This window comes from Mirounga angustirostris, unplaced genomic scaffold (assembly GCF_029215605.1).
Source record: "Mirounga angustirostris isolate CCGP_5_RB_7025 unplaced genomic scaffold, mMirAng1.0.hap1 SCAF_9, whole genome shotgun sequence".
NCBI lineage: Eukaryota > Metazoa > Chordata > Mammalia > Carnivora > Phocidae > Mirounga > Mirounga angustirostris.
In genome coordinates this window covers 135515577-135642005 of record NW_026991717.1, presented here as the reverse complement: position 1 = coordinate 135642005, position 126429 = coordinate 135515577, and the positions used below count along the sequence as shown (strand labels likewise).

General features: G+C 48.7%; 1 protein-coding gene across 1 annotated transcript; it reads right to left on the bottom strand.

Annotated features, from left to right (window-relative positions):
- Positions 1-21906: 21906 nt before the first annotated feature.
- Positions 21907-68585, bottom strand: TUNAR (TCL1 upstream neural differentiation-associated RNA). Its single transcript, XM_054513955.2, has 2 exons — positions 68439-68585; positions 21907-22120 (listed from the first exon to the last, which is right to left on the bottom strand). Exons 1-2 carry the CDS (start codon positions 68583-68585, stop codon positions 21935-21937), a joined length of 333 nt encoding a protein of 110 aa, XP_054369930.2. The 3' UTR covers positions 21907-21934.
- Positions 68586-126429: the final 57844 nt, after the last annotated feature.

Genomic DNA, 126429 nt, shown 5'->3' with positions numbered 1-126429 from the left:
GAGCCACTGACCCGCCCCTCCGGTGCACGCAGCCCCTCACCCACCATGAGCCCAGCTTCCGGTCACAGGTATAAGAAGAATACAAAGAACACAGCACTGGTTCTCTGGGAGCTCCTAACCAGGGAGGGGTTCTGAATACCTGGGACCATAAGCCCGAGAAGCCTCGTTACGTCCCCTACAGCACCACCTCTCTCTAGCTAAGGTTTTGCAATGAAAGTTCTAGTAATTCATTATGCATATGTAGTCACACTGGCATAATTCAGTCATCAGTTTGGATTGCCCTTTTGTTTCATTTAAACAGGCCACTGCTCGGAGGGGCAGAATGAAGGGGGGGAAATCGGAGTGGGAGACGAATCATGAGAGATGATGGACTCTGAAAAACAAACTGAGGGTTCTAGAGGGGAGGGGGGTGGGAGGATGGGTGAGCCTGGTGATGGGTATTGAGGAGGGCACATTCTGCATGGAGCACTGGGTGTTATATGCAAATAATGAATCATGGAACACTACATCAAAAACGAATGATGTAATGTATGGTGATTAACATAACAATAAAAAATTTAAAAAAAAACCAAAGTCATATTGTTACAGTGAAAAAAAAAAAAACAGGCCACTGCTCTGGTTTCAGGCAGGGTGAGGCTTCTGGGCGGTGAGGGTAGGAGTGAGGGTAGAGCAGGATTCCTGGAATGTTGGTGCTAGAAGGAACCCTACAGGCTCCAGAAGACAGGTCTGAAGGGAGTGGTGGGGGTCACTTGGGAGCCCCCAGCAAAGAGTGGGGGATCCAGGGAACAAGGGGGCATTGAAAGAAGAAAGGGAACTTACTTTCTCTGAGTACCTACTAAGTGTCGGGCACTGGCTAGGAGCTTCTGCAGACATCCACCTGCCAATTCTTTGTGGTGGGTATTTTTGTCCCCATTGTGTAGGATGGAGACAGAGAGCTAGCTCAGAAAGGGAGCGAGTAGCCTGTCCACAAACAGGCTTGTCCCTGCCAACTCCCACACTCTGGGAAGACTGTGCTCTAGCCTGCAAGTGGGAATGGAGGTGTGAGTCTTTGTGGTTTACACGTGACAGTCTGGGGGACGGGGTTCTCCAGAGACACAGGCTGCTGTGTTTATAGGGCATGGATGTTCCAGGGTCAGAGATAAAGAAGTCACTCCTTCTCACTGGGCACTGGTGTGGACAGCATTCTGGGGACTCGTTGGAAGAAAGTGGAGTAGAATGTTGCACGTGGGCCAGCAGGGGCCAGAGGGGCTGGTAGAGGCTGGTGTTCAAGGCCAAGCCGTCCGTCTTCCCAAGGTGGATGAGTCAGCTGGGCAGCTGGTGTTGGTGGCACGTCTTTGGGGAGAGATGGTTGTATTATTAGAAGGGGATGACGTGGTGCACTGTTTGCAAAACACTACTTAATCACTTTTAACTTGGGGGATATTTGGAGCAAGTTTACTAATGCTTGAACATCAGATTTCCTTGGAGAAGTTGCTTTTTGGTGATTCTCGCCAAAGGGACAGAAACTACAGAGTTGCTCTGTAGAGTTTTCAGATGTGACAACCTTTTTTAGGGGCAAGGAATGGAGCAGGAAGGACGCCTAGACACCAACTGGTCTGACCCCCCATTAAACAGCATGGATGTTGAGGCCAAGAAGGTTCTATGACATTCTCAAAGTCACCAAGCCAGTTAGCAGCCGCACCAGGACTAAAACCCAGCTCCCCTGGCTCTGAGCCCTCCACAAGGAGGCATGAGGGTCTGCGGGTCCAGAGGCAGAAGTCTCCAGGGTGGGGAGGTTCACCTGATCACCATTAACAGTATGGGAAGTTACTTGATCCCAGCAGGCTGGTGTTGGAGCCAAGACATGAACCCAGGTCCTGGGTCTTCAGATTTCCAGGTAGGGAACCCAATCATTACTACAGGGAACCCGATCATTACTACCCCAAAGTTGTCCCATAAGCCCCCCAGACTATTAGCTTGGCCAAAATGAGTATTCTAGGGAAATCAAAGTTCTGAATAGATAGTATAATGGACTTCTGTCATGTCACCCAACACTTAGGAACACTTTATCTGTATTTGCAGTAACTGCCATGTTTTGAGTCCCTCTTTCCTGACTAGAGACCAGAAATCAGTTCCTAGCCTTTCTTGAAGCTAAGAATGTAGGCTACCCACAGACCATCAGAGGCATCCGACAAGGCTTTGATTTGGAAGAAGGAAGCATAGGAAGCAGAGCCCACATGGACTCCTTTCCCAGTGAGGATGGTGGAGGGTATGGGCAGAAGGAACTTCCAGATCTCAGAGCCAGCAGGGCCCAAGGGCACAGCAGCTGTGTCCTATGTGCAACATCTGCAGGGTCTGTACCCAGAGGCCATGAGATCTGAGTGAGCTAGGAGCAGCTCAGGAGGGTAATTTGGATGTTGTCCTGGACACTTGGCCTCCAGGCCCTAGTCTCTGGCTCTCTTGGAGATTCTGTGAGCGCCTAACAACCATTATAAATTCTGCTTCCATCTAAACCAGATAGATTAGACCCTACTGTCTGCAACTAAAAATCCTAATCCGCACAGATATCATCATCATCATCATGGCTATGATTTATATTGTTAATTTAAAATGAATCAAGAAGGGACGCCTGGGTGGCTCAGTTGGTTAAGCATCTGCCTTTGGCTCAGGTCATGATCCCAGGGTCCTGGAATTGAGCCCCACACTGGGTTTCTTGCTCAGCAGGGAGCCTGCTTCTCCCTTTGCCTGTTGCTCCCCCTGCTTGTGCTCTCTGTCTTCCTCTCTGACAAATAAATAAATAAAATCCTTGAAAAAAAATTTAAAAGTCCTGTTATCTTTTTTGTCTTTCTTTCTTTCTTTCTTTCTTTCTTTCTTTCTTTCTTTCTTTCTTTCTTTCTTTCTTTCTTTCTTTCTTTCTTTCTTCCTTCCTTCCTTCCTTCCTTCCTTCCTTCCTTCTTTCTTTCTTCCTTCCTTTCTTTTTTTACTTTACATGACATTGCAGACTCTGAGACAGCATGTATGCATGCACAGTAGTGTTCATTAATGGCTGGCTGCTGGCTAGTTGGATAGAGAGCCAGATAAAGTTCCCATGATAAAATATGCCACAAGTCTGAGCTTTCATTCTTGGTGGGTGTTCTTATTAGCATGATTTCAGCTGCCTGTAATAGATGGCTCCTTTAAAAGTTGCTTAAACAATATTAAAGGACGTTAATCATTTCACATAACCAGAAATTAGAGTGGAATAGCGTAGTCAGCATTGCTTAATGCAGGAGCTCAGTGGTATCATCAGGGCCTCACATCCTTTCTGTCTTTCTACTCTGTCATCTCTGTGTGGTAGCTTTCATTCTCAAGCTCATCCCCTCATGGTCACAAGATGTCTGCAGCACTTCCAGACATCACTAACAGACACCAACATCTGGTAATGTGAAACACCTCCTTACTACATTTACATACTCCCTTTTGAGGTATTCTTTTTGTTTTTTGACATTTTGATTATAATGTGTCTAAGGTAATTTTCTTTGGGTTGATCCTTTGAATTTCATGTATCTGGATGTTCATATCCCGCCCAAGATTTGAGAAGTTTTCAGCCATTATTTGTTTCGATAAAATTTGTCTCTCTCTTTCTCCTTTTGGGACTCCCCTAATGTGTATTAGATTAGTTCATTTGATGATGTCCCATAGGTCCTGGATGCTTTCTTCACTCTTTTTCATTCTTTTTTCTTTTTGTTCCTATTGAGAGTTTAGCTAAGCTACCCCATGGTATTGCTATCTTGGCATCCATTTTGATTGGTCAGGCAGCCTGGAGGGGCCTTAAACTGACAACTATCCCTCATGCAAGTGCCTGTTCTAGATAATAGCTTGCAGAGTCACAAGTAAATGAAAGTTCCTGATATGACTTCCTAGCAGCCCTTGTGCTCAGCAGTCTCTCCACCTCCCAGGGCCTTCCCCTTATGCACTCCTTAGATAAGAAACCCCTCCCCCATGGAGATTACCAAAATCTTGTTCTTTTTGGTTTGACCTGATCAATCCAGACTTAGCTGGGGAACCCCAAATCTCTCCCACCACAGACCCTAATGAAGGCATGTGCCCTGGGTCCTACTGCTCTCTGTCTGCCTACCCTCTACTTTGATGTCCTGTGTGGCCCCGGGGAAGAATGCTTTGTATGTCCCCCAGGAACTGAGAAAAATAAACTTCTCTATTTCAATTTCTCTTATGACCTTTTATTGAACTGTGGCTCACCATCTGACACCCTATGTTCCACTTAATAAATATTAATTTAACAAAGACATAGAAGTTCCTCTCACTGGATAGTTTCACATAACTTGTCTCAAGTTCACTGATTCTTTCTTCTGCATGTTCAAGTCTGCTGTAGAAGCCCTCTGTTGAACGGGAAGGCCGGTTCTGAACTCGTCAGCTCCAGGACTGTTTGCTGTTTGGTTCTTTTCTGTGGTTTCCATTTCTTTGTTAAACTCATTTTGTTCAAGCATGGTTCCTGATTTCATTTAGTTATCTATCTGTGTTCTCTTGCTACTAATGGAGCTTCTTTAAGATGGTTATTTTGAACTCTTTGTCAGGCAATTTGTGGACCTCCATTTCTTTGGGGTTGGTTCCTGGTATTTTGTTAGTTTCCATTGGTGATGTCACATTTGTTTGATTCCTCATGATCCCTGTAGCCTTGCACTGGTGTCTGCATTTGAAGGTGCAAACATCTCTTCCAATATTTATTTATTTTTTGTTCCCTTCTAATATTTATAGACTGGTTTCACCAGGTAAAGACTTCTCTTGTCAGGTTCTCAGGCTGATGGTATTGTTTCTGGAATTGCACTTGAGTGGGGTTGGATTCAGGCCACACGGCTGCTACTGGGTCTGCAGTAGGGTCTGTGGTTGGTAGGCTTGTCACCAGGGGCTTAGGGGAGTGTGTGTTCTGTCTGGTCCCTTGGGGAATGGAATGGCCTTCAGGACATTGATAAATAGGGTTGGCACTGGGACAGGGCCTATTTCAGGGTCTATAGACAGTGGGCCTGTTCTAGGTACACATATGGGGATGGCTCCCCCTGAGATCCTGGAAGGGCCCTTGACAGGTCACTGAGAAGATCTTGGGGCAGGCAGAATTGGTCCTGGGTAATGGCCAAGAAGAGCTGGAACTGAGTTGCAGGGCTGCTTTGGGGTCGGAGCTGGGATGAAGGTCTGCAGGTGTCTCTGAGGGCACAGAACGTCACATCTCCCAGAGGTCTATGAGCAGGCAGGAGTGTTCCTGGCCCACAGGGGAGAGGGGCTGGAGCCAGATTACAGGGCCATTTCAGGATCTGCTTTCAGACTGTAGTCAGTAGGCCTGCCTCAGGGGCATGGGTGGGTGTGTCTCCTGCCTTGTCACCAGGTAGGCAGGCCTGGGGACTACAAGGGGCTAGAGCCAGGTCATGGGCTGCTTCAGGGCCCACAGCTGGGATTGAAGTCAGCAGGACTGTCATGTGCGGCACAGGCAGGCATGACTCCAGTTGGTCCCTTTGTTAGATGGTGCTGGTGACAGGACCAAAGGCCAACTGAGACTGGAGCCAAGTCCACAAAGGGGATGAGGCTGTTTCTGGCCTGTAGCCAGGACCACGGTCAGCTAGTCTGCCATGTGGGCAAGGGTCAGTCTCTACAACATGGCCCTTCTTAGTCTTGGGCTCCCTCGGGGTTTCAGAACCCCGAGTCCCCACAGAGACACTTTTGTCATGGATGGCTGCCAAATTATTATTGCTGAGGGGGGATATTGGTGATGGCCCGTTTCACTGATGTGCTCCTTAAGGTATCCTTTTTGGAAGTGAGGATACATTTACCAGGAGGCCCTCCCCCAGCCTATGTCCCCTCATGTCTCATTGGCCAATATAGTGCATCCTCTATTCTTCCCAGTCTTGGAAGGGGGCTAGGATTACCATGGCCTGGGCTGCTTTCATCCATTTAACAAAACAGGAGCTTTGTTAGAGAGGAGAGAAGGGGAGTGGCTCTTGGGGAGACGTAAAGTTTGCTGATTGTCTGCAGTGTGCCAGCCCTGGAGCTGGCCCCTTCCATATTCTTTAAATCCCATGAGATTTTCTGTAACATGCAGGCAGGTGTCTCTAGCCCCATTTTCTTGAACTTGAAGCCCAGGAGGCTGCACGGTGATTTGCCGAAGGTCGAGGAGCTCGTTCCTGGGAAAGATGGGATTTGACTCTGGTTCCCGTGGTCCCTCAAGGGGAGAGCACTCCACCTGCAGTTTATGCAGAGGTTTTGCCAAAGCCAGAAAAACCTCATCACGGAAGAGGTTGGTGAATTGCTGGAGGAGGCAGGGGAACGTATTCCCTTGCTGGAGTTAACCTGGTGGTTTAACAAACAGTTTAAAGGAAAGAGAAAGAGTGGGACTAATGGCCTCCCTGGGAGGCTCACTGGGGATTTATTTCTGGGTAGAATTAATATCTCTTTAGAGAGAAGAATCTCAGCTGTTTCTTCCGGAGGGAATGGGGGTGGGGGGGTAGATCTTGCTGATTTCCTTTCTATGTGGCTGGCAAAGCACATGGGCTGTGCTGGAAAATTGCTTTGGATTTGAAAGCCGTTTTGTTTCTAATTCAGATAAATCCCGTTTATTTTCACTTTCAGGTACTGAAAGCATCCGCTGTGTGCCAACACCCTGTGCCAGGAACTGCCAGTACACATCCAGAAGGTCCTGTCTGTTCCAAGGTCAGCTGTCAGCTAGGAGAAGATGCTGATAATCCAGACACGGGCAATCCCACTGTAGTGTGGGCATGGGGCTGTGCGTGTCCACACAGGTCACTACCCCCACTGGGGAGGGCGAAGGCAGGAAAGGAAGGCTTCCTGGAGGAGAAGATGCCCAGCCTCAAAGGAAGGGTAGGAGAGGGTGTTTCCGGTAAGGGCATAACCACAAAAGCCTAAACTAGTTGTCACCCCCTCCACCCCATGCTTGCACTGTATAATAGTAAAAAGAGCAAATACAGATCACTTACTGTTTCATATCCCATCCCAAGTGTTTTACATTCATACAATGATTTAACTCTCATAGCAACCCTATGTGTGGTGACATTTATTATTGCCATTTTATGAATGAACAAACAAGCACACAGAGATTCAACAACTTGGTCAAGTACATGGCAGAGATGGGAGAGAACTCAGGCAGCCTGGCTCCGGAGCCCCTTACTCTGAACCCCTGTGCTGGATCCCCTCTCTTTGTGCATTACACATGTAAAAATTATTTGCACACTGGATACATTTACTATTGCAGCAACATTTATTATAGGATATACATGAAATTTAGTATCAAAATATAGGAATTCACATTTTGATCCAATCTCTCAATGGATTGTCTTGGGCATCTACACCCTTGACGTAGAGAGTGTTGGAGGGAAATGAACCACAACGGAGTGTGATTGACATAAACCAACTACGGAGGGCCTATGTTTCGTAGCAAGTGGTATTGGGATGAGAAAAAAAAAAATCTCCCTTCGTTCTGAGATCTCAACATATGCTAAATTGTCTTCAAAGTCCCTTCCCCAAAGGCTTGGCTTCCAGCCTCTCACCATCTTCCTTCTCCTGCCTCCTGAGTTCTGGAGATCTTAAATCTTTGTTTCTGACATTCTGACACAGGGTGAGTGAACGGGAAGGAAGGGGGTGACCCAAGGGGCCCAGGGAGCTGTTCTTCACTGAGATGAGCAACAGCATTCAGTGAACCGGCAGGAACAGAAAGTTCTATACTTGGAGAATATTCTCCTCCATATACATATATATATGTATATTAAAGATGTGGCTGTACCCTCTTCCTTCATTAATTATTAAGTACCTGTTGTGTACCTACTGACCTAGACACCCAGGACATGCTCTAGCACATTGAACTTTTTTTTTTTTTAAAGATTTTATTTATTTATTTGACAGAGAGAGACACAGTGAGAGAGGGAACATAAGCAGGGGGAGTGGGGGAGGGAGAAGCAGGCTTCCCGCCGAGCAGGGAGCCTGATGTGGGACTTGATCCCAGGATCCTGGGATCATGACCTGAGCTGAAGGCAGACGCTTAACGACTGAGCCACCCAGGCGTCCGTACATTGAACTTCTTTGAATCCCCTACATAGGGTATTATTTCTCATTTCTTAGCTTTCTGACATCCTGTTACCTCTATGGGAATACTGTTCCCTTCACCGCCCAGATCCTTTGCCAGGATGATTCCTGTTCCTCCTTTGGGTCGGAGATCAGACTGTTCCCTCTGTGGAGAGTCATCCTCTAACTTCCCGAATCGGGGTCCATGCTCCCTGGGATCCTATGGTGCCCTTGACTTCCCTGGTCACCATCTTTCTTAGCACCCTGCAATGTAATGTTTGGCTTCCTTGTCTGTATCCCTCCCAGGAGATGAGTAGGGGGAGGATGAGGGTCCCTGATGTGCTCCCTGTTGTATTTCCATGGTGCGTGGCAGCCATATAGTAGGCACTCAATAGATTTTTGATTGAATAGCTAAAATAGTACATAGGAATGAATTTTCCAAGCGATGGCAACCACATAAACATAAATTATTTCCATTCTTCTTCACTGAGGATTACAGAGGATCCTGTATCCTTCCTGTTCAGATAGTCATGAGTCCATTCTTCTGACTATTCTACCTCATGGAATTAATATCCATGGAATGAGTATTGCCTTCCTCAACATCTACTAAACACCATCTGAAGGAGCGAGAGGGCTTCGAGAGAATTGTAGAGAGAGGCCACCGAAGAGATGTGGCTTTTCATGAGCCCATAGTGATCCATCAAGGAGGGAGCTGAAAGAAATTTCTGAACCTGCCTCTTCATAATTCCTGCATTTTCTAGTGGGGCTCCCCATGGGCTGGACCCAACTGGAAGCCGGAGGTCAAGGGCACCTGTTGTGGCCATCTGTGGACCTCTGGTACTCTGGTAATTCCTAGAGAGCCCTCTGCGTGTCGCCTGGGCAGCAATAGCATGCAGAGTCCTGCCCTATTTTGTCTATCCTCCCACCTCCAGAGTGGAGAAGTGTAGAGTTGTTTGGAGAAGCAAATGGAAGACATCCAGCACTGCAGGTACATGAGGGGGCCAGCAGGCAGCTCTGGGCCCATGCTGGGAACCAGGGCCTCTCACTCTGAACTTGGTAGAAAGAGTGGGATCTGTAGTCATTGGGTCCCCAAACGCTCCTCCCAGGGATTTCCACTGAGCTTCTCAAGGACTCAGCATCAGTAATGAATTACTCACCTTTCATATTAATATTTGATTTCTAACAAAAGAGCTGGTTTCAAGAGGGCCTTGGTGCAGGATGGAGCCAGTCTGAGCCCAGGGTGCAGCCCACTCTTTGCAGGTCTGCCTCCCCTTTGGCAGTAAATATTTTAGAGGGTAGAGAAGGGCCTATAGCATGTTTCATAAATGTTTTAGAAGTTGAGGCTGGCTGTCAAGGTGGTGGTACATTTATGAACATTGATGGCATCCAACCAATTGGAGGTAGCTCACTCAGATGACAAAAGATTGACTCTGGGGGCGCCTGGGTGGCTCAGTCGGTTAAGCGACTGCCTTCGGCTCAGGTCATGATCCTGGAGTCCCGGGATCGAGTCCCGCATCGGGCTCCCTGCTCGGCAGGGAGTCTGCTTCTCCCTCGGACCTTCCTCTTTCTCATGCTCTCTGTCTCTCATTCTCTCTGTCTCAAATAAATAAATAAAATCTTTAAAAAAAAAAAAAGATTGACTCTGGAAAGAATCATATGAGCCTGGAATTTAAAAGCCAGTGCTTTGAGAAAACTTTGAGATTAAAAACAAAGAACAAACTGGTGATGGCCCGAGGAAAGGAGGTGGGAGGATAGACAAAATAGGTGAAGGGGTTTAAGAGGTACGGACTTCTATGTGCAAAATAAAGAAGTCAAGGAGATAAAAAGTACAGCAAAGGGAACATAGTCAATAATATTGTAATAACATTGTATGGTGACAGGTGGTAACTATACTTACCATGGTGAGCATCACATAATGTATAAAATTATTGAATCACTGGGGCACCTGGCTGGCTCAGTCACTAGAGAATGTTAGTCTTTTTAAAAGATTTTTTAAAGTTTTATTTATTTAAGTAATCGCTACACCCAATGTAGGGCTTGAACGTATGACCCTGGGATCAAGAATCTCATGCTCTTCTGACTGAGCCAGCGGGTGCCCCAAGCATGCGACTCTTGATTTCAGTTCGAGCCCCACATTGGGTGTATAGCTTACTTAACTTAATTAAAAAGAAATTTTAAAAAAGAATGATTTAATCACTATGTTGTACACCTGAAACTAACGAGACATTATATGTCAACTATACTTCAATAATAAATACTTTTTCTAAAATGACTAAAAGTGATTCAAACATGAACAGGTAATGATAGAAAGAAACAAGGATTATGATTAATCAAATTCTGCCCACCAGAAGTCCATTAAGGCAATGAACAAATAAATAAAATGTATGTTATCTGCAAAAAATTAAAGAATTAAAAAACCATCAAAATGCCGGGTTCTGGACAACCCAGTGTTCTGGCACAGTGGTAGAAAGTTCTGGCATATGCGCCAATAGGTCTGCCTTGGGGCTGGAGACAGCCCCGTTGTTTTTCTCCTTTTGGCATCTTTGTGCTTGATGTCTTCTCTGCCTAGAACATCCTGCACCTTTAATCCCAGGACCAAACCTTACTCTTCAAGCATCACCTTTTCTAGGAAAGCTCCCATTATTTTCTAGTTCACCCCAGGCTGATGAAGCCTCCTGGGTCATTGGATGGTGACCGATCTCTCTCCCCTACCAGCCTGGGACTTAGCTTCTCCTCGTGGCCAGAGACCATGTCACAATCGTCTCCGGAGCCTCTAGCGGAGCCCGGTGCTTGGTGGTCCACAGAGCTTGGCTGCATGAATGGACAAGTCAGTAGATCCTGCAGTTTGGGGAGAAGCTGCCTTTGGCTGTTGGAGGAAGGGCTCACAGAGGCTCTGTAAGAAATTCCACTGCAGGCTGTTGCGTCTGTTCTGTGGGCGCAATGGGGAGCACCTGCTGGAATTCCAGGTGTTTCAAAAAGGCAGAAAGTGATGCAAGAGATAGGTGCACTGGGCGGCTGGGCTCTTTCCTGGAATGTACATATGATTCCAGTCCCAGGAGGTCGGTCTGTCCCTGCTTTTCATTTCAGGGAACAATCAGTGGAAGTTTTCAGCAACATGAAGCCAACATCCCCCAGATCCCAAATCCTTTGGTATCAGACAATCCTGGTTCAAGTTCCAGCTTTGTCACTCACTTGGTGAATGAATTCCCCTCTATGTGCCTCTGTTTCCTTGTCTGTGACATAAGGATAATCATACCTAGCCCTCTGAGCTACTGCAAGTCTTAAATGAGATTATATATACCAATTGTTGGGCACATATTCCACAAGGAGTAATGTGGCTTCAGGCTGTTTTACCTAAAGTCAGGGACATCAAGGGCAGGACTCTGCATGCTATTGTTGCCCAGGCGACACGCAGAGGGCTCTCTAGGAATTACCGGAGTACCAGTCAACAGGCTCCATGTTTCTCACTCTTCCCTCAATACCTTCCATTCTCGTTGCTCTGGTCCTGGTCTATGGCCAAAGTGCCTTTGATCTCAACCAAGTCTAGAGTGCCTTTGATCTCAACCAAGACCCTTACAAGTGGTTCTGTGTTGCTCTCTCTGACTCACACACCACCATCACCATCATTGTTTCTCTCTTTACTTCTTTTTTTAAAATTTTATTTATTTATTTTAGAGAGAGAGAACAAGTAGGGGGAGGGGCATAGGGAGAAGCAGGCTCCCCACTGAGCAGGATGCCCTCTTTGTTTCTTACTATTATTTAAATATGTCTTTTCTGGGGCACCTGGGTGGCTCAGTCAGTTAAGCGTCTGCCTTCAGCTCAGGTCATGATCCCAGGGTGCTGGGATAGAGCCCCGCATCGGGCTCCCTGCTCAGCATGGAGTCTGCTTCTCCCTCTCCCTCTGCCACTCCCCCTGCTTGTGCTCCCTTGCTCTCGCTCTCTCAAATAAATAAATAAATTTTTTTTGAATTAAAAAGTAAATGAATATATCTTTTCTGTCATTCTAGGCTGAATGCCCCCACCTCGGAGGGCAGAGTTAATATCTATGTGGTCTTTGTATCCAATCCCTACACCTAGCCTATATCACAGGGTATGGACCCAAGTAATGTGCATTGAGTGAGTGAGTGAATGAATGAGTTCATGAGCGACATTCAAGGCTATCTAGCTGCCAAAGAATTAGCATGGAAGACAGCAGAGGAGCAAAAGGTGTGGCTCTTGCCCTTCCACAGACCTAATGTCCAGCTCTGTGAAGTGGAGAACAAACCAGAATATTAGGGTGGGGCCAGTGTGTTTGTGGACACCATGGAGGGGAGCCTTTTGCATCTCCCTTCAGGACAGAACCCTCATTCCACTGTGAGACGTACAGTAATCCGACAGCCTCTACCCCTCCCTCTGTGCTCTTTCTCTCAAATAAATCTTTTTTTTTTTTAAAGAAAGTTTGGTTATGTTCCTAATTTGCCAAGATTTTTAAAAAAAATTATGAATGGGTGTTGAATTTTGCCAACTGTTTTTTCTGCATCTATTAGGATGCGATAATCGTTTGTTTTTCCTCCTTTATTCTGTTAATATGGTGACGGACACTGACTAATTTTAAAATATAAAACCAACCTTGCACTTCTGAGAAAAATTACATTTACTTTGTCATAGCATATTACTCTTTTTATATATTGCTGAATGTGATTTGTGAATTTTAGAAGGATTTTTTCATCTATGTTAATGAGAGATGCTGTGTAGGGGCTCATCTCAAGTATTTCCCTTCTCTTGGGAATCGGTCCTGTGTTGTTTGTTGCCTGATGATGTTGGAGACAGTAGGTTCATTTATTTGGTCTAGTTTTTAATTGTTTATGGCAAGAAGTTGTTTACTAAGCAAGTAACTGGTACCAGTTACTCCATCTGGCCAGAACTAAGAAGTCTGATCAAATTTTTAAAATCCAGCAATTTGTTGTTATGTATTTGTCATTATAAATAAGTGTTCACTTTAGCACCTAATTTTGCATTTGTAATTCTGTGTCCTTTTTCTTAGGGAGGGCCCCACATTGTAAAAACTGTAGACCCCCAAAACTGAATCTGTCTCTCATAAGATGATTTTCTTGAATTAAAATAAGAATTTATACTCTCTTCCTCAGCGCTGCCTGCAGAGGTGGCGACCATCTGCTACTCAGCATCAAGGCCTCCCTCAGACCTCTGGTGAAGCCCAAGATCATTAAAAAGAGGACCAAGAAATTCATCCTGCACCAGTCAGACTGATATGTCAAAATTAAATGCAACTGGCAGAACCCAGGAGGGTGCGCAGAAGATTCAAGGACCAGATCTTGACGCCCAGCATTAATTATGGGAGCAACAAGGAAACAAAACCTATGCTGCCCAGTGGCTTCTAGAAGTTCCTCGTCCACAATGTCAAGGAACTTGAGGTGCTGCTGATGTGCAATGAATCTCACTGTGCGGAGATTGCTCATAGTGTCTCCTCCAAGAACCACAAAGCCACTGTGGAGAGAGCAGCCCAGTGGGCCATCAGAGTCGCCAATCCCAATGCCAGGTTGTGCAGCAAATAAAATGAATAGACAGCTTATGTGCAGGTTGTATTTGTGTTAGTGAAACCACTGAAAAAAGTTTATTGCACAAATACAAAAAAAATAAAAATAAAAATAAAAGAGCTCCATGAAAACCCAGGAGGAGGAATCAGGACACAGCCAGGTTTGGGAAAATTCCAAGTTCAAGTGTCAGAAATAGAAGCTTCTCCCTGCCATGGTATATCCACCTTGCTCTGCCTTTATCAGTCAGCTATTGAAGAGAGACAACCACGGAAGCTCAGGGGTATACAAAAGTAATGACTTATTTCTCATCGCATGTCTTCAGGTTGACAGGGTGGCTCAGGCTGCAGGGTGGCCGGGGAAATTCTGATCCTGGCGACTCATTTTCATTTTTTTTTTAAAGATTTTATTTATTTATTTGAGAGAGAGAATGAGATAGAGAGAGCATGAGAGGGGGGAGGGTCAGAGGGAGAAGCAGACTCCCTGCCGAGCAGGGAGCCCCATGCGGGACTCGATCCTGGGACTCCAGGATCATGACCTGAGCCGAAGGCAGTCGCTTAACCAACTGAGCCACCCAGGAGCCCTGGTGACTCATTTTCAGACTCAAGTTGCAGTGGCAGCAGATACCCAGAGTATATTCTCTCATGACAATGTCACAAGCTCTAAAGAGAAAATCCAAACGCAAAAGCAAATTCTAAACCTCTACTGGGATCATGCGCACTAGCATTCCTTTAGCCAAACCAAAGTAAAGGCTGGGAATTAACGATGGAAGGTGGGAAAAGAAAAGAGGGTATGATACTACCATATAGAAGTGAAAAATCAGAACCAGTAATTCAATCTATCACACTGTCCATATGTTTCATTTGCCTCTTCTGGTCACTGTATTAAAGCCTTCAGGCTATGGGCATGGTCCCTAAGATTTTCCCAGCCCTCTCTATGTCATGGAAGCTTTCAGTATATTTATCCTTCTGACTAGATCTTTCTTGCAAACTTCTATTTTTATGTCTTGGGAATTACATTGGCCCAGTCCATCTTTCTGAGTCAGGCTATGTATATCAAGGTCCTGTCAGTGGAAAGGCCACCTTTGGGCCAATCATCCATCCCTGGACCTTTGGTGGCTATCCCTGAGCCCAGAAGAGTCTGGTATTGTTTCTTGCAGAGTATGATTGGTGAGGCATCCTCAGCTAGAAGGGGAAGTTGGGCACCATGATTAGCTTATCCTGTGATAGGAATCAGGATGATCATAAGAACTTCTGCCGCAGATTTTTTCTCAAAGATTCTTCTACCTGGAAGGAAGCAGGTGGTGGGGGCTGACAAAGGCTGGGGGATAGTGGCAGAGGATAAAGCAAAGAGTGGTGTGTACTGGTCCTTTGTGGGAAGCCTGGGGATAAGGTAACAGATGGAGGCAAAGTGATAACTTAAAATATCTACTCATCCATATGGCATGGGAACTAGCTAATGAGAAGGGGCTATCGGCGTTAAATCTTGGTGTGTCCCTATCCATCCCTGAAGATTCTATTCAGGTAGCATTGCCTCTTCTAAAAAAAAAAAAAAAAAAAGTGCCCAGACAAGTCATTTGTCTCAAGGTCATACAGCTAGTAAGTAGTAAAACCTTTCAACTCCTTACATTTTCCAATGTGAGATCACTTAGGAAAAAGGGTCTAGAATGCTGTGTTGGAAGAGGTGGTTACTAAGGCTGACCTCAAAGGAGCTGAATCAAGTTCTTTACTCCTATGTCTTAGGGAAATAACGGTAATAACTCTCATTCAGTAAGTACCTTCTATGTGCCAAAAGCACCTGCCAGGCACTGGACAAGCATGATCTATAAATCTTTACCAGATCTTTGCAAAGCATCATCCAGTTTTACAGATGAGCTGAGGCTCCGAGAAATGACATACCTCAGGAATACACTATCGCAGACCAAGAGCACTATGGTGACCCTTTCTAGAAGCCATGACTAAGGCTCTGTCTTCTCCTGCCACAGTGAAGAGACAGCATAGGGGACATAGGCACTGGCCTGGGGATTCAAGAAGGATGTGGCTAATTCTTGATTGAGACTGACAGTTGGTCTCCTTCTGCCCCGTCCACTCCACAAAGATTCTTCTGATGATCGCCTGGACCACAGGGGGTTAAGGCACACGACAAGTTCTATCTATACAGAAAACTTAAGCATTTCCCATCCTGTCATGTTATTTACAACACACACACAGCTTTGTCTTCCTAAACATTTTTCTGTGTTCGTTTTCTTTGTGGGTAGAAAACAGAGCTAAAATCTCGAATGACTTATGAAGAGCTCACTGTGCTCACATTTCAATATGCAGCTACTTCCAAGTGCCTAATATTTAGTTTCTTCAATTAAATAGACCTTTGCTACCATCCCAGGTGAAGCTACACAGTTACTTTTGTCTGTAAAAGGATTTTGAAACATTACTGAATCTGATTCTTATAACCTTATCATTATTCCTTAGTAGAAAAAAATGTTTTAAACACACACATTTTTTAATTGCTGTTAATAGCTAATAGAAGCTTATGTTCTTTAGTTCCCCAAATGGTATTACATAAAAATGTAATCTACATAATTACACTGAGGGAACAGATTTGTTAAATTCATGACAAGAGAATCAAATTTCAAAAATATCAAGATTCTGATCCAAGCTCTATGATTGATCGGTAGCAGACTGGAGACTTGAACACAGATTTGTCAGGTTCTGAACCCCATCCTCACTTTAGGATGACTTCCTGGCTCTCAGAAAAAGCTAGGGGGTAGTCATGGGCGAGGACTGAGTGATAAGCTTTCTGCACACGTTTATTGCTCAAATACCCAAAGCAATGATTTGCCCACTGAGTTTTCTGGAGGGAAGTGAGATAGGAAAGAACTGTTGCCCAGTTCTGGTGGCCAAGCCAACATCTAACCAGAGCTCCCCATTGGAGCTGAGTTCACACATCTCTTTAATACTGAGGCAGAGTCTTAGAACTTCAGAATCCAAAGTTCTACAGCAGAGTCCTCAGAACTAAAAACATTAACTCCTCAGAACTAAATACAAAGTTACCAAAGAAAAAACGTGGCCAACCTGGGTCAGATAATGACCTCAGAGGCTGGGACAACAGGGGCTCAGATGGCAAGAGGGTAGGAGGGCGATAACAGCACATGAAGGACAACAATGTTGTGGGGGGGTCACCTGACTCCTGTTCTAATAATTATTAACACGAGTTTCATTGGGAGCTGACTAAAGGGTTAGGTAAGTTAACCATGTATAGTCTCCCAGTGGAACCCACAAGTTTCTTCTGGAATATGCAGGTTTGTGCAGAAGGGCCTGAAGTTGACCTTTCCTGGTCTGGAGGTCCCACAAATTTAAGTGATGTACAGGCATCTCAGAAGCTTGGATTTGTAGCTGGTCCACACCAATGGATTATCATCGGTCTGTGCCCTTGGCCTTTCACAACAGGAGTGACCCCTTTCTGATGAAGAAAAAGATGGCAGCTTAAGGGTAGGGAAGGTTAGAGGAGTGAACTTTGGATCTTGCCAGAAGCAAGGCTGACCCACCTCTCTGCTTGTTGTAACTTTGATTTCTTTAGTCCCAATGAGACAGATACTAAAGACATTGTCCTTTTGTTTCTTCACTAACTGTAACACTTAGGACTGTTCAGCCGTTACCCCACGGCTTCCTGCCCTTGGCTGGGACAGAACATTGAGTTGTGCTGTCCTCTTGGTGATTAGGACCAACAACAGAGTTGAACGTCCAGGCTCTAAGGCCAAGTGTACGTGCCTGGCAGGCTGCTGTCCTGGGCAGGGCAGTGCGCTGGCCCTTGATTACTCTGCTGTGGAGGCGTCCGATCTGACTCCCCTTCTGCAGAATTCCCCCACTATTGTCTAACAGGCACGCCTCTTAACAAAGAGTCTTGTAGGGAAAAGTTTAGATATTTTGTGATCTTGTTTCTCACAGCAGTATGTTTTTCTTCCAGAAGTGTGCACCGTTTTGTGTAACTTGTTCATGAGCAACAGAAAATATCAGCGGTCTGTTCATTCCATCTTCTTCCCTCTCCAGGGAAGAATCATTATGTAGTGATGTCAGACAGTCCCCCCAGCCCACAAAGGGGTCTTTCTGGGGGTCCCATCATAGAAATTCTGCCTTTAGGGAGGCAGAAGACGCAGAGTCTTCTAGGAGGGCACTCTCAGAGGAAGAATCAGGAATTTGGCCTCTGGAATTTTCTCTTCCCAACGTGTGACATTATGGAAGCCAGTCTGGGCTTCTCATGTAGCTTATTACATCACGCATCCTCCTTAATGCCCATCACCCAGTTACCCCATCCCCCCACACACCTCCCCTCCAACAACCCTCGGTTTGTTTCCTAGAGTCTCTCATGGTTTGTCTCCCTGATTTCTTCCCATTCGGTTTTCCCTCCCTTCTCCTAGGATCCTCTGTGCTGTTTCTGATATTCCACATAGGAGTGAGACCATATAATTGTCTTTCTCTGATTGACTTATTTCGCTCAGCATGATACCCTCCAGTCCAAAACTAAAAACAGGAAGCTCTTTTAAAAAGAGAAAAGTCTCTATCAACTTTCTTTCCCCAGACTTCCCTTGACATCTCTGGACTCCCGAGCTATGTGACTTGGGGATTTGATCCTGTCTGGGTTTCAGTTGGCTTATGGGTTTAAAAAAAAAAGGGGGGGGGGAATCTTAGGGAAAGGGTCTCTTGGTCCTGCCCCTCCCCCATCCTGTAGAATCAGTGGGACCCCAAGCCTCCCCTCTGCCTTCACAGGGTCTGGGTCATCCACACTGAACCTGAAGGTCTTTGAGGCACCCTGTCCTCTCCACTGGACCTGAGGCTCCCTGGGGCTCTTTCTTTGGGGGTCTCAATGCCATTCTTGGGCTGCATGGGAGAAGGCAGCCGTCCCCAGAACTTCGGCCCAGCGCCTTGCTGCGTGAGCTCACAGTCCTTGGGCCCTTGACAAGTACCTCACCACGCTGGTCACACTTTCTGCCTCAGTTGAATGCAGTAAACGCATCCACCTGATGGAATTTGGGGAGCATTATCACCCCAGTTTCCAGGTGAGGAACCCCAGGGATCATAGAGTTTGGGTGGACTGCCCACGCAGAGGAGCCCAAAATGGGATTCGGACCACAGGCAAGCACTCCGCAGCTCCAAACCCCTGCTTCCAGGACCGGGCTTTCTGAGTTTTTTCCCTAGGGCAGAAGTGAGAGGCCTCGATTCAGCCGTGCTGCCCGGGGCCAGCTGCACTGAGATCAGGGAGCGGCAGGGTCGATGGGAAGCAGTGTGCTCTGAGTCCTAGCCGGCCAGATGCCCGCAGAGCTCACCCCCCCCCCCCCCCCCCGCCCCGGGAACCCGGGCCTCCCAAGGTGCTGACGGCGCGCCGATCCGGAGCCAGAAGGTCTGATTCTGCCGGCTCCTCACTGCAAACTTGGAACAATCAATCAGCCTTCTTGAGAGCCTTTTCCTTCGGCTTGTCAAACGGGAATAAGCACACACATCTCATGGCAGGAGGGGGGTGGTGTTGGGAGGGCCCCGAGCGGGATGGGTGCAAAGTGCTGGGGAGAGCACAGAACCTGCTGGGGTTGTGGTTATTGCTACGTTTCCCAAGGCTGGGCTCCGTGTGCTTAGTAAGACTCTGAGGACCGAGGGCTGTAGGCAGACTCTCCCTTCCCTATTCCCGGAAGATGCCTCCAGATCCTCGGGAAAGCCACACTTGTGTCCCGAGTGCGTTCTTCGGTTCTGCTAAGTGAGAGTGGGAATAAGACCACGCATGCCAGAGACCCAGGAGAGGGATGCCCCTCCACCCGGCATGCACTGACCGGGCAGCTTTATTTCCAGGCTGCGAATTAAGATAATCTAGAAGAACCATCGGGAGGCGGCTCAGAGAGTGGAAAGGCAGTTTTTCCCCTCAACAAATTTTGAATAGGTATACTTGAAAAATCACTGGGGCTTCTACGGCCCAAACAAACAGTCTCCGTTGAAAAGAGCCACATTCAGGTTTTTTTCTGTGTGTGCTTTTTAAATAAAATAAAAGTACAGACGGAGGAATGACAGCGAAGTTTTAAACTACCCTGATGTTAAAGAAAAAAAGACATCGATAGTTTTTTTTTAATCCATTGCACCTTTATTGTTTACTCTGTTCACTGTTCAGAATTTTCATACAGTCTTTCTAGAATCACAAAGAACCTGGTAGATAGCTCCCTCCCCCTGACATCCCGTTTTATTTCTAGCCAGTCTCCTCTGGTCCCTCGTCATTATTTGTATGATATTCTGTCAGTGTCCAAGGAGTTCGCAAGGGTTATTTATTTTTATGAAGGAGGGAGGAGGGAGGTGTGCAGAGCTGGCCCTTAGCAAAGCCATCGGGTTTGTGACCTGACCCTGAGGGCCCTTTCCTGCGCCTTCCCCTCCTGCGCATTTCCTCTCTTTCCAGCAGCCCAGCCGGCAGTCCTGGCTGGGCTGAAGAAATGATCAGATCAGGAGTTTCAGCCACATGATCTCTCTGAGCCCTCCCATCTTCTACAATACTGGGAAAAGACCCCTCCATCTCACAGGGTTACAGGGGAAATTCAATGACCTAAGGAATATAAAGTGCCTGGCACAGTGCCTGGCACACAATGTGCCCTAAATGCAGGTCTACTTCCTTCCGGTAGGGAAGAGAAGACACCTGATGAATGATGTCAGAGCCAGGCGCTCAGGGGCATTTGTTTTATAAAAGAACCTGGTCCCTTACAAGAGCACAAGAAATGACTCTCTAATGGTGGAATTTCAGATACCACAACAAGGGGAGAGAGAGGTCTGGCAGTAGAGACCTGCTGGGCATCATTTGAACCCAGCGAGGCTTCTTTACTGCTTCTTTTGTCCACGGACAAGTCTGGCACTGGCAAAAGGAATTGTGACCCTCTTTGTCACAGCCAGGCAAAGGCCCATCTCAGGGAGCCAGGAGAACAGGGCAAATTCATATATATCCACCCATCCCTACCAGGGAGGAAGTAGCTTCGTGTGTGTGTAAACTGGGAGCTTTAAGAAGCACAGCAATCTTTTGGGGGTGATCGTTCCGTCCCCTTCTTGTGCCCTTAAAAAGTCACCTGTCATAGGGGTGTCCTTGCAGCCTGAAACACCCAGATGAGCTCTCACGGTGGGGAGTGAGTCCACGAGCCATTTACACCCACCTACTTTGAAAAAGGTCCCAGGCAGCTAACTAAGGAATTATGTACCTGTGCTGGCCTCCGCCCCTCGTTCTCCCTACCTTGCACGACATGTGGCCATTAAAATAAAAATCTGATCAACGAATGGTCACAAGCATGAAATAATAATGCTGCCACGAAGAAGCTGAATATTCCGTCCTAGAGTTGATCTGTGAATACAGCTGCCCTCTCTCCTTCCAGGATAGTCTTTTTTACATTTCTTAGAAGCTGATCTATCTATCACTCAGCCCTTGTTCATGCAAAATTCTCAGTAAGGATATGGTGCAACTAAGGTCCTCATGCCCACGATCGTTTTAGATCTCCCATATAACAATAAAAAGCCGCTCAACGGACTATCTTAAAACATGCATTGGCCAGGACCATGGCTGGTATTATGGGAAAATGTCCTCCAGACCAAAAAGGGGGAGAGAGAGAGAGAGGGAGAAAGAGAGAAGGTAGAAGATTGAAGATGTTCAAAGCAGGACTAGAATGGCTATACCACAGAGAACACCCACAGCCTACGGGGCGAAGCAGATAAAACCAAAGAAGGCTCTAGGACTCCAGGAGCGCCTCTCCAAATATTTGGTTCATGCTAAAAAATAGAGCACATTTATTAAAAATATATATTTATAAACCTTGATATGAACAGATACACACGTCAAGCCAATGAAAAAAGAAAAATAAGTTATCTCCCCAGTATCAAATAGTTTGACACTTTTGATGTATGGGATGTGTGTCAAAGGGCTTCCCCTGGGGGTTTTTCGTCCTGAACGGCTCGTCGAGTGGAGGCCAAGCGCGTGTCCTGGGAGATGCACCCACGAGCCGTGCTGCCCTGTTCCTCTTTCCTGAGGCGTGAGATCCATCAGAGATCTGGGATCATGAGTTTCTGCACCCATCTGCTGACCGACGGCATCAAAAGCTGGTCTTCCGAGCGGTCTCTGGGGCCCCGGGCCAAAGACGCTGAGTTCCTTGTTGTGTGAATGAGTTTTGTTGGATTCATTGTGCTTTAGTGTCTGCTCCTATCAGCAGGATTGGTTTGTTTGTGTGACCCTTTTATAAAGTTCGAAGGTGCATTTGTTCGAGCAGCGTGTGTAGGTCAAGCCTGCTTGTTTGCACAGCATCCAATCATGGATCTGTCGACACACAGGACTCCCGTCTTTCGGCCAAGCACCCTCCGGGCCATTCACAGAGTGGTGTATATGTATACAAATATGATAACAATCAGGTTCAGAATGGTCCCGATAATCCCCAGCATGGCCAAGACACTCTCTTCCTTACTCTCTCTCTCCTGGCCTTCTCTGTCCTCCTCATTTCCACTCGTGATTACCATCTTGGTGACAAATGTCTTTATCTTCCGCCCCAGGCTAACCTGTAACGGGAAAGAGGCAGCACAAGAGATTATCAGTTCCTAGCATCCTCTCCATAGCAGTGCAGACCCGCCGCGGGAGGGGATTTCATGCCTGGGTACTAGAGCTTGTGTGGGAGCGTAAAATCCCCCACGGATCCAATCTTGGGACACACCGCTCTGGGCCGCGGAGGAAGAGCAGAGCGTGTGGCCTGTCGATTTCAAGGATGGCCTGACTGTCCTGACACTGGCAAGAAGAGATCAGCGGGGGGCTCCAGCTGGGGGGCCACCTACTCTTCTGAGCTTGTTCCCTTCCCGTTTCCTTGAAGCAGAAACAGAGGCCACTGCATAGCAGTCTGGCATCCGGGAATTTCCCACGCATTCACGTATGAGAACCCACCCAGGAAATGCACAGCACTGCATCCATACAAAGAAGACACAATAAACACAATATGCTACGGGAATGCTGGTTGCAGGGTGGGCAGGGGTGGCCGGGACCTGGGGAAGGTGATATCCTGGGACCAGAGGGCACGGCAAGGGGATGAGAAGACCACCATAAGAAACTTGCATAGCCTCTAGGAGGAGTATAAATTGGTACAGCCATTCTGGAAAGTTCCTTGGAATTACCTAAAAAATCCAAGAGACACATACTGTAAAACTGGGCGGGGCACCTGTTCTCCCAGGTGTAGACCCTAGAGAAATCCCTGCCCCTGTGCACCTGGGGACTGGATGGGACACACCTACAAGCTTTATGACAGCAGAGGATCAGAAGCTACCCAAACGTGCACCAAGTATAGAACAGATGGACACGTGGTGGTCCAGGCACGAGACATGCCTGGACACAATGGAATATTACACAGCAGTGAAATGAATGAACTGAAGGTACATGTGACAACGTGGATGAAACCCCAACACATAATGCAGAATGAAAGGGCATAACGCAGAGGACTTTGTATAGTGTGAGTCAATGCATAAAGTCTTAAAATGGGCAAAACCAAACAATATGGTGTTTAGAGAAATAGATTTTTTTTTTTTTAACGATTTTATTTATTTATTTGAGAGAGAGAGAGTGTGTGTGTGCACAGAGGGAGAGTGAAAGGGAGAAACAGGTTCCCCACTGAGCAGGGAGCCCCATGCGGGACTTGATCCCAGAACCCTGGGATCATGACCTAAGCCGAAGGCAGATGCTTAACGACTGAGCCACCCAAGTACCCCATAGATTTGGTTTTTATAGAAAGCAAGGAAATAATTAATGATTAAATTCTGGAGACAGGCATCTCACAGGTAAGGACAAAGTGGGAGGCCACTTGGAGGGAGTACCAAGAACCTTCAACACACTGGCCATTTCCCATTTGTTACGCTGGGTGGGGAACCCTCGGGTGTTCATTTTTATCCTTACACTTTGAACTATATTCGTAGGTTTCAGATTTGTTTGCATGATGAATTTTGCAGTCACTAAAATCTTTTCTTTTTTTATTCTCTAAGATAATAAACATGGTCATCCAGGGGGAACTGGTGGGTAGCTGGAGCCTTCTATGCTTCCTCTTTTCAGAGCCAGAAAGTGTTTCATGCTCTGGGGTTGTGATGGTTAATTTTGTGTGTCAACTTGACTGGGTCATGGGGTCCCCTGGCATTTGTCAAATACTATTCTGGGTGTCTCTGTAAAGGTGTTTCTGGATGAGATTAACATTTCAATTGGTAGACTGAGTAAAGCAGGTGGTGGCTCTTCCTAAAGTGGGTGGGCCTCATCTAATCAGTTGAAGACATAGATACAACAAAAGGGCTGAGTAGGAGGAATTTCTCTTGCCTGACCGCCTTTGAGCTGGGACTTCAGCTTTCCCCTGCCTTTGAATTCAAACTGAAACACTGGTTCTTCCTGGGTCTTGAGCTTGCTTGCCTTCGTACTGAAACTAAACCCATCGGCTCTCCTGAGTCTCGGGGTTGCTGACTCACCCTGCAGATCTTGAGACCTGCCAGCCTCCATAATGACATGAGCCAATTCCTTAGAGTAAATCTCTTTTTATCTATATCTATCTATCACCAATCTATCATCTTTCTTACTGTTTCTGTTTTCTCTGGAGAACTGACTAATACAGGGGTCAAAAGATATCTCGGGGCCAATATCCAGGAAGGATCACAAACAGGAATCCAGGAAGGTGGGGGGTATGGCTGCAAAGTGAAATGTCTGCACACCCCTTCCTCTGGGCACATGAACCCCTGGAAGGGCTGGGTCAGGGCGTGCTCATCAAGTCTAGATGTGGAACACAGTATATGCAAGCAGACGTCTGTGTAAAGGAGAGACAGACAATCAGTGGAAACCAGGGGAATTAATGCAGCATGTATGTACGCACAAAGGAATGAATGAATGTCTTAAAGCGAAGTTTCATTTCGTTCACAGCTTTGGTATGCTAGACAGACCCAGAGTGGGATCCTACCCCTGCAGTTCAGCTAGGCAAAGCTTCCAAGGTGGATCTATTTGGTTTTCTTTTTCCTATTACAGTTTTTTTTTATTCTTATGTTAATCCCCATACATTACATCATTAGTTTTAGATGAAGTGTTCCATGATTCATTGTTTGTGCATAACACCCAGTGCTCCATGCAGAACGTGCCCTCCTCAATACCCACCACCAGGCTAACCCATCCTCCCACCCCCCTCCCCTCCAGAACCCTGTTTGTTGTTCAGAGTCCATCGTCTCTCATGGTTCGTCTACCCCTCCGATTTCCCCCGCTTCATTCTTCCCCTCCCGCTACCTTCTTCTTTTTTTTTTCTTAACATAGATTGCATTATTTGTTTCAGAGGTACAGATCTGAGATTCAACAGTCTTGCACAATTCACAGCGCTTACCAGAGCACATACCCTCCCCAGTGTCTATCACCCAGCCGCCCCATCCCTCCCACCCCAGCCCCCACTCCAGCAACCCTCAGTTTGTTTCCTGAGATTAAGAATTCCTCATATCAGTGAGGTCATATGATCCATGTCTTTCTCTGATTGACTTATTTCGCTCAGCATAACACCCTCCAGTTCCATCCATGTCGTTGCAAATGGCAAGATCTCATTCCTTTTGATGGCTATATAATATTCCATTGTATATATATACCACATCTTCTTTATCCATTCATCTGTCGATGGACATCTTGGCTCTTTCCACAGTTTGGCTATTGTGGACATTGCTGCTATAAACATCGGGGTGCACGTGGCCCTTCGGATCCCTACTTTTGTATCTTTGGGGTAAATACCCAGTAGTGCAATTGCTGGATCATATGGTAGCTCTATTCCTATTACAGTTTTTAATGATACGTAACACACACACAGAAAAGTGCACAGACCTCAAATGTACAGCTTGACCAATGTTCACATCTATTTAGCCAGCATCAAGATCAAGAAACAGAACCTTCCAGTACCCCAGGAGGCCCCCGTGGCACCCGATTTCATTTACTATCCTCTCTCCCTTCTCCCCACCCAGTGGCCCCAGAACCATTATCCTGACTTCTACACCTGAGGTCAGTTTCACATGTTTGTAAATTTTATACAAATAGAATCATACAGCATTGTCCTCTTCTGAGTCTGTTTTTTCCCCCCTCAGTGTTCTGCGGGTGAAATTCACCCGTGGTCTATGTAGCTGCAGCTCCTTCATTCTTATTGAGAACAGTATCCCATAAACAGACTCACAATTTAGGTCTCTATCTACTGCTGATGGACATTGGGGTTGCTTCCAGTTTGAAGCCATTATTCTGCTCTGAACATTCTTGCACGTGTCTGTTGGCACACCTAAGTTTGCACTCTCCCCTATGTTTTAAACATATAAAATTTTTCAACATACAGCAAAAAAAAAAAAAAAAAAAAATTACGGTGAGCATCCATACACACACCATCTACATTCCACCATTAACACGTTACTCTACTTGCTTTATCAAATATCTATCCCTGTGTCTACCCATCCATCTCCTTTCTTGGGTGTATTTCAAAGTAAATTGCAAATATTATTACACTCCCCCTTAAATACTATCGCATGCATATATTAACCAGAGTTCAGTATTTGTTTGCAATTTTTTCTTTTGACATAAAACTTCTATGTGTGCAATTTCCTATCGACTACCTACACCCAGGAGGGGAACTGCTGAGGCGCAGGGGTGCATGCATACCAGTTTATTAGACAGTGCTAAATAGTTTCTCAAAGGGGTTGTATCGGCTTGCTTGTTTGTGAATGCTAGAAAGATTGCCTCTTTTCCTCTGGTGATTCCACGGTGCAGCCTCTGCAGGAGGTCATGAGAAAATACAAGTACTTCCAAATCCACTGCTTTCTCTGCTCTGGACAGACCTTATCCAAGTACTACTTATCTCTTGGTGGGTTTCTTGCTTCTTGTAGTCTCTTTAGCTAGACTTCGAGCCTCGAGAGGGCAAGCTGCTGAACGTCGACCTCCCAGCACGGTGCCTGGCACGGGACAGGCGCTGGGAGAAGGGTGTGGAATGAATGAGTGGGTGCTGCGCAGGGACCTGGCATCTCCCTGTCTCTGCAGGGCAGTGAACGGATAGCCACGGTTGGTCTAAAGAGACGCAGTTAGTGCTGCCCTTAAAACCAAAGACCCATCATCACAGTCACTCAAGCAAAACCAAGTGCCTGTCACAGAGGCAGCTTGGTTTCAAGGCTTAATTTAGCCTCTTCCCTGAGTTAACCCGAGATAGCTCTGACTCAGGAGGAAGTGGAGGAGAATAATCAGGTTGACTGTGTTTACTTTCTGAGGACTCTGCAGCAGACCAAGGGCCTGGGAGAGGCCTTCTCCGCCCCAAGAAAGTTCTACTCCTAAGCCTGTTTCTACAGTGCTTGACTCATCAGCCTCAAGTTCCCTGGAGGAACCATGTCGGCCACGTAGCTGGATGGCCAAGGGAGCTACCAAGGGATTCCTAGGAGAGAAGAGGTTGGAACATTCTTTTCTTTGGAAGAAGTTGTCTGGCCAGAGTGTGAGGATAGAAAGCGGGAGATTAGCTTGGAAGCCATAGGAGTAATTGACTTGGGAGGGGAAGACAAAACCAAAATAAGACAGAAAGCCAAGGCTGGGGTTGGGCAACGTGTGACATGAAGCTTGCTGCTCAGGTATATGTTCACTCCCTCACTCCCCCCCTCACTCCCTCCTCCATCATTCGATCCTCCCTGCAGGGACTTGGTGGGAGGGGAATGGGGAGGGACTGCTGATGAGAAAGGCACTTCTTTTGGGGGTGATAAAAAGGTTCTAAAACAGATTTTGGTGATGGTTGCACAACTCCCTGTAGATACTGAAACCACTGAATCATACACTTTAAACAGATGAATTTTGTGGTTTGCAGATTGTATCTTTTTTTAAATTTTATTTTATTATGTTAATCACCATACATTACATCATTAGTTTTTGATGTAGTGTTCCATGATTCATTGTTTGCATTTAACACCCAGTGCTCCATTCAATACGTGTCCTCTTTAATACCCATGGGGGGTGGGAGGGATGAGGTGGGTGGGTGACAGACATTGGGGAGGGTATGTGCTATGGTGAGTGCTGTGAATTGTGTAAGACTGATGAATCACAGGGGCGCCTGGGTGGCTCAGATGGTTAAGCGTTGCCTTCGGCTCAGGTCATGATCCCAGGATCCTGGGATCGAGCCCCACATCGGGCTCCTTGCTCAGTGGGAAGCCTGCTTCTCCCTCTCCTTCTACTGCTCCCCCTGCTTGTGCTCTCCCGCTCTCTCTGTCAAATAAATAAAATCTTAAAAAAAAAAAAAAAAGACTGATGAATCACAGACCTGTACCTCTGAAACAAATAACACATCATACGCTAAAAAAAAAGGAAGATAGTAGGAAGGGAAAAATGAAGGGGGCGAAATCAGAGGGGGAGACGAACCATGAGAGACTATGGACTCTGCAGATTGTATCTTTTTTTTTTTTTCTTAAAGATTTTATTTATTTATTTGACAGAGAGAGACACAGCGAGAGAGGGAACACAAGCAAGGGGAGTGGGAGAGGGAGAAGCAGGCTCCCCGTAGAGCAGGGAGCCGGATGTGGGACTCGATCCCAGGACCCTGGGATCATGACCTGAGCCGAAGGCAGTCGCTTAACCGACTGAGCCACCCAGGCGCCCTCTGCAGATTTTATCTTAATGAAGATTTATTTTAAATTATTTATTGAAAATGTAAAAATATCTCAAAGGTCTATTTTATTTTATTATTTTTAAGATTTATTTATGGACTATAGAGACAGGGAGAGAGAAAGGGAGAGAGAGAGTGCATGCACACACACACAGGGGGAGGAGCAAAGGGAGAGGGGGAGAATCTCAAGCAGACTCCCTGCTCAGCATGGAGCCTGAGGCGGGGCTCAATCTCATGACCCTGAGATCATGACCTGCTGAAATAGTCAGATGCTCAACCGACTGAGCCACCCAGGCATTCCACAAAAGTCTATTTCAAAAGGTTAGCTTTTGCAATAGTATCTGAAAGACAAAGTATCTAGAAATAAATCTAACAAAAAATGTGTAAAATCTTTATAAAGAATATCAAAAAACTTTACTAACAGACACAAAATTAGACCAATATAAAAAGGGAGATGGGGGCGCCTGGCCGGCTGTTGGGAGAGCATGCAACTCTTGTTCTCGGGGTTGTTGAGTTCAAGCCCCATGCTGGGTGTAGAGATTATTTAAAAATAAAATCTTTAAAAAAAAAGGGAGCTATACCATCTTCATGGAGTGTAAGATTCCATATCATGAAAGCACCAGTTCCCTCCCAAGGTGATCTACAGATTCGCTGTAATTCCAGTCAGTTTCTTCGAGGTTTTTGATGTTATTTGACAGGCTGATTCTAATATGTGTATCAAAGTGCAAAGGGACTAAAGAAGAATGAGGTAGGGGGATGTGCCTCAAAAGGCATCAAGAATTAAGATGATGCTTTAGTAATGACATCTTAGACAAAGAGGCCAAAAGAACAGAAACAGAGCTTCACGTGCATGGACAGTGCTGATCAGAGGGAGAAAATGGGTTTTTGGATAAATAGTGCTGGAATAACTAAGTATCCAGGGGGGAAAAATGCAATCTCGAACCAGTAGTTCATCCATTCCCGATGGATTACAGACAACTATGAAAGGGAAAACTGAAGAACTTTTAGAAGGCAATATAAGTGACCATCTTCATGATGTTGTGGTAGAGGTTATCTTAATAAGACATAAAAGCTCAACCTGTAAGAGAAAATATTAATAAAGCCATAACATTAAACTGAATGTTTATCAAAAATAGCATAAAAACGTGAAGAGTTAAATCACCAACAGGGATATACACGTATCCTATATATACCATATATACTATGTATATCATACATGTCATGGTAAAGTCAAGTCAGTAAGAAATGGTAAACTTCCAGTAGAAAACTTGGCAAAAACCATGTTCAGGAATTTCTCAAAAGAGTGAATAAATATAAAGAAGCTAAACCTCCGTAATCAGAAAAATGTAAGGAGCTACCACCCAACAGCCATCAGACTGGCAAGAACAAAAAGATCCAACAAACCACCCAACGCTAACAAGACTAAGACTCTGAGGCAAGACCACAGGCTGGTTGCTGTCACTCTGGACAATAGGATGACATCATCTTGCAAAGCTGAACATACTCAGACCCTGTGACCCCCCATCCCACCTCTGGGCACCCATCTGCACCTATGTACCAGGTTATGCAGCCCAGAATGTTCATGAACAGCGTGAGTGACATGCTGGAGACGACACAAATGTCCATCCCCAGGGGCCTGGACCTACTGTCCTATTTCATACATGGGAATTACGTACAGCAGTGAAAATGCCAGAACACACATGCATGGGTCGTTAACACAGCATGGCAAGAAAAAGCATACCACCAAAGATGCATGAAGGGTATTTCCCTTTATAAGAAGTTCAGGAACATGCAAAATCCAAAAATACGTTGTCCAGAGATACAAATGTGATAAAATTACAAGGAAAAGCGAGACACTCATAAACACAAAGGCCGGGCAATCAGTATAGTGAGTGGAAAGGGGCAGTGGATGGGGTCGGGGAAGGGCGCGCAGGGAACCCCAGAACTACTGGTAATAGTTCTTAAGCTGGATAGTGGCTATATGAGTATTTGTTCTTTATACTTGACATTTTTAAAAGAGGCTTCTGTTAACTAATAATAATAAATCAATTAATGAAATCATAAGTATGACAGTGGAATAACTTATTAATGGTAAAACAATACTGATGAAAACAGATTAAGAATTAATCCCCGCTAAGGGGTCATCATGGCCACGGCTCCAGAATGAGCCTCCATGGGCTGCCACCTGGGAGCCTAGAGCCAACCTGACTTCTGTCCTTTTTCAGATTCTGTTCACCATTCCTTCTATCCCGTGAGCAACCTTGTACAACCACCCTGATAAACAGCGCGGTTTCGCTGAAGGCAGTCAGAACCCATTTCTTATCGATATCTGCTGTTTACAACCACGGAACTTTTACTCAAGCAGAAGACACATTCAAATGTATTTTGTTTGCTTCCTCATTTGACGTTTGAATCCCCCCAGACGCACTCCATTAAGTGCTTCCCGAATACCTCCCGTGGCTCTGGGACTTTGCACGGTCAGGACAGCTCATTCCACCTGCTGACAGCTCCGCTTTATTTATTTATTTTTTTAAAGATTTTATTTATTCATTTGAGACACAGAGATACAGAGAGAGAGAGAAAGCATGAGCAGGGAGAGAGGCAGAGGGAGAGGGAGAAGCAGGCTCCTTGCTGAGCCAGAAGCCCGATGTGGGGCTCGATCCCAAGACTCTGGGATCATGACCTGAGCCAAAGGCAGACGCTTAACCATCTGAGCCACCCAGGCGCCCCAACAGCTCCCCTTTAAAATGGCACATCCTTCCTGTAGTCTGTGCCCGCTGGAACCACGGGTATAACTTGGAACCAAACAAAAACACATCATCGTTGTCGTCTGTAGGCCAACACTCAGCTTTTGAAAAGACGAAATGATAACTCTGGCCTTAAATACATCAGAGATCCCATCCTGGCTCCGGCAGGCCCCCCAGCTGAGTGACTAGGGCAAGCCGCTTCGGCTCCCTGAGACTCTGTCTCCTCATCTGTGAAGTGGGAGGAATCATTAGCTTGTAGGATTAGAGATAAAGGCTGCAAACCGCCCAGCTGCTTTTCACCAGCCAAGCACCCCCATTCCCTACCTGTCCCTGGGGCCCTTCCCCAGCATGATCCCCATCCTGGAAAGGCCCCTCCTAAAATCCCAGCATGTGTAAGGGAAATGTTACTCCAGAAAGGCTTCCCCACCCCAAAGGGGACAGGCCACCCCCTCCGTCATTCCCCCGCAGCATGCCCACTGGCGCTGCCGAGAGCCACATCGGCTTTGGGGCCCCCACGCCGTGCTGTGGATGCATGATGCTGTAAAGCCCCACCATGCACCCTTCCTGTTGGAGGAAAGTGAGCATGTTTCGAAGCCCAAAACAGGACTCTGTATTTGGATCATGTTGCATTTCTCCTGGCTGACTTCTGCTCACTGTGCCACCCTTTCTTTTTTTAAGATTTTATTTATTTATTTGAGAGAGAGAGGGCACAAGCAGGTGGAGAGGGAGAGGGAGAAGCAGGCTCCCCGCTGAACAGGGAACCCGATGTGGGACTTGATCCCAGGACCCTGGGATCATGACCTGAGCTGAAGGCAGACACTTAACGACTGAGCCACCCAGGCACCCCCAGACCCTTTGAGATCATCTTGGCTCCTAGACGAACCTGCCTTCCCACAGTCCCCTCCTTCTGATAATCCACACACTGGGCGTGCACGCCCTCCCTATGGCTATCTGGTTGACCCCCTCCTGATTTTTGACCTGGTGTCCAGGTAATACTAACTTGTTCATTAGCAAGCTCCTGATGCCATCAGTCTCTTGTCTGCCTTCTCCTGCCCACATTCCTCCGTCTTTTCTACGAGGTGTCGTGAAGTCCAGCCAGGCCTTCCAGGTCCACTGGGCCAGTGATTTTGCCAGGGATGGACATGGCTGAGGGACGTCCCGTCTCGGGAATCCCCGCAGGGTCCTGGCACCGAGTGCGCCCTCTACTGGCGTGCGGGGTCCCCTCCTTGCTTCTCTTGACACCAAATTCCCAGAGCCATATTTACTAAGAGCCAAAGAGCTCCCTTCAGCAAGCTACCCCGTGGTCAGTAAGAAACAGAAGATGAAAAAATCATGGGATTTTGACCTACTGAACATGGCACCGCAGTGAGATGTGATGGTGACAGAGCCCGAGTGGCAGGGAGGAGGACGCCCGCGCTCTGAGAAGGGCAAAAACCGCAGGTTACCGTTCAGGTCCGCTTAGGGCTGGAAATCATATTGTTAAAGCCTCACTTGGACAGGAGAAAATCCAGAAATCTCCTGGAAAGCAGTTAATGTTATTTTACTTTTCTCATGTCCAAAGCACACATACACGTCCATAAAGATAGGAAGACTCCTAATGCTTCCTCTCTCCTACGGTCCTTGGAAAACCTCACCACCCCAGGGCCAAGAAAAGGCGTCTGATGTCAGGGTGCTAGGGGGCACCTCTGGGTCACCTCCCGCTGCTCGAGAAGTGGGAATTCGAGCCGGAGAGGGGGTGCTGCCGTGTGTGGGAAGGGTCCAACGGTCTTTCTGTAACTGAGCAGAGACCTTCAGGCAGAAAGGAGTCAGCTTTCACTGAATTCTAGTAGAAACTTATTTTTCAAAATAACGCCAGTCTGGGGGTGCCTGGGCAGCTCAGTCGGTGAAGCGCCTGACTTTTGATTTCAGCTCAGGTCGTGATCTCAGGGTCATGAGGTCGAGCCCCGCATCCGGCTCTGCGCTCAGAGGGGAGTCTCCTTGAGGTTCTCTCTCCCTCTCCCTCCGTCCCTCACACTCATGCTCTCTCTCTCTAAAATAAATAAAAATCTTTAAAAAAAATTTTTTTAAAGATTTTATTAATTTATTTGACAGAGAGAGAGGGAACACAAGCAGGGGGAACAGTAGAAGGAGAGGGAGAAGCAGACCCCCAGCGGAGGAGGGAGCCCAGTGTGGGGCTTGATCCCAGGACCCAGAGATCATGACCTGAGCCGAAGGCAGACGCTTAACGACTGAGCGACCCAGGCACCCCTAAAATAAATAAATCTTAAAAAAAATAATGCAGTCTGGGGACTACATCTGTGCTGAAAGGCACCACACAGGCAAGACAAGGGAAGAGACCACGCCATCCAAATTCCTTCTACGATTCGCCAACTGCATTCTTTCTCTGGAGTGGCTCAGGCTCAGCTGCAGTTCCAAGTGTTTCTCCATCTCGAGAACACTTCCACCTTTGGGATGAAGAGGATGCACTCCGATCCTCTTTATGAGGATGAGCTCCTGCCTAGAAATTCAGAAACCCTGGGTGACCAATCGAACGGATGTAGCAAGAACTTCTTCCCAGAGAAGAGACCTCAGTGGTCACCTAAAACACAGCACCCTCAGGAATCCGAGGCCCGGACTTCCAACAAATATCCCCAGAGCACTCGTGCTGATCCAAGCTCCGGGCTAAGCCCCAGGCAAACGCCAGTAGAAGATAAGGTCTTTGGCCCTCCACAACCCCACGGCCCCATCACTCTGGCGATGTGAGCCCAGGGCACTGGGGGGCACAAAGAATGCAGGAGTCCCAGATAGAGGGGATTGTTCCTGGAAGATGGGCAGCGTTGAAGTTGAGATGTGAAGGTCCAGCGGGACTCGCTCAGCGATGGTGGCAGGGGGGGGCGCGCAGTCAGGAGGCGAACAGGTGCAAAGGACAAGCAGAAGCGTGGAAGGCAGCTGCCAGTCGGGGCAATGAAGTATTATGGCAAGCGTGCGCAGAGCAGAGGCTGCAGGAGGAAGAGGAGGCTGGAACGGGGGCTCTTGCAAACCACGCAGAAGACCTTTGGTATTTACCCAGTAGGCGAGATGCACTCATGACGCGCACTTCATATTTACTTCCTCGATGGTACCTGTACATGGGTGGACTCTTTTGTATGCCTCAGATACCTCAGCCTAAGTTTAAAAAACCCATTTAGCCCCTAAAATACCAGGCTGCACTAAGTAAAAGCTGGTGACCTGCTCTCCCAGAAGGAACATTTGGCTCCGGTGGCCTCTAGCTCTACCACCATTCCAGAGGGAGGCCTTGCTCCTTGCCATCTGGGGCCTTGGGAGATCCGCTGGGAGCCTCCCTCCAAGGAACAGGTGCCCTGCCCCGGGGCTTGTCTTCAGAGCACAAACTCCTCCACATGTCCCCGTGCCCAGCCCAGGGGACCACAGAAGACCCTAACCCTAACCCTAACCCGAACCCGAACCCGAACCCGAACCCTAACCCTAACCCTAACCCTAACCCTAACCCGAACCCAGCCCAGGGGACCACAGAAGACCTGGCTGCCCCTGATGGCTACTAAGGGGGTGGCAGCCACGACAGCCCCGGGGCCCGGAATTTACTACCATAAGTTCCAAAGAGTCACTGAAGACAAAGGACACTGGTAAAGCATTTAATTGGCTCAACAAAAGTTCATGATTCTTCTTCGTAACAAGTAGAGTGCTGTCCCTCATGAATTGCCGAGATGTTGCTGGATCTACCTGGGCACGTGAGGCCGATCTCTGTCATGCTGTGGCTGGTACATGGCTGCTAATGAGTAAGCACATGGTATGGGCCAAGCCCCAGACCATTCAGCCAGCCAGCCACTCTCTAGATATTTATCCAGCACCTACTATACTCCAGGTCCTATTCTAGAATATTGGGATACTGGAATACAGATAAAAATGAGTGCTCTGCCTGCTTTAGAGATAAGGAATTAAGACTCAAAATAATGACTGAACACCTACAAGACTCCAGGCAGTATTGCAGGGAGCAGGGAGAGAGCAGTGAATAAAACAAAGAACTCATCAAAAACGGAGTCAGGATTGAACTCAGCAGTCGATTCCACTACTGACGTGGCCCATCTCCTGCCCGCCCTCGAGTGTCCCCCACACCTCGTCCTACCACCCTCCCACCCCCCATCCCCGCTGAACTTCTGCCACAGTGCCTTTGCTCACGCTCCCTTCTTGGCTTGGACAACTCCCGCTCATCCTTCTAGTCTCAGCTCAGTTGGCAGCATCTCCAAGGACCCCCCTCTTGATGTTGGGAGGCTTGCACAGGCTGCATCTGAGCATCTTCTGACTGATTCTGTAACTAAATCTAGAGTCTTCCCCACTGAACTGTGAGCTCCTCAGGAGGGACAGGCCTGGGTCTGATTCATCTCCATGTCCCCCTACCCCCGTGCCTGGAATACCAATGGTGCTCAGTGTATTGAGTAAGTGAATGAATGAAAAGAGGGGCCTCAAGTGAGCCTGGGGAGCCCAGCTTCCAGGTCAGGGGAGGGAAAGTCGTGGGAGGCAGCAGAGTGGATGGCAGGAACACTCCAGACCACCCAGCTGGGCCTCACAAGAAAGAGACAAGAAGTGAGGGGAACCTGCGTCAAACGAGACACCCTCTTTCCCGACTCTCCAAGCAGGGGTAAGCCAGAGCTGACAGGCTGGGCTAGTTAGTGTGTGTGGGGGGGGTGGCTGAGGGTGGGGATGTATGGTGGGGAGACCAAGCGTTCATCAGCCCTGAGGCCAGGTCAGAAGGACCGCTCCTGCCCCAGCAGCTCCTGGCCTCTTCCTTCTCTTGAGTGCCAAGTGTCACACTCAGAGCCCTGGACAGAGTGGGATCCACCTTCCTGCTCTGCTCCTACATGTGAAAGAGCCTGGGTAAACCTCCCTGGACTCCATTTGCCCATGTGACCAAGGAGAGCAGGGACCCAGATGAGAAGGTACAAGGACCCTCGCTAGACTTGCTTCTTTCTTCCTCACCTTGAAGTCTCATGCAAAGGAGGCTTAGTTTACTGCGTGTGGAGTAAGAAAAGTTTAAATACTGATACAAAAAGAGAAAAAACAGCTCCCTGTGCTAACACTTAAGGGTAAATGAATCAGTATTTCCCTTGCTCAGATGAAAACACATTTTTTAAGTTTTTGGAAAACTGAATTATATTAGCCTAGTCTTCCCCAAGGAGCACAAGTCTGAGGTAGCTCTGTGGCAAGGCTGCTGAAACCAAGCAGTGAAAACAAGGCTCAGGCCTGTGGTCTGGTCCTCCAGCCCCACCACCAATGTCACACCCGCCTGCTATGCACCCACTTGGCCATGGACCCCACTCCATTGGCCAGTAGACTCCACCCCCAGTTCCCAGGACCAGCAGGAAGTAGGGAAGAGCCTGGGACTCTGGAGAGCTAGATTTGAGTTCTTGTTGGGCCCCAGGGCGTTGCCTCACTGAAACACATGATCTCCCCGCCGCCCAAGTCCTCACCTGTAGTTGACTGAGGATAGACACAAATTGTTGACTTTCAACAAGAGACAAATATTTTCCAACAGTTGAACAAAAAGCTTACTGGAAGGCAACTGGACAGCACCCAACAAAACTACGTATGTGTTGCCTGCCAACGTAGCAACCCCACTCCTTGGACTCTACCATGAAGAGAACCCCCAGCTCTACAACAACACACCTGCAAGCTTATTCACCGAAGCATCATCTGTAAATGAAAAAATACAGGAAGCAACACAAATGCCCAGACGTAGGGGAGTGGTTGAATAAACTCTGGTCCTATACACAATGGAGCACTCTGCAGCTGTAAAGAAGGCAGGTGTGATATGAACAGATTTGGAGAAAATTCCACGACACACCACTCCATTTGAAAAGCAAAGAGTGAAGAGTATTTACGGTACTACCATTCACATAAGAAAGGGCGACAAAATATATAACTTGCTCTGTGTACAAGAGTCAGTTAGATATGGAACAGACTGGCTCCCTAGAGGAGGTGAGTGATAAAGGGATGGGGTGAGGGGGGACACGATTGGGACAGCAGGGACAGAGGGAGTGACACATCTCGGAGAAGATCTTTCAGTACAGATCTGACTTAGAAGCATTGCAATGTTCATGTGACCTTCATTTACCCCTACACACAAGATGATTATCACCAACCAAATGTGAGGGAAACCCAAAGTCAAGTATAAAGACCAACAAATGGACCAAACCATTACAAATACATGGCATGTCCACACAGAAGGGGGTGGGAAAGAAAAGCCCTCACCTCAGAGACTCTGGAAACAGTATCTTGACCAAATAGGGGAAGGCCAAAGACAAAACATTGAGCACAGATGCGGTCACCGACGGGGCAAGTGTTTCTCACAAGGGTGTGGGTTAGCAATTCGGAATTCACGCATACTTGAATTAAGTGAATATATTTTAGCTACTGAGAGCTGGTCTCTCCCTGCTGGAGAAGGAAGTTACAAATGTGGAAAGGGGAGAAGGCTAACATGGAGCCCCTGTTGTTGAGACTGGAATTTGAGATCTCAGAGCAGACTCAAGGTTTTCAATGTTCATACAGGCAGGCAGGCACAGAGACACACATGATGTGTCAGTACACACCCATGTCATCCCAGCTCTGTCCCCTGAAGAGGCCTAACAGCAATGCCCCCAAAACAATGAGCACCCCCAGCTCCCAGACCTTGGTTTCTATGCACCACGCCCCAGTGATAGGACCCAGGACTCCTTGGAGAAGTGGCTGATTGCGGGGCTGGGGAAATACAAGATGAGCCTTGTACATCTTGTGATTCGAGAAAGCAAGGAAGTGCCCCCCAAAAAGACAAGGGGGCATGGGCTGGCCAAATGCACAAGCACAAAACTGAAGGGGCTCCTAATATTAGGCCAAGCCTGGAATAATCTGAGCCAGAAAATAAATAACCTTTGTATCAGATTGTAATTCATAGAATAAAGTAAATACCCAGGAGTCTATACTGATACAAATAAATAATCATAAATACATAAATGGGGGAGAAGGGCTAGTTCTTTCTTACCATAGAATTCTAAGCAATAAATGCAGAAGGAAAGCAGGAAATAAGAAAATCACCATCAGGCAAACTTCACAGCAATAACTGTTGGAGGCAAGATCCACCGACAGATGCTAAAACTAATGGGTGGAAGTTTAAGGAGAAACAGGATTTGCATGGTCTCAAAGTACCTTCCCCAAGGAATTTGTCTTCCCCAAGGAATTTGTCAACACCAAGGAAAGATGGAAGCTTTATGGTGGAGAAGCCTGGCAGATGCCACAGTGGTCAGTGAACAAGGTCAGCATCACCAGTGATAAGACATGGACACCATGACATCCTGACAGGAGGCGTGACCAGGACACAACATCACCTCTGTGGGGTTCTCGCCAAAAATGCACACCCTTGGGCCACTCTTGACGAAACCCCAGACAAACGCAAACTGACGGACAATCTATACAAAATAACCGATGAGAACTTTCTAGTAGTGCCAGGGGGCATGAAGGACAAGGAAAGAATAAGCAAGCCTTCCGGACAGGAGGGAACCAGGAGCCCTGGGTAAAGCAACATGGGGCCCATGGGGTCCTGGGGCGGAAAGGACAGGAGCAGAGAACTCGGTAACGTCTGAACAAGGCGTGTGGTTGTAGGGGCTTCCTCTCTGGGTTTGCTGACCGCACTCTGGTCATGCACGCTGAGGACCTGAGGATAAGCTGGGTGAGGGAAACCTTCTGAACTGTTTCTGCAACTTTCAAGTCTAAATTAGTGTGTTTGTTTAGAAAAGAGAGGTAAGAGTTATTTCACAAACACTTATGCCAACCCACCAGGCCTTTGCCAGGCCCTACTTAGGGTCTGCTTCAGTGTGAATCCTTTGTGGAGGTGGGAGGGGACAGATGTTAAGGGGTCTTAGCTTTGAACCAGAGCTTCCAGGGGCCTTAGGTCATAGGCTCTGGGTCACTTCTTAGTTACAGAGATCCCCAGAACTGAAGGCAACTTCTGGAACATTCTGTCTAATGTCCTCAGCCAGGACTGGAGGGGTCTATAGTTAGGCCTTGTGGGGTTCTCTCCAATTCCCGGACTCGTCTGCAGACGCTGCCCACCCTGGTTCTCAGAAGGATTCAGGATCCGAGGCCACCGTCTCTCAGGAGCTGAGTCTCAAGGGTCCTGGGTTCCAGTCACCTCAGATTCTGTGTTTTGGGGCTAATACCCAGGCTTTACCAGAACACATCTGTGGCTTTCTTCCTGGGACCAGCCTTCTGGCTATGCAGGCTCTGCGAGTTCCTATCTCAGAAACCTGCTTGGCGACCCTGGGTCTGGGCTGTTGACTCTTGTGCCTGTCCCCTATCTCCAGGGACACGTGTCCTACTCCACAACCTTGCCTGTTCTGCTCCTGAAGCTGGGGGTTCAAGCCGCGTGCCGAGTCCTGCCCATGTCTACCTCACCTCTCCCACTCCTCTCTTCCCCTTAGCTCAGCACATCTTCTGGCATGTTCCCCCTTCTTGGTGTCCCGCGGACCCTAAATGTCAACTGCTTGCCTGGCCTCCCTCTGAGTGCCAGACTTTTTCCCAGCTTCCAAAAGAAGCAGGTCTCTGTCTAAGCCAATCCCCGAGGCCACGCGGCCTGTCTCCAGGTACGTGAGGCAAGGCCCCAGATCTGTTCTAACGGACTTAGCAGAACCTACATTACATGGGAGTGAGCTGTCAAACACATTCAGACCCCACAGAGCCTGCCAAATCCCTCCTCCCCAGCTGCAGTGATTACAGAGGACAACAAATCTCCTGACGCTCTCTCCCATCGAGAGGCAAGCATCTGCGTCCCCTCCCCTCGGGTGACAGCATACAGGGGCAGTGGCCCTGGGCAGTGTCTGGGTCTAGCCGGAACAGGTTGGCAACTTTCACCTCCTGTCTCTCAGAGCAGTGCACTCCGGGGGTAAGCCAGTCACCACGTGAGAAGTCCGCCCACCCTGGGACTGCCTGCTATGGAGAAGCCCAAGCTGGCCACCTGGACAGGAGCGTGGAAAGAGACATGTCCCCGCAGGAAGTCTTCAGTGTTCCTGCCCCAGCCACTGGCTGCCACCAGGACAGGACGGCCCCAAGTCAGAGCTGCCCAGCTGAGCCCATCCACCCCCCAGGACCAGGAGAGAGGATAATGACTTTTGTCTCAAACCACTGAGTGTTGGGTTGGCTTGTTAACACAAGAGGGAATAGGACCCTGACTGAAAGAGCCTTTTGTTGGAGATGCTGAAGGAAAGGTTTTTCTTCAAGCAGAAACAAGCGCTTCCAGCAGAATCTGACAGATAAACATGCAGACAGACCCTTTTGGGGGAACAGCAAAGATTATGAACATTCTCATCTGTAAAATGGGGGTCATGATTCCCTGAGGAATAGGATGAGCCTTGTGTGAGCCCGACAAGGGATCGAGCTGGCTGCATCTGTGATTATACCCCCGTGTGTCACTCTGTGTGTGTATGGGGGGAGGTCACTGCACCTCAGTTCCAAGTATTGACAGATCCCAAAAATCAAGCAAGGTCTCTGGATTTCAGGTCTGGTCGCCCCTCACACGGATGACCCTGCTTGGCTGTGTCATCAGCCCTCTCTTCCTGCTCGTGAGCGATCTGGGCCAGAGTGGAGGCGGTCCGAGGAGGCTCTGGGCTACTGGACACTTCCTGGGGGGCAGGCAGTGTTCAGAGCACTTCATATGCACAGGCAATTTGAATCCTCAGAACAGACGAAGAGGGAGGGGACGGTGCTATCACCACACTGGGGCCAAAAGGTGGAGGGAGGGACCTCCCCTGGCAGGTCCCACAGCCGGCAGGTGTAAGAGAGCTGGGATTCGAACCCGCACATCCGGACCGGGCCCATACTCCCAGGGGCCCTGGTGTATGGCTTCCTGGCGAGCGGCCACAAACTTCCCTTCTTTCATCCCTGAGCCTGCTTCCTTGCCTGCAAAATGGGATGATAACACCCACCTGGTAAATGCAGTAAGGACCACGTGAGACATTCACGGTGCCTGGTGCATATTTCTCCCTCTCTCTCTACCTGCACTCTTTACAGCTCAAAGTTGCAAAGGAAGCATATTTACTAAGAAAACGTACGGTCCTTTTTTTTTTTTTTTTCCAAGGTCCCTCAAGGGAAAAGATCATCCTTTTTAAGGAAATCCAACTTGAAGACCTTGATCAGATCAGAACTAGAACCTGAACAAAGGTGAAGGAAGGCGGACACCCCCTCTTAGCAATATGGAAGCATCAGTTTTTATTCCTTACCCCCCAAGCTCCGTGGTGAGACGTCCAACTAGAAAATGGAAGGGACGTGGCCAGAAAGTCCTTCCAAGGAGCCCGTCCCATGATTCTCTGGTACTCTTGCGTCCCCGTTTCTAAACACCCCTGGGGAGATCCCAGGGTTTCGGAACAGCTCCTGTAATTGAGATTTCTTAGCACTCATGTCTTGCTGAGCAAATGGCTCAGCTGGCTAGCTGTGGATCGACAGTCTGTATTTCATGAATATTCTTCTTTGGAGGGCTGTACCCATCGACATTTCACTTACTTGGGAGCATTTGCATTTTAATATGATTTTTTTCGACACAACCAGACAGCTGGGTGGGTTTCCCCCTCTCCTGAGATCCAAAACCTCATCTCTGCATATGGATCTCTCCAAGTGTGTCTGTGTCCAGGCTGGAAACAGCATTCATCTGAATGATAGCATTTTTGAAGAAACAGCTACTGACGTACAGAGAAAAATCAGGGTTACAATTTCAATCTGATGCTTGTCCAAAATGAATGTGGGAAAAAAATTGTTTTAAATGGATTTTGCTATAAGGTTTCATGTCTGAAAAAATATACATGATGCAGCTTCTGCCTACCTATCCACATTCTTACTTCCCTTCTCAGTCACTCCCGTACCAACTAGACCAGCACCCTCTATCTTTTTTGGAAAATACCACCCCAGGGCCTTTGCACTTGCTGTCTCCACTCTGAGAATACACGTTGCTCCAACTTTTGTGCTGACTTGCTCTTTCCTAGCATTCAGGCTTTGCTCAGACGTCGTTATTGTCAGAAAGCCTTGCTGGCCACTCTGTCGATAAAGGTCCCCCTGTTCTCACTCTCCATCCACGTGCCCTACTTCACACAACTTGAAGGTATATTATTTTTTTTACCATTCCTCCCCCCTTTGAAAATAAGCCACATGACGGCAATCTTGTCCTCTGAGGAAGACCCAGCACCATGCGTACTGCAGAGATAGTAAGCTGTTTTTTGAGGGAATGCGTAAGCGCCCATTTTCCAGAAGAGGAAACCGTGGCTCCCTGAGGGCAAGTGATTTGTTCACGATGGCACAGCCAGGAGCGGGGGGTGTCAACTTGTGGGGTATCATGAGCTCAAATCGATCAGATTAACTCCTACATTCTACATTTGCCTAATTTACTTTTCCTGACTCCATCCAAGCACACTGGCTCATCCGACGTCTCCCCTACCATCTTCCTGGGGCCTGGTGTCCAGAAGACACTCGGAAAATGCTTGCGGAAGGAGGTCTCCATGCATGAACAGAACCCCTCACCCCTGCTCTTCCTGTCTGATTCCTCATGGAACGCTCAGCCCGTCCTGTGATGGTCCTGCCACGTGAATGCCCAGATTTTGGCCGGGGCACCTCGGGGGGCTGCTCGGATCCCCGCCTCCCGCAAAGCAGGCTCTGGTCAGCACCGGCAGTGGGCAGGTTCTCAGCCCAGCCAGACAACAGTGCATGCTTATTTGTCCGCTAAGCACAAGCCTTCTGGAGCGATTTCTTGGATCACCTCCCACCATCTCAAACATTACGTCAGAGAATAGAAGAGAGAATCGATAAGTGATCATTGAAATAAGAAGGGAAAAATATGCTCTTCAAAGACAGGTAAATAAAGAAGGTAAAAAAAAATTAATAATAATAAAGAAGGAATCACAAAGCACTTATAAAGCACATGTCCTCGTTCTTGTCTAACTGCACAGAAACGGGCCACACTTTCCCTCCATGAGCCTCTGTTTGCCTGTCCATAAAATGGGGATTTGCACCAGGTGGGCTCACTCTTTCTAGGGGGCTGCTTCTCTCCCTTTTGCTATTGTCTGTTAATGCCAACAGTGCAATCCGGCACCACTCACCCTCCGAACCACTCACTACCTGGGACCCTTAGCCACCTTGTCATACGTGGTAACAGGCCACCTGGATTAAGTGCTTACTGTGTCCTTGGCACTGTGCCCCCAACCTGTCCCGGCCGGCTCATTTACTCACCGGCACGGCCCTGTTCATGAGGTAGGGACTGTGCCCTGCACCAGACAAGAGACCCATCTGCCCTCTAGTGGCAAACCCCCTGCTGCCCCGGGCTCCTGCCCCCTCGCAGGCTCCACCCAGAAACACCAACTCCAGCTGCTGCCAAGACTAAGACTCAGCCGAGAGCCGAGAGCCGCAACTAGGTCTTAACCGCTTCTGCATCCGCCACACCCCCAGCCCCGAGCAGGTCTATGCTTACAGGGAGATTTCATATACGTTAGCTGAGCAAATGAGAAAAACCAAGGACAAATAACAGCTCCCAGTGAATGCCTCAGTCTCAGATCCTGTGGGATCGGAGGGGCTTCCTGAAGCCGGGGGCACTGCTCTAAACGTCTTTAAGTGATTCTATGGTTTCCTCCCTGTAAGTTGGAATGTTCAAAGGAGAGAGTTCTCAGGAGCAGAAGGTGAGCGTGAATGAGCTGGAGTACCCATGTGAATGTTTATTCCACATTTTTCTGTTTGGCACCTGCCTGAAGTCACAGACCTACTCGAATTCTGTATGCAGGCGGAAGCTGCCCCTCCCCCACCCCGGACCCAGGAGTCCCTCTGGGGGATGTTGCTCCACAGGCAGACAGTGTGAGTACACTGGGCTCCCCCCATAACAGCTCCCAGTTGGAGGCTCTCCTGTCCTGCAAAGCGTCTTCTGTCCACGTCTTTACTGGGAACTGTGGAGAGCCCTTGGAAAGGCCACTGGGCAGGGGAGAAGCAACCATCTCAGGAGGGGGCTGCACGCCCCCTGACAACCACAGAACTCAGAAGGAACTCCAGCATGACCTCCCGCTGGGGCAGGAGAGACAGGTGGATAGGAAATCCGAAACTAGTCAAAAAGGAAGTTAGGGAAAAGGAGAACACCAAGAGTCTGTCCCTGCAGGGGGCATGGAAAGAGCACTCGGTCTGCTCAGTGGCCAGCTCTGGGACTCCCAGCACGCCACTCCCTCTGTGGGCCTCACCGTCCCCATCTTTCAATCGGACAGGAGTGGACAGAATACCAGACCATCTCTGGGGTTTCTCCCTGCTTCTACATCCCATTATTCCATAGCCTAAGTTGGGAAATTTCTGTGAGAGTAGAAGGGGATCTGAAAGCCAGGCATCTATTGGAGCACTGGGATCCGCCTGCAGAAAGAACTCTTCCAGGGCACCTGGGTGACATCTGCCTTCGGCTCGGGGTCCTGGGATCGAGCCCCGCATCAGGCTCCCTGCTTGGTGGAGAGCCTGCCCCTCCCTCTGCCTGCTGCTCGCCTTGCTTATGCGCACTCTCTCTCTCAAATAAATAAAATCTAAAAAAAAAGAAGAAAGAAAGAAAGAATTCTTCTTCCTTTGCAGAGATGCTGAGCCAGTTGCTCTCAGCTCCTACTGCACCGAGCGCACTGCATCTCGGTGACACTCTCTGAGCACCCTGTGCCTCTCCAGCTACACGCTGGAGGTGCATCTTTCTGCATCCCCGCACCTGGCCCGGGGTTGGCATGCAGTGGGCATACCATAAATGCTGGCTGGCAGGCTGGGGCCGTGACAGATCTCCCAGGATGGCTGCAAACACCCTCCCGCTACCCGTCCCACCAAACCCACACTCCACCTTCCTCTGGCACACAGCCAGGGTACATTTCCCATCTGCCCTGCAATGAGGTGTGGCTGCACGGCTGAGGTCTTGACAGAGGAATGTGAGCAAAGTGCTTTGGATGGGTAAGCGGCCAGTTGCTCTCTCTGCCTTCCCTCCAGCCTGGAACAAATGACAAGGATGTCAGAGGACCCGGAGCCTGGTGGAGCCAAAGGTGGGGAAGCCGAGTCCCTGCATCACTGCATGGAGGACAGCTGTCCAGGGACACCTACCAAGATTATTTATGTGTGAGAAATAAACCTCTATGGTATCAGAGCCAGTATATCTCGGGGATGTGTCTGACAGTCACGTTGCTTGCTCTAATTAATACATTAGTTCTACCTTTTAAAAAATTAAAAAGAAAACGGTTGCATTTTGAAGGAGGAGGGTGGTTAAAAAGCTTAATGTAGTTGCCATTTTTCCTTTGGAACTGGTGTTTCTAGGGCTTTGGGGATCAGATCTCACTTGTCCCACTACTTACTATTTGCAGAAAATTCCAGTCTTCACACAGTCAGCAAAGCAGATCAATCTGGGCTTAAAGTCTACCTAAAATCAGTCAAGTCTTTGGGGCAGAATACAGACACGGAGGGCCTACTAGGTAGAAAGCACTGGGCTGGTTGCCCTAAATTTGGTGTCTGTTTTTCTAAACCTTAAAATCAGGCTACACGGTCTGGGAAGCACAGGTCAGAGGGAGCAGAACAGAAAAACTGACATGCAGAGTCCCAGAAACCTCCAGAATATATGGATGCCAGAGCAAGGGCACTTAGGCATGAAAGATGTAGGCCTACCCCACGGTATTGGTGGGAGGTGTTCGCCTGTTTGAGAAGAAAGTATCATAGGGCTACTGAGAAGCAGAAGCAGCAGGTCAGAAATCCAAAAGTTGGGGTTCAACTGCTGTGCTATTTCTACTGTGTGACCTTGGCTGATGATTCAGTCCTTCTGAGTCTGATGACTTATTGGCCAAGGAAAAAACTCAAGAGCAGCTAGACTATCTCAACTCTGGATGAGCAGGCACATGAGGAAATGAGCAACACGAAGGGAAAGATCAAGATAAACATATACAAAAGTGACCTTCGAGAAGAGGGAAATGATTCATGGATGAAAGCAAGCAAACAAACAAAAATTCCAATATTTCACTACTCAGGATGTTAACAGCTATAAAACAAAATGAGATTCTAGGGAAAGGAGCAATCAGAGAATGAGAAAAAAGCTCTTAGGGGGTCTCTGGGTGGCTTAGTCAGCTAGGCATCTATCTTCGGCTCAGGTCATGATCTCAGGGTCCTGGGATCGAGCCCTGCATCAGGCTCCCTGCTCAACAGAGTCGGCTTCTCCTTCTCCCTCTGTCCCTCCACCTGCTTGTGTGCACACACTCTCTTGCTCTCTCAAATGAATAAATCTTCTTAAAAAAGAAAGAAAAAGCCCTTGGAAATGAAAAACACTAGTGCCAAAATGTTTTATAAAAGTAAACAAAAAAGATAGACTGGAAGATGAAGTCTACAAAATTTAGAATAAACAGCAAAACAGCAATGAAACAATAAAATGGAAAAATGCAGAAGTAAATAGGCCCATTCTGGAAGGTAGAAGAGCCAACAACTAGGAGATTCTGAAATGCACAATGGGAAAAAAATGGAGATTTTTTTTTTTTTAAATCAAATACATTAGGATCTCCCAGACCATAAGGATTCATCTTCAGATTACACTAAGTATCCAGAAGAGGGGATGAAGACTCCCCTACAGAGTATCTCCATGTAATATATGAATGACAAGGATGAAGAAAAATTCCTAAAATCTGCCAGAAAAGGAAAAAAGAAAACAGAAAATCTACAAGGGACCTAGAATCAGACCTCTCATCAGCAACCTGGAAAGCTCCAAAGTCTTCAAAATTCTGAAGAAAAATGATTTTGAACCTGGAGATCTACCTTCAGTGTGAGTATAAAATAAAGATGTTTCCTGACAGCTTATTATCCATGTATCTTTTCTTAGGAAGCTCCAATCCAGGGAAGCAATGAAGGATGAGCCCAGGATGACCTCTGCAGAGCAGGTGTGCAGAGGTGTACAACGTGGTACAGGAACAAAGAGGGTCCTGAGAGGACAACAAATCAAAACCAAAACATACACACACACACACACACACACACACCAGGGAGGAGCTCAACAGAACTGGTGGTATGAAGAAAGGAAGAATATGATAAAGACAGATGAAGCAAGAAGAAAAAAAGAAAGGCAATTAGAAATTCCAGGAAACACACACACACAAAATCCCACATGATCAAGTCATGATCCAAACACAAAGGAAACTAATAAATGGTATGATTTTAAGTAACGGATGGAATGCAAGCAAATAGAATGCATTTGACTCTGTTCTGGGACATTCTGCCTTGAGTGATCCAGGGGCTGAGAAGATGATCTCTGGAGAAGGAAATGTAATCCCAGCATACGGTTTCATGTAGCATTAGACACTTCTGATACAGCAGTAATTAGATGAATGTCGCCTACTGATTCTGATTCCTAGAGTCAGGCTCTGGACAAAGCATATGCTAGAGAGTACAGGACAAGATGTAATATAACCAACTCTGATGTAAGGTCAACCCAAATGCTGAAGGTGCATGATGCAGAAGGCAAGAGGAAAGGCAGAAAAAACAGTAGGGCTCTAATCTCTTCTTACAAAATGAAGAGACAGAAGCACCATGAAAGGGTGATGGAGAAAGGCACTTTTAAAGATTAAAATGGGGGCACCTGGGTGGCTCAGTCATTAAGTGTCTGCCTTCGGCTCAGGTCATGATCCCGGGGTCCTGGGATCGAGTCCCACATCGGGTCTCTGCTCAGCGGGAGGCCTGCTTCTCCCTCTCCCACTCCCCCTGCTTGTGTTTCCTCTCTCGCTGTGTCTCTCTCTGTCAACTAAATAAAATCTTTAAAAAAAAAAAAAAAAAAGATTAAAACGTAGGGGCGCTGGGATGGCTCGGCCAGTTAGGGGGTCCCTTGATTTCAGTCCCTTCAACCCTTGATTTCAGCTCAGGTCATGATCTCAGGGTTGTGAGATCAAGCCCCACATGGTGCTCTGCACTCAGTGGGGAGTCTGCTTGAGAGTCTCTCTCTCCCTGTTGCATACACACACACACTCTCTCTAAAATAATAAATCTTTTTTTAAAAGTAACCGATAGAAGCACTTCAATAAAAATAAGGACTGGCAGAGGAGGAGTCACGTCTTCCTTATTCATTTTAGAACACCCACAGTTATGGCCTGAAGGTGACAAATTCACTATCTGGATGGGAATCGTGGCTCATGCAAAAAATGGAAAAGGGCCACGTTGAGGATTAAATGAGCTTAGACGAGGAATATCCGCGGGGCTCGAAATACATCAGATATTTTATTGTGCCTACCCCTACTTTACAATGTGCAAATATTAACTAAAAAAGAACTTTAAGGGTTGAAGTAAAAAGATGGCCAAGCAGAGCAATTTGAAGAAATCTATGCAACAGTGAACCCAAATCAGGACGTAAAGTATGACAACTATTTTAGAGACTCCTAAGCAGGGCAAGGCAACTTGCACTGGGCTAACAGGTGGCCCAGAAAATGTGTGTGTTGGGGGGCTTTGGTGAGGAAGACCTCCCAGAGAGAGCCTGGAAAGAGACTCTGCTCTTTGCGCACCCCAAGTGTTTGCAAGCATCTCTACCACTGCATTATATTGACACGATGGAGTATTATTATTATTTTTTTTGCAAACACAAAACAAGTCTCTATACTTTTTGGGGAACTTGCAAGCAGGTTCAAACTGCTACTCTACTGTTTACATTATATTGCAGGGAAAGCAAATGCTGCATGCAGACTTTCTCTCAGTTTCCAGGAAAAGAGAAACAACGGAGGCTCAGAATGGAGGCCAGAGGGTGTGATGCAGCTCCTGGCTTGACTCTGGCCCACCCCAGGCCTTTCCCCAAAGTCCCAGCTTTATTCTGAGCCAAACAGGGTAGGGGGTACCTGGTCCCAGGAGGTGGGGCTGGAATGAAACTTGGTGCCCAAGATTCCATCTTCAGTGGGCCCAGAGTTAAGGCGTGATGCTTCCCCAATTAGTTGGATCAGCCCGCTGTCTATTTCTGGGCTTCTGCCTTAGTTTCCCCATGAAGCCCAAATACGGAGGCCCTGACACCGTGCCTGGCTCATCCAGTGCTCTCCCTCCACGAGCCCAGTCCCTCTGAGCCCCCTTTCCTCCCACTGCTGGCTGCAGGACTGTTCAGATTGGCAAGGGAAGCCAAGGCTGGGTGTGCAGGACCCGCACAGGTGTGGAGCCAGAGAAAAGACAGCCGCATCCCAGCTCTGCCACTTACTGGCAGTGTGACCTTGGGAACATTCCGTAACCTCACTGAGCTCTGGCCTTCTCAAGGATTCACTAATTTACTTAGCAAATACTTTACGAAGCACCTACCTGGGGCCAGGTACCATGCTAGGTGCACAAAGCACATGGCATGCTTGCGCAGAACTTAGCAAGTGAAAGGCCACGTTGCAGTAGGTGCTCTGAGGGGCACATGCTCTGCGCAAGAGCTGCCCAGAGAGACAGGAGCAACAGCTGTGGTGGGGGTGCCGAGGGGAGGGAGAAGGGGACACCTGAGCTCAGACAGGAAGGAGGAGCAGAAGCAGAAAATTTGGTCCAGAGGCGCAAACGGCAGGTGCAATGGCTCAAATGAAGGGCAAAAGGATCTGAAGAAAGTTCTGCAGGTTTGGGGCACAGCATGGGCCAGATTTCAGAAAACCCTGCCAGAAAGATCTGAGGCTTGGTAAGCTCCTGATGGTACCTTGTAAGGATTCTCCAGCATTGGTAAATGCAGATGATCATTCCCACTTTGCAGAAATGTGAGGTTTAGGGAACCAGGACCCTGGGGTGGGGAACTGAGCCCTGGGACCTAGTATTAGCTAGGTGACTTGACCATCTGACTGCCTGGATTTGGGCTTGCTTCATCCTGTAACGGCTCTCCACCCGACCCTGACACGCACTCACGCACACGCAGGTGCACACACACCAAATGCAGGCACACGTGCGCTTTGCTGGAACTAAGCTCTCTGGACACTGAGCTAGACTGGGGGTCCCAGCACTTCTCCCACCAAGCAAGCAAACCCTGTGTGCGAATCTCTTTGTCGCCCCAGGCTTAGTGTCCTGCCTCCTGCCGGCCTGTGATAAGTCCCAGAGCGTCTTCCCTGGCGCTCTCTTCCCAGTTAAGACACAAGAGCTGTTCTTTGCGCCTGGACCACCCTCCTTCGAGGGGCTGATGGCTGCTCCTCAAGACAGCTCGGAGGTGCCCTCCCCAGGAAGCCTTGTCTGACCCTCACCTGCTCTCAGGGCGGGTTCTGGGCTCCCAGCTCTTACCCGGCTGTCAGCATTTGTCACGAATCTCTCAAGACACTGCTGTCTGACCTGACTCCCAAGCGTGGGGACGGCCTGCCCGATCCATCTCGGGGTCTGCGCTCCAATCCAGTGCCAGCAGAGAGGAGGTGCTCGGCAGAGCTGCCCGTGGTTGAACAGTCCACCTGACGGGGAAGCCACCCAGCCCCCCCACAGCAGTCCGAGAGTACCCCCCTCTGAGTGAAGATACCCCGGGAGTCCAGGTCCTCTGGCCACCCTACGCCCTAACTACGTCTACACCTCGGCTGCACATCCTGCCGAGCCCATCTGAGGCTTGCAGAGGGGCCCGTGGATCGTCTCTGAAGATGTCTTGAGGCTCTTCAATGGTGCAAAAAAAAGCAGGTCAGTTTGAGAGCCTTGTTGTTTCTTTGAGAGCCTTGTTCTTTCAGGCATGGCCTTAGGGATTTTCTTTTTTTAATGTAAAAACCGAAGAATCTATAGACCCACAGCTCAGCACCTGCAGAAGGTCACTGGCTTGATTCCAAATCTCCCCTCTCAGTGGACTGGGAACCATTTACACCAAGGAAAAAAAAATGTTTCGATGAGCACGAGATTGCACGCCCTCTCCCTCTCTCATGGGACTGGGGCGCCGCCCTCCCTCCCCAGCTCTCCTGCCATCCTGGGTTAAGGGGAGGTGGCGGGAGGGAGCCCCAGCACGTTGGGCTCCAACGGGGTCTAATTCATTTAGAGGTCCCCAACCCCTCGTTCAGACGTGGCTCCTTAACAGGAACAACGCTACCTCGTACCCAAGCAGAGAAGACAATGACAAAGATGGCACTGGTTTCACCCAAAGGAGACCCATTTCCCTCAAACACCCTCAACATACGGCAACATCAGCTTTCTACTTTGAATCAAGAGCAGCGAGGGCGTCTGTGTGCCAGGCACCGTGCTAGACCCACCACGTGCCTCAGGCCTGCAAGGCTGCACCTCAGGCCATCTTTGGATGATGAGCCAGGCCCAGCAAGGCAGGAAGGGGGCCCAGTGGTGGAGCCAACAGGCCACCCCGATAGCGTATCTTACACCGGGGAGCTTTTAAAAGTACTGGTGCCCAGGCCCCATCTCAGACCAGCTGAACCATAATGCACGAGGGGGGTGGGGGGGGGTGGGGGTGGGGGGGCTTCAGCATTTTTCAGATGCTCCCAGAATCCCAGTCCTTGAGCATGATGCCTCAGGCAACAAAAGGGTCTTCTAATCTTCTTAACTACATACCTACTATGCACCTGACCTCCTGCGGTCTTTCTGAAGCAATCTCTGCCCTCGGGGAGTATTCAAGCAGCTTGAGAAATCAGGGCCCACATGGGGTGAGAGCAGACCGACCCACACCGTCAGAGCTGTAAGGAGCTCCTGGAGGACGGCCCCTTCCCTGCAGGCCCTGAGTAACTTCCGATTCTTCTTGGTAGCAAAAATTTCCCTAAAGGGCCAAACAGATGATATTTTCAGGTCTGCTGACCCCCTGCCCACCCAGGGTGCTCCAGCCTCCCATCTCCTGAGACTCCCAAATCCCCATCCTCCAAACTTAACCTTCCCAGGCTAACTGGCTTCGGTGCTACCCACAGGACAGACTGCCCCTGCCCAAGCTCCCGTGTGGCCTCCACCCCTTCCGCTGCCCCTGGTCTCCTCCGGCCCTTGGCAGAAGAGCCCCTAACCAAACTTTCAAGAGGATCCCTGTGTCCCTTTCTCCAGAGAAAGAGAATATTATTCCCCCCACACAGGCCACAGTCACTGCAGACCTGACAGGTCACGCATTCACTTGCAGTGGCAACACGTTTTCACAGGGGACCACCTCCCTGGTCCAAACCCAGCGCCCACTCCCATGAGCTGTCCCCACCGGGGCCACCCTACCACCCATCCCCGCGGCCAGCCAGCCAGATGCCATCTTTGACTCTGCTCTGTTCTTCCGTCACGCCCTGACACTTCTTCCCTAAACCGCCTTCCAAATTATAACCAGAGCTGGCGTCTCTTAAGTGCATGGTTTTAATTAATATCCACGATCTCGCCGAATCCCACAGCAGCCCTGCGATGTGCACAGAGACTCGCCCAGGCGACTCTCAGAGTCTCCAACGAGCAGCCACGTGGTGACTGGATCGGAAAGCACAGGGCAGCGCCCACGCGTCCGAAACTGTGCTGGAGCGAAGACAGAGATGGCCAGACAGATGTCCCGGCCCTAGAGAGGTCTGCGGTGTGCTGGGGGAAAGGAACCAGACTGGCTGCAATGTCTCAGCTCGGCGCCGCTGCCCTGGACACGGCTGTCCCCGGGCCGCCCTGCGGTCGGAACGATACCTGACCGAGCCACGCGCCCCGTGCTGTCAGGAGCCCGAGCAAGGCTGCCACATCCGGCCGGGGGCTGCCCCGCTCCCCAGAACACGCAGGGTGCCCAAGCCGCCACCTACTCGCTGCACCCAGCCACTGGCAGCATCCCAAACGGACGCCCCAGCACACAACCCGTCGTCCCCGGGAGCTCGGAGCCGACAGCAGCTGACTTCACGCCCACCCTGCCAGAGGGGTGAGAGGACACCGGAGCCCACTGGGGGCATGTGCCAAGCCAGCCTGCGCGGGGGACCGCTGAGATCCCCATGGGCGGGCAGCACCCACGGCTCACAGGACCTTCCAGGTGAGGGTGTGGTCCACGAGGGACCCGCCCCTGGGCAGACTGTCGGTGCGATGGGCTGAACTGTGTCTCCTCACGGGGTAAGTTCAAGTCCTAACTGCTGCTCACCTGTGACCTGAGATGGAGCTACAGCCTTTGCAGAGGTCATCAAGTTAAAATGAGGTCGTACTGGATTAGGGCGGGCCCTGCATCCAACGAGTGGTGTCTTTACAAGAGAAAGGAGATGCGGTTTGTACACAGAGGCGGGCACACAGACACACGGGGAGAAGGCCACGTGAGGAGGGGATGTATACATTGCAGAGATGCAACCGCAAGCCCAGGAGCACCAGGGCATTGCTTGCAGCATCCCCAAGCCAGGAAGAGGCATGGAACAGGATCCCCATAGAACCTTCAGGAAGGGCCCGGCCCTGCCAGCACCTTGATTTCCCACTTCTGGCCTCAAGAACAGCAAGAGAAGACGTTTCTGTTGTTTTCAGCCACCCAGCTTGTGGCACTGTTCTGCAGCCCACGGAAGTAAGCGCTCGGCAAGGGCACATGACAACAGGGAGCCGAGACTGGAAAAACCCTCCCACACGCACATGTCCTGCATAATAACAGGGCATGAAGTCCTCGGGGGTTAACACTGGCAGCAGAGAGACCCTGGTCCATTCTCCTGCTCCACCTGTGTGACCTTGGGCTCGCTCCCAAGGCCGCCTGAACCTTTTTTTCTCATCTGTCATTTCAGGCCATGAAGCCAGCCCTGCCCCACTACCCAGAGTTGCAAACTCGACTGCATCTGTGATAGGGCTTCGTACAGAAAACTGGTCACTTGAGTCAAGGGACCTGTGGAAGAAGGCAGAAGTTAACTCTAAAGGCCAGTGTTTGGGGCGCCTGCGTGGCTCAGTGGGTTAAGCGTCTGCCTTCGGCTCAGGTCATGATCACAGGGTCCTGGAATCGAGCCCCACATGGGGCTCCCTGCTCAGCGAGGAGCCTGCTTCTCCCTCTCTTTTTGCTCCTCCCCCCTGCTCATGCAAGCTCTCTCCCTCTGTATTTCTCTCAAATAAATAAATAAAATCTTAAAAAAAAAAAAATGAAAGGCCAGTGTTTTCTCTGAAAAAGGAATCAACCTTCACAAGTCCAGGGCACTGTCATGCCACCCCTGTCCGTGTCTTTGGAGATGACAGGGCTCCGCTCCAGCTCCACAGAAGGCCCAGAGGAGGTGGGACCTTGGTGTCGCTTCCAAACGGGAATGTGTTTTCAGAAATCAGTCAGCTCGACTGCATCTGCATATGCCAAACATTTGCTCTTTTAAAAGCGTCTGCCAGCACAGATTTCTAATTTGCAAATGTTCATTCAACCTCCGTGTTGCAATAGGGCTGTCTTTCTAAATCTCAGACTGGATTATGTCCCTTCCCTGTACCCCAACCCTACTCGGCCCCAGAGGCAAGTCTGGCCTGGGCTCTCCACGCTCGTTCAGACCTGTGTCCATGCTTCTGTGTCCATCCCTGGCCTAGATGCTTCCATCCTGTTCCAGGCCTGCCTAAGCCAACACCTCTTCAGGGAAACTTCCCGAGTGCCCCACTTACAGTCTCCGAATAGCGGTTCATTCTGCTGTGAGCACCCCCACGTCACAGCTTGCCTCTGCTCTAGGTGACAGGACCCCACTCATGTCCCTCCCCTGAAGGGACACTCTTGGAGCAGTCAACAACTTGGAATCAAATCTCACTCCTGCTCTCGCCGATCGTGCACCCTGGAGAAGGCAGGCGGCTTCCCTGAGCTACATCATCTCCAGCTTACAAGGAGCAGTGGCTGGTGGGAGACTCGGGACTGCACAGAGTCCGTGAGGCTCAGAGCCCAGTGCTGACGTGTGTCAGCCCTTCCTTCTAAGGTGCTGGTACTACCACTAAGTCACCTCTTCGGACTCCTTACTGCCCATGGGTCCCCCGTGTGTGTCCCCAGACCACATGAGGTCTGTGACCAAAGTCTTAATTGCATTTGGCAAAATGAAAAAGCCAAGAACAATGCACACTGATTGGTGAATTAAACTTCGTTAAATGAATTAATTAAAAGTGACTAATTTGGCGGGGGGCACCTGGGTGGCTCAGTCAGTTAAGAGGCTGCCTTCAGCTCAGGTCATGATCCCAGGGTCCTGGGATCGAGCCCTGCGTCGGGCTCCCTGCTCTGCGGGGAACCTGCCTCTCCCCTCTGCTGGTGCTCTCTCTCCCCTTCTCTTTCAAATAAATAAATAAAATCTCCTAAAAAAACCTTATTTTGAAAATTCTAATATTAGGGTCTTCCTATTTTTCTTTCTCTTTTTTTTAAAAAGATTTTAAGATTTTTTTTAAAAGGTTACCCAATGCAGCACTCCAGCACACAACCTCGAGATCAAGGCTCACATGCTCTATCAGCGGAGCCAGCCAGGCGCCGCCCCACCCCCATTTTTCTTATTATTTATCATATCATGGTGGTAACACAGGCTAAATGAAAGTTTCGCAATCTCATGCAATTCTTCGATTCAACACACTTCCTCACCTCCGTACATCAAAAGGCTGGCAAATGCAACCCTAACGGGAGCCGGTTTTAAGGCACAGTAGAGTGAAGGTGCCACTTCTCTCCCCCACCCCCGCACGCCCTCCCTGGGCAACCGTCCCAACTGCCTCTGAGGACAGGCAGCTCACCCCACCACGTGACCCCACCTGCCCAGCCACAGCTATTGAGACCAGACGGCCCCTCCGGAGCCAGGCTGCTCAGCTTCCCTTGAGGGAACCTAGGCCCCCAGCAGAGGGAGTGAGTTGGGCTGAGGCTGCCATTTGGGGGTGAGCATCAGTTGGCCCTGTGTTCAGAGGAGCGGGAAGAGGCGGCCAGCGGTGAGGGTGAGGGTGGGGCGGGCAGTGCCCGGTGGTGAGATGCGGCGCTCCAGATGGACAGGAAGGAAGGCGTCCTGGCTGCTTCTTCGGATTCCCCGTGACCGTCTCTCCTTTGTGAAACCAGACTTCCCTGCTCACTTTGGTTCCCACGAAGTGCTGACTCCTTCTCAATAATCTACCCTTTATAAAATTCATGTGTTGATTTTTCTGTCTTCGTGCCCCTCTAAGTTCCACGAGGACAGAGACCCGGGAGGTCTTGCTGGCACAGGTGCTCAACGAAGCTTCTAGATGGATGAGAGGCTGATTACAAGCCGGCCGGGGGCGTCTGAGGCTGGCCACCCCGCATGCCCAAAGCAGCCTTGGGGGAAGGCTCCTCTCTTGAGCGTTCAGGGAAAAAAGTGAGGAGCTCCCCGGGCTCAGCTTTCAGAGGCAAGCCAGAAACCAGATAGGGATACCTCTGTCGAAGTCCTTTCCCACGAGAAGGGTCCAACCCCAGGGAAGGGCCAGGAGAGAAGAGGCCCAGAGGCAGTGGGGACACTCTGTGCCCACTGTGGAGACCAGCCCGATGGACACGGACAAGAACCTGGGGTTCACAGTCCAGGAGAGGAGCCTGTGAAGTGACCAGAATAAAGACCAAAGTAGTGCAGGGTGGGGAAGCCAGACAAGGAGAGGGTGGGGGAGACAGGGGAAGAAGAGGAAAGAGGGCAGGGGGGCGGGGGAAGGAGAGAGAGAGGAGGCAGGGAGAGGAGGTGCCAGCGGCCCTGTCATCTCCACTACGGGCAGCAAGGACAGCACCCAGGGCCCATGAAGAAGATGCTTCCATTTCTTTTAAAATCAGGAAAAAAAAGTAACTTTAGTTAGAAGAAAATGTTTGAACACATACTATTAAAATACTCACCTTTATATCAACTCAGTCGTAAGATAATAATTTTTAATACTTTCTTATGGAGGAAGGGGCCCACAGAGGCAAAAGTGCCTAAGGCCCAAGAAAGTGAGGTCACGGCCCTGGTGAAGGGCAAGGAGGCAGAGGGGAGGGGAGGGGAAGGGAGGGGAGGTCTGTACACTGGGGTCTGTACTAATGCCTCTTTGAATGAAAGGAGCAGACATCTGAGCTCTTACATCATTTTGCTTACTTCTTCCGGGGAGGATGCCTGGCAGGTGAACGGGAGATGTGCGGGGGTCTCCCACGGGGCAAGGTGGTCAAGATGTTTATAAATGTCTGAGGGTGACAGGACGTGCTCTGACCTCCAGAGTCACAGCCCACTCTACTGCCATCGCCTACCCAGTGCAACCCACCAAAGTGCTCTGTGCTGGCTTCGCACATGCTGCAAATACCCCAAGGCTCCCCCATTCAGAGACAGAGTCCAACTACCCTCCCCCACAACGTGGGTGCCTCAAGAACTTGCCTCTAAGGAGCAGGATATTTCAGAAAGGACGTTGTGTGATTCTGGAGGCTGGGCCATAGAAGGAGATACAGACAGACCTCGAGCTCTCTCTTTCCTAGAACACCCGCACTGGAGCCTGCACCACGACGTGAGAAGTCAGGCTGGCCTGGCCAGCCATGCTGGAAAGACCCCACAGAGATCAAGGAGCCTTTCCATGTCCCCAGGCTGTGTGCATCTTCCCAACCACCCCCCTGCGGGGGGGGGGGGGGAGCAGATATGTGAGTGAGGAAGCCTTCCAGATGATTCCAGCCCCAACCCCAGTCTGAATGCAACCTCATATGAGGCCTCCCGCAAGAACTACCTACCTGAGCCCAGGCAGCCGCTGGACTCATGAGCAAAACAGAAGATGACTAGTGTCTGAGGCCACTATTTGGAAGTATTTTATATGCAACAAGAAATACTCTCTAAACCTTAGCTTGCGCGTCTATAAAATGGAAACGATAAAAGCAACTACTTTATCACGCTGTTGCTCAGATCCAATGAAACAGTCCCCGGAAAGCCCTTATTTAGCACAGAGTCTTCACCCAGAGGAAGCACCGGTGTATAAAAGCTCCGATTATCACTCGCTGTTACCATCCTGGCCATTGTCCATAAGATAGAACGGGGCTCAGAAAGAGCAATGCAAACTGACAACTGCAGATTGTCCAAGAATCACACGGTGCGTGAGATGCTCCACAGTCTGACCCTGAGAACAGCTTCAAATAAAAATGCATGGCCCTGGCAGCGGCCATGACCGTCACCACAATGTCGCTGAGGAAGGGTCACTCCAATCTGGGAGGCGCTAGGTCCTTGACCAGAAAAACAAGAAGGACTGAGGTCAGGCGCTCCAGGTGTCTTCATCGGTGGCAACCCTGCCCCCCCGCATGGCAGCCTGCCACCTTTTACAGCTCTTGCTCTCTCCTTTCATCAAGAGTAGATGAGGTGGTGATGTCCACGAAATGGGCCAGTAGGCAGATGACTTTTGTCCCAACTGCAGTAATGTGTGGGCCTCCAGAGATTATTCACCTAATGCATGTACCTCTAAGTTTGGGGGTAATGACCTGGGGAAGTTTGCAAACAATCCTGCACATTTGGCAGGACGGTGACAGACGCAGCTTAGGAGCACGAACTGCACTTCTAGATCTACCTAATAAAGCCTTGAAGGTTTTACAGTGTTGGAGGCAGCCCGCAGGACTGCCGTCAGCTTCACTCTCGCATCTGGGAGAACCCACTTGATAAAAGCGAGCAGCAGCCAGGAGAGCCGGGATGCCCCCAAAGCTCGGCTGGATAGGCGTCGAACAAGTCCCATCCCACACGGCAGCCCTCGCTCAGCCGCTGAGACGCTGGGAGCAGCCAGTGCTGAGCCAGCTCCGTTCCCGGTCCTGGGGATCCAGGGAACACATGGTTGCAAGGAGACAAGAAACACCAATGGTGACGCCGAAGGGCGGTTTGTGCTACGCCCGCGGACGACCAAGGGGCTTGGAGAACCAATGTGACAGGCTTTCCTGGGACATTTGATGGGGTTTTTCATGATACCCAGAGCTCCGGAGACCTCAGCCTCATTTCTTTCCCTACCCAGACCCTGAGAACCATTCTAATTTGCTCCCTTATTGCTCTTTTCTTGCATAAAACATCCACATAAGCTTCAGAAACCAAAGGAGTGAAGAAAGGGTCAGAGACGTAGGCGGCGTGCCCAGCCCCCTCCAATGCTGGTCGCCCAGGACCCTGGCTCTGGCCCTGACTTCCAAGAGGAGGGGCACAAGAACAAGGAGAAAGCCACTTCCTCCATGCCTGGTTGGCAGCAAGGCGGTGTGAGTACAAACTGTCCCCTGCCACGTGGACGCCTGCCAACACTGGGCACTGGCCAGTCTCGGAGATCATGACGGACTCCGGAACGATGTGATGCCCTGCTCGGCGACAAGCCCACTGTGCAGCCTTGGGCCAGCAGCCTCACCTCTCTGGGCCTCGGTTTGCTGACCTATAAATGGGACCAATGTGAGGGTGGAGCTGGATTCCCTTCCTGGGCCCACATTCTGGGGCAGGGAACTCTCCAGCCCACGGCAGCTCTTCGCCCTGCCTGGGATGCTTTGCCCTTGGCATGACTGGCAGTCACTCTGGGCCAAGGAAAGGCTCTTGGCCAGGGCCCAACTCCCCAGAAACAGCTACGAATTTACCCACTGGCCTGTAGGCCGTGCTTTTTTTCCTTCTCTCTCCTCCCCTTAACAACGAGAAGGTGGAAGTGGAGGACAGAGGTTGGATAAGCACCAATGACCTCTGAAACCTTCTTCCTTGTGTCCCATCTGCCCTGCCAGCTCTGCAGAGGTCAGCGCCCTGCCGAGCACCATGATCTCAAAGCAAACGGGCAGAGAGTGGTCCATGCTTCGGCTCCTGACACTGACTCCGTCTCCCACCCATGAAGCCCGCTGCTGGGGGAAGCTTGGGGAAGCTGGCCGGCGAATGTGTGCCCTGGATTCTCTCAGTGGTGGATGTAGGTCTGGGAGCATTGTTTTGAGGCCAGGAGCAGCCTGAATGAGCTTACAGAGGTGCAGGGAGACCCACGGCTTGGTGAACCAGGCTGGGACACTACCCGCTCCATTTCCTGTTGGCCAGAGTCCACCACGGCTGGGCAGCAAGTACCTGAGCCAGTGGCTTCCTCACCTTCCCTCCGAGCCCCCGCAGGGTCGGCAGAGCTGGGGTCTGGGCAGCGGTGCCTGGAGGATCACTCAGTAACTACAAACAAGTGAAGTGCAATTAAAGTAATGGCCTGGAGATCACACCCCAGAAAGTCATGCTTATATCCACACAGTGTGTCCTCCTGAGCATCTTCTACATCTTCACTGTAATACAGAAGTTACAGAAGGCGCACGAGACGGGACTACCAGCCAGGTTTTTAAAACCCGCACCCTTACTCAAACACCTCCCATGGCTCCCCATCACTTAGAAGACACGAAACACTCCTTCTGCTAGCCTTCAGACCCACTCCCTTCAGGCCAAGATAGATGCACCTGCTTCTGCAGCCTGACCCCACACCTGTATACCACCCCTTGTTGACCCATTCCTAGAGGTCCAGCCTCTGCACATCTGCTCATGCTTTCCCTCCTGGAACGCCCTTCCCCCTCATCTCCGCTTGACAAGTTGCTGCTCATCTCTCAAGGCTGACGTCAGATGGCCCCAACGTCCCGCATCCAAACACACCTTTCCCACCCCTGCCTGCTCGCTCACACCAACCCGTCCTGAGCTACAGGGTGTTACATAACACGTTTCCCGACTACCTCCGGAGTCTGCTGAAGACAAGGAACACCTTGTCTACCGTCATCCCCCACACTACCCTGCCTGATGGACTCTCAGTAGAGGCTTGGTCAATGTTAACACAGCAGGGGGCGGCAAGAATACCAAAGCTGAGAGTGAAAATTCCTCCTCCTATAAGGTGCTCTGGGAGCTTTGGGGTGGGCAGAAGAGGGAGGACGGCAAGACCACTAGGATTAATGGCAGCTGAAGGAACTGAATTGTCCAGCGCAAGGTGGGGGTAGATCCAGCCTGTTTCTAGAAACTTCTTCTGAGAGAGATTTCTAGACCCACTTTGATAACCCTGTCCAGTGATGAGTCACCCTAAAATATGGTGCCCAGTTAAAGCGCTGCTCCTAAAACAACTTGTATTCTAGTGGAGGGGCTGGAAACAGATTCGCCCCAGTGCACTTAAGCGTATCCACCTGCATGGGTTTTCACAGTAGGGGTGGGTCAGAAAGCAGCAGCTCCTCAGGGCTGTTCGCCACCCTCCGAGCACCCAGCCTCATCAGTCTCCGGCCCCCACGGGGCCATTCCTGTGGTTTCAGGAATGGCACAGAAGGGAGAAGCGAGGGACAGAGGTGGGAGAGGAAGTCAGACCCAGGACCAGCGCGCGCAGGGCCTGGGGCCTTCCCGAAGCCACTGGCCACCGCTCTCGGGAAGACAGCGAGCACCAGAGAGCTCTGAACAGAGGAGGGTCGTGACGCTCTGGGGCCGCTGGAAAACAAACTGTAGAGAGCAGGAGGGAAGCCGAAAGCATGGCTAGGAGAGAGGATGGTGGCCTGGGTGGAGCCGATGAGAGTGGCCTGCGCGGAGCCGATGAGAGTGGCCTGTGCGGGAGGGGTGCCTTATTCCGAGGATTTTGCAGCAGGAAGGGCCATTAGCGATCAACCAGCCCTGAGAACCAGCGGGTCCGGAGCATCGTCGTGCCTGACAGAAGAATTACATGGCGGGTGTTAAAAATACAGATTCTGGTTCCAATTCAACAGATTTGCAATGAGGCTCAGGCATCTGTACTTTAGGAAGCTCACGGGTGCGTTCATGGAAGTGGTCCCCCAAACCACACTTGGGATAAACCCTGCACGACTCAGTCCTTGCACCTGACAGCCCAGAAGCCTGGACAGGGACGGAGTGCCGCAGAGGCTTGTCCCCAGGCACCCAGGTGATGCAGAGAGAAGGCAGGCCTGACCGACGGGCCCCTGACACCCCCCCTCAGGCTCTCCCCACCGGCCTCCTTGCTCAATGCACCAGCCACGTCTCCCAGATTTTGAATGGACTTCTGAAGGGCGGGGTGGGGGGGGTGGCATCCCAGGCCTCAGGGAGCAGGAGTGGTGCAGGGACACACTGCAGCTGTCTGCCCTCTCCCAACGCAGCCCCCCTCCCAGCAGCACCGAGAGCCGGTGCTCAGGGCACTTGCGATCTACTGTTGCTACCACTTGTGTGACCGCAGAATGATGGGCCGGGTTCCTGGGCTCCGGCAGGACCGGGGGCGGGCACACCCGATGGCAGGAGCTGCGCCTTGCCTGGGCACATGGACCAAGCAGCTCTCCGACTCCATAGCAATGTCCTGGGGCAGGCCTGCCAACAAGCAGAGGCAGCAGGGAATTTCGGGACCGGGGCAACGTCAATGCCGTCAGTCAAACGGACTGAGCACCATCTCAACATTCCCTTCTAGAAGCCGAGTGTCCTGCTCCCCTCCTGCTTTCTGGGGGGTTAATACGGGGTGCAGACTTCCACTTCCACCGGTAGACTTCACACTGCAACAGCCCAGCTTACTTTTTTCGAAGCATTCGATAAAGCCCTCTCAGCGAGTTAGCGGAGCTGAGCGCATTCATAAATCGCTTGCAGCCTGGGCATTGTGCTCTCAAGCCACATTCATTTTATTCAAAAAGGTAAGACTTGTCAATATCGATCATGAAGACAACGCCGACAGCCGTTATCACCTGCTTCCCGAATTAAAAGGAATCGAGGATCCTTTGGGGGCCACGTCAAGGCCACTAGGAACTGGGACAGTTTACCTGTGGCGAACGGAGTGGTGTGTTGGCCAGGATCTCGGACGTTAGCAGATAGAGCCTGAGACACTGGGGTGACCAAGGCCCTGGACATTCTCTATCTGCTTGTCTGCTTCAGGATGCTGAGGGAGGCACACATCAGCTCATCACAGATTATTAAGACCCCGAACCAACGAGGAATACGCTGAGCCTCCCAAACACCACCAGGGACCCCATGACTCAGGTTTCATTTACGCCCGATCGCAGCAGCACGGAGCCTCGCAAATGCAGAGACGCCCCCTTCTCTGTCCACCAGAGACCTACACCTGTGAAGGTGTAGGCTTTAACCCCACATAAAGCACCCCGTCATCCACGCTCATTGTAAGCCACACACAGACGGCACAAAAACATCTAAAATTCTTTAATGAATTCATTCCAGGATTCTTGGTGCTGTAAACAGATGTTAAATCATTTCTATGACCGCGTCCTAAATGCCGTTCATCGTAATCACAGATCACAAATCACAGATGTCAGTGCCCTCTTGCCTTACCCCCGATGCCTCTGTATGGCCACTTTTGCATTTTCTGCCACTTAACAGCCATATGTAGTGGTAGAGATCTGGCCCAGAGCTGCAAATCCTGGGCATCTGTTCTCTCAAGGTTTGGGGGCAAAAGGTACAGACTCTATGGGTCTCACGGGGGCCGTGCAATGTTATTTCTAATTCACCGAATCAAAAAATTGTGCTGGCCACGAAGATGTTTTGGTACCTTGCAGATGACAGATGAATCCCAGTTGAGTTTTCCAACGCCTTCTGTCTGCTTTTTCTTGTTAATCACCTATCATGAAACTTGAAGCTCTGGCAGAAAAGCAGTTTAGGAATCTAGGAGAGGTAGATCGAGGGTCTGGTTTGTTAAGACCCCACTCACATGACATGGGCAAGGCCCGTCTCAGAGCTGGCAGGATTTTAAGCTGCCGGCAAAGAGAACCAGCCTGAGCACTGTTACTAGAACGTAGGGACAGGTGACTTCTAGCTGTAATCTGTGTGTCTGGAATCTCCTGTCCTGGGTATGGATGCCACTCATCCAGATCTGCAGGCCGATCAGCAAACAATAGCAGGAGCTCAACGCCTGTGCGTGGACCTCCGCTGACCACTGGCAAAGCCCATGATGATGGCATCTCTATGCAGTGGCTTGAAAAGTTCTTCAAAACATGCATTTCCTCCAAGTCCTGAAAATTCTTTTTTTTTTTTAAGAGTTTATTTATTTGGGCGCCTGGGTGGCTCAGTCGTTAAGCGTCTGCCTTCGGCTCAGGTCATGATCCCAGGGTCCTGGGATCAAGTCCCACATCGGGCTCCCTGCTCGGCAAGAAGCCTGCTTCTCCCTCTCCCATTCCCCCTGCTTGTGTTACTGCTCTCGCTCTCTCTCTGTCAAATATATAAATAAAATCTTTAAAAAAAAAAAAAAGAGTTTATTTATTTGAGAGAGAGAGAGAATGAGGGGGGGAGGGGGAAGAGACAGACAGAGAGAAGTAAACTCCCCACTGAGCAGAAAGCCCGATGTGGTGCTCGATCCCAGGACCCGGAGATCATGACCTGAGCTGAAGGCAGATGTTTAACTGACTGAGCCACCCAGGTGCCCTAGTCCTGGAAATTCTTAAAAGCTACAGCTGAACCTTGAAATTCTGGTCTATGTTCCTCCTATTTCCTTCTGGCTTGTTGTTTAGGGAGGATTAACCCGTGGGGCATCTTGGAGGTGCAGTCACACTCCTTTGGAAAGCTTGTTACATAACTGTGATTCTGAGGCCCTTTTAGGAGGTGCAGGCTAGCAATGCCTTCCAAAATGTCCCAAGTGCCAGGGTGCGCCCACTTCCCACAGCACCCCAGGGTGACACGGGACCTAGAGCCCAGGGTGACACGAGACCTAGAGGAGTTATTTTAGCCTCCCCAGAAGAACTACGAACACTAACCCTTTTTGGGGAACCCTTGACTTATTTCGGAACACCTCCGGAATCTAATACCTCTGGCACAGAGTTAAAAGAAATCCAACGTCCTAACAAAAATCCCAGCAAATTCAAAATCCTCGGGATAGTCAGATCACCCCCACAGGTCACCCGCGTCAAATCTCCCGCCTGCTTTCTCGGTGCCAGGGTGCTGTTTAGAAATCTGGGATGAAAGGACACAATTTGGTTGCCGGGCACATCGCAGTGACGGTGGCAATGAGGTGTGGCGCGGGTGACTTAATTCGAAATCCTGTGTGGCTTTGCCATTCACTAACTATGCAGGTCTGAGCAACACGCTCTCAAGCCCCCGGGCTCCTCATCTAGAACGGGAGGCTGGTGACATCTCCTCTGCAAAGAAGACGGCGTGTTTAAGGACTGCTGGTTCCCTTCCCTGCCGCTGTCCTCTCCCGACCCTCCGTATCTGCCCGTGACTGAGGCTCAGCGAGGGAGCCTGACCTCAGACAACGAGACGACTTCAAGTGTTACAAGGAAGCCCGCACAGAGAGCCTGACAAAACACCACTGCCAAATCTACGGACTCTTCACCATCTTTCAGCTTCGGCTGAGTTCAAGGCTCTAATTAAAGTACTTTCCATTTTCAAAACAACTGCAAACAGTAATTACATACTTCCCCTCCTTACCTTCCAGGAACAGCCTGAGATGGCGACAGAGCCTCAGAGTCCCCAGGACCTCAAGTTGCACACATAGAACGTCATGTTCTTCCCACATCAATGACCCAAATTACATACAAGCTCCTGTGGCTCCAGCCACATGGACCCTAGAGAGTGTCACAGTTCACCCTAGCCCTCCTGGATGCGTGCCAAGACTCCACCGTGCCGGGGACACCGGCATAATCACCTTTAGGATGAAAGCCCCATCATCACACGTTCAGGGCAGAGTCCCCACTTAGGGTAATAAAGAGCATGTTTTATAATGACCGGCTCTCCTTACTGTTTATATGGATGTCTAATTGAAAATGTTATGTAATCTTAAAGTACGGAACATTCCGGAGCTATTAATAACCAGCTGCATCCCAAGCCGAGGACTCTTCAAGCTTAGAATTGGAGAGATCACCTTTTACTAATACACACACACACACACACACACACGGGCACACTTGCTGCAGGTATGCCCACTGACGCCTAGAGAACAGGAATAACTTGTCCAAAGTCACAGAGCCAATGAACAACAGAGTCAGGAACAAATCCCACGCTTCCCAGCCTCTGGAGATGTTCCTTTCATCTACGTCCCATAAGTACCTTCGTACAACCTTAATGTTGCACAAACCCCGGCAGCCCCCCGGTTCTCAGGATGCTGGGCATGTCAGCTCCAAGCAAGACTTCATGGTCTAGACTCCCGATTCAGAGATGGGATGCCAACAAGGGAACACCTCATTGTTGTTATGTATTTGTGATACAAACCCGTCCTGTTATCCCAAAAGAAACTGAAGGCACCCAAAATATATTTGTACACAAGGCCACTATATGTATGGTGCGTATGAGCTCAGCTTTAGAGATCTCCCAAAAAGAGGTGGGTTTAAAACAAACCCAAAATTGAAAAGGGAGAATTTATTCTTGATTACACATTTTCATGATGGGGGTGGGGGGGGACAAAAAATGGGAAAGAACTGATGAATTAAAAACTAAATGATCAGGCACGGGAGTAATGTTTTACTGTGTAATCTGGCTTTGGATATCAGTAGTATGATATACGACATAAAAATTGTTCTTTCATAATTACATTATCATTTTCAAAAGTAACTCAACAAAGATTGTTTCTCTGCATTCGTTTTTATACAAAACCTGACCAGTTAACCAAAACAAGCTGAAATACACAACACCCAATGCGGGGAGATTAATATGCCCACATGAGATGCATTACTTGCTGTTTGCAGACCCAGTGAGCTTGCCAAAATGAAAGCTTTGCTCTGGTTTTGTGAATTTCAAGCAGTCACAAAACCCGCTGGGGGCTTAGTTTTCTGGGAAAACTAAGGTGACGCATGCCCATTTCACTTGGGATTCAGTAATACTTTAAAACGTTCATTAATCCACATCTTAAAAGACCTATGACAACACCATTAAAGGCCCATAGGTCAAGTTGATGGATTTAGCTGCAACAGGCAAAGAGCAAGTCAGGGTCTAAACATTCTTATGGCCACCTTTTTTGTCACAGTTCCTCTGTGTCTCTGCTTCGGTGGGCTGCACCTGTCACTAATATAACCAGCAAACAACGGCGGGGCGGGGGGGATTCTAAAAATCACTTTATTTACATGAGCAGACTTTACCTATTCAACTATGATAGATTCTTTCCGGAAGGGACAGGCTCACCAGCTTGCCACTTTCTAGCCGACTGGACATCTAGTTGATGCATTATATTTTATCAGTTCCTAGGGGCCGATGTCATTTCTCCCAGTGAAAAGCCTAACCTATCCCATAACCCCAGTCTGGCACCTTGGGACATTTTATAGCTACCATGCTTTAGACCAATAAATAATCCATCCACCAGAGCACTGCTCAGACCTCCCCTCCTTTGCGTGGAACCTGAATCTTGCAGCTTCCCCCTTCGACCACGTCCTCTTCTTGGAAATCAACAGCTTATTCAGGGCAGAGCTGTTAGTCCAAATGTATGTGTCTGATGAGCTCACGCAGCCTGGCTCAGGCCAGTAACCCACTCTCCTCCTGATCCCAGGATTGTTTAGTTGGAAAGGAACTGAAAGGTCATCCAGTCCGGCTCTGGGAGTCGGGAAACTGAGGCCCCTTCCTGCTAAGGGCTTTCCCTGACTGACACCAACACTACACATGTGGAGACAAGCACCCAGCCCAACACTTGGAAACTCGATGGAGTACACGAGCCGCTCAGACCGGGACCCAGTGATTCCCTTCAGGGTCGGCCTAAGTGCATTCAAGCAAACAGTGAAAAGCTGCAAGCTGGAGAAATGGGCACCAGCAGAAGGCCCCACGTCTACATCAAACGCCCTCCCCCTTTCTTCTGGGCTAGCAAGTGTGAAGTTTGGCTGACAAGGGAGCGTTGGCAAGTGTGAGCCAAGATAACGTTTCCGACAGGGTCGGCTCCTGAACGGGGGCCATCTGAGCTCAGCCCCAGCGCTTGTGAAGTAACCATCTCCAAGACCTACACAACCAGGGGCAGGTATCCTTGATTAGCCCTCGCCCCACAGAAAGGTTTAGGACACGGCTTCCGAGGCTGAGCGTGTGCTGGCAGGCAGAGCCTAGGAGGGGCTGGAGAAAGGAACCAAAATCTGCCTTTTGCATCCCTGAAGAGGCCGGAGAGAAACAGGATCGCAGGAAAGGGAGCACCGAGGAGAACATGTTAACCTCCCCCCTTAACTAAGAGAAGTAATCTTATGCTTCCAATTCACAGGAGGGGTTAGCAGCCACGTTATGGAGGAATGACCAAAAAAATACACGCTATGGGCAATTTATTTCACCCGAGCAGCTCTTCCCAGGCACAGGCGCTTCCACACACATGAAATGACCCCAGAAGGAGGCAATTAGTAAAACTGGAACAAGGGTGTTTGCTACAAAGGGGTCAGCCTGGCGGAAAGAGGGCCCTGGTTTCCAATCCCGGTCTCTCGAAGTCTGGCCTTGTGACCTTGGTGAAGTCATTCAACCTCTCTGGGCCTCAGTTTCCAAATCCGAGCCATGGAAGAAGGGGGACCTACTTCCCTGGGTGTTTCCGAGGCACGCTACCCAGGACAGCTTGGACACCTATTACGTAGTCACTATATGTGAGTCGTCTCCCTCCACAAATGAGTCTCCCCGCACAGATCAATCTGAGCCAAGATACATGTATCCTTATCTGGACCAAACAGGTCTCCTGCCTGCGTGTCAAGCCCGCATCTGCCTCCCTGATGGCAAAGGGAAGCCCAGGGTCTCGAAGACGCCCGGGCGGTTCAGCCTCCCAGGCAGGGGTTGGGAGTAGAGGAAACGGAGGGGTTCAATCGGGAGCCCCGCAGGCTTCCAGGCTCTCGGTGGGGGGCCGGGCAGGGGGCTCAGAGGCGGCCTCCCCGCCCGGCGAAGGGGCTTTGTTCCCGAGGCGGAGGGCCTGGCTTACCGAGCAGCGCATCCGGAGGCGGGCGGGGGGCGCGCGGGGCACGCAGCAGAGCCACAGCCCGGCCGGGGCCGGGGCGCCGGAGCCGAAGGAAGGCGAAGAGGAGGAGGAGGAGGTGAAAGCGGAGACTGCCGCGGGCTCCTGCCTCATTCTCCCGGGCAGCGCCGACCCGCTGGCCGCCGGCGGCTGGGGCTGCCCGCCGAGCGCCGGACCCCGTGCGCGCCGCTCATGTCCCCGTCCGCCGCTGGCGAGGTGTGCGCGCAGCCGGGTCCTCTCCGGGCGGCGCCCCGGGGCTCCTCATGCCCCGCGCAGGAGCTCGGCGGCAGGACCTCCGGGAGGCAGCGCGGAGGGAAAGAGGGAAAGAGGCAAAGAGAGAAAGAGAACGTGAGAGCGCGCAAAGCTGCACTCCGCGGGGCCCGGGGGCGGCGGGAGCCCCGCAGACCGCGCCGCCCCACCCACCGCGCCGCTGCGCGCCCGGTGGGGCGCCGAGCCCCAGAAACTTTCGCACATGGCCGGTCGGCGGTCGCGGGAGGTGCCCGGCTCCGCGTGCGTCCCCCACTCCCCGCCCCAGCCCCGGCCCCCGAGCCCAGCTTACCGGCGGCGGCGGCGGCGACGGTGACCGCGGCGGTGGGGCGCCCACCCGGCCGCGCGCAGAGCGGTGCGCACCGGCTGGGGAGTAGGAGGGGGCCGGCGGCGGCGTCGGGGTCCCTTTGAGGGAGGGGCACCTAGGAGGTGGCGATCGGCGCGGGTTAAGGCATCCTGGGAGGGGGCCGCGTGCGAGTCGGGGTCTGCAGCCCCGCTGGGAGAGGGTCCGTGAGCCCCCGCCCGCGCCCCGCGGCGCGGCTGCTGACTGCGCGCGCGGGCTTCCCCGGCCCGGGTCTGCGGAGCCAACCCCGTTACCTAGCGACTCGCTCCGGGGAGCCCACGCTGACGCGCGCGACGAACCGGGCTGCGGCAGCCGAGGGGAAGGGAGGGGTGGGGGAGCTGGGGGCGGGGGGAGGGGGAGCTGGGGGCGGGGGGAGGGGGGAGGGGGGAGGGCGGGCGGCTGCGGCCGGAGCTTCTCCCTCCGCCTCCCCCTCGGCGCTGGGGAGGGGGCCTCGGGGAAAGACTTGTCCTCAGCCTGGCCGGGGAGGGTGGGGAGGCTGCAGGAGCGGATGGGGGAGGCGCGGAGACGCTCCTTCCCCCTCACTGGGGACGCAGCAGCAGGTGGTGGCGTGGCCGGTTGAGGCCGGGCGCCCACAGGCGCGTGGAGGTGGGCCGGGGCGGGAGCGCGACGAGTGTGGCTGTGGGCGCGTGGGTGTGTGTGACACGCTCCCACCCACGTGGTGTACATGGGGACCTGAGGACGCGAGTGAAGGAGGAACCTCCTCCTTCCTTGGTCTCCCTCCCTCCTTCCTGGACATTCTGCTCCTGCGATGACTGTCTCTTCATCATGGAAGCCCAGCTCCTGGCTCTGAGCTCCTCCTACCTCCTGAAAACAGGAGGTTGGGGAAGCTGCGTTGTCCTGATCAAACCACCATCAGCACCTCTCCTCCCTGACCCTTGGCGATGCCTCCCCACCCCACCTCCCGTGTCCCCTTGCCTGCCTTGGGGACCCTATAACGTGCTGCAGGATGCCTTCCTATTTCTGCATTTGGGGCCTTGCAGACTGGGGTTCACATTTGGGCCTTTTCAGTTGTCTGCAGTATGTAGGATGCTCCTTAAGTTATTTAAGGTCTTCACTAAACTGGAGTACTTGTCAGGGATATACAAATCAAAACTACAATGAGATACCACCTCACAGGGGTCAGAATGGCTGAAGTTAGCAAGTCAGGAAAGGACAGATGTTGGAGAGCTTGTGGAGAAAGGGGAACCCTCTTGCACTGTTGGTGGGAATGCAAACTGGTGTAGCCACTCTGGAAAACAGTATGGAGGTTCCTCAAAAAGTTGAAAATAGAGCTACCCCATGACCCAGCAATTGAGCTACTGGGTATTTACCCCAAAGATACAAATGTAGGGATCCGAAGGAGCCCCTGCACCCCAAAGTTTATAACAGCAACGTCCACAATAGCCAAACTATGGAAAGAGCCCAGATGTCCATTGACAGATGAATGGATAAAGAAGATGTGGTATATATATACAATGGAATATTACTCAGCCATCAAAAAATGAAATTTTGCCGTTTGCAAAGACATAGATGGAACTAGAGGGTATTACGCTAAGCGAAATAAGTCAATCAGAGACAATTATCATATGATCTCACTCATGTGTGGAATTTAAGAAACAAAACAGAGGGGCATAGGGGAAGGGTGGATGGGGTAATGGGTGATGGGCATTGAAGATGGCACGTGATGGAATGGGCAATGGGTGTTTGATGCAACTGATGAATCACTGAACTCTACCTCTGAAACTAATAATGCAATATGTGTTAATTAATTGAATTTAAATTAAAAAATAAAATAAAATAAATAAACTGGAGTGCTTGTCCCTAAAACTCCTAGCTAAGTACTAGCGTCTAAGGTGCTCCATGAATGTGGACATGCCTTTCCTGCAAGGCATGCGGCCTGTCTCTTGATCCTCTGGGATCTCACCAAAATACACCCACGTGCCCAGGAAATGGTGCTATGACATATGAAACCCGTCATAGCAGGCAGGGACCACTGCTTCTACAAGGTAACTTGCCCAGGTCCGCCAGGTGCTTCCATGCAGAGCTCGGCCCAGAACTTAGGCTTCCTGGTTCCCAGACTTTCATACCCCACCATTGCCCCCTCTTTAACAGCGGGATGCAGGGAGTCTCACCTCTCCACTCCTCAGAAGACCTCCCATTCCTACAACAGAATAGGAGCCACCTGCTGCCTCACCCATAGGACCAAGCTCAGGCCCCTTCCCCACCCTGCTGTCCTCTCTTCCTGTCCGGTACGGATGTGAGGAGAGGCAGAAGACGGACCCTACAGAGGACACAGGGGATCCTACCTGCCCAAGAACATCCCATACACCAGCCGTGGATCTCCACAGTGCAGATCCCCTCCCTCAGGGGCTTTGGGAAATAGCAGGGTGTGAGTGGGTTTTGTTGGCCCAGTGACAGGATACTTCCTCCAATCATCATCATCATCATTGAGAGGCCATAACTCATGTTGAAAAACCCTACAATCCCATCCAAACAGAAACTTGGATCTTAAGAAACCGAGGTCAAAGGCAGCACTTTTCTGGGAAAACCACTTTGCTGCTGAGCCCACATGCAATGGTTGAGATCCGACATTTTCTAGTGAAATTGGGAGCAACACTTCCGAATCCCCAACCAGATTCTTATGGTTGGCCACAGCCAGATAGGTGGCCCATGGAGACTCTAGGAGGACTATGTTCCAGTGCCGTGGTGGCAGCCTGCTCCCTCCTCAGCACACAAGTCCTAACGTGCAGGTGTAACTGATACCTAATTGGGCCAGAGAACCCAGGGCTCCCAACAAATGAGACCTCAGAGCTTGTATTCCACATACAACCAGTATCTGGGCCCCCCTATTCCAGGAAACCAGGCAGCCTGTGGGGGAAATGGGACTTGATGGTACAGGCGTCTCATTCACAGGACACGAAGATTTGAAAAATGGTAGCTTATGCTGTAGCCAAAGCGAGCATGCTCATCCTTTACGGGTCTGCGTATGGGGTGGGGCCGGGAGGCAGAAGGTAAGGTTTCCACTACGTTGCATTGTTGTTTCGCGTGCTTTTCTCGATAGAGGTGAGGAGTGCATGAGCAGGTTGGGATTAAGGAGGCCCACGCATCCCTAGGGCCACCTCTTTCCAAGATGTCCATCTGCAGGGCAGTGGAGGAACATCCCCCCAGATTTGTAAGCAACATCCGCTGAAGTCAGCACAGTGCTAAACGCTAGAGATGCAAAGATGAATCAGATAAGCCCTCTGTCTCCTGGGTCCTCCTAGGGACGTTTATGGAGGGCTATACCCATACAGATACTCCAGGTGCCAAGGGTTTTATTGACAAGAGCTCATTTTAACCTCACCGAAGCATGTAAGGGAGGTCCATTCTCCCTTCTTCGAGGGAAGCTTTAAAGGCTTACATAGGGTCCCTAAAGTTGCACAGGTGGCAAATGGCAGACTTCGGAGTTGCAGCCTGGTCCCACTGACCCCAAAGCCCACGTTCCTAGCCATTACCCTATTTTGTCTGCCAGGCTAAAGGAAAATGGGGACAATAAAAATAGAGAAAGTGCCTACCTGACATTCAGGATTACAAATGAGATGTGTGGGTAAAGTCCCCAGGGTAGTTCTTGGAACAGACTAAGCTCTCAACAAAAGATAGCTGTCATTGTCATTAGACCCTCAATTTTGTTTTGAGGTGATAAGCTCTGTAAGTATTACCAAGTGATACTTTTGGAGGCATAGACAAAAGCAACTCTGCAGGGGACTCTGCCGGCTACACAGAGGAGGTGGCATCTGAATGGGGTCTCCAGGCATGAGTAGGTGTTGGGTAGTGGAGAGCAGGAACAGGTTGATCAGGAGGGATGTAGAAGGGAGAAGCACAGGGTTGTGAACAGGAGCCCACTTGGGCTGGAGCTGAGAGAGACCCGAGATGGGAAAGCAAAAGGTTGGACAGGAGTGAGGGGAGGTCACGGCCTCTGTTAGTGCCTGAGGGCGCAGGCAAGGCCTTCTACTGGGCTGGTCTCTTGGGTGGCGAGTGGAGAGACAGTAGGCAAGGATCTAGAGGATAGGGCCCAGCCTGCAGGCAGCCAGATCACCGGCTTGGCTGTGCTGGATCTCCTATCACTCATAGGGACGAGGGAGTCATGATTCCTGCCCACCTCGGCACTTAGCAGGGCCACTGGGAGGGACAGAGTCCACCACAAGGCTCACTGTGTGTGAGACAGGACTTGGTGACCTATGCTGAGTACTTGTACGCATGGGAGTCTTGACTAGTTCACCCGTACTCAGGTTTTTTCCCACACCTCATGCATTCCTTGTGCATTCATTCATCCGATAAATGTGTATTGAGCACTTACTATGTGCCCCGCCCTCTGTTGCCTCTAGGCGTTCAGCTGTGAACACCCCCTACCCTCATGTTACTCGCAGTGTCATGGGGAGAGAGACCAGTCAGCAGGATGTGTGACAGGACCCGGGGTCAGAGCTGTGGTGCCTGTGGGCTGTGTGGTCATAAGGGGGAGCCCTTCCCCAGATTTCAGGGGTTGAGGAGGACTTCCTGGTGGAGAATTTTCCAAGATGAGTGGGAGTCAGCTGAGTGGAAGGCAATGGGCAGGGGAATGTTGCATGCACAGGGAACTGTGGGGCACTCCAAATACTAAACCTTAAGGCCCACTGAGAAAAGTCAAACCTAGCTGTAACTTGTAGAGAACAATTATGTGTAGTCCAGCCAGGTAAGCATTTGATGTTGGGGTGGGGGAAGCGGGGTCTGGGAGGGAGGAAGGAAGGAATTTCTTAGAAATGGTTCAGGAAAAGTCAGAAACATACCTCCTCTTTAAAAATGGGTACTGGGGGGTGGGTTGCCTGGGTGGCTCAGTCATTAAGCGTCTGCCTTCAGCTCAGGTCATGATCCCAGGGTCCTGGGATCAAGCCCCTCATCGGGCTCCCTCCTCGGCGGGGGGCCTGCTTCTCCCTCTCCCACTCCCCCTGCTTGTGTTCCCTCTCTCGCTGTGTCTTTTTCTGTCAAATAAATAAAATCTTTAAAAAAAAAAATGGGTATTGGGGCACCTGGGTGGCTCAGTTGGTTAGGCATCTGACTTCAGGTCACGATCTTAGGGACACAGGGCTCAATCCCTCTGCTCGTGCCTCTGCCCCTCCCCTTGCTCATGCTCTCTCTCTAAAATAAATACATAAAATCTTTAAAAATAAAATAAAATAAATAAAAATGAAAACGGGTATCTCTGCTTGTTAATGACTTCCCGGCTGTTTACAGTGCTTTGCGGTTTTCCAGAGCCTTCTAATCCCCTGTCTCACTGGCCCTCATTGTGTACAAGGGAGTTTGGTCAAGATAGTCCCTCAGCTTCAATGCTGATACCTGGCAGACCCCCTGACTTGAAACTGGGGCTTCCTCCTGGGTGGTCCGGTCCTGATAATCTCTAATAATTTTACCTTTCTATGGTTCACCAAGCACACCCGTCTCCTGCAGTCCACATCACCTGACTGTGTTAGCACCTCCAGCCTCAGAGGAAGAAAATGCCAGCCCCCTGGTCAGCAAGGGGGCTGGTCAGAACCACCTACATTCTGTGAACAAGGCAGCCTGGGGAAGGGACAGGGCCTGTGTATGGGGGTGACACAAAAGACAGGTAAAATGAAACCAAGAGGACTGTAGCACCATTTTTGTGTAGGAGAGGAGGCTTTGGAGTCTGAAATCTTCCTTTGCAACACCCATATTAAAGTGGTTATCAGAATGAGATAATCCAAGTGATCCTACTCAGGAGGGGGTGAGACACTTGCCCACGACAGCTGAGGACAGACGAGACAACTGGAAACAAGGAAACAGATAACTTGGGAAGAGGGTATCATCAACTTCCGGAAGCTGAAGGGATTCCTCAACAGAGACAGTTTCATCAGCTCTTAGGTGTGGCCCCAGAAGGTTGATCTAGGCCACCAGGGAGAATAGCACTTAGTAGAACAATGATCAGCGAAATCTGGCCCACTGATTACTTCTGTAACCCAAGTTTTGCTGGAACATTGCCTGCCCGTTCCTTCACGTATTGTCTACAGTGCTCTTGCATTAGAAGAGCAGAGTTGAGTATTTACTACAGAGACTGAATGGCCTACTAAGCCTCATGGATTTAGTGCAGAACAGTTTGCCAACCCCTGAATTAGAGCAACCCCAGTACCCAAGGGGCTGCCTCATTATGGGGTAAGCTCCCCGTCTTTTGTAGTCTTCAAGCAAAAGCTGAGTCCTGTTAAGCCGTGATGTTGCAAAGTGCCCACGTGACTTTTAAAGTCCCTTTGAGTTGGTAAGAATCCGGCAGTTAATGACTCAAATGACTCAATTAATTATTCGAACTTCTTCGTTGCCTGCCGATCCCAATAGTCAAAACCACAGGTAAGTCATCCCTCTATTGAGCAGCCTCAATAGGACCGCACGGGGTAAGGTTTTCATCACTGGACTGAAGTCCATCAAAGAGAGCGATAGCTTTCTCTGCCTGTTTCATCCAAGACAGATGGTGTGCAAATTCAGGCAATCCCAAGGGTGAACATCTGCTGGAAATCTTTATACACCCAAGCCTCTCCCGCTGGGAAAGATGCACTCACATGCCAATTCATTGATGAATCACTGCGAGGATCATTTCTGGGCCACCAACATGCCACGAGGCTCACACGTTACTGTGTTTTTAGAAGGGATTAACTTCCGTATAACCTAACTTAGCTTTCATCAGCCTTCTGTTGGGGTCTCTGGGGACGTTTTTCAGCAAACTCAGTGTCAGACCTTGAACCAGGCAGAGCACCTGCCCTTGAAGAGCCGGTGGCTTAGGCCCCAGCTAGCTTGGCCAGAGTGAGAGGAGAATCTGGTAGATCCCAAAGGCAGGGAGAGAAACTTAACTCAGCCAGGTGCATTTATCCAGCAGAGCAATATTGCTGCTCAGCGCTATTAACAGAAATGTGCTTTCTTTCCAAGTGGAATTACAAAGAAAAGCAAAACAGTCTCTTCACAGAAAAGTGAAAGTCGGTGGCCATTTCACCATCTGTTTTTCTCAGCCAGACGGGATGCAAACAGGTTCAGGGTCCCCACCCCAGACTGTCTTGCAAACACTGTGACGGAAACAAAGAGAAATGTTCCCATGCAGTAATCCACAGCCTGCATGCAGAAGCAAAGATTTTCCAGCCATAAAAGGAGCACGTCCCCTTATGAACAGCACCCGCAAGGCCAAATCGATTAAATACTCTTGAGTGCCTGAATGGAGGACCCGTCCCTGATCCTAAGTGGCCCACTCACACCACGGAGAATTCCAGGTACTGCTCTCCCTGAAGCCATCATTGCTCGGAGCTTCTCTTCCTTTCCCCGATCAGAGTATAATGACAGCGACAACAAGCCCATTTTACATTTTTACATTTCCTATTTTTCTTGCCTTTGCTTTTGTTTCCAAGTGGCAGATAATCAAGGTATTTGGTTGCAAGTTGCCCTTGGCAGGGTTCCCCAGCTGACAGACACCCCGAAGAGCTTTTCTCCTGAGAAGCATTCGGATGTTATGCGGACCCTGATGCATCCGTTCTCAGCCACATAATCATGCTCAAAACCTATTTCAACCGAAGTTATGCTAGCTCTCCAGCTGGGGGAAATCTTGGTGTTGCTCTGTGTTTGTGCAGCATTTAAGAAGACCATGCAGAGGGCGCCTGGGTGGCTCAGTTGGTTAAGCGACTGCCTTCGGCTCAGGTCATGATCCTGGAGTCCCGGGATCGAGTCCCGCATCGGGCTCCTTGCTCTGCAGGGAGTCTGCTTCTCCCTCTGACCCTCCTCCCTCTCATGCTCTCTGTGTCTCATTCTGTCTCAAATAAATAAATAAAATATTAAAAAAAAAAAAAAAGAAGACCATGCAGAATGCCAGGGACTTCCACCTGGAGGTAAACAAAGCAGCATCCTGCAAAACGTTGTAAATGTTCTATGCCTTCAGGGAGGGATCCCCAAAGCAGGCTACTCCGTGGTCTTCCCTTCCCATTTGTGGTGTGCGATACGGATCCTCTAATGTCCATGCTGACACCTCCTGTCTAAACCTCTCATCCAGACCACAAAGTGCCTAACCCTTCACTGTGGTTTATTTTTGCCATCTCTCTCAAGCATAGCTTGGACGGTGTTGAATTCTTAAACGAGAGTTAATTCCTGTGTGTGTGTGTGTGTGTGTGTGTGTTTTAACAACTTACAATGCAAGGGGGCAAGGGAATACTAGCCTGGTCCCCAATTAATTACAAGTGAAATGATTCCTAGATATTTTATTGATAATTACCTGGTGTCAGCATGCTTGGTTTCAGTTCCCAAGGTAAAACTGGGCAAGTATTGTTAAATTAATCACTCTGTGTACATCCAAGTACACATGACCTTATACCAAGGATTAATATTAATGTAGTAATTCAGTTCTGCCGAGATCTTCCCGTAAAATAGACATTTCCCTAAAATTACTAAAAATGCGAAGGTTTTTGAAGTCAGTCGTTCTGCCTTAGTCTCAACTATCCATAATGTTAATTGCTCTAAAAACTGACAAATATTCTCTGCTGACAGCGAAGCCATGGTAATTAAGAGATAACATGCCACAGAACTGATCTATGATCAGAGACCGTTTATCGAACCTGCCCCCCACCACACACAGCCAGTTAATCGTGTCATCTGCTAACACTAAACAGACTGTCACACTGTCACCTCAGTCGTGTGTCAGGAATGAGGCTCTTAGCTGCAAAGAAGACGAGTTTCCCCACCTTGTCTTTCCAATCAAGGTCCTTGCTAAGACTTTCATTTGTTCTAACAAATCAGCCAGAGCCTGATTTGCCTCATGAGACTCTGCATAGAATCAAGTCCAGTTTGAGGAAGCTAGTTTCCTTGCACTTGATTCCTCTAAAGAAATAAATGAATAAAGAGGGAGGGGTTTCGGGTTGCTTATGAAAAGGTAACATGGATGTTGAGTTGCTGGGGCGGGGGGCTTCCATTAATAAGCCATCCAGGAAAATTTCCGAAGATGTTTCATTGAGTTAAGAAACTTTAAATAGGGATATCTGGATATACAAGTCTCTTCGATAATGCCTTCATCATAGTCATCATCATCATCATCCCTGCCAGCATTATTATTATTGGACCTTACTCTGCAGTGGGCACTTTCACGTGCTTTATTCCCACCTAAAATTCATAGAAACACTGCAAGTCCATATCATTATCCCCATTTTACAGATGAAGAAGCAGCAGCCCCAAAAAGCCCAAGGCTCTTTTTGATCTCCAAAAATCTAAACTCAGCTGATGAATATTTCAAACTGTTAGAAGTCATTAATTTAAAAGTAACCGTAAAATATATTTCTATCTGACCAGCCAGAGGCTATAACCAAGAAAATGCAGTGCATTCTGTCACATCAGTGAACATAAATGCAGAACTTTCAAGAACGAATTTCTCCCCTTTCAGAGTAATAAGACATGCATGCAGTGGCTGAAAGACTTACCTTGTTGCCTTCTACTAAACAGCTATTATTTTAAACTACTGTTATTTTCAGACTTGACCCACTCAACACACTCAGTCACTGCCCATACTCTGGAACAAAGAAAGAAAAGTTCTTCCCCCTCCTGTTTGTTTTCTCTAAACCATTAAGATTTAAGTATCAGCAACCTTGTCAAAACATTGTAATCCATTATGTTTTTAGAGATCATGGAATATACGAGTGCAGAGGGTACCTCTCTGTTTGCTTCCAACCCACTTCTGTCTTCTCGGGTCCTCTCAAGGATCACTCTAGCTGAGGTTCCTAGCAGCTCTTACGTGATCAGAGCAATCCTTCTGCTGCTGGCTTGGGTAGGATGCAAAAGGTAGATGGAAGTGTAGTCAGTACAAAGGATTATGAGTTCCCCATTCCCCAGTCACCTTGTTGCCACCTTAGAAGTGAGTGGCATCCTCTGTGTGTGTGAGTGTGGAGGTGCTTACTCAAATGGGGGAGAAGTTATAGGAGAAGAGAGATGTAAGTGGTCACGCAGAAAGCAGCAGACAGTGATGGGTCTTTCGTGATGACTTTGAGCTAATATTCCTCCTGGGGAAGGCGGAACAACAGAAAAGAGAAAGCACTAATACAGCAAAATCTGTCCTACGGAGTTAAAATCTGTTGGATCAGCCAAGCTTTTCTGGCAAAGCAGTACAGAATATATGTTTACCCTGTTAATTTTAAGTATTACAACTAGAGAGTGACTAATAGCCAAAGGTTATAGTCTGCAGTGGGGGTTAAGTATGATGGAGTAGTAAAAAAACGCAAACTTATGTTTTTTACAACAACTTGGGAAAAGTCTGCCTCGAAAAACTAGCGCAATGTTGCCCTTCTCCCCCACCAACCCCGACACAAGATAAACTAATAAGTATCGTAAATCCAACCATAGTCCTGGACCAGGAATTTCTCTGATGTGGTGTTTTTGGGAAGCATGTACACTTAAGGCCAACCCAAGGAACCGAGGGGCTTAAGCATCTAGAGATTTTTTTTGGGGGGGGGGTCTTTTTATTTTATTTATTTTTTTGCCCTTATTCTGGAGATAAATTTCTGGGAGCAGTTCATAAGGACATACATATTGATTCTTCTGCCACGTGACAAATACGCACAGCTTGGAAAAGTTTGTTGGGGGTTATTTCTCCTTCATGCATGGTTGATGGTGCCACCAGCAGAAGAGGCTGCCATTTACTGAACACCTACCTGAGCCTTGCAGGTTCCTGGCACTCCGCATCTTGCTTTATTCAGTCCTTTTGCCAAGCCCGAGAGGTGTGGTCCATGCATTAGCCACCCTTACAGAGAAGAAAGCCAAGGGTCAGAGATATCGAGAGCAAACCTCAAGCCATCAGTTATCCACTGCTTCATAACAAATTACCACATCACTCAAGGACTTAAAACAGCACACATTTATTTATTTTTCTTTTGAAGATTTTTTTTATTGTTATGTTAATCCCCATACATTACATCATTAGTTTTAGATGAAGTGTTCCATGATTCATTGTTTGTGCATAACACCCAGTGCTCCATGCAGAACGTGCCCTCCTCAATACCCATCACCAGGCTAACCCATCCTCCCACCCCCCTCCCCTCTAGAATCCTCAGTTTGTTTTTCAGAGTCCATCGTCTCTCATGGTTCGTCTACCCCTCCGATTCCCCCCATTCATTCTTCTCCTCCTGCTATCTTCTTCTTCTTCTTCTTTTTTTTTCTTAACATATATTGCATTATTTGTTTCAGAGCTACAGATCTGAGATTCAACAGTCTTGCACAATTCACAGCGCTTACCAGAGCACATACCCTCCCCAGTGTCTATCACCCAGCCACCCCATCCCTCCCACCCCACCCCCCACTCCAGCAACCCTCAGTTTGTTTCCTGAGATTAAGAATTCCTCATATCAGTGAGGTCATATAATACGCATCTTTCTCTGTTTGACATATTTCGCTAAACATAATACCCTCCAGTTCCATCCACATCGTTGCAAATGGCAAGATCTCATTCCTTTTGATGGCTGCATAATATTCCATTGTGTATATATACCACATCTTCTTTATCCATTCATCTGTCGATGGACATCTTGGCTCTTTCCACAGTTTGGCTATTGTGGACATTGCTGCTATAAACATCGGGGTGCATGTACCCTTTCGGATCCCTACTTTTGTGTCTTTGGGGTAAATACCCAGTAGTGCAATAAAACAGCACACATTTATTATTTGACCATTAGTGTAGAAGTATGGGCATGGTTTAGCTGGACCCTCCGCTTCATAGTGTCTCACAAAGCTGTAATCAATGTGTCAACCAGGGCTGGGGGCTCATATGAAGGCTCAACCAGGGAAGTATCTGCACTAGGCTTTTTTGCACATTGTTGTTGGCAGAATTTATTTCCTTCAGGGAAGCTGGACTGAGAGGCTCACTTCCCAGCTGCCTATTGGCCAGAGGCCACTCTCAGTTCCTTGTGCCATGGGCTTCTCCAACATTGCAAGTTGCTTCATCAACATGTACAGGTGGAGAAAGCATTAGAGAAGGTCTGCCAGAAAGACAGAAACCACAATCTTATGTGACTTAATCATAGGAGTGACACCCTACTACCTTTGCTGTATTCTGCTGGTTAGAAGCAAGTCAGAGGTCCTGCCCACACTCACTGAAGAAAAGGGGATTATTCTGAGGTGTGACTACCAGGAGACAGGGTTACTGGGGATGTCTTTGAGTCTGCCCATCACACCAACCATCTAGTTATAGTTGCCACTAGACTGGCATCTAGTCTCTAAGTTTTTTCTCATGTCCCTTTCTTCTCCTCACCAGATCTTTCTTGCCCTTGGAGGTTCTGCTGCCGCCACACCTTCCTCCAAGAAATCATCTCTGGAAGCTCCACCCTTCCATTTCCTTTCTTCGCCCAGTTAATTCCTCAGCATTGATAGCAGCAGACATAGTATTCTGATGCATACCATTTTTCTGTGTAAGCCATTTGATGGACTCCTAAGGCACACTTTCAAGGGGCACATAGCCTGAAAATGTGAACCGTGCAACCCAGGGTTCTGCAGAGCTTCCTCAGGGCTGATGTTTTGGGTAGACATGGAAGGCAGAATGTTGAATCCAAAGCCACCTTCCACATAGCTGAATAGCTACTATCCTCTACTTTATATTAGATTTCATTGGAAGAAAGATTCCATGCTGAATAGATATTTGGAAGCCATTTGTCAGAGAAGCGGTGTTACAAATGATAGTTTCATTCCCCAGATAGCCAACTACTTGTAATATTGTTTCTTTGGGAAAATACGTTTAAAAATCCAAATTTGTGGGGCACCTGGGTGGCTCAGTCGGTTAAGCATCCAACTCTTGATTTTGGCTCAGGTCATGATTTCAGAGTTGTGAGATTAAGCCTGGTGTCAGGCTCCTCACTGGGTGTGGAATCTGCTTGGGATTCTTTCTCTCCCTCTCCCACTGCCCTCCTCCTCCACTCTCTCTCTCTCTCACACACACACACACAAATCCAAATTTAACCCTAGATACAGAAGAAGATCCTCAAGAGTTGCTAAGATGGAGGCCAGGAAGGGCAAGGTAATTTATTATTTTTATCTACATAAGAGAAAGCACTTCTCTGAGTGCCTTCTAGGACCCACCTAAAGATGTCCTTCTCTCCATTACTGCACTAGCTTTATTTGAGGCACTCATACTTTCTCACCTGGATGCCTGCAGCAGGCTCCCATCTGGTCTCCCTGCCTCCAATCCATCCTCCACCCTGGAGGCCAAGTGAACCTCCTAAACTATGGCAACCATGCCATTCCCCTACTGAAACCCCATCAATGACAGCCCTCAAGACAATGGCAAAATTCCTTCATTGGCTCATGAGACCTGTCTTGAAGAGCTGTCATTCATGGTTGGGTCTAATACCTTTTGACAAATTTCACTACACTTTAATAGTTCCCACACATGATTCCCACATTCCCATGGCTGAGTGAAAAATAACATTAACAGTCACATTGCCACTAAGCATGTGACTTGGTTCTTCCAATCAGATCCCTCCTGGAAGAATTAGATATGGAAGTGTCTATGAGGCAGCAAGGCCAGTCATAACCCAGGAAATGGTCTTTGTCGGGCACAACGGTGGAGGAATCTGGGGCAGTCTCCTGCCCAGGATGATTGGTGCTAAGTGGTGGGTATTGGCAACCGTGGTGCTCAGGTGTGCTCAGTATTAGTCATGGCTGCATAGTTGCTGACTGCATGGTTTCTTAACCCTGTGGGTTTAACTATTGGAGTGGAGTCTCTGATTTATTAATAAGAAGGTTGACCAATACAGGGCCATTATGTCCCAGTTCTGACAAATTTCTTCAGCCTCCCTCTTGGTATTTTTCTCACACCCTCCATGCTATGATGTGACTGCATTAAAAATATTTAGAGTCCACCAAATACTTCATTCTTGCTCTAGTTCCTGGGCTTTTCCACGTGCTATTTCTTGTGGCTGAGACATTCTTACCCATCCTTTAATTACTTGCACTGCTCCTATTCAGTTTTCAAGTTCTTTTGTAGGTGTCACTTTCCTTGGAAATTCTTTCCTGACTCTCAAAGTCTGTGTTAAAGGTCCCTCAATAACACAAGTTATTGCAAGGTCATAGGCTATTAACTCATCTACATCTGCCTCTAGATTATGAGCAAAGAATCTATTTACACCGTTCACTTTTTGCCATGGATAGCTACTGCTCTGCCTGCACATAATTGCACTCCTCTTACCGTGGAAAATATCTATTTAATTCAGTTAGTTAGAATGCAGCTACTATCTTTTTGCTGATGCCAACTTCCTTGGCCACAGTGATTAGTAAGATGGAAACCTGACACAAGCTGGGCCAATCAGAGCCCTTCCTTGGGACTTTTGAACATGAAAGGAGAAAACGTGATCTTCAGATCCATCCAGGTTCCAAAGTTTGAGATGTGGGTCTAGGGATTTTAGGGGTTATGCTCCTTGTATTATTAGTCTATTGCATAACAAAATACTAACCTAGTGGCTTAAAACAACACACATTTATTATCTCACCGTTCCTCTGGCTCACAAATCTGGGCACAGCTTTGCAGGATCTCACTTGAAGGCTATAAATGAGTTGTCACCTGGTGTTCCAGACTCATCTCAAGGTTTAAATGGGAGGGATCCCCTGCCACGTTTACACGGTTGTTGGCAGAACTCAGACCTTTGTAGCTTGTAGGACTGGGGGTCTTAGTTTGTTGGTTATTGTTGGACAGAGGCCACCTTCAGTTCCTGTCTGGCTACTGGCTGGAAGTTGCCTTCAATTCCTTGCCACATGAGCCTCCCCAGCATGTCCATTGGTGTCATCCAATACAGCAAGGGAAAATGTGGTAGCAAGAAAGATGCTCCAATCTTATGTAATGTAATCACAGAAGGGACATCCCATTACCTTTGCCATAGTCTGCTGGTTAGAAGCAAGTCCAGATCTTGCCCACATCCAAGGGGGAGGGGGGAGTTTACACAAGGTCATGAATGTTAGGGACCTGAGATAACTGAGGGTCATCTTAGACTGTCTGCCACACACATTCTGAATAGAAGAACTCATTTTGGAATAAAGCAGAAAGAATAAAGAAAGAAGAACTGTCACAGATCCTCATTCCAATTGTTCCTTAGTCCCAGCTGTAATCCTACAAGTTGCTCCATCATTATTACCCATTCTTCACAGAAGCTGGTGTGTTTTATCTCTATATCAATCAAAAAGGTTCTAGCTAATATACCATTGTATATTTAGTGCCTAGCATAGTACCTGGAATATAAGACATGACCCTTAATAACATTTTATTGAATCATCGAGAGCCCTGCAGCTTGTTCAAATATGTTGGCAATATTTGGCAAAATAGTTAAAGTCACCAAATCCTAGGATGGTGCTTAGAGTCCTCTTGTTCAACCTGCTCATTTTACATTTGGAAGAAATCAAGGTTGACAGAGAACAAGGGAGTAATCTGTCCCTTATCACACACTTAGTCATACAGTTTAGAATGAGAACAGGGTTTCTAAACCCCGACTCTGAATTTGGCCCTCCTAGTGTGAGGCAAAACAACCAGACCCTAAGGTGAGTCAATGGGTGATTCAGGACCACGACAGCAACTCACATGTCCTGACCCCTCTGCATTTTCTCTTTGACTGGCCAATGGTTTCCTGGATCCATGAATTAAGGATTGATATAAAAATACCTGATGTACCAAGCAAAAACTTAGCTGAGTGAAATTATTAGTTTTTATGTGATTTACAGTTTCAATATATGTGAGAATCATATAGCATATCCCTCTTGTGGCTATGAGTACATAATTTTCCTTGATGCTTGACAAGGAATTTAGATTAGTTGCTATTTTTTAACAGTTTCAGTAATTTTTGATAATCAATTTGTTTCAGAAAGAAATCAGCATTCTTGCAGTTCAATGATCTAAAAATATGCTCTAAGAAAAAAAATTATTTTATAGCCTTATGCAGAATGCATGTCCTTTTTGCTGAATAATGTTCTTTGTTTCTGCAAAGTCATGTGCATTCTCCACTGGTTTGTTTCACATAGGTAAAATAGTTGAAATGTTTTTGCTTGCTCTTTTTAATACTTGAAGGGTGTCAGCGTGCATTTTGGCATAGCTGGAAATGGTCCTCCAGGGGTTTTCTTTACAATATCTGCAAAAGGTAATCTCTCAAATTTGCTAGTTGTAGAAAATTGAACATAAATACTTTCAACTCAAAAAGATTGCCTGACTTAAATATTTCTGATTCTGTGGTTTTAAGGCACATTGAGTGGGAAAGTGTTTTATAAACTTTAAAGTACCATGCAAATGTTTGTTGCCCTTGTTAGAAGTAACAGTATTATTGTGGTAGGATTTATTATTAAGACATGTAGGCAGAAGATATATCTTTTCTCTCTGACACACACAAAAAGACAGTTGCAAATGGGGCAAAAAACTTGGACTTGAGTCTAAGGAGAGGCTAGGAGGGGACTGTTGGAGAATCTGCTCAGCGGGGTTCACATTCAACTTAGTGGTGGCTGGGCTTATGTCCCTGGCAGATGTTGAGCTCCTTGAAACAAAAAACCATGGTATCCATCTTTCTGTCAGTCCCTTCCCCATGCCCAGTGCCACACTCTCAACAAATGCTCCTTGCTTTGAAATGGATGCCTTTCTAAGCCATGTCACCCAAACCAAGCAGTTACACATGTTGGTAAAAATTGAATTTGCATTACCTACCGAATTATATCTTGTGTCTTTCTTTCCCTTTCTTTTTGGCTTCCTGGGAAATATCCAAAGGTGTAAAACTCCAGAAGAATTCTAATTAAAAGTTAATGTAACTCACAGAGAAAATTCTTTAAAATGGGAGCAGTGAAGGTGAACCATTATAAAGGAGTTTGCAAAATGAGTATTTTACCACAACATTTGGCGTTAAGTTAAATTCTTTTAATGGAACCACATCTTTCAAAAGCAGAAAGCCACTGCTAGCTGTTTTCCTCGTACTTCAGTAAATTGAAATTGTTGACCCATATTTTTGTTCCCCAATAAGACAGATTGACCTCACTTTGTTTTGGAGGAGAGAAATGGTCTGCATGGGGCGTATCCTGGGGCTTTATTCTCTCTCCTTCCCACCATGTTGTTGGCTCTGTAGAATGGAATCCCAAGAAAGCCACGAGATTTGTTGGCTGTCTTTCACTTGCAGTGTGACCTTGGGCAAGAAATTTATGTAAGTCTCAGTTCTTTCACCTGTAAAATGGGGACCATAGGCTTCCCTCAGGCTTCTTAAGAAAATTAAATAAATCTACATGGAAGCACTTTGCAAGTCTGGTAAGGGACTTATTTCCTTGAAGGGATAACAGAAGAGAGAGCTTAGAAGACAAAGAGCAAAATGGAAGAAAACCCATGAATTTGCAGATTTTCCTGGTTTGCTTTTATTGGCAGCAACAGAGTAGGTTGGGGAGGAGTCGAGGAAGGGGGCACAGGTGCACTGCAGCCTGCAGTGTTGAGGAAAGGCGTTCTCCCTCCTGAACTGCAGGCCTGGCTCAGCCCCTGACCAACTGTGAGAACTTGGGCTGGTCACTTCGCCTCTCTGAGCCTTGGTTTCCTCATCTGCACAATAGGGATAACCTGCTGCTTCACAGCACATGAGAAAGTGGATGTGAAAGTGTTACATAAACCATAAAACTCTACGAAAGTACCTGTAATTATTTTACTGTTAGTTAAAAGGGAATCTAAAAGCACTTGGAAGTTTTAAACCCCACACTTAAAGGGAGTATTATCAAGCTAATCCTTTCATTTTAAAGGTGCAGAGCCATGGAATACCAGTGCAGTGGCTAAAAGAGGTGTCCTGCATGCTCAGGTAATTGGGAAGAGCTGTAATTGAATTCCATGGTTAATGAAACTGATGATTGTGAGTTCCCTTTTATTTCCTCAACCTGTGTTTGTTGCACATCTACTATTGGCTAGATTTGGGGGTGGGTTCCTGAGATAGAGTGAGCCAGGCATGTGCCCCCCACTCCCCACCTCCTCTAAAAGCAAACTGGCAGGAAGAGTGTTTTCAGTAGAGGAAGAGATAGGGAGCAGAAGCAGAGGGATCTGTAGGTAACGGGTGGTCTATTGCTAGGATATTACTTGTAAGTGAATTTATTCTACATTGAATCTAGTAGGTTTGCTTTCAGAAAACCTTCTGAATTTTTTTACTTTTATTATTATTTTTACTCCACGTGTCACTGATTGTTGAACACTTGGAAAATACACCTACTACTTAGCACTTTATTGGAAAACTTCTCTCTTCGTTGTTAACCTCTGAGTCCTTTATGTCTTTCCAAATGAGCTCTTCAGATATAAAGCCGTAGGACCTGAGAACTGGCACAGAACTTAGAGAAAATATATTCTCGTTCCCTCATTTTACAGAGATGGGATCCAAGACCCAGAGAGACCAGGCAATGCGTTCAAGGTCACACAGTAAATTAGCAACACGGTTGGAATATAATCCAGGCTCCTCTCTACAGCTCTTCCCCCTGCCCCAGACTGCTCCCAGCTCTGAAATGTGCTCTCATCTTCCATGCTGCTGACGGCCCTCATCCCAAATCACCGTTGCCTATTTTGTGACTAATCATTCAGGATACAAGGTTAAACTAGCAATGCCCTGGGTGCCTTTCTTCCAGAGAGGAAACCACTGATGAGAGATTGAGTTTGGCATCACAGATGAACACGTTCTGGTTTGGTTACTTTGGGATGACTCCTACTGACTGGGTGTGTTTTGTGGCACTCCAGAGCCTCGGAAAAAAATTCTAAACTTAGTGAAATCCCCAAGCTTCTTATCTGCACTAAGAAGCATTAGAAAGAAAAGAGAACTGGGAGCCTGATCACCAGGATGTATCCCCAGCTCTTCCCCTTAATTCCCCAGATGAGCATGGGGAAATGTCACGGGACTTTTTCATTCATTCATTTGATCATACAGTTATTGGGTTCATTCAGTCATTAAAGTTTAGGGCCTCATGCTACGCCCTCGGGATAAACTCACATATAAACATGGTCTCTATCCTTGGGGAGGACAATCTCAATGAGGAACTGACACACAGATAGTATATATTGTGCTGCTGTACCTGGGCTCCCAGAAGGCTTGATGAAACTGTACCTGATGTAGCCTGGGGGTGAGGTCCAGGGAAGACTTTACAAAAGAGGCGAGGCTGAGGGTAAGGAAGGTCTGAAGGACTATCTGAAGGTAATATGTGGGTTCCAGAAGTGGAAAATAGTATTCATCCATTCATCAGTTCATTTCCCTGATAGGTGTTAAATCTCTTTTATAGATCAAGGAATAAGGAGATGATAATACGGTCTCTGTCCCCAAGGGGCTCTCACAAGCTTGAGCAAAGACTCCAGGGCCTCAGGAGAGCATTTGGTTTCAGGAAACAGGAAGTAGCTTGCTCAGGGGGGAGCGGAAGCCCTTGTAGATGAGCAGGAGGAGGAGAGCTTGGAGAAGTGGCCTCACAAAATGTCATAGGAGATTTGTGATCCACCTAGAGGACCAGGAGGAAGGTTCATGGGAAGGAGGGTGGGGCGCAGGGCAGCAGCATCCAATTTTAGCATTTGGAAGATCTTTCTGGTGGAAGAATGTAAATGAATGAGAGTGGGGAAGGAAGGGGCAGCAAAGGAGACAAACCAGAGGACTGTTGCTGATGTCCTGTTGGGGTGGCCCAGAGAAGTACAAAGGCAGAAAAGAGAGAGGGGAAGCTACTAGGCAGGAATCACAAAGTTGTGTTTTCTATGCCTAAGTTACTAAAGGGAAAGTTGAAAGAAAACAGGCCTGTGTAGTTTATATATATAATGGAATATTACTCAGCCATTAGAAAGGATGAATACTTACCATTTACATCGACATGGGTGAAACTGGAGGGTATTATGCTTGAGTGAAATAACTCAATCAAAGAAAGACAATTATCATATGGTTTCGCTCATATGCGGAATATAAGAAATAGCACAGAGGATCATAGGGGAAGGGAAGGAAAACTGAATGGGAATAATCAGAGAGGGAGACAAACCATGAGAAACTCTTGACTCTGGGAAACAAACTGAGGGTTGCCAGAGGGGAGGTGGGTCGGGGGATGGTGTAACTGGGGGACAGGCATTAAGGAGGGCACGTGATGTGATGAGCACTGGGTGTTATACACAACTAATGAATCATTGAACACTATCTCTGGAACTAAGATGTATTATATGTTGGCTAACTGAATTTAAATTTAAAAAAAAGAAAAAGAAAAAGAAAACAGGCCTGTCCATCATCATGCCCCTGCTTGGCATCATCCTCCACTACCCATGATGCTCAGTCTCAGGAAAGCTGAGCCCTGGTCCCACTGGACCCACTGCTGGCCAGAGAAACACGTTGCGGTGTGCTGGGCCTGTTTCTTCGCCGTCATGCCTGGGGCTTGGGCTCGGTTTCCCCCGGCTTCAGCTCTGTGACTGTCTATGCCCACGCTTCTGGGCGCCAACAGCGGATCCCTGCAGCATCTGCTGTTCCCAAGAACATTTAGGGTATTAGGATTTGGGCCATGCTAAGAGCCTGGCCCTCTAGGGAGACAGGGGGCTGGATGACAGAAAATAGTAAGCACCAGAGTAATCAGGGAAACATCTGCAGAGGAGGTGGGGCGGTGCGGTGCGGAGAGGTGAGGTGCAGAAATGGGGAAGGACTTGGCTAGGAGAAAGAGAAGCCACCTACTGGGGCCAGAACAAGCCTGCACAGTGACTTTGGGGGGATGGCCCTGGCGGTCTGTGGCCAACCGCTGTCCCGATTAGTCAGAGCATCCCAGGCTGGCTGGCAGATGCAGTAAAATGCACCCCTGACTGTAAGGTGGCAGCTTCCTGTGCTAGGATGTGTTCTGTATAGGAGAGGAGAGGAAGGAGAAGCTAGAACCAGAAGGAGGAGGTCGTCCTGCAGGAGTCAGACAGAGTCTGATTACAGAGACCTTAAAAGACAAGCAGCAGACAAGAGCCCGCGGCTCTTCATGCCCCCTTCTCCCTACATTCTGAAACCCTGATGCTGGAAGCCAAATCAATGTTTACACATGTTGGCTCTCTCTCCAATTCCAGGTCTCCCCAGACCTCAGGCAAGTTCCTCGGCCTCACCGGGCCTCAGTTTACCCATCTGTAATACGGGGTCAGTTATAATAGTACCCACATGTCATGCTCTGTTGAGTGATAAAAGGAAATCATGTGGTTAAGTCCCTAACACAGTGCTGGATATACAGGAAGTGCTCGATGCAGGTAGGCTGTTGTCAGTGTTTCCGAGAAGATCATGGGTCCTGGGTCTTCTGGCCTGTCTGGTGTGTTTCGTGTTGACTGGCTTTGCGTGGCTCCTCCATTGTCTGCCTCGCTGTTGGTCCCTCAGAATCCTGAACTACTCCACGACCAGCAACGGGATTCTTTTCTTCTAAAAGAGTGCTGTCAGTTTCATACATTTTGCATGAGCCCCTCGCTCAGAAAGTGGGTTTTCAAAAACAGATGCAATTTAGAATGACATACTTTTCCCTCGCCTGCCGCATTTCCATGAGCCTTGTACAGCTGGGAGGAAAATCAGCCAGGGGTTCTCAGGGAGGATGCTCGGCTGTGGAAATCCTTGGGCTATAAATAGTGTGCGTGTGTTTTTTTTTAAATGATGGACTCATTTTCTCTGATCATAAAATCCATGGCATCTATTTATAGCCACAAAGTTGCTCGCTAGTACTGAGAGATTTTAAAAATAGGCTTCAGATAGGATGTGCCCAGGCAGCTCTCACAGTATGAAGGCAGCAGAAGGGGCCGGGAGATTTGGGACTGCGATTTAGGGTCTTTGCATTAACCCCATGCTGTCACGGAGTCCTCCCTTTTTCCAGGTTCCCTCAGGCTTTGTGCCTTCCACTTGTGTTACATTTGCTCTAGTGAAGAAATTTATTCACTCATTCATTGAGAACCTGCTCTGGGCAAGCCATGACGCCATGCTTTCAGGAAATAAACAGCGAGCTCCTAGTATCAAGGTATTAAGAGCCTAATGGAGGAGAGACATGTAAATACACGCAGGATTCCACGAAGAGTCTGTGACAAATGCCACGGTACAGGTGTGCAGAGGGCCTAGGTGGCATGGGGCAAGGTACACTCCATTCTGCCCAGGGCAGCTGGAGAGCCCCCTCTGGTAGGTTGAGTAGTGGCTCCCAAAGATATCCAGGTCCTGATCCCTGAAACCTGGGGATGTTACCTTATGTGGCTAAAAAAGACATTTGCAGATGTGATTAAGTTAAGGATCTTGAGAGAGGGAGATCTCCTGGTGTCTGGGTGGGCTCAATGTAATCATGAGAGTCCTTGTAAGAGGGAGGCAGTGGGGTCGGATATGAGACAAGAGGAAGAGGAAGAAGATGAGGAAGGAGGAGGAGGGGAAGGAGAAAGGACCGCAGAAGCAGGGAGAGATTCGAAGACACCTTGCTGTTGGCTGTGAAGATGGAAGGGCCACAAGCCAAGGAATGTAGCTCGAGAAGCTGGAAAAGGCAAAGAGATGGATTGTCGCCCTAGAGCCTCCTGAAAGAGTGCAGGCCTGCGGATACTCTGGTTTCAGCTCAGTGGCACTGATCGTGACCTGTGGCCCACAGGTGTGTTGTTTTAAGCCATCCAGGTTGTGATGATTCTTTTCAGCAGCCATCAAAAATGAATGCCCCCCAAGGTGGCACTCTAGCGGGACCACTGTCATGAAGACCCGGTGTTTGGGGCCATTCCCTCCTGTTGGCACCTGCAGCTAGTCACTGTTTGACTCTCTCCTTGGTGCAACTTGTGCCGTAGCAAAGCAGGCTCAGCTCCAGCTCCAAGGTAGAGAGAGTTTGGGCCCCAAATCATTAGCATAATCCATACCCCGGGCCATAGAGTTGGCTCAGGATGAGCATATGACATACGTTGATCCAGTTAGATGTTAAAAGAGTCGCTTTCCCGGGGTGCCTGGGGAGCTCAATAGGTTAAGCGTCTGCCTTCAGCTCAGGTCATGATCTCAGGGTCCTGGGATCGAGCCCCGCGTCGGGCTCCCTGCTCAGCGGGGAGCCTGATTCTCCCTCTCCCTCTGCCCCTCCCCCCTGCTCATGCTCTCTCTCTCTCTCGCTCACTCTCTCAAATAAATAAATAAAATCTTTAAAAAGATAAAAAAAGGGGCACCTGGGTGGCTCAGTTGGTTGGGCGACTGCCTTCGGCTCAGGTCATGATCCTGGAGTCCCGGGATCGAGTCCTGCATCGGGCTCCCTGCTCGGCGGGGAGTCTGCTTCTCCCTCTGACCCTCCCCCCTCTCATGCTCTCTCTATCTCATTCTCTCTCTCAAATAAATAAATAAAATCTTTGGGAAAAAAAATAAAAAGATAAAAAAAGAAAAGAAAATACAAACATAAATGTAAATATAGATAGGTCTCCTCGCCTATTGGTTCTGTTTCTCTGGAAAACTCAGACTACTACAACTATATGCTAACTAACTGGAATTTAAATAAAAACTTGAAAAAAATTGCTTGATTGGGGTTCTCGGTCACTGGCCCCTGAAGTATCGAATACAAATGGACAGGTTGTGTCGTGAGCAGAGAGAAGCAAGAATGACAGGGGGTCGGCAACAGGTGCTGTGCCTGCAGCCTGTATCTGGGGTACAGGAAAACGAAGGTCAGAGGCAAAGGCCAGGATCACACTGCCCAACAAGAGCCGACTGAGGATTAGACCAGTCTGTGGAGTTCAGAGCTGAGAGGAGCGTGGCCAGGGTGGACTGCAAACCCTTTGCTTTACATATAAGGAGAGTGGGGAGGCTCACTGGAGGCCATACTGTGAGTTACTGGCCGGCGGAACCAGAAGTCAGGTCTCTCCAGTCTCTTGTCGTGGTCCCCCTAGGTTCCACTTTGCCCTGATGCTGCTGTCAGGTGGGTGAGTGGGCAGCCTAGGTCTGGGCCAACCGCCTACACACCGGTGCCCAGAACCGCCATCTGGGCAGCCTACACCCAGGGTTTCTGGATGCGCTAGGCTCGCAGGGGAAAGCCCTTTCATGCTTTCTTTCTGTATGTGGCTCATTGAGCAAAGATGGTTACATGGCGCCATAGCTGGTTTCCTGTAACCACCAGCAGTTTGGTATGTGGGACAGAGCAGGAGAGTTGGAGTCTCAGAACTGGGGCTAGCCAAACTCTGCCTCTTAGAGCTCTATGTCCACAGACAGCTATATAACCCAGCAGACCCACTGTTATCCCACGAGATCTTTCTACCTTTCAAGGGCAGCAAATGGGTAGAGATACTGGAGGTAAAATACTTTGTGAATCATAAAGTGCTGTGCATCCACCAAGATAGTTAACGCTCAGATTTTCCCTTTTCCTATGAAGGATGCTCCATAGAGACTGGGAGCCCTGACAGCAGACCCATACTGCAGTCCAGAATGGAGCTCGGTCCCCTGGACAGCCTGTAGTTCAATGCCTTTGATCTAGAAATAAGCCATGTAGGAATCTGCCTTAAACTGAGCATGGAGAAGTACGCCAGCGACTGTGGGAATACTCCACAGAGTCTCGTTGTGCTTCTTGGTGCAAAAAGAAAGTGAGGTGGTGTAAGGGTTGGGGGAGATGTCTTTAAAAAGAAGAAAAATTTCTCTTCCACTAGCTCAACAGAAGAATGTCCATTTTTTATGCAACCAAAGTGGAAAGTCAGCAAGTGGCATAAAAATATAAGTCATAAAATATAGAATATGGAAATGGAAGGAACCCGATAAATCATCTAACTCACCACACTCATTTTCCAGATGAAGAACCTGAGGTCCCCAAAGGAATGCAACTTGCCCAAAACTACAGAGGAAATTCATAGCCTCGCTGGGGCTGAAAGGCGTTTCTGAATCCTTGTTGTGTACTTTTCACATAATACCGCTGGGATGCCCACAGTCCAGGCCCTGAGCCCTGGAACCTATGAAATGTGCCAGTTGTCCTCAATTGTGTGTATCTACTGGTCATCAAACACCGTGTCAGTATCTCAAATAAGACAATGATATTTATTTGCTAAGCTTTGGAGACATATGAAAATCTTTGTGTGAGATTTTATAGCATCTAAAAGGTTTCCTTCTAGAAAATAGTGTGAGGTTATAGCTAAGGGGTGCATTTCAACAAAGGTGAACCCTCTCTTTCCAAGCTGCCATTATCTCCAGGTCCCCACTGAACAGCTCCATTTCTTCTTCAACAACCACAACACTCTGTAAGTCAACACCTAGCCCACTGAAAAGCGAGACGCACCATCTTGGCTTCGATCACACATGGCTTTGAAATCAAAGCTGGCTTCAAATGTCAGATCTGCTAATTGCTGTGTGGCCTTGGCCAAGGGACTTCAGTCCCATGAGGACCAGCTCCTTCTCTAATCAGGTGGAGGAAGGATTAGATACAGTGTATAGAAGATAGCTTGTTTATGGCTCTGTCTGTGGTGCTGATTATTCTCTTGGTGTTGCTGTGTATTAACCATCACCATGGGCAGAAACAACAGACACTGGGAGACGGAGAGAAGAGAGGCTCTTACTAGCTCTCAACATCCTTAGATAAGGATCTACTGCACCAGAAGGGTCAATTTTATTCAAGTAGATTTACTGAGGATCCACAAAGTGCCTATGGGATGTTGGGATGACAGAACCAAAATCACTGCCTCCAGGGAACCCAAGATCCAGTGGGCATGTAGACAGATGCAAATGATCAAAGAAAGGAATCCCGTGCAACAAATAGACAAAGAAACCCATAAGAGGAGACAATGAAACCCAACAGCGGGGACCGCACCATTGTAAACACTAGGGGAACATTAATGATCAATGGTACAGCTCCTGTTTTGAAGGAAGTGCTGGCTACATCCCAAGTATAGATGGATAGACTCCCCAGGTATCACAGCCAGCAGAGATAATTGATAATGCAACCCAGGAAGGATTTTTCAATCATTAATTTCTGTGCATTGAGGACCCCCCCCCTTTTTTTTAAAACCAGGGCACTTTTAAAATCTTGTGCTTCCTGCCAAACCTCGGGCTACATGAACTCTCTCTCCATCACAACTGAGTATGCTGTGCAGAAAAGTCTGCATGTTGGGAAAACAAACTAACTTGTATTCTTCTCATAGAGTGGAGCTGTGCAGTATCAGACTAGGGATGGGGACAGCCAGAGCTACAGACTACAGATACGGAAGATTCTGTTCCTAAATTGTGACCTCCTTCGAGCAATTACAGATATAGAGAAGGAAATATTCTCTGTAGTGTCACAGGACTTTTTCACTATTACCTACTTTCTCTGACTTCTTTACTTAAAAATCTGATTTGTGGAATAGAGCAAGGAACCCAGCTTAAAAATAATCCTGCATTTTGCAGACTCTCTTTGATATGGTTCCAGCCTATGAGATGTAAACAAAATTTTAGGATTAGGTTCCAGGAAAGCTCTTCAAGGGGACCAGATTATGTCTTTTTTCTTCTTCCATGTTGCTCCTGTCTGGAACACAGATGTGATGGCTGGAGCTGCTGCACCTATTTTGTAAGCATGCAAAAAATACTAAGAGTATCACAGTGTCATGGGCCCTGAACAAATACCAGCCAACCCCATTTCTGAATGTATCTTTATGTGAGAATAATAAACCCATATGGTGTATGTCATCAGTATTTGGGTTTTCCATTGCATCACCTAAATGTAAATCCCTATGTGGTAAACACTGACAATAGAAAGTGTCATTTCCAATGTAGGTGGTGTGGACACTGGCAGGATCAACCTATAGCAAAAAACTGAAGTAATAAAGAAGAGGATATGAATAGGACCAGAGATTCTGGGCCAAGAACTGCAGCAGTTTCCAACTAGGAGGGGTTGGTGTTTATGAGTATAACCAACCAGGCTTGTATTCATGTTAATTTAATTTAAAAAAATTTAACAGATTTATTGATGTATATTTGATATATAAAAAATTGCACACGTTTAATCTCTAACACTTGATGGGTTGGAATATATGCACACATCTGGAAAACCATCATCACAATCAAGGTAATAAACATCTATCACCTCCAAAAGTTCATTGCGCCCCCCCATCTTCTTAATTTACTGTGGCAAGAACACAATGGGACCACTTCATGAATTTTTTTTATTCTTATGTTAATCCCCATACATTAATTACATCATTAGTTTTAGATGAAGTGTTCCATGATTCATTGTTTGTGCACAACACCCAGTGCTCCATGCAGAATGTGCCCTCCTCAATACCCACCACCAGGCTAACCCATCCTCCCACCCCCCTCCCCTCTAGAACCCTGTTTGTTTTTCAGAGTCCATCGTCTCTCATGGTTCGTCTACCCCTCCGATTTCCCCCCCTTCATTCTTCTCCTCCTGCTATCTTCTTCTTCTTCTTTTTTTTTTTTCTTAACATATATTGCATTATTTGTTTCAGAGGTACAGATCTGAGAGTCAACAGTCTTGCACAATTCACAGCGCTTACCAGAGCACATACCCTCCCCAGTGTCTATCACCCAGTCACCCCATCCCTCCCACCCCACCCCCCACTCCAACAACACTCAGTTTGTTTCCTGCGATTAAGAATTCCTCATATCAGTGAGATCATATGATACATGTCTTTCTCTGTTTGACTTATTTCATTTCATGAATTTTTAAGTGCACTATACATATTGTTAACTATAAGCATGATACTGTACAGCAGACCTCTAGAACTTCCTCATCTTGCATAACTGAGCTTCATACCCACTGAACAACTCCCCACTTCCCCTCCCTCATCCTCTGGCACCACCACTAATTTCTGCTTCTATGCTTCAACAATTACAAAATATCCACCAACTCAGTAACAGCTTTGTTTTAGCAGGAAAGGAAGTAGCATTATGTCAAGCGCACATTAAAGCAAACCTAGAGGGGCGCCTGGGTGGCTCAGTTGGTTAAGCGACTGCCTTCGGCTCAGGTCATGATCCTGGAGTCCCGCGATTGAGTCCCGCATCGGGCTCCCTGCTCAGCGGGGAGTCTGCTTCTCCCTCTGACCCTCCTCCCTCTCATGCTCTCTGTCTTTCATTCTCTCTCTCAAATAAATAAATAAAATCTTTAAAAAAAAATTTTTAAAGCAAACCTAGAGTATACCTGTTCACGCTACATTCTTCTCTCGCTTTACAGCTAGTTCAAATTTAAGCCCAGGCCTCCTACCCTAGTTAGAGCCTAAAGTTTCACTCACCTTGGGTCATTGGCATTGATGCACAGGATCCTGGAGACATGATGTTTTCCGTTAAGTTATCTGGCTTTTTAGTGCCCTAAGAATGACAGCATATTCAAGGCATATCAAAGAACGTTGATGTTCTGTCCGAGTTCCTTGTTTGGTTTAACTCAACATTTTGTTTCTTCCTTTCATTGAATTGCTGGAAGGTAGAAGGCTTCTCGGGGAGTCAGCTCACGAATCCCAAGCCCCCTTTCCTCATGAGCGTGGATCAGTCTTACTAATCCAGGTTTAGGTCCTGTTTCCGTAGTGTAGTGGTTATCACGTTCGCCTCACACTAATCCAGGTTTAGCTTCCACTGATCTCTTCTAAGGGATTGGTCAGCTTCACGTGCCACCAGCTCACTGCAATGCTTGACTGGTGCCATGATTTTACACACATCTCACAACAAGACAAAAATGTAGTGGTATACAGATATTTCTCCAAAGACAACATACAAATAGCCAACAGGTCTATGAGAAGGTGTTCAACATCGCGAATCGTCAGAGAAATGCAAATCAAAACCACAAAATCACTGCACACCTGTTAGGAAGGCTGTTATTAAAAAAATAAATAGGGTGCCCGGGTGGCTCAGTCGGTTAAGCGACTGCCTTCGGCTCAGGTCATGATCCTGGAGTCCCTGGATTGAGTCCCGCATCGGGCTCCCTGCTCGGCAGGGAGTCTGCTTCTCCCTCTGACCCTCCCCCCTCTCATGTACTCTCTCTCATTCTCTCTCTCTCAAATAAATAAATAAATCTTTAAAAATAAATAAATAAATAAATAAATAAATAAATAAATAAATAAATAAAAGGTAAGTGTTGGCAATGATGTGGCAAAATTGGAACCCTTGTCCTCTGTTGGTGGGAATGTAAAATGGTGGAAAACTATGGACGAAAGTATGGAGGGTCCTCAGAAACTTTAAAATAGAACTACTGTATGATCCAGCGGTCCCTTTCCTGGGCATGTAGCCAAAAGAATGGAAATCGGGATCTTGAAGAGATGTCTGCACTCTCCTACTCATTGGGATAATAATTCACAACAGCCAAGGTAGGGAAACAATCCTGATGTCCGTCGACAGAAAGATGGAAAAACCAAATGTGGTCTAGCCATACAGTGGAATATTATTCAGCCTTCAAAAAGAAGGAAACCCTGTCATTTGTTGCAACAGGCTTGGAACTGGAGGACATTAGGTTGAGTGAAATAAGCCAGTCACAGAGAGGGAAATACTGCAGGATTCCACTGGCATGACCCAACTAGAGTAGTCAAAGCTCACAGAAGCAGAAACTAGAATGGTGCTTGCCAGGGGAGGGGAAGAAGGGACATGATGTTTGGTGGGTATAAAGTCTCAGTTACACAGGATGAGTGAGTTCTAAAGAGATGCTGCACAGCATGGTATTTGTAGACAGAGGCAGAGTATCGTGCACTTAAAACTGGGTTCAGAGGTGAGTCTCATGGTGAGTGTTCCTACCACGCACACAAAAACAGAGGGACACACACCTCTGGAGATGATGGAGATGATGGATAGGTTTATAACCTTGATTGTGGTCATGGTACCCGGGTGTATGCATATGTCCAAACTCATCAAATTGTATACATTAAATATGTTCAGTGATTGTGTGACTCATTGATATCTCAATAAAGCTGGGAAAACTAAATACAAAATTATGTACACCCCCCAACGCACACACACAGTAGCCGTTTAGACTGCATTTACATTCTCCCTGCCCAGATCCTGTACACGCTTGACTGTGTGTACCATGAGGTACGGTAGCGTGGGGGCCCCCTTCCCCTGCCGGAAATACTTGCTCTGGTCTTAGCGAATTTACCCCCTGCAGCTCCACGCTCAGGCTCCTCTGTCTCTAATAACTTTGGCTTTAAAATTGCACCAGAATGCGATCTTTTTGAGGACATCGCAAGTGACAACTAGAAATTCAATTGAAGATAAGATCCAAGTCTACACGGTGCTGCCAAGTCCAATAACTCAAATCAGGTAACACCCCCTGGCAGGCAGAGGCAACGTTTTCACAGAAGGCAAGTTCTTTTCAAAAACCAGTTGTAAGTGGAATCCTGATTTCAGGCCCATTCAACATTTTGAAAAGACATGATCTTATAATTGAGGAAATACAGTGTAATCACTGTCATGTGGAATTTACTCAAGTTAATTTTTTAGCAAACGGTATTCAAGAAATTCCATGCTATGGGTACAGCCCAAATCAATGATTTCCTTACGGCCTCTTTCTAACATTCAGAGGTGAAGACCCTTTCAGGTATTATTAGAGCCAAGGCAGGCTTGCTAGGCTTCCAGCTCAGCCCTGCAGAGGTGTGTGTGGAGGGGAGGGGGGTTCCGTGGCCGCTGCTGTCCCAGCAAAGAGTGGGGCACGTACCTGCGGCTCCATCATACATGAATGATTGTTGAATGGGCTCCCCCAGACCACCGTTGTCAGGATTCTATGATCAACAACAGCATCTGAACTTGGCCTTCCTTTAAAGATGGGCGAGGTGGTGTGGCAGGCAGCTGGGGTTGCTGTAGCAAAGTACCATAGACCGGGTGGCTTATAACCACAGAGATTTATTTCTCATGGCTCTGGAGGCTGCAAGTCTGAGATGAAGGTGCCAGGGTGGTTGTGTTCTGGGGACCGACTCTTCCAAGTGGCAGATGGCTGACTTCTTACTGTGTCCTCATGTGGTGAAAAGAGGCAAGGGAGCTCTCTGGCCTCTTCTTACAAAAGCGCTGATCCCATCAAGAGAGCTCCACCCTCATGACCTAAGTACTTCCTGTGAAAATTAATAAAGGGGAACCTCACTAAAGCCCACTTGGGATGCTAGAAAGGGAGGCTGGCAGCAGGGAACCACTCAATGTCAATTACAAGAAGAACTGTCAATTACAAACCCAGCAGAAGAATGGTCAACAGGAAAGAATCATCAATCACAGCCTCCAACAGGGAAAAATGTACATTTCATTTCATACAAGAAATCGACTACCATTGAGACACCTTATTGCCCTGAACCCTTGCTTTTTCTCCAATGGTTTTCCATTCTAAACATCCCCTCCCAACCTCCTCCTTCTCCATAAAATAACGTTTCTCTCCGTTGTTAGACTCTGTTAATGGTTTTGCCATGGCTTGTTTGTGCCAGATTGTAATTCTCTGTTATGCTCAAATAAATGCATTTTTTTTGGCTGGTATAATAACTGGCAGGTTTATTTTTAAGGTTAATGCTCCCAATGGCCCCACCTTCAAATACCATCACATTGGGATTCAAGTTTCAACACATGAATTTGGGGGAACATAAAGACTCAATCCACCTCAGTCAGGGAGTGGAAGGTAGTCAGTGGAGGAAGGAATGTATCGGCAGAGGATGGAGTTCTAGCGGAAGGAGGTGCAAGAACAAAGCACAAAGATGCGGACATGTCTAGAGGGTCAAACAATGGGGCAGGGTCATTCTTGCTTTGACAGGAGGGGATGTGAGGGATAAGGAGCCATGACTCTGGAGGTTGCAGGGTAGGTGGCTGGAGCATTCCTGGCTTTTGCTGCCACGCTGCAGAATTATGAATTTTTCCAACCCCATTTGGCAGAAATGAGAGAGTTACAAGGTATTTGACCTTTATCTGATGCCATTTAAAATGCGCTTAAACAATCAGGTTGGCTTTGGCACTTGAGCTAAAATGATGAACCTTTTTTTTTTTATTTCACACTAGCTGGCTAGGGTATCACTTCTAACCTAAAGTACAAATATGACATTTCTTGCTAAACAAACCCCAAGACAAAGTGTAATTGCTCCAGGGCTGCCCTTTGGAGCATCGGTGACTGCGGCATCATATGCCTGAGCACCTAGATTCGGGTTAAACACCTGAACTTCTAGATTTGTGAGAACCTCCTGTCCTCCAACTCTGACGGTTCCTAAACACATTTTGTTACAATAGGAGCTATAAAGATAAAATGGCTGGACTACCTGGCAGATTAGAACTCATCTGTTGTAGTCAAACTCCGTCCAATCCCTTCAGTTAAGACTGGTGTATGGGGCGCGTGGGTGGCTCAGGTGGTGAAGCCTCTGACCCTCAGTTTTGGCTACAGTCATGATTTCAGGGTCGTGAAATCGAGCCCTAAGTCGGGCTCGGCACTCAGCGCAGAGTCTGCTTGAGATTCTCTCTCCTTCTCCCTCTGTCCCTCTGCCCTGTTCTCTCTCTCTCTCTCATTTAAATAAATACATCTTAAAACAAAAAGATGGGTGTGTGAGTTGAATTGTGTCCCCCAAAAAGATATGTGCAAGTTCTAATTCCTGGGACCTATGAATGTGACCTTATTTGGAAATAAGGTCTTTGTGGATATAGTCAAGTTAAGACGAGGTCAGATTGGTCAAATCAGTGTGAGTATCACCAGTGGGAGCCGGGGGACAAGCATGTGGGGGACATGGTTTAAAATGGAACATGTGTAGCTTCATCAGGCTCAACCTAGGATGTGGTCTCAGGGCTTCTGTCCCCCACAGCCACCTGAAAATGCCTTAATTGGGGGCTCATGCCACAGATGACATTTTTGTTATAGTCCCAGAAACCAGATGTCAGGTCCACTGAGCTTAGCCTGCCCAGAGCAGTGTGTCCTTTGCTGATGTTGATTTCAGCCATGAAACCTCAGTCACCTTGATCATACGGATACTAACTGGGGGAGAAAAAAAATCCAATTTGCAGAATTGTCGAGGCTGGAGAGCCCTTCTGGTTTCATTAGTCATACCCTAATCCAACTTTCTTTTTTAATATTGGTAGATTAATTTTTTAAAGTTTAGAATATACAATGGGGAAAAGACAATCTTTTCATAAATGGTGTTGGGAAAACTGGACAGCTGTGTGCCAAAGAATGAAAGGGGACCATTTTCTTATACCATTGGCAAAAATAAACTCAAAATGGACTAAAGACCTAAATGTGAGACCTGAAACCATAAAATTCCTAAAAGAAACCATAGGCAGTTAAGTAATCTCTCAGACATCAGTCTTAGCAACATAGTTCTGAATCTGTCTCCTGAGGCAAGGGAAACAAAAGCAAAAATAAACTGCTGGGACTACACCAGAATAAATAAAGCTTCTGCACAGTGAAGGGAACCATCCACAAAATGAAAAGGCAACCTACTGAATGGGAGAAGAAATTTGAAAATGATACATCCAATGAGGAGCTAATATCCAAAATGAATAAATAGCATACAACTCAATGCCAAAGCCACAAATAATCCAATTAAAATCGAGCGGAGGACCTGAATAGATATTTTTCCAAAGCAGACATCCAGAGGGCCAATGGATACATGAAAAGATGCTCAACATCACGTGATCATCATCGGGGAAATGTTAATCAGAGCTGCAATGAGATATCACCTCACACCTGTCAGAATGGCTAGTATCGAAAGGACAAGAAAACCTGTGTTGGCAAGGATGCGGAGAAAGGGGAACCCTCGTGCCCTGTTGGCAGGAATGCAAACTGGTGCAGCCAGTGTGGAAAATAGTATGGAGGTTCCTCAAAGAATTAAAACTAGAACTACCATATGATCCATTAATTCCACTACTGGGTAATTTACCCCAAAGAAAATGAAGATACTAATTCGAAAAGATGTATGCACCCCTATGTTTACTGCAGCATTATTTAAAATAGCCAAGATATGGAAGCAATGCAAGTGTCCATCAATAGAGGAATGGATAAAGAAGATATGATATATGTATCTTCCTTTATATCTATATCTTCCTCTCTATATATCTTCATATATATAATATATATATTATGTATATAAAGGAATACCACTCAGCCATAAAAAAGAATGAGATCTTGCCATTTGTGACAACCTGGATGGACCTAGAAGGTATTATGCTAAGTGAAATCAGTCAAAGAAAGCCAAATACCATATGATTTCACTTCTATGTGGGATCTAAAAACAAAACAAGTGAATAAACGAATACAGATTCATAAATACAGAGAACAAACTAGTGGTTGCTGCAGAGGAGTTGGGGGGATGGACAAAATAGGTGCCAGGGATGAAGAGGTACAAACGTCCCATGATAAATGAACGAGTCATGGGGACGGAAAGTACAGTGTAAGGAATCTAGTCAATAACATTATAATAACGTTGTGGCGCAGGCACACTTATTGTGGTGAGCAGGGCATAATGTATAGGATTGTTGAATCACGATGTTGTAAAACTGAAACTTATATAACATTGTATGTCAACTATACTTCAATAATACCAAAATTTTTAAGAAGTGACCCAGGAGCGCCTGGGTGGTGCAGTCGGTTAAATGTCAAACTCTTGGTTTCAGCTCAGGTCATGATCTCAGTGTCGTGAGATCAAGCCCTGCATCGGGCTCTGCACTCAGTTCAGAGTCTTCTGGAGATTCTGTCTCCCTCTCCCTCTGCCCCTCCACCTCGTGCTCTCTCTCTCTCTCAAATAAATAAATAAATCTTTTTAAAAAAAGTGACCCAAAGGGCTCAGTGCTTTCCCCAGTGACACACCCAGCCTGAGGCACAGCTCTGAGTGGGAAACTGAGAGTTCTGTCTCCCCGTCGGATGCTCCTTGCCCTCTGCCTGGATCCCCTGGGAAATGACTGACCATGAGGGTTCCTTGCATCCAGGGTAGGGGTTCAGAATGTGTCATGGTCTAATCCCTGCTCTGCCACCTGCCCCATGTACAGTCCTGGCAAATTAGGGATCTTCCTGTGCCTGAGTTTTCACATCTGCAAAATCAAGATGATAATAAATGATACCCATCTGGTGGGATTATTGTGAGGGTCAAAGAGATTAACATAAACCAGTAAAGTTCTAAACACAGTGCCTGGTAAACAGTAACTATGTCATATTTTCTGTAACTAAGCAGTGGTACAGGGAGTTAACAGTTGGTTATTCCCAGGGGTGAATTTAAAATGATTTATACCCAGTTTATAAGAACTCTTGAATGAATGAACAGATGAATAAGTAAACAAACAAATGGATGATTGGATGAGTCAAAATACTTCTGAAGGAGGGCTAATGGCTTTGCTATTTTTCCACCTGACATGTCCATTTAACAGGGAATTCCTTCATCGTAGGGAGTTCACAGTATGACATCAGTCACCGGGGCCTCCCAACAGGGTGGACATTTAGGGGCACAGGGCTCTAAATTCAAATCATCTTCCTAGCCACAAAGTCACCAGGCCCTCCCACGTTCCAACAGGCTAATTTGGGCCTTGAGTTGCAGGAGGGAATCCCAGCTATGACCCACATGCATTTCAGCTCCCACGGTAGCTTGTCAGCTCACAGAAGGAGCCTAGAAGTTAATGACAGAGTGAGACAGAAATAGATGACAAAGTTACAGTTATCTCTCGTTTTAGCATTTTCTGTCCTGTCAGGAACACAGTTTAATTCATACCATCTTAGGATGCCAGAAGTAAGGTGGTGGGAAAGGCATCCACTCTGTCACCACCCAGCAAATACCTACTATGTGCTTGTTGCCGTGCATGAGGTTGGGAATGTCTGGGTGACCCAGATGCAGCCCCTCTCCTCCACTGGGTCATGGAGAAAAGCCACGTGATCCAATATTTCTGAGCGCTGAGGGAGAGAGGGGGCTGTGAACTGGATTCTTACCATATAGGAGGATGGAGAAGCCCTCTTAATTTTTTTTTTTTAAGATTTTATTTATTTGCGAGAGAGAGAATGAGAGACAGAGAGCACGAGAGGGAAGAGGGTCAGAGGGAGAAGCAGACCCCCCGCTGAGCAGGGAGCCCGATGCGGGACTCGATCCCGGGACTCCAGGATCATGACCTGAGCGGAAGGCAGTCGCTTAACCAACTGAGCCACCCAGGCGCCCCCATGGAGAAGCCCTCTTAGACCTGCCTTGAGGGGTCAGAGAAAGCTGGGCTCAGCAGAGGAAGAAGAGCTTACTGTTGGGAAAGCTGGGAGGCCCCTCCCAGCAGCAACAGCACGTGCAAAGGCATGGGGGCATCAAGAGGACTTGGCACGTGTGTTGTGGCTATGGCAGCAGTTAATGTGTATTGGGGAAGGGTGGGAGACGAGCACAAGCAAAGCCAGGAAGGAACTTAAACTCTCCCTGCCAGCTATTGGAGGGTCGTGAGCAGGGAGCATCCTGATGCAATCAACCCATCTCCTCGTTTTCACCGAGGAAGAAGATGAGGCGCTGAAGGAAATGACTCTCCCAGGACCACTAGGCGAGTGTCTGTTGGCAGCAGGACTCTCTAAACTCCGTGTTCAATGCCTCCCACTCTATTGCCCACTCTAAACCCAGGAAAACAAAACAAAACAGAAACATAAAACAAAGCTCCATTTGGAGAGAGGCCACATAAGGATAAGGAATTCTGGTCAGAGCTATTTGAGATTGAATTTCTGTTCCATTTGACAGGTTGGAGACTCAGCTTCCTCATCTGTAAAATAGAGAAGATCACATTTTGCCCACAGGACTAAATGAGACAAACACTATGAACACACCCAGCCTAGTAATTGGAAAGTAGTGGGGCGATCAGCTGCTGTAGCCTTGGATGGGAGGAGACCGTGCTGGGGAATCCCATCTTACTTTGTCAAAGAACTCTGCAGACCAGGGGTATTTTCTTGGAGGATCTTTAGGGGAAATGCTCAGGACTCTGTGTTAGGGGTTTCCCTCGACCTCCCCATCCTCTCTCGGCCAAACGTGTATGGAGGGCCGCCCGGGAAGTCTTTTCCTCCTGCAAACCTCCCTCCTCGGCATTGGTATTTGTAGCAGCTTTGCTTCTCCCAAGTGATTACCCACAAGGTATTTGCACGAATTTGCATGTCCTGTTGATTGCATTTTGAAATGGTTCTTTTGTTTCCAGGACAGCAGACATACTGGAGAAGGAGCCCGGGGAGGAGTGTCATCTCTCTGCATGGAGGGGTAGTCAACAGTCTTGAGCCACGCGGAGAGATGTGTCGGAACGTGTTTCCCAAGCTGGGAATGTGTGAGGGCGAGGGGCGTGGGGGGCCACCCTGCAGAGCGTGCGAGTCGGCAGCACGCGGTGGTGTTTCAACCCCGAGGCCTGGGTGGCACCTGATCCCCAAAGCAAACTGGTGAGGGGAAGAGGGCACTTGATGAGATTGTGTAATTAAGCAGCAGCAGGCTGTGTGTCATCTTGTAACAGCTCACGTGCTGCTGAGTCGCTCTGCTCCACGGGGACAGCAAAGCACAAAGAACTTTTCTGTACATTCCGCCTCTTTGCCTATGGACAGGGGTAACCTGATTGTTCATTTGGACTTTTTGAAATTCTCTCCTTCCCTGGCTCCTCTCTGGCTGCTCTGTAGTGCCCTAAATGTCTGGCTCAGTCCTGGGACCCCCTCCTCTCTTCTGTCTGCTCCTCCCTTGTTAGGAACGTGCCACTCCACGTCATAGGGTCTCTAAGAGAATGAACTCCAAAAGCTTCGTCTTGTTTTGAAGTTAGATTCCTTCCCAAGATGGGGATCTTTGGCATAAGCCTGAGCTGCCACCAGGAGGAGGAAGCCAACCTTGGGAAGAGCCTGCACTAGAACACGGTTGGGGGAGGGGGTCCCCATGGACACAGCCCTCCCTCCACCGAGCTTGGGTCACCAAAGCTCTGGAGAGAAACACCCCTGATCTCCCAGCTTTTGGTGGCTCTGGGACTGGAACTGGAATCTGTCTCTGGGGAGGCCTCCAGCTTTGCTCGAGAGACACTCCTTCCGGTCATGTCAACGTAAGGACAGTTTTTACCCAGTATTCTTGGACCAGCCCTGAACAATCCCAACATAGTTCCTTCCCCCTGAGATGGTATGTGTTTGGTGTACAGGTTGGAGACTGCTGTAAGGGCGGGCAGGGGGAGTGTGGGCTGGGAGATGCACCGCCTAGCACCTTCTTCATAGAAGGACTTGTGCCCAGAGGCCAGGGTGCTGTCAGCCGACCGCCTGCCCATCCAGAGATGCCTGAGCGGCAGAGAGCCTGGCTGGGGAGAACGGGCGTTCTGTGGACCGGCGTCCTGGCTCATCTGTCCTTCTCCCTCCCAAACCTCCGAAAAATCTCTTAAATCCAACAGCCTTGAGCTGACAGTGTTTGTGGTGCTTCTGATCCCTATTTGGACCAGAAACAGAAGATGCAGTTCCCCAGAGAAGTAGGTCAGGGTTGGCCAGGGGTGGTGGGAGACGGTCAGATCAGGGACCAGAGTGAGAGGTGACAGTTGACAAGGGAGAGAGGAGAGGTGGCATCCCCCCATCCCCCACCCTGGCCCTCCGCTGGGAATTAACTTCCCATGGATTAACCTGGAGGGCCTCTGGCTAAGGGAGTATGGCACTCAGGGGAGGAGTGACTTCCCTGGCTGGAATTTGAGTGGGGTCATTTGAGTGACCGCAGATAGGTACATTTGCTGATGGACCCACACAGAAGATGACTGAGGGCCACGGGAAGAAAACAAGGGCTTTCTCGTAGGCACTGGGGGAGGGGGCGCTCCCTGGAGAGAGGACAGGAGAGGCCATCCCCATGTCTTCTCCAATGCGGGCACTTGAGGACCATCCGAAGGTGACACAGAGGCCCCTCTGCTGGGGCCTGGGCTGGGCGGGAGGGCTGGGAAGAACTCGGGCCCTGGAAGAGGCAGGGAGGCTGCCCTAGAGGAAAAAGCAAGGATGAGCCATTTTAGAAGCCCGATCCCAAGACAAAGGCTGCAGGCCCTGGAGTGGGGCCCAAATACAGGTTTCCTGCCTCCCCAACCTTTCCAGGATGCCAAGGGCCTGGGGCAGCTACTGTCAAGACAAAGGAATCTTGCTGGATGCTGAGGGCTCTCGAGGATTTATCAAGCATCTGCTGGAAGCCTCCTATCAGCCTGGCAGAGCGGAGGTGAGTGCCCCCATTTCCCAGATGGGCACACTGAGACACAGAGGCATGAGTGAGGTGCTGAAGCAAGTACACGCACACCTCTACCCCCGCCTGTCTGACCGAAGCCCCTGCTTGCTGGGTTTCCACCCTGTCTCTGACTAAAGCTGTGAGCAGCCGTGCCCCAGCCCATTTGCTAAATGCAGATGATGCCAGCGAGTGATGAGAGCGCCAGGCCGGCCCTCATGCACACATTTTCTTATTTGCTGAGTGGGGACATTAGGGCTTTCACTGCAGGTTTAGAAGATGAAGGGTCCCTCACAGAAGCCTGCTGGGGAGGAGGAGGGAGAGGCCTGAAGCAGGAAGAGCAGGGTCAGAGCTGGGGCAGGGCAGGAGAGGTGGAGGGAAGGAGAGCTTTGGGAGCACCCCTCCTCCGCCAGCCCAGGGCAGAGTCTTCGGTGGGACCTGTCTCCAGGGAGAGAGAGGGATGGTAATGGCTCAGCCCCTGTTTGTGGAATCAGCAGCTCTCTTCTGTTTTTGTTCACACAGGCACATAGCCAGACCCTTGGAACCGGCTTCTTTGGGATGATGGGAAAGCTGAGACTCAGAGAGGTTAAGTAACTTGTCTGAGGCCACACAGAGCCTGCCTAGAATAAGAGCACCCGCTTTCCTGCTGCAGGGGCGCTTGGTCCCAACCACGCTCCCGGCAGCCAGGCAGGGAGTCTAGGAAGGTGTTCTGCACACCCCCACCCCCTGGCCAGAGCTCATGGGGGAGGGTTTCCTCCCACCTGGGGACTGAACCACTTTCTCCCAAAGTTTGCCAAGAAAATCCTGTGCCTTCTAAAGTGAGAAAGCTATTATTTCCTTCATTTGTCTCAGTGCTCCGTGTGCAAACTCCATTGGCAGGAATCTTGGGTGGGAGGGGGGACTGAACGAGGGGGTTCAAGCAACCAACCCCACTCCCACCTCCAGCGGCAGGTGCTTTATTACCTTCATTGTATCCACGTGAAACGGCAGGCTCTCACGGCAGAACCGAGCTGTGACCCAGCACCAGAGTGTTCTAACCACTCTCTGCCTTGTGCGGCCTCCGAGGGCTCCATCCTCAGCACAGGGGAGACTCACCTGGCACGTTTGATGAATGAATGCATGAATGAATGAATGAGGATGACGCCCCGTAGGTCCTGCCCCTGAGGCAGGGAACAGAGTGCTTGCACGTGTATCTCCCCAGCCAGCTTCACTCAGACAGTTTCCCAAATAGCAGTGGGATGATGTCTGGGGCTGCACAGGTACATGGATGACGTTCCTGGGACCTCTGCCCAAGCACGTGGCTCTGGTTTTCCGGGCATTTCCCTTCACTAGTGACAAGGTGGTCTGGCCTGGCCATTTACTTCCGTAAGGCTGGCGTTGGAACTGCAAAGACCCAGCGGCTGTGAGGCCCAGGTGTTCTTGCTTAGAGAGCTGGTGGGTCCCCCCAGTGGAGCTGCGGGAGGGTAAGTGATTGTTGTAAGCCACTGGATTTGGGGATGGTTTATTACGTAGCTGTAGCTAACTGATTCAGGTGACCTTGCTCAAGTTGCTCTGTCTCTCTTTGTCTCTCTTTCCCATCTGGAAAGTGGGGAAATTTTTTAAAAGATTTTATTTATTTACTTATTTAGAGAGTGCGTGTGGGGTGGAAGAGGGGCAGAGGGAGAGGAAGAGAGAATCTCAAGCAGACTCGCCGCTGAGCGTGGAGCCCGACACAAGGCTCGATCTCACGACCCTGAGATCATGACCTGAGCTGAAATCAAGAGTCAGAGGCTTAACTGACTGAGCCACCAGGTGCCCCAAAGTGGGGAATTAACAGTGCCTGCGCCATGGGATTTTTCCGAGGATCAGATGAGTTAACATTTATAAAGCACTTAGAAAGGCTCCTGGCCACAGCAAGAGCTATGTATGTATTTGCCTAATAAAACACACATCTTCGTGTTCATTTGAATAATACTTGTCTCCCACACAAGACTGTGAGCTCCGTGAAGTTAGGGTCCACACCTGTTTGCTCACATTGTCCCAGTGACTCATACAATGCTTGGCCCATAGGGGGCATTTATTACATGCCTGTTGAACTGGTCGTAGGTTTTTCCTGTCCCTAACACACATATGGACTGTCAGTCAGACGTGGGTTTCCTTTTTAAACAATCTGCCACATGGTGAGCCCTGAGGAAATGCGAGGCGCCCCGTGAAATTGATTTTCTCACCTTCGGGAGGCTGAGAGTCCAAGATCAGGGTGTCAGCAGGGTTAGGCTCTGGGAAAGCCGCTTCGTGCCTCGTAGACGGCTGCCTTCTCGCCATGTCCTCACATGGTGCAGAGAGAGGGAGAGAGAGAGGGAGGGAGCAAGCTTCTTTCTGGTATCTCTTCTTTTACGGGCACTTATCCCACCATCAGGGCCCTACCCTCACGACCTTGTCTAAACCTAATCACCTCCCAAAGGCTTCACCTTTCAATACCATCACAGTAGAAGGTTAGGACTTCAAATATGAATTTGGGGGAGTGGGAGACATAGTTCAATCCAAAGCAACACCTGAACTGGGTAGACTTACCTTCATTGTGGAGATAAGGGAAGTGAGGACCAGAGAGGTGAAGTAACTTGCCTAAGGCACACAGCTAGGAAGTAGCAGAACTAAGATCTGACCCCAGGTCTGAGACTCGAGTTCCCACATTCCTCCCTGCCCCCTGCATGCCTCAGGGTTGGTAGATGGCAAATCTGAGCACCTCATGGACAACAGTGGAAAGAGTTGCCGGAATCAGGAAGAGGTCCAGTTTGTGAAATTGCAGGCTTGGCCTGAAAGGGGAAGATCCCCTCCGAAGGGAATCTTTAATTAGGCAGGTTCAGCTCCCTCTTGCAGGAATGTCGGGTTGACGTTCTCACTGCCAGAGGACACCTCGCGTCAGCATGTCCTCCCGCAGTGGAGGCGGCCTTCCTGCAGCGGCCAGCAAATGCTTTCAAAGGTGGTTTATTGGAGTTTGCTCCCCAGGGGCCACTTCCTGAGCAGAACTTGAAGGCAGTGCGAGATGCTTATGTGGAGGTTTTCCTCCTTGGACGGCGTTGGAAGGGATGGAGGCTGGTCTGAGTAAGCAGGTCCGGGCAGCCGGGAACTTCTGGGGCCGAGATGCTCGGAGCTGCTAAGCCAGGTCATCGGTGCCTCTGCCTCACTGGACCCTCCTTGGGACCAGAGCAGGAAATGGCATCACCGTGGCTTCCTGCCTCCTTCAGCAGCCCTCTCCCACCCTCTAGACCCCTCCTGGGGTCCTGGAAAGAGAGAGGAGCTGGAGGACACAGATGGTGTCCTAGAGCCAGGGGTCTAGGAGTCTGGTGTCAGATGCATTCTGCCAGCTCTGTAGCCTACACGCACGTTCTCTGAGCCTCAATTTCCCCCACATAGAAAATTAAGAACTCTAAGTGCTCTGGGAGCTATAATTCAGTACCCTAAATAATAGTAAACGTAACTATTAATTTATTCACCACCTTCTACATCCTAGGTCCAGGGAAAATTACTTTATATATACACCATCTCATGTAATCACTGCCAACACCCCACAAGAGATTGTAGGATCGATTCCCTCTTTGTTTTACAAATGAGAAAACTAAATCTCAGGGAGGTAAAATTAAAGTTGCTTCCAGTGACAGTTGGCTACACTTTCGGGCATCCACTCAGCATCCATCTCTACCTTCCCCCTTCCTTTTTTTTTTTCTTAAATATTTTATTTATTTATTTGAGAGAGAGAGCACAAGTTGGGGGTGAGGAGGGGCAAAGGGAGAGAGAGAAGCGGGCTCCCTGCCGGACTCGATCCCAGGACCCTGAGATCATGACCTGAGCTGAAGGCAGACACTTAACCGATTGAGCCACCCAGGCGTTCCTACCTTCCCCCTTCCTAATAGAACCACAATTTTACCCAGGCAACCCTCTGTCCCCACACGTCTCTGCATCCAGAGCTTAGCCCCATCAACTCTAAGCCATGCAGCACATGGAGCTCCGTGGTGGCCCATGGCTTGCACGGGGTGAGGTTCTCCTGAGCTGATGGTGTTGCTCAGTGCGTGGGCTTCTTCTGGCAGCCACCGAGTGAGCACAAGAGACCCCCCTCGGGGTGGAGCCAGTGTTGAGCAGAGATGGAAGAAGCCGTGTCTCTGATGTCAGTGTTGAGTTGTCCAGCTGGTCACTCTTGAGCCTGCTCTCCCTCCAGACTTCCTGTTTTGTCAAATAATCAATTTTCTTATTTTTCAACCCAGTCCAACACTATTTGAATCATCCTGATGGACATGGTTAATAAATGGCTGATAGGAGATAAACACAGATTAATCCAACTCTGAACTCATGCCCTTTCAGATCGGTACCTGAATGAGATAAGATTTCTTGTCCGTTTCAATAAATAATTTAATAAGCATTTATTGAGTGACTACTAAGCAGGTAAACATTTAACATTCAGGAAATCATTGAATTCTGACAGTAGGCTGAGAAGGCAGATTAAATTGCTATCTTTTTTTTCTTTTTCCAAAAGAGCAAAGACTCAGAGAGGTTAAGTGACAGAGGTGAAGTTCAAAGTTCACTTGTAAGTGGCTGAAAGTGGTTTCCAAACCAGATATCCAATTTTTTACACTGTTGCACACCGTTACCCCAAAACTTGCAGCATGCAAGCTTCTCCCTCCCCAGTGAGATCAGCAGCAAGCCATAGAGTGAGACCAATTTCTATCCTAGTTTCAACTTTCCCCATACACTCTGGAAAATTGCCCCTAAGGTACTAGGACCTACAGGGGATGAGGTGAGATCAGGTCTTCAGATTAGGTGAGAAAGACCATCTGGGAATTAGGAGGGGGAGCAAGACGACTTCTCTCATTTTTTTTTTTAAAGATTTTATTTATTTTTTAGAGAGCGAGCACGAGAGAGAAACAGCATGAGAGGGGAGAGGGTCAGAGGGAGAAGCAGGCTCCCCGCTGAGCTGGGAGCCCGATGTGGGACTCGATCCCAGGACCCTGGGGTCATGACCTGAGCCGAAGGCAGACGCTTAACCATCTGAGCCACCCAGGCGCCCCGACTTCTCTCATTTTGATGGAAAGGAAGAAGTCTTAGCAATAGTTCACTCTGTAGTGGACATGCTAGGGGCGTACTCTGCCTAATCTCTTATCCAGGACTCCCTCCTTCCCCGGGGAGAAATACATTCATCAGCACAAATGTGTTGAGCATCTCCTATATGCCACATTCAGTTCTAAGTGCCCAGGAAAGACCAGTGAAGAATACAAAGTTCTAGTTGTCAGGGGCCACCCTTGCTATTGGGGATATTGGTTGGATCCTGCCTCTCCCAGTCTTGAAGGAGTGGCCTCATGTAGGAGATAAACCTTGTTGGTTCTCTCTTAAAATTTTGTGATCCTCCAAACACCTGGTTTATTATTATTTTTTAAAATATTTTATTTATTTATTGGAGAGAGAGAGAGAGAGCAAGAATAAACAGGGGGGAGGAGCAGAGGGAAAGGGAGAAGCAGACTCCCCACTGAGCAGAGAGCCAGACTCCACCCCAAGACCCTGGGATCATGACCTGAGCCTAAGGCAGACACTTAACCGCTTAACCGGCTCAGCCACCCAGGTGCCCCCTGCTTTATTTTTAATAGCTCCAGTTGTTGAGGGTGTGCCAAGACCAGAGGGAAGGATCTCAGGCAGCACCTAGTTTCAAGCTGACTAGAAGCCAGACCCCCAGGCAGCAGGTTTTAAAGTATGCAAATATATACAGTCCTCTGGGACCACAATTGGGAACTGTTCTGGCCATTAGACCAGGCGATCTGGAGGCGTCCTCTGTGCAAAGGTTGCAAAGACCAGGGCTCCAGATGAGTGTATAAGCTCTTTTCTGGGAGGTACTGAAGAGCTGCACTGGGGAGGAGGGAGCGTGCAGACGCTCCCCAGAGCATCTGCAGAGCTGCTGTGGTCTCCGCAGTGCTCTGGAGGTGGTAGCCTGCCATGGACCGCCTCTTGGATTGTTACAGTCTTGTGAGACCAAGAACGCAACCCCCCCACCCCAGCCACCAGAGCTAGATGCTCAAGGGGTATCCCCTGGGCTGCCACGACAGAAACTGGGGCACCAGACATAAAACAAAAATAAAAATGGGACACCAGACGTGTGTGTAAAAGCTTCCCTCTGGGAGACAGGGGCACGGTAGAGCATGGACAGAGGGAGAGGTGGGGCTGGTCTACCGCCATGAGCGTCAGAGTGCAAACATTGCGCCCACCAGCTCCTTCATCTCTGGGGAGAATCCCAACAGCCCCTGCTCCTCCAGCAGACACTTTAAGATTGGTAGTCGAATCTCCTTCACACACAGTCTGGCACTTTGCAAACTGCTCCTGTGATGGGTCCTGGGGTGAGTGAGTCTGTGGGTGAGCCCTTCAGGAGTGGTCTCCCAATTCCATATGGCCCCCTGGGTCTCAAGGGTGCAAGCCCTATGGATCTCTGGGGCCGGGTGCTTTGGGACTTGCCTCTCAGGTGCAGGTCATAAGAGCTGGGGTGCCTGATGTGAGGTATGAACCCTGTGCTCCTTAGGGAGAAGCCCCAGATTTGTGAGATCCCTTCCAATGGTGAGTCACCATGTTGAGGGTGGGGTTTTTGGCAAGACTCAGCCTCTCCCACCTGCCTAGATGTGGTCTTTTCCTCATTCGATGTGAAGCAGCTGTTTAGCTAGTTTTCAGGCCTTTTTCGGAGGGGTTGTTCCATATGTAGCTGTAGATTCAGTGCGGCCGTTGTGTCCATGGGAGGAGGTGAGTTCAGGATATTCCTACACCACCATCCTGCCAACCTCTCTTATCCCCTTACTTTCGATCTGCCTATATCATTACATCAGAGTGAATTTCTTGAAGACAGCATATAGCTGAGTCATGTTATTTCAATTGATGCATTTAGACCATTTGCATTTTGTGTAATTATTTATAGGATAAGGCTTAAGTCCTTCATTTTATTTATTTATTCTTTTCTGTCCTCTCTGTTTTCTTTAACCTGCCTTCCTGTGGGCTACCTGACCATTTTTAGGTGAAATCTGAACATTTTAAAATGATGCAGTCAGGCTCTAGATTTTATTTAAACTTGGTGTTTTAGCTGGTTTTGAGGACACTGCTCTAGCAGGGGAAGGGAAGACGCTGCCCCAGGTAGAGGTGGAAGCAGCCGTCTAGGTTCCCCAACTTGGCCTTCGTTTGTTCTTAGGAAGGGGGCTCCTCATCACTACTGGGTGGGGATGGAAGGCCAGGCTCCCTCCATGGCTTCTGTTGACAGTGTTGGAAAAAAGCCCTCATTACCAGCTGGGGGGGGGGGGTGACATTCCTGGCTTTCTGCTTGGAGCTCTCTGACACAGCCCCAGGGGGCATGTTGGGGAGCCTAGTTACAACATCATGAGGCCAAATTCTAGGCTCCCCACTTGGCCTTTGCTGGCCTGGGTCAGGGTGGGGGCCTCATGTTTTTTCTGTGGTCTCTGGTCTACAGTGGAGTGGTTAATGTCTGACAGTATTCTATCTCACTAGGCTGCCTCTTCCCTGGTCCCCTGGCTAAAGGAAGCAAGCTTTCTTGGGGCTCATTAATTATGTCTGTCCTGTTGGCAGGTGCTGGTTGGTGCTGGCTTCTTCAAAGTTCACATTCAAGATATATGCAAACCTAGGGAACTCACCACCACGTCATTCCTTGGGTCCTGAGGTCTCTAGCCAGTTTGCCTTCTTCTTTTCACCCTGTAGAGTCTTCATATGTGTGTTTTATATATCATATCTAGAGCTTTGGGGGTGCCTGGGTGGCTCAGTCTGTTAAGCATCTGACTCTTGATTTCTGCTCAGGTCATGATCTCAGGGTCCTGGGATCGAGCCCAATGTTGGGCTCCATGCTCAGTGCAGAGTTCGCTTCTCCCTCTCCCTCTGCTCCTCCCCCTGTTCATGCGTTCTCTCTCTCTCTCAAATAAATAAATAAATCTTAAAAAATATCTAGAGTTTTTAATAGTACTTAAGCAGGACGAATAGGGAAAACCATGTTTGCCCCTTCTGCTCAGAAGTGTAGGTCCCTGGGCGCCTGGGTGGCTCAGTTGGTTGAGCGACTGCCTTCGGCTCAGGTCATGATCCCAGGGTCCTAGGATCGAATCCCACATTGGGCTCCCTGCTCTGCAGGAGGCCTGCTTCTCCCTCTCCCACTCCCCTGCTTATGTTCCCTCTCTTGCTGTGTCTCTCTCTGTCAAATAAATAAATAAAATCTTTAAAAAAAAAAAAAAAAAAGAAGTGTAGGTCCCCATGAAGATATATTTTTAATTGGAAAAAGCAAGATACATAACAGATTTAAAGATTGTGTGTGTGTGTGTGTGTGTGTGTGTACATGTGTATGGACACAGACTATCTCTGGATGGTCAACCACAAAACACTGACAACATCATTGCTATGGGCACCGGGGTCAGGAAGGGAAGGAGAACTATACTTCTCTCCCCATTTTTTTATGCCACTTCAAATTTGTGACTTGTGCACGTGTTACACACTCAATAAATAAGTTAGTTTTAAAAAGAAGGTATCATGATGAATACCTTTTACATTCTCTGAAAATATGTCTGTGACTGCCTAACAGTCCATGTAACATGCTGTGGGCTGCCCTGTAGTCTCCCTGAATCCATCCATGGAGGTCCCAACCCCCAGCACCTGAGAATGTGACAGTTTGGAGGCAGGGTCTTGAAAGAGGTAGTTAAGTCAAAATAAGGTCATTGGGATGGATCCTAATCCAATCTGACTGATGTCCTGTTAAGAAGAGGAGAACAGGACACAGACAGGCACAGAGGGAAGACCAGGTGAGGACAGAGACAGAAGGTGGCCATCTGTAAGCCAGGGAGAGAGGCCTCGGGAGAAACCACCCCTGCCGACACCTTGATCTTGGACTTCCGACTTCCAGGACTGTGAGCAGATCAGTTCTGGCCGTTTGAGCCCTCCTAGACTATGGTCCTTGTCCTGACAGCCCCAGCGGACTAATACACCTATTTGTGGGTCACATTGACTGTGAGGCCTGGGGCAGATGATCCTCCCGTCACTCCCGTTCACTCCTGCCGGTGTGTGCTGCAGGATCTTCGAGGCCCAGGCTGACTGTCGGGGATGAACCCTATGCTAGCATTCCCTGAGTGGGGGGGCCCTACCTTGCCTCAGCCGCTCCACCATGGTGGGAACAGCATAAGGAACCGTCCCAGGATGGCTTCATCCATAACAGGAGGCTGTGCCTCCCCCAGTGCCATGTGGGTTCTCCATCAGTTACACACCTGGGGGAGCAGAGCTGGTGAAATACAGTCCTTCAACCTCCCAACGGTCCTGCAGGTTTTTTTGTGCAAACGCTTTGAAGGACATCATCCCCCATTCTATGTGGGGGTCCCTTATCCACTTGATCTTAGCCAAAAGGCCGAGAAGCAATGAGGGGGTCCCTTTATAGAAAGACCTTAGGAACCCACCCCACTCTGGTCCTAAAGTCAGAAGCATTTATCACCCACCCAACTGTCTCTGCTTCCTTTTAAAACATCAGAACCTATCAGGTGATGATCTCAGGGTCATGGGATTGAGCCCCGCGTCGGCTAAAGGTTCTCTTTCCCTCTCCCTCTGCCCTTCCCTCCACCTCGTGCACTCTCTCTCTCTAAAAACAACATCAGGGCGCCTGGGTGGCTCAGACGGTTAAGCGTCTGCCTTCGGCTCATGTCATGATCCCAGGGTCCTGGGACCGAGTCCCTCATCGGGCTCCCTGCTCCTTGGGAGCCTGCTTCTCCCTCTGCTTCTCTCTCTCTCTCTCTGTCTCTCATGAATAAATAAACAAAATCTTTAAAAAAAAAATAAAAACAACATCAGAGCGTGTTCTGGTCTCTTTCTACCACGGTCATAGTCAGGCTACTTGATGATCAGTTATGGCAATAGCCTTTGAATGATTTTCGTCTCTCCTCTCCCACTATTTTTTTTTTTAAATCTCTCTCTCCTTGTTATTGTTCGACGTATTTCAGTATTATTTCACCCATGTTTTTGTTGTAAGCTCCTTGAACTCTGGAGATGTGTGTTTATGAACTGATGCGTGCATACCATCAGGTGGCAGGAGCTAATCCCCAACTCTCACAGAGGTGATGTTTAGTAACAGCAGGAGCAATGAGAGCAATGACGGATGTTCCTGGAGACTGTGCTGATGACTCTGAGGTATTTTCAGGCATGGTTTCATTTGATCTCATGATCACCCCCTCAGGAAAAATACTGTCTTCAATTTATAGAGAAAAACAGAGGTTCTGGGAGGTTATAACACATGGTCGAGCTCACCTAGCTTTTTAAGGAGCTGAGTGTGGATTTGAAACGTGGCTGTTGGATTCCACAGGCCACGCTCTTAACCCCTGGAATGCTTCTTGCCAAGAACGAGGGGCAGGTGTTTACCTCGTGCCAGGCACGGGGAAGATGTTCATCATGTAATTGTCCTCTATTAGCTTTTTGAGACAGGGCTTTTGTTCTCCAGTGTCTAGAACATGCCTGGCACTGCGTATGTGCTCCTTCCATATTTGTTGAATGTACGGAATGCATGAGTTCAAGAATGAATGAATACATGAATGAACATGAGAATCAAGCTTTGTGGGAGTACAAAGGCAGGAAAGATTTTTTCCCAATTTGGGATCAGTGAAAGGAAAAGAGAAGAATCTGTAATCATTCCCTCTGATTCTGGTGGTAAAAATCTCTAAAACCTCCAAACAGGCTCTGTGATCTGTTCAGGGCCAGGTAGGAAGGCAGAATTCAAACCTCTGGAGGCCTCACAGGGGGCTAGACGGGGGAGATTCCACACCCATCGCAGAAGAGAAGAGAATAGGGGAACCGCAGGTCTCCCGCTTTATGGCTGGAGGGCAGAGACTTGGAAATCTTTCCTCCATAGAAATCTGCTTTGCAGCAAAAGTTTTTCCGGATGGACCTTTAAGTTCTTCTTCCTGTAGAGTGCTCTGTTTGTCTCCCAGGATTGTTGGATCTGGGGAAGGTTGTCCCGACCCAATGGTTGGGCGTAGGCTGTGTGTGTCTTCAGGGAATTGCCCAGGGACCCCAAAGAAGGTCCCCAAAGGAAAGCCTGTTGTGTGAAACTCCCATTCAAAAAGGCAGAGCGGCAGGGAACCAAGCAAAAATGTCAGCACAGACCCCTGGCCATGGAAGGTGCTGGAGGGAGGCTGCTTCCCAGAACCAGGAGCCACTAGAATACCAAATCACTCATGCTCTAAACCAACTCTTCCCTCCCAGGTCAAAAGTCAGCTCAACCTAAGGCAGCACTCCAGAACCCACCTCTTGACAGAACCATTTGCAGGGTACAATTTCATTGCTAAAGAGGTAATGAAGAAAGAGATTGGAAAGGGAAGGAAAATCCTCTTAAAAACCTGCCACTCTGAAGCCAGTTTAATATTTCTTTCCAGTTCCAGGATTGCCTTGGATACAACAAAATGGGAAGGCTGCAGCCTCCAGGACCTGGACGTGGGCACTCAGACGGCTGGGCGGCCCCCTGCCTGGGGGTGCACAAGCTCGGTGGTGTTCACAGTCACAGTGAGTACAAGCATCGCGTGCTGTGCTTTTGGGTTTACAGAACACTTTCATGCATTCACTCCTTCCAAGCAGCCTGACCAACAGAGGCTTTGGCTGTGAGATTCATCTGGACCTGTTGCATCTGACTAGCAGGACCCAGGTGCCTTCCTCCATCCCAGTAGTGCTGGGAACCTCCCCCACAAGGCGAGGCCAACCTTCCTAATCAGGAGCTCTGTCTTCCTCCCAGCCTTTCCACACCTTCCAGAGGCCTCTCCATTCACGAAGGAGCAAGCAGGCTTGGAGAGGAAGTGACCTACACAAGGTGACCAAGTTAGCTGTGAACTCAGATCTTCCAGATGCTGGAGCTGGGTTGTCCCACTCTGTACTCAGGGCCGCCTTTTGTGCATGTGGGGGTCCTGCCGGAGGCCCAGCTCTGGATGTGCAGGCGGCCCCATTGGGTGCTGTCCAAGTGGGTGTGGCTTTCCTCGGCCTACATCATCAGAGTAGCGTCTTCAGCCTGCATCCTGCACAGTTTAGAACCCAAAAGTGCAGAGATGCACTGCAGGTTGTTCCCAATGGCTACAAGCATTATCAGAGGGGAAGAGCATTCCACTGGGGAGGTGGCGATGGCCCCCAGGGGTGACCAGAAGGTGGAATGTAATCTCCCATAATTCCATCAGCTATTTCCCCCATTCCTGGTCATGGACAATTGATGGTTTTCAGTCCCAAATAAGGTGCTATGGAAATGCCCCAGTTCCACAGCTGTGCCCACACGTCCCTCTTCCACTCCCTTGTGGTGTAGTTATGAGATGTCTGCCTGGCGCCTCCCACCTTCACCCCTGCGGCATACACTCATGCATGCTGTGTGCTCTTGGGCAAATCACTTAGCATTATGGATTGAATTGTCCCCCTCCCCCCCCAATGATATGCTGAAGTCCTAACCCTCAGCACCACAGAATATGACCTAATCTGGAAATAGGGTCGTTGCAGATGTAATTAGTTAAGAAGAGGTCATACTGGGGTAGGGTGGGCCCTAATTCAAGATGACCGGTGTCCTTATAAGAAGAGGAGAAGGGACATACAGAGGAGAAGGCCATGTGAAGACAGACACACAGAGACTAGGCTCTGTGACAGTGGAGGTGGAATTGGAGGGACACAGGTGCAAGCCAAGTAATACCCAGGATTGCCAGTAACCTCCAGAAGCTAGGAGAGGGGCGTGGAGCTGACTATCCTTCAGAGCCCTCCAGAAGGAACCAACCTTGCCAACACCTTGATTTCGGACTGGCTTCTAGCTTCCAGAACTGTGAGAGAATATATTTCTGTTGTTTTAAGTCACCCGGTTGGTGGTGATTTGTACAGCTGCTGTAGGGAACGAATACGCTTAGCCATGCTGCCGGAGTGCTGAAACAGCTTGCATCATGACTCTCCCTCTTGCTTGAAATCCTTCAGTGCCTCCCCTTTACCTTCCAGATCAATTGTGGCTATCTGGCATGGCTCACCAGGCCTTTCCCATCTGGTCCTATCCTGCCCACCTCTCTGGCCTCCTCCCTAGCCCTCCCTGCCACAAGCCATCCGGCACAGCTACAAAATGCCTCGCCACCCCTTCCTGGCCCGGGGAACTCCTATTCATTCTGCAAAACCCAGCCCAAATGTTCCCTCCTCAGGAAAGTCTTCCAAGATCTATCTAAACAGAGAGAGTGAGTTGCTCTCTCTTCAGTGCTTGAGAGCACCCTGAAATACCTCTGTGATCATGGTAACCCAAGACCAGATGCCACATGGGGGCACCTAGGGAGCTCAGTTGGTGAAGCATCTGCCTTCAGCTCAGCTCATGATCCCAGGGTCCTGGGATGAAGTCCAGCATTGGGTTCCCTGCTCAGCGGGAAGCCTGCTTCTCCCTCTTCCTCTCCTGCTCCCCCTGCTTGTGCTCTCTCTCTGTCAAATAAATAAAATCTTAAAAAGAAAAGAAAAGAACAGATGCCACACCAGGGCAGGCACTTTTTTTCACTGTTGTGTCTTCAGAGTCTAGATAATAGGCACTCACTAAATATTTGCTGAATAAATGTATGAGTTAAGGCAGGAATGGATGACTGAAGGAATGAATGAGGGAATGAGTGCAAGGTGCTGTAATTACAGTCCCTTGAGAGTCTCCTTGTGGACACAGCTCCTGGTTTGGCGGATATGACTCATTTGTTCTGTGAGCCTGTGGATGACAGGGAGAAACAGGCTTTTTTTCAGCATCTGTGGCTGGAGAGGATGAGGTTTGAGGAACACAGGGCTCTTGTTAATAAAGGAAGCCTGGCATACTCACCGAAATAATAAAAAGGCGTTCTCGTGTCGCATGTCAGCCCACTGCAACTGCTGGAAAGAGAGCACAGAAAACAAAGAAGGTCTGACACAAGCCAATCTGCAGGAATCGTGTGTCCCTAGGCGCCAGAAACAATACATATGAAATGTCATCAGGAACACAGGCCCAAGAGTGGGAGGTCACCTTGCCCTGCCTCTGGGGTTACAGTGAGGAAACAGAGCCCAGGAGGGAAGGAATCTGTGCAGGTCACACCACCAGGTGGCCGCAGGACTGTCACGCTATCATTTGTCCATTTTTATTGGAGTGTCACCTGCCTCCTATTTGATCCCAACACATAGGAAGTGGAACGCCAAAGCGGGAAGGGCCCTCATGTTCTGTCACAGAGATGAAAACTGAAACCCGCTTTCCAGAGGGGATGAGGAGGGAGGACGTAATAAACAAAGGGATGCACTAGAAACAGAGCGTGCTGAGAGCTATGCAGGAAATGTAAGTGTCGTTAGGAAGGCGTCTCTACGCAGGTGACATTTAAGCTGGGATCTGAATGACAAGAAGGAGCCAGCCGGCTGACAGTCTCCAGGAAGAGCACTGGGGGCAGAGTGAACAATAAACGCAATGATCTTAGGGGCAAATCAGGTATGGTATCATCCCTGAAAGAGGAAATAATGCATGATGGGGACACCAGCCAGAGCGCTGTCTTTGGTCACGTTCCAGAGATGTGGAGCCAGAGATGGAGATCCCTGTGTAAGCCAGTTAAAGAGGGAATGTTCTCAGGAGAAACCTGTAGGGAATGAAGATGTTGCATGGAAGAGGGAGACACAAGGCAGAGATGCGGTTGGGGAGGAGTCGGAACTCAGCCGGACCCCACGGGGAGTTCTGGGCCTCGAATTGCACCACAGCAAGTCATTGGCCATGGACCACTCCCGTGGGGTCTGGCCATACATTCCAGGCCCTATGTTTCTGGGCAACACAGCTCCCAACCACCAAGGGCCATTCCCACCAAAAGGATGCAGGCATGAGCTGTCAGCCGTCAATGTCTGCAGCCGCTGGGGAATGGGTGTCTTGGCCCCTTAAAGAAATCTGGGCAGGATACCAACTCCATGGAGTAAATCTATCTCACTCCTGAAAGGTGGGGAAGGTACTTTGATACCCACTGTCCCGTTTCAGATTTATAATCACCCAGCATGGAAGTCTTTGCTAGTTTGCCGATTAAACACTGGTGTTTGGAGAGCTTAAGGATTTGGCCAGGTTCACTCTGCTGGGAAGTGGGAAGTCGGGCCTCAGACCCAGGTTTTGTGGTTCTCCAGGTGCTCTGCCCACTCCTTCACACTGCCTCTGACCCGTATGTAAATGCCAAGCCGGGTGACGCAGACCACAGGTGTTATTTGTGTCGCGTCTTTCTACAGTGGGAACGATTCGTAGCCAGCCGTGTTAACACGCTGCCTAGTGAGGAATGACTCCTGAGGGCCAGTGATGTTGTAGAAGCCACCTTTGATTGGATCCTGGTCTGCATCCGTGGTTTAGTTCACGTGGCCTGTACCTTGCAGAAGAGCTCTCTAGGCTTCCTGCCTGAATGCCGACGAGTCGGCTCGGCCGAGACCCCGTGGGACTCAGGGTCTGAAGGTACATAGAGTCAAAGTGCCCCTCGAAGCTCCAGGTCAAAACCACAAAGCTGAGCTAGTGCCATCATGGGCTTCGTCCACCTGCATTGGGTATCTCCTAGAGATGCAGCTGGAGGTGCCCATTTGTGCCTGGGGAGCAGTGGGTCCGTATAAGGGAACTTTGAGCCCCTAGCTTTTGTTCACATTACTCATTTTTCTTTAAGATTTTGTTTATTTATTTTAGAGAGAAAGAGAGAGAAAGAGAGGGAGAGAGCGAGCAGGGGGTGGGGATGGGCAGAAGGAGAGGGACAAGCAGACTCCGTGCTGAGCACAAAGCCCGATGCGGGGCTCAATCTCACGACGCTGAGACCATGACCTAAGCCAAAATCAAGAGTCAGATGCTTAACTGACTGAGCCACTCAGGCGCCCCCACATTAGTCATTTTTTAATTAGAAATTTTCCTCAAGGGTACAGATGCTGAAAAAAAAATTGCCTCTTCTCAATGAGATTGTCATTCTGATCACCATTTATTGTTTTGGGGCTGAATATAGAGTATCTCTTTCAGGAAGTAGGGGCTGCTTGCTCCTAAAGTAAGTAACTCCAGATCCTGCCTGTTATGGCGGAATCTGTGCTCCCCCTTCATTTATTGAAGTCCTAACACCCCTCCCTCCCATGCTGGTATCTCAGAATGTGACCTTATTTGGAAAAGGGGCCATTGCAGACATCATCAGTTACGATGAGGTCATGCTGGAGTAGGGAGAGTCCTAAATCCAATATGGCGGGTGTCCTTCTAGAAAGGGGGGATAGGCCTGATTTCTTTCCTCTAGAACTCATGACTTTCAATAAATAAATCCACCGGCCTACATGTTGGTATGACCCAGTGATCATTCTAATGGTTCCTTGGGTGGACAGAACTGGATGTGACAAGGGGAAAATGATCCCAATAGGCCATCAGGCCAGGAGCTGGGCTCTAGGCAGATGCATGGCTTGTAAGCTCTCCAGCCATTGGCTCAGTACAAAGATAGATCTCTGGATGCCAGATGTCCGTCCAGCTGTGCTGTGTCCCAGAGCTTCTCCCATTCATTCAACTACTTTATCACTAACCTCAGTTTATCCCATTCCTTTTGACTAGGCACTCTAGGTTTAAAAAAAAAAAAAGTGAGATTTTTCTACATTTCTCTTCCCGTATGTGATATTTCTGCAAGAATGAAGCCAGTCACCTTCGCCTGGCAAGACAGTCAAGTGCAACAGTGAACTCTTCTTAATGTTGCTTCTCCATAATGCAAAAGAGTCACTCATGCTGAACCAAATGACTGGGGAAAATAACAACAGCTCTTTTCGTCAAGTCTCACAGACATTGGCCTGCTTGGGTCTGGACCCTCCTGTGTGCAGTTGCTCCCTCCCCTAGGAGCTGCTCCTTTGCTATTGACCAGAAAGTCACATCATACCCCTTTGTTATCATTGTGTGATAAGTATGAGTGAATAAGGTTTTGATAAAGGTCTTCCCCTTTCTGGATTTATACCGTTTTGAGAATTTGATGAGGGATATGCCCTCCACCCCAATTCACATCAAAACAGAACCATAAAACATTTAATATAATTTCAGGTATTCTCTGTTTTCCGGAGCCAATCAGTGTTTATGCCATCAAGTTAAGAACCCCTGACTTAAAATGAACTGAAAAAAAAAAAAAAATCCCCTGAATGATTTTTAAGAGCATTGGTGACTTTCTACCAAGGTTAGTCCGTTAAAATGTGAAGCTTTATGTTGCAGTCTGATCAGGAAAAGAGATGATGGAGGAAGAAGGAAGAGAAGGGGCAGATCATAAAGAAGGAAGAGGGGGAGGGGAAGGAGGAAGGGAGAGCCATGCGCCCACTGACAAGTGTCAGGAAGACGAACCTCAGAGAGCAGACATGTGTCCTGACAACTTGGGCTGACTGGGGAGTCAGAAGCGCTCAGATTCAATGTGCCCTTGAGGAACTCCTCCACCCCCCAGTCTCTTGGGGATGTCTGCCAGCCCGGAGTGCAGCTGTGGGGTGGCACTTTCTGCCTGGCCAGCTACCAGGGATGCTCTGACAAGACTCCAGCTTTGTCTTCATGGAGGAAAACACTAACGAGAGAACGAGAAGCACTGCTACTTACCAGCTGTGCGACCTTTGGCAAATCCCTATATTCTCTGAGCCTCCGTGTCCTCTTCTGAAACATGGGAGTGATTTGCCCCTATCCGGCCTGCCTCTCAGGGGTGTGATGAACTTTACAGATGGAAAACCCCAGCTTGACACAAGGAAAGGCCATCGGTCAGTGGGGTGATGGCTCATGGGGCTCAGTAGACCTAGCGTGCAAAGACAGGGTACCACCACCCGGGACTCATTCTCCTCCAGGATAGGAGAGAGTCAGGCTCAGGGGCCTGGAATGTTCTGCCACGTTGTTCTGAATCACTCCCAAATACAACTGATTCTGTGTGTCCACTTCCACCTGCCCCAGAGTGGAGAGATGGCCTTGCTCTTCTCCCAGCCTTCCATTTTGCTCTCCCTCAGCTCACTTAGGTGTGGTACTAGCAAGAGCTGAGCCATTGCGTGTGGCCCTGACTGCCTTCCCAGAGACGTTGTGGCTGTGATGTGGTACTCGGTGCCTAGTGGGCCCAACCTCTAGAAATGGTTCCTGGGGATGAGTAGAGTCACATTTTCTCATCATGCAAAGTCACCGAATTCAACCTACCTTTCTGAGTGCTTACTAAGTGCGAGGTGTTCCCTGGGGATGCTAAAAAAAGGCAGATGTGGTCTCTGCCATTTATGGGTGGAGAAGGCACCAGCAGAGGTTGAGTGGCTTGCATGGGCTGAACCCTGTATGGACATTGTCTCTAACCCTCAGAGCATTCTGGTGAGGTCATAGAATCCCCATCTACAGATGGGGGACATGAGGCACAGAGGACGTGGGTGATTTGCTCTCAATGTGCAGCTGAGAAGGT

Excerpts from the sequence above, each read along its gene's own strand:
- TUNAR (XM_054513955.2), bottom strand. The coding sequence starts at position 68,585 with ATGAGGCAGGAGCCCGCGGCAGTCTCCGCTTTCACCTCCTCCTCCTCC. Across the intron at positions 22,121-68,438 it reads GCCTCCGGATGCGCTGCTCG|GTTAGCCTGGGGCGGAAGAT; the intron begins GTAAGCCAGGCC and ends TTCCCGTTACAG.